The following is a 111,777-nucleotide window of genomic DNA, read 5'->3' as shown; positions in this document are numbered from 1 at the left end:
TAACCAGAAGTAGAATTGCTGGATCATATGGTAGTTCTATTTTTAATTTTTTGAGGAACCTCCATACTGTTTTCCATAGTGACTGCACGAATTTACATTCCCACAAATGGTGTAGAAGGGTTCCCTTTTCTCTACATCCTCACCAACACTTGTTTTTTGTTGTCTTTTTGATAATAGCCATTCTGACAGGTGTGATGTGATATCTATTGTGGTTTTAATTTGCATTTCCCTGGTGATTAGTGATGTTGAGCATCTTTGCATGTACCTGTTGGCTATTTAGATATCTTCTTTGGAAAACTATCTGTTCAGATCTTGAGACCATTTTAAAAATCAGGTTGTTTTTCTGCTGTTGATAAGTATGAGTTCTTTTTTTTAAAAAAATAAATTTATTTATTTATTTATTTATTTATTTATTTTTGGCTGTGTTGGGTCTTCGTTTCTGTGCGAGGGCTTTCTCTAGTTGCAGCGAGCGGGGGCCACTCTTCATTGCGGTGCGCGGGCCTCTCACTGTCGCGGCCTCTCCCGTTGCGGAGCACAGGCTCCAGACGCGGAGGCTCAGTAGTTGTGGCTCATGGGCTTAGCTGCTCCGCGGCATGTGGGATCTTCCCAGACCAGGGCTCGAATCCGTGTCCCCTGCATTAGCAGGCAGATTCTCAACCACTGCGCCACCAGGGAAGCCCAAGTATGAGTTCTTTATATATTTTGGACATTAACCCCTTTTCTTCCGTTCAGCAGCTTTCCTTTTCATTTTGTTGATGGTTTCCTTTGCTGTACAGAAGCTTTTTAGTTTGATGTAGTCCCACTTATTTATTTTTGCTTTTGTTGAGTTTGCTTTTGGTGTCAGATCCAAAAAATCACTGGCAAGAATGATGTTAAGGAGCTTACTGCCTATATTTTCTTTGAGGAGTTTTATGGTTTCAGGTCTTACATTCAAGTGTTTAACCTATTTTGAGTTAATTTTTGTGTATGGTGTAAGATAGTAGTCCAGTGTCATTCTTTTGCATGTTGGCTGTCCAGTTATCCCAGCAACATTTATTGAAGAGACTGTCCTTTCTCCATTGTATATTCTTCTTTCCTTTCTTGTAAATTAATTGTTGTAAATTTATTTATATGCCTGGGTTTATTTCTGGACTCTCTATTCTGTTTTATTGATCTGTGTGTCTGTTTTTATGACAATACCATTCTGTTTTGATTACTATAGCTTTGTAATATAGTTTGATATCAGGGAGCATTTTGCCTCCTGCTTTGCTCTTCTTTCTCAATACTGCTTTGGCTATTTGGGATCTTTTGTGGTTCCATACAAATTTTAGAATTGTTTGTTTTATTTCTGTGAAAAATGCCATTGGGATTTTGATAGGGATTGCATTGAATCTGTAGATTGCTTTGGGTCATATGGACATTTTAACAATATTAATTCTTCTAATCAATGATATTCCATCTGTGTCATCTTCAGTTTATTTCATTAATGTCTTATAGTTTTCACTGGACAGGTCTTTCACCTCCTTGGTTAAATTTATTCCTAGGTATTTTATTCTTTTTGATGCAGTTGTAAATGGGGTTGTTTTCTTAATTTTTCTTTCTGCTAGTTCTTTATTAGTGTATAGAAATGCAACAAATTTTTGCATGTTAAAATTGTACCCCACAAGTTTACTGAATTTGTTTAGTAGTTTAACAGTTTTTTGGTGGCGTCTTTAGGGTTTCCTATATATAATATCATGTCATCTGCAAATAGTGACAGTTTTACTTCTTCCTTTCTAATTTGGATGTCTTTTATTTCTTTTTCTTGCCTAATTGTTCTGGTTTGGACTTCCAATACTGTGCTGAGTTTAAATTTATGGTGTTAAAATTACCTGTTGGTTATCTAAGTAATTCATGAAAACAGCATTCTCCTTGTAACAAATAGAAACGCGGTAGATAAGGCTAAAAAGTCTCCTATAACCACACCCTGTAACCTGTGCTTCCAGCAATCCTGGTCCTTACCACTCTCCTCAGAGGTTATCAGGCTGATGTGTTTTCTGCCAATCTTATTTCGATGTATGTACCTATCTGTGTATGTTCCTGTAGAAAATCATAGAATTGTGTGTGAGTGTGTTTTGTATATTCAACTTTTATTTATTAAAGATATATTTTGGAATCTCCCCTTATTATTTTGTATGAATATACTTCATTCTTCTATTTCTGAGGTTTCACCTTTGAGTTTAATATCTACTGTAATTTTCTGGTAGGTATAATTTATAGAGTTTAAAAAGTTCTCTTCTATTTTTGATTTGTCAAGAATTTTTGTCTTAAGTTTTAAATGAATGATGAATATCAAATGCTTTTCTTTGCTATTTATTGAGATGATCACATGATTTTTCTCTGTTCTCCTGTTAATAGAGTGAATTATAATGACACACTGTCAAATGTTGCACCATCCTTGGATTCCTGTGATAACCCTACTCAGTTGTGAGTAACACTTTGGTCATACCCTGTCGGTTTTTATATGCTTTTGTTGTCATCCCATGTTTATTTTGAAGTATTTTAAAATTTTTGGTTTCATGGCTTGTTTGTAGTTTTATTTCAGGTTTCGGTATTAAGCTTATGCTGACCTCCTAAAATGAGTTAAGTAAGAAGTGTTTCCTTCTCTACTTTCTAAAAACAAATTTTTTTTAATATAAGATTGGTGTTATTCCTTTATTAAATATTGATAGAATTCTCTGGTGAAACTGTGGGTTTCTAGTTTTCTTTGATAATGAATTCAATTTCTTTTAAAGATGTAGGGTTATTCAGAATTTCTGTTTCATCTTGTTTCAAGTTTAGTCATGGAATTTTGTTCATTTCATCTAAGTTGTCAAATTTGGTAGCATAAGGTTGTTCATAAATATAATCTTACTATCCTTTTAATGTCTATATGATCTGTAGTGATAATTCATTCCTGATTTTGGTGATATGTGTTTTCTTTTTTCTTTCATCATTGTAACTGGAAGTTTGTGGATCTTTTCAAAGGAACAGCTTTTGACTTTATTAATTTTCTCTGTTGTTTGTCTATTTTCTATTTTGGCCATTTCTCTTTGTTATTATTTTATATGTCCTACTTACTTTGGGTTTATTTTGCCCGTTTTCTAGCTTCTTAAAGTAGAACCTTAACATCACTGATATTAATCGAGTTTAATATTTACTGTAATTCTCTTCTTTTCTAATATATGCATCTAAAGTTAAAAATTTCCTTCCAAGCATTATGTTTGCTGAATCCCGGGATTTTGATATATTGTATTTTCATTAGCATTCAGTATAAAATATTTTAAAAATTTCCTTGTGATTTATTTTTTGATCTATGAATTATTTAGAAGTGTTTTTTATTATTTTTTTAATAAATATACTTTATTATTTATTTATTTATTTTTGGCTACGTTGGGTCTTCATTGCTGTGCTCAGGCTTTCTCTAGTTGCGGTGAGTGGGGGCTACTCTTCGTAGTGGTGCGCAGGCTTCTCATTGCGGTGGCTTCTCTTGTTGCAGAGCATGGGCTCTAGGCACACGGCCTTCAATAGTTGTGGCACATGGGCTCAGTAGTTGTGGCTCGGCTCTAGAGCACAGGCTCAGTAGTTGTGGTGCACGGGCTTAGTTGCTCTGCAGCATGTGGGATCTTCCTGAACCAGGGCTCGAACCCATGTCCCCTGCATTGGCAGACGGATTCTTTTTTTTTTTTTTTAACATCTTTATTGGAGTATAATTGCTTTACAATGGTGTGTTAGTTTCTGCTGTATAACAAAGTGAATCAGCTATACATATACATACATCCCCATATCTCCTCCCTCTTGCGTCTCCTTCCCACCCTCCCTGTCCCACCCCTCTAGGTGGACACAAAGCACTGAGCTGATCTCCCTGTGCTATGTGGCTGCTTCCCACTAGCTATCTATTTTACATTTGGTAGTGTATATATGTCCATGCCACTCTCTCACTTCATCCCAGTTTACCCTTCCCCCTCCCCTTATCCTCAAGTCCATTCTCTATGTCTGCGTCTTTATTCCTGTTGGCAGGCGGATTCTTAACCACTGTACCACCAGAGAAGTCCCTAGAAGTGTTTTTAATTTCCAAATATTTTGGGTTTTCCTAGATATCTTATTGTAATTGGTTCTTAATTCTGTTGTGGTCAGAGAACAAGTATGTTTTCAGTTCTTTTAAATTTATTGACTTGTTTTATGTCCCAGGATATGCTCTCTCTTGATGAACATACCAAATGCAGTTGAAAAGAGTGTATATTTTGTAGTTGTTTTGTCTTTAATGATTTACATAAAATTTTAAATACAAATAAATGAGAAACAACAGACAGGCAGACAATTTTCTAATATATAATATACAACAAGCAAAAGGTTAGCATTGGTAGGCATAGAGATGTGCTGCTGTCCAAAATTGCCCTCTTCGCTCTGATTCTTTACCCCTACTTCCTATTGTTTCCAGTCTCTTGAAATACTCTACCCAAATAAAGATATGTGTGCTGTATTTTTTCATTTAAAGGCCATTTATGCTATTAATCACAAAAATGCCATGTAGGATAGATAAACTTTATTATTAATATCCTAAAAATCCACAAATAGTGTCCCTAAATGGATTGTAACTTCCAGAGTTCAAAATGAGATTTCAACAAATAATTTATTGAACACCTACTACATCCCAGGCTCTAGTGTAGGAGACAGATACTAAACACATAAATAATATCAGATAGCGATTAGTGCCCTGAAGAAAATGAGGCAGGGTACTGAGAAGGGAGTGGGATGAATAATTTTGTGTGTGTCATCTGTTTCCTCCTGGGACTTCACCCTCTTTATAAGGGTCACTTGGGGTGGGAATAGGGGTAGCAACATTGGATAGGGTGGTGCCATGTATGACTGAGACCTAAATGACAAGAAGGCACCAAAGTTGGGAAGATCTATGGGGAGAGTCTCTGGATAGGAAATGCAAAGGCACTGAGGTGGGGAGGAGCTTGATATATTCAAGCAAGGAAAAGAGGGCCACGTGGCTGGAACATGGTAGTAAAAGAGAGGGGAAAGGTGATGTCAGGGAAGTGGCCAAATCATGGAGGGCCTTGCAGGTTTGGGTGAGGATTTAGCATTCTTAGTGTACGTGGGAAGTCATTGGAGGGTTATGAGCAGAGACGTAACATGATTTGATTCTTGTTTTTAAAAGATCACTTTGAGTATTTTATGGACAATTAGATGGGCAGTTACCACACAAGGAAGGTTAATTAGGAGGCTAGTCCAGTAGTTTAGGTGACAGATAATGATAGCTTGGACTAGAGTGGTAGCTGTGGAGATGGAGAGAGTGGATGGATTAGGATTATATTTTGGAGGAGCTGGCCGGACTTGATGATGGATTGGGTGTGGGAGGGTGAAGTTTTAAAATAGCTGTGAGAAATGACAAGTAACTGTTGAATATCCATATCTGGAGCTTTGAAATGAAGCCATAGCTGGAGATAAAATTCAGAGTCTTCAGCCAGAGGACATGAAGAAAAAGGAGACGGCAAAAACGTAGATGGATCAGTGACCATGAGTTTTACAAGATGCGGGCCCATGATGACTTGATTAAAAGCAGTTTTGGTGAAAAGTTTGAGTGTGTTGGGGAGAACATGTGAGGTGAGGAAGGAGAAACAAATGTACACAACTCTTTTAGTAAGTTTTACTGAAAGAGAGGCAGAGAAATGGAGCCAAAGGTGAAGGGAAATTTTGTAAGATGAAAGATCCTATAGCATATTTGTGTGCTGATGAGAATGATCCAACAGAAAGAAAGAAATTTATATAGATGTATGAGTAATTTCCAGAATAAAGTTCTTGAAAAGGTGGGAGTGGATTCAGAGCATAAGTGGAGAGGTTGTCCTCTGACAGGAGCAGGGATACATCTTCAACTGTAGTAAGAGGGAAGGCGGAGAATCTGGGCTCAATGGATATTAGGGGATTTGGTTGGAGAAAGTTGAGGGCTAAATCTGGTGGCTTCTAGTTTCTCACTGACCTATGAGGCAAGATCTTCAACTGAGAATAGTTACAGGGGAATATTGGAGGTTTGAGATGAGAAGGTAAGATTTAAAATAGCCCAGAATTGGAAAGCCAGTCTTGTAGGGAAATGCAGGAGGGAACTGCTGAACTACTTTGAGTGAACCCACCAATGTTTATCTGCTCCTGGGCAAGCAAGGAAGGGTCCTCTTCCCACCCTTAGAGGAGGGCGTTAAGGTTTTTTCTCTGTGGAAAGTGATGAAAAGACTGAGTTTATGTTGACAGACTAGAAGATATTCAAACATTTTATGAATTCTTGGCAGTATTTATCCACTTAATATTCTTTATGGGCAAGATCAGTAAATAACTAAGAGCTTTGACTTTGTCCAAGAAAGAACTGTTTTTCAAACTATAAACTGGAGGACAGGCTTACTTTGCATGAATCATGATTTCACAGTTCTCTGCTGTAAGAGAGTGGATGTTTAAAGTTAGTGGGTATTCTGGAGGCTATTTGAATAGCTACATCATCTAATGTGGGTAACATAACTGGCAAATATTTATTCATTGATAACTATGTGCCTAAGTACAGCTTCAAAAGATTATGGTGTAGTTGGAAAACATATAATTTAGAAAAAATTAAATATTAATTACTATAGAATTTGAGTATGAATTACTGGAGTTAAGGAGTGCCTCAAAGAGAAATAGGTAGAAGAGAGGTGGAAAGGAAGGGATAGCATAAACCAGCAGTTCTCAAAGTGTAGCCTAGGGACGCTGGGGGTCCCTACGATCTTTTTAGAGAGTGGCAAGGTCAAAACTATTTTCATATTGGTACTAAAGGGTTATTTGCCTTTATTCCCATTCTCTCACAAGGGTACAGTGGCATTTTCTAGGGGTTACATGATGTGTGGTAAGACAGATTGAATGCAGAAGCAGGTATGAGAATCTGGCTATCTCTTATTAAGCAGAAATAAAATAGATTTGCAAAAATATTAAAATGCCATTCTTTTCACTATTTGGGGGGGATTTAGCTATTTTTCATAAAGATAAGTTATCCATATTAACATGTAATAGATTTTTTAATTGTTATTTTTAATGAGTTAATAAGTAAATATTTTAAAATTTATCAGTTTTAATATGATACAGTAAATATCAATAGATATAACCCACATAAACAAAAGCTCCTTGGGGATTCTCGTAATTTTTAAAGGTATAATGGGGTCTGAAGACAAAAATGTTTGAGAATTGAGTGTTAGAGCCACATACTGTGATGCAAAATTTTGAGAAGGAAAGTTTGTGACAAGGCAGTTCATTAACTTTGGATATTGAAGTTAATGTCAATTCTATGAATTACAGTAGTATATTGCATATTGATAAAATTAGACACAAAGTATTTCAAAGTTATTTTGTGCTTTGGGATCTAAAATACTGCATGAGGGACTTCCCTGGTGGTGCAGTGGTTAAGAATCTGCCTGCCAAATTCAGGGGACACGGGTTCGAGCCCTGGTCCGGGAAGATCCCACGTGCTACAGAGCAACTAAGTCCGTGCTCCACAACTACTGAGCCTGCGCTCTAGAGCCCGCGAGCCACAACTACTGAGCCCGCGCTCCTAGAGCCCGTGCTCCGCAACAAGAGAAGCCACCACAATGAGAAGCCTGCGCACCACAACAAGAGTAGCCCCCGCTCGCCACAACTAGAGAAAGCCCGCGCACAGCAATGAAGACCCAACGCAGACAAAAATAAAATAAATAAATAAATAAATTTATAAAATACTGCATGAAATACTTACCTGGCAGGGGAGATACCATGATCCCAAAGGTGGTTTTCCCAGGGCGAGGCTTATCCATTGTACTCCGGATGTGTTGACCCCTGTGATTTCCCCAAATGTGGAAAACTCGACTGCATAATTTGTGGGAGTGGGGGACTGTGTTCATGCTCTCCCCTGAAAAAAAAAAAAAAAGTAAAAGTAAAAGAAAATAAAATACTGCATAAAAAGGAGAAGAAAAAAATGGTCTCTACTAGTCTGTGAATTAGCAAAACTCACCTCTGCCTCCAGCCACTTTACTGCCATCTAGTGGAAAATGATTATAATAACTATACAGATATTTAGGAATGATGCCCCAGAGAGCTGTGTATTAGTACGCAGTTGGTTATGGCAGTTTTGAATATATCAGCTGGAAGATTCTATGCCGTTGGCTCTCAGCTGCTTCTCAGACCAGAGTATGAGACCAAAACGTTTGAGAACCATTGGCATGAGCAAAACTGCAGAGGTGGGAATGAATACTGTGGGTTCAGAGAACAAGAGTGTAACAATCTGAGTAGAGCAAAAATTTGCATTAGGAATAGTAGGCAATAAAATTTTTAGGCAGAGTAAGATCAGACCATTAGAAAATCTTGAGGTAAGCGGTAGGTAGTCATTGAAGGTTCTTAAGCAGAGCGCTAGCATGTAGGAATAGTTTGGGAAGCTCAGACGAACAGTGGTTGGCAGGATGGATGGGTGAATGGCTGGATGGGTGGGTGGGTGGCAATTCAAGAGCAAGGTGGTCTTGAGAACAGGAAACCAGGAAAAAGGCATCAAGTGTTTTTTTAGAGCTTCTCCTTGGTTGTAACTGTTACTCTTGTCTGAAGGGGATAGGAGAATAAGAATGTCCTGTTCTTACTCTTAAACTGAGTCTAAGTTTTTGATTGGAAAAATGGAATTATCAGTGAATTGCCTTAGTTTTTTTAGTTTTCTAAGAGGAACACTGAGCTAACTGCTTATTCCTGAGAAAGAGGTGATGTAAACTCTGATTTTCAGATATTTGGCAAAGTTAGTACACTGTTAAGATCATCCTTTAATTAAAGAAAACTTTTACTCTGCTGCCCTCTTCTGGATGTTGTGTAATTCCCTAAATAATTCTTTCACTGGTGGTCAATTAGTATAGGCTGAATTGCCACTGAAATACAGGAACCCAGCTGCAGGAAAAAAAAAAAGAAAAAAAAAGGAAATTAAGGTAAAATACAAAAAAAGAAATGACACCAAACCAAAGAATATACAAACATAAATTTTTTCCCAATTTTTTATTTTGAAAATTTCTAACCTACAGAGAAGTGCAGTGAACAACCATATATCTTTTATGTAGGTTCACCAGTTGTTAACATTTTGTAACAATTCCTCTCTCTCTCTCTTTCTCTCTCTCTCTCTCTCTCTCCACACACACATATATAAGAATGACATTTTCTACATAATCACATTACCATTATATCTTTAAAAGTGAACAGTAATTCAATATCATGAATATAGCCCATATTTAAGTTTCTCTAGTTTCAAAAATACCTTTTATAACTGTTTGTTCTTTTATTATTTGTTTTTTAAACTGGGTCAAAGTTAATCTAGTCTAATTTAATCTACCCCTGCTTTTATTTGTTTTTCATGACCTAAAACTTTTATGAATACTGAAATTGAATCAGTAATTTAAAAACTCCCAATAAACAAAAGACCAAATGACTTCACAAGTGAATTCTACCAAAAGTTTAGAGAAGAGTTAACACCTATCCTTCTAACACTATTCTAAAAAATTGCAGAGGAAGGAACACTTTTGAATTCATTCTATGAGAACACCATCTCCCTGATACCAAAGCCAGACAAAGATATCACAAAAAAGAAAATTACAGGCCAATATTACTGATGAACAGAGATGCAAATATCCTCACAATATCACTAGCAAACCAAATTCAACAATACATTAAAAGGATCATACACCATGATCAAGTGGGATTTATCCCAGGAATGCAAGGATTTTTCAGTATCCATAGATCAGTCAATGTGATATACCACATTAACAAATTGAAGAATAAAAGCCATATGATCATCTCATATGGAGATGGTCATAGATGCAGAAAAAGCTTTGGATAAAATTCAACATCCATTTATGATAAAAACTCTCCAGAAAGTGGGCATACAGGGAACATACCTCGACATGATAAAGGCCATATATGACACACCCAGAGCTAACATCATATTCAATGGTGAAAATCTGAAAGCATTCCCTCTAAGATCAGAACAAGACAAGAATGCCCAGTCTCGCCACTTTTGTACTAGCCACAGCAATCAGAGAATAAAAAGAAATAAAAGGAACCCAAATTGGAAAAGAAGAAGTAAAACTGTCACTGTTTGCAGATGACATGATACTATACACAGAAAATCCTAAAGACGCTACCAGAAAACTACTAGAACGCATATCAATGAAATCGGTAAAGTTGAAGGATACAAAATCAATATACAGAAATCTGTTAATTTCTACACACTAACAACAAAATATCAGAGAGAGAAATTAAAGAAACAATCCCATTTACCACTGCATCAAAAAGAATAAAATACCTAGAAATAAACCTATCTACAGAGATACAAGAGTCATACTTGGAAAATTGTAAGACACTGATGAGGGACTTCCCTGGTGGTCCAGTGGTTAAGACTCTGTGCTCCCAATGCAGGGGGCCTGGATTCGATCCCTGGTCAGGGAACTAGATCCCACATGCATGCTGTAACTAAGAGACCACATGCTGCAACTAAAGAGTCCACATGCCGCAACAAAAATCCCACATTCTGCAACTAAGACCTGGTGCAGCCAAAAAAAAAAAAAAAAGACACTGATGAAAGAAATTGAAGATGACACAAACAGATGGAAAGATATAGCATGTTCTTGGACTGGACGATTCAACATTGTGAAAATGACTATACTACCCAAAGCAATCTACAGATTCAGTGCAATCCCTATCAAAATACTAATGGCATTTTTCACAGAACTAGAACAAATAATTTAAAATTTGTATGGAAACACAAAAGACCCCCAATAGCCAAAACAATCTTGAGAAAGAAGAATGGAGCTGGAGGAACCACACTCCCTGACTTCAGACTATACTATAAATTACTATAAAGCTATAGTAATCAAAACAGTATGGTACACAGGGAGATCAGCTCGGTGCTTTGTGACCACCAAGAGGGGTGGGATAGGGAGGGTGGGAGGGAGACACAAGAGGGAGGAGATATGGGGATGTATGTATATGTATAGCTGATTCACTTTGTTATACAGCAGAAACTAACACAGCATTGTAAAGCAATTATACTCCAATAAAGATGTTTAAAAAAAAAAACAGTATGGTATTGGCACAAAAACAGACACATAGATCAGTGGAACAGGATAGAGAGCCCAGAAATAAACCATGCACTTATGGTCAATTAATCTATGACAAAAGAGGCAAGAATATACAATGGAGAAAAGACAGTCTCTTCAATAATTTGTGCTGGGAAAACTGGACAGCTACATGTAAAAGAATGAAATTAGAACATTCACTAACACCATATACAAAAATTAACTCAAAATGGATTAAAGACCTAAATGTAAGACCGGATACTATAAAGCTCCTAGAGGAAAACATAGGCAGAACACGCTTTGAGATAAATTGCAGCAATATTTTTTTTTGGATCTGTCTCCTAGATTAATGCAAACAAAAGCAAAAATAAACAAGTGGGACCTAACTAAACTTAAAAGCTTTTGCATAGCAAAGGAAGCCATACACAAAACAGAAAGACAACCTACAGAATGGGAGAAAATATTTGCAAATGATGTGACCAAAAAGGGATTAATTTCCAAAATATATAAACAACTCATACAGCTTAATATCAAAAACAAAAAAAAAAACCAACCCAATCAAAAAAATGGGCAGAAGACCTAAATAGGCATTTCTCCAAAGAAGACATACAGATGGCCAACAGGCATGTGTAAAGATACTCACTATCACTAATTATTAGAGAAATGCAAATCAAAACTGTAATGAGGTACCACCTCACCTTTGAATGGCCATCATCAAAAAGTCTACAAACATAAAAAAAAAAATTAAAAAAAAAAAAAAAAAGTCTACAAACAACAAATGCTGGAGAGGGTGTGGAGAAAAGGGAACCCTCTTGTACTGTTGGTGGGAATGTAAGTTGATACAGGCACGGTGGAGAACAGGCACTTTTCAAACTGCTGCTTTTACACTGGTCCCCAGGGCAAGTGAGTCTGCACGTGAGCCCTTTAAGAGAAATGTCTCAGTTCCGTACAGCCCTTTGGGTCCCCTGGACGTGAGCCCTGTTGGTTTCCCAAGCCAGACCTTTTGGGGGCTCATCTCTCCACTGCAGGTCCCAAGGGTTGGGGCACCCGATGTGGGGCACAAACCCCTCACTCCTCAGGGAGAAGCTCTGCATTTTTGACATCCCTCCTGACTGTGGGTCACTGCACTGAGGAAGGGGTTTTAGTGAGATCACTTCTCTGCCTCTGCCGCCTGCCTCAATGTGGCCCTTTTATCATTTGTCATGAAGGAGCTGGTCAGCTAGTTTTCAGGTCTTTTCCAGAGGGAAATATTCCATATGTAGTTGTAGATTTGGTGTACCTGTGGGAGGAGGTGAGTTCAGGATCTTCCTACGCCACCATCCTGGACCACCTGTGGCCTGTAGTTTTCTTTTTTGTAGTGTCCGTATCTGTCTTTGGTATCAGGGTAATGCTGGGCTCATAAAATGAGCTTGGGAGTGTTCCCTCCTCTTCAGTTTTTTTGAAGAGTTTGAAAAGGATTGGCGTTAATTCTTTAAATGTTTGATGGAACTCACCAGCAAAACCATCTGGTCCTGGGCTTTTCTTTGTTGAGAGGTTTTTGTTTACTGATTCAGTTTCCTTACTTGTTGTTGGTCTGTTCAGATTTTCTCTTTCTTCATGATTCAGTGTTGTTAGGGACATTGTATTCTGCCCTGATGCTGACATCACTCTCCCCTCATACTTTCTTATCTAGATAATGCAGTTGTCTTCGGACTTTCTTTCTGCCTCTGGTACCGCCCCTTTGATTCCTTGTTCAAGATACTGCTGGAGTGATCTTTATAAAATGCAAATATGGTTGTGCTACTCCCTGCCAAAGATTTTTCAATATTTCCCCATACCTCATTATTCCTCCTCCTTTTCTTTCTTTCCCTTTCATCCTAGTTACAACCCTCATCCTCTGAGTATGTCTACGTAGATGTTGTGAGATCTAATTAAGCAAATTGACTTTAAGGGAAAATAGCACTTAGTTATCTCAAAAATAAACTCCAATACGAATTTCAGCGTTGTGGGAAAGGAACTTTGGGGCATGAAGACTTTGCCTCTTATGTCATCGGCTTAGCCTAGTTTTATCTCTACAGATTTGGCAAAGCTATGAACTGAGGGCCATGGGGCATGGGCCACAGTAATACCAGGTTGATCGCAAGTGATGAGACCGGCTTCAGTTGTGGATGAAGTTCTTTAGTCACAGATCATGCAGAGTACCTACTGTAAAATGAAACTCACAGACTAGCTATACCACTGTGATGGCATATTTGTTTGTTTTTTTAAGATTTTATATATCTGTTTTTGGCTGCGTTGGGTCTTAGTTGCAGCATGCGGGATCTCCATTGAGGCATGCTGGATCTTTTGTTGTAGCGTGCGGGCTCTTCCTTGCGGCACGCGGGCTTCTCTCTAGTTGTGGCGTGTGGGTTTTCTCTTTTCTAGCTGTGGCGTGCAGGTTCCAGAGCACGTGGGCTCTGTAGTTTGCGGCATGCAGGCTCTCTAGTTGAGGCGCGTGGGCTCAGTAGTTGTGGCCCACGGGTTTAGTTGCCCCGTGGCATGTGGGATCTTAGTTCCCAGACCAGGGATCAAACCCATGTCCCCTGCATTGTAAGGCGGATTCTTTACCAGTGGACCACCAGGGAAGTCCTGCATATTTGAATGCTATATACATAGTTTGCTACATAATAATTAGGCTTTAGCGGTAAGCATTTCACATTACTGCATAAAATTAGACATTAATTTTCTCTTCATAGGTTAGTTCTCTAGCATCTATAATCAGCATCTCCATTTCCCCCTTATCTCATATATCTCAGAAGACAAAAGTCCTGGATCCAGTTTCCTAAAGCTGAGATTTCACTCTGATTTTCTACTTCATTTTTTGTTTTATAAGCCTGGACCCAGGTCAGAGGTCAAAAAGTAGCTAGTCACAGGCCAGATCAAGCATATGAGTTTTGTTTAGCCTACTGTTCCTTATAAAATTTAAAATTAGTTTCCAATGTGTAAACATCAAGAAATTGCACGTAAAATCCAGATCTCTCCAGCTTCTTTTGAAAATTTAGAGGCTTTGGAAACACTGGGCTTTTTTTTTTTCCTTCCAACATGGCAACCATGGACCCCCTTGGACATGAATTTGGCATGAACTCTCAGGTCAGCCAAAAGCTCTGCTAAGGACACTTCTAGGCCCACAGGCATTTGAGTCTGTGACTTTTGGGTCACTCATTCATTCATAAAATACATATTGTGCATCCACTGTGCCTGGTACTGTTCTTAGCCATTTACATAGGTTCTCTTACTTCTTACAAAGCTGTTGGTTTCATTTTACAGATGCAGAAATGGAGGTTCAGAAAGTCAAACAGGGCTGGCAAGTGGCAGGGCTGGCAAGTGGCAGAGCCAGATTGGACCCAGGTGATGTCTCAGGCTCTGTGGTCACGAAGTCCATCATCATCACCTACTTTAAAAGACCCATCCTTTCCTCCCTTATGTCAATTCAACATGCGATTTTTGCTTATAGCAGAAATTTTAAAAATGACAAACCTAAAAATTGTCATGACATGGAAATATGGCAGTTTGCATACGTTTGTCACTGTGTTCTCCAATGACTGCAGTATTTCATGCATTTTGTTTTATAGCAAGTGAATTACTGTATCAGTTCACAAATGCATTCATTGGCACTTCCATTTGGGCATGATACCCCAACATTTTTCTAGATTCCATCTAACCTGCAGATTTGGTCATTTTGTAAAACTGTTAATATCACTGAAGTAAAATCAAGGAACAGTAGAATTAATTTATTAATTCCTCTGAAACAGAAAGCTTTTCTCAAAGTTAATATTTTCCTGAAATGACTCAAGTGTGCCCTTTAGGGAAAATATCCAGAGCCTATTTAAAAGGTGTACATTTTAAATCACGTTATACAGAAAGTTTAAAACAAATGTAGAGACACAAGATAGCTTCTGAACTCAGAGTTTTCAGTGACATTACCTATCTTGCAGGGTGATCATGTGAGAAACAACTACTGAGCAGAAATACGAAGGATGAAAGTAGAAAACAGTAACACACAACCACAAGGTACAATCTAAGACTAAAACTCTGGGGTAGGCCAAGTGAGTTCCCCAGTACAGCCTGAATTGCAGAATGATTGAAATTGCCTTACTTCCTCATTTGTGAAATGGAATATAATCACTGTGTTGTAAAGTATGCCTGACAAATAGTAGCTGTTGAATAAATCTTTATTCCTATTCCCAACAGTTTAACATAAGAGGATGGTTTTTATGCTTTTTTATGTCTGATATAAAAAGAGTTGTATGAGGAGGATCAATTAAGTTTAATCTGTGCCGTCTGGGAACAGTAGTAGTATTTATGTGCAAGTATATAACATGTCAAACCACATAAGATTTTTTAAAAAAAGGTATAATTTTCAGTTAATTTTTTTTTAAAAGAACAATTTTAAAAAAAAGCTTTCCTTTATTTTGTCAAAAAGCCCTTCAGTGTTGATAGTGGGGTAGGCCGTGCAGTATCGGAGTCCAGGAGTTACGGGGGAAGTCCCTGAATCTTCTGCTCCATTTTGTTGTGAACCTAAAACTGCCCTAAAAAATGAAGTATACATACGTGTATGTATGGCTTTAGGTAAGCTGGAACAAGGGCAGTCCAGCAGGGGTTGGGGCCCTTGCAGAGAAGGCAGCCGACTGAGGTGGCAGCCTAACGGGGATCAGGAGATGGGTTACATGGGTGGGTGGAGAGCTTGAGCAAGTAAGTCAATATGTTGAGGCAAATGGGAGCCAGGTTTCTTACTGTCCAGAAAAGGAGTTACAAATATGGAAAGAGGGAAAGCTTGAATGAGCCTGGGTGGTGGTAGACTGAAATGGAAAGGTTGGTGTGAACTCATGGTTTATGTGTGTGTATGGGTAGGTATATGTATATGTATTTTACGTATGTATGCAAAAAAACATATATTCTAGCTTTGTCTACTAAGAGGGCCTGGGAGCAGTGACACCTAGTAGTAATGAGTGTATCTAGCACCCAGTTTTTTTGTTTTTTAAAAATAAATTTTCATCTAGTATTTTATTTATTTAATTATTTTTGGCTGTGTTGGGTCTTCGTTTCTGTGCGAGGGCTTTCTCTAGTTGTGGCAAGCGGGGGCCACTCTTCATCGCGGTGCGCGGGCCTCTCACTATCGCGGCCTCTCTTGTTGCGGAGCACAGGCTCCAGACGCGCAGGCTCAGTAGTTGTGGCTAATGGGCCTAGTTGCTCCGCGGCATGTGGGATCTTCCCAGACCAGGGCTCGAACCCGTGTCTCCTGCATTAGCAGGCAGATTCTCAACCACTGCGCCACCAGGGAAGCCCTAGCACCCAGTTTTTAAATACCAGTCAGGGCTCTTTGGAAAAATGGCTGATCCCAGGGATGAACCAAACTCACGAGATGGGTCTGAAAGTATAGAAGTGTTCAAAGAATAATGGTGGCTTGTCAGTCCATAGAGAAGCTAGCTCTGAGAGGCTCCCATTGGCTAAATGTGACAATTTGAGCAAATATGTGATGACAGTAATGGATTTTATCTCACTGAATAGGAATCCACAAACCCATTTTGATATATATGAATAATAAAGAAGAGAAAGCTCTTCCTTATAGCAAAATGCCCATTAACAGAATACAGAAGGAGTGCAGGAACCAGAAAACCAGTATCTGGCAACCATCAGAGTAACAATTCAGGCAAGAAAGCTAAGAGCAGAGAGCTAAAGTTGGATGAATAACAAGCTATTTATGCAGCCTCAAAGTATCACCTCCACAAAATATTTAATATAAAGGTAGATATTAATTATAAAGGGAAAGAGTAACTTTACAGTGGCAAAGCCTTCTCAGATGATCACAGTTTATATCACCAGCAGTGGGACAAACTGACCTTGTATACCTCCTGATAGGAGACACTGAAAAGAACACTGTCTGCACCATCATCTCTGAGATATTCCTGTCACAAATGCATACTCTGAATTGAATCATGAGCAATCACCACATGCAAATTGAGGGACTTCTATAAAACAGTAAATTAAGGTCGTGAAGGTCAAGGAAGGAGTAAGGAATGGTTCTGGATTGAATGGGACTCAAGAAACATAGCCAAGAGCAAAGATGATCTTGGTTTGGATCCTTTTGCTATAAAGGATATAACTGGGCTGCTGGCAAAATCTGAATGGGGCTTTTGGGTGAATGGTATATATGGGAGCACTTTGTGGTGTTCTTAGGACTTTTTTGTCAGTATGAAATTATTTCAAAATAAATAAAAGTAACACCCTTTGTTCAAAAACTTTTATTTACTATAAAGACAAAACACCAAAATAGGTACAAATACTATAAAAGTGGTTCAATGGGGTAAAAATTTTAATTAAAATATCTTGATATATTTAAAATAACAAAGGATACATTTAAGCCAAATTATCTGAACCCAGAGATTTTTTTTGTAACATTTGCTTACACAGTAAGGTGCTAATAGAAGTTAGCCCTTAAGCCCTGGAAGTCTTAGGAATCATAGTCATACAGCAAATATAATTTCATTGTGAAAGTGAACTTTGGTAGAAGAAAAATCTATAGGACACCTGAGGTAGTAGAAACTGGAATAAACAGCAGTAGACGTTATTTACAACTTGAGTACCAAATAACATTAAGAACACAAAAATAATTACACATTACAATTTTCAGTCCAGCTTTGATCCAAAGAAAATAAGAATATTACATCACATTTGCATTGAAAACAAAACAAAAAACAAAACACCACAATTACCAGCAAGCTGAGGGAACTGCAAACAAACTCAAACAATGGATTTTTGACATCTAGAGGCAGTCTGAGTTTGAAATGTGGTGGGCATGGTGATCTACAAAGTAATACTGATTAGCTGAGGTTCCTCAGTTTATACAGTTTACATCTCTGTCAGACACAGTATTAATCTGACCAATGATCTTCCAGTACATAAAATGGCAAGAGTGCATCCTTTAAAGCTTGCACATGAGAGACTTGGAAACAATCATTAGAACTGTGAAAATTCTAAGTAGTCAAAAAAAAAAAAAAAAAAGAAAGAAAATACAACACATTTAGAGCTACCAAACTTCACATTTCTGTACTATGTTTAACTCTTCAAATATTGCCAATCTTCCAACCAAAGGAATGTAAAATTTCACTAAGAAACACATTCATATAAAAAAAACTGCCTTTTAAAAATTATATGCAATATATCCCTGTAAACTTATCTTGTAACTTATTTTACTTCCAATTTGTGTTGTACATTTAAAATGTACTCTATATAGCTTATTTAGCTTATCCTGAGTCTTTGAGAATAACCAATTTTATTTAACTCTGCAACAATTCAACTGGCTTCTGAAGAGTTAAAACTTAACATCTCAAAAAGCTGTATTAAATACTTAATCAGTACTTAATTTAAAAGACTCACAGAAAAAAGGGTAAAAGAGCTGCCATTTTCCTTCAGGATTCCATGCATCTGAATTTAGTTTAGACAAAAACCGTTAGATAACTGTGCAAAATCCAAGGAATTAGTGTGTAAATGAAATTCAATTTCACTTTTCTTTCTGAACACATTTTCCAAGTTCAGAGCAAATTTATTGTTTAGAAACACTCGTTCGTAGTTGAGTAAGTTAATTTTTCTTTATCTATCTATCAGCCAGGCCTACTGTAAAGAGATAATGCATGGTAGAAGGAAAATAGCAGTTAATGTTGTTAACAGTGGTGATGATGCATGATGGATAATTACATACAGAGTAAGACTTAAATGGTGTGAAGTTTCCTACAAAAGAAACCAATACATTAAAAAAATTCAAATACATTTCAAGGTCATCTTGATCTTGGTTGTGAGCTGCATCACAGAGAACAGTTGATTTTCACTTAGTTTATATTTAACCTGCATGAGAAGAGCAGTGACTGACTCAATGAAGGTAGTACTTTATCATATTCCAATTTTAAAAACAAACAAAATTAAATCTGTATTTTAAAAAACTCTTGCAGTAGCAAGATATTTAATAAACTCTGGTTCACATCTAGTTCTTTTTTTTTTTCTTGTTTGAAAAGATCACCTTTCCCTGAATATTAAACATAAATGAAGGTGAAATGAAAATATAGAACCATAATTTCCAAAAACGAAATGAATGGGCCAACAGTAAAATGCACAATGAACCACAATTGCCCAGGCATTTAAAAAGATAAAGGTCAATTGTGGGTCATAAAGAAGTTATCAACTTTTAAAAATATATTTATTTACTGCTACTTATAGCATATTCTGACCTAAAAGAGGCAGATACTGATTTTTATAGCCAGTGACCAAAAAAAAAAAAAAAGGAACTGCAGAACCCCCTGCTTGTGATCACAATATGAAATGGAAGAATAACTGAAACATTAAAACAGATCCTGAGCCCCTCAGCTGCTAATATTGCTGAAAAAGTGCTCCAAAAAATTATGCTTCTGTTAATTAATCATGCAAACTTCATTGCTTTCCTGTTTACCTAAGGCCAGTTCTTTGAAAGGCACAGTTTACAGTTTCTGCACAAATTGTGGACTTTTGCATACTAAGCTTAGGTACAAATCATGATTTGTCAATCACATACTTAGGTAAGGGTTCCCCACTGATCTTGTTCATAGCTGTTCAGTGGCATGAAGGCCAGCAGATTATCAATGTGGTTCCCCACAAAAGTTTTTTCTCTTGTTGAGCATCCTGTCTCCATTACAGTTTATTTGTATAATTGGCTACCATGTAGTACGGAAGACTGGATGCTTCAGTAGCTCTCTTGATGGAGGTCTGTCCTGAGGTTGAAGTTCTAAACAGCGAAGAGCCACATCTCGTAAACCAGGAGACAAATGTGAAGGGATTGATGGAGCAGTAGTTGCACTGGCAATCTGTAAGAGAAAACACTAGGGTTAAAGTTCTCCACAACTGGAGCTTCTGATACACAAGTACATGGGCGTATATTTCATAACCTCTATATATGCATCCTATACATAGAGGAATTAAAAGTGGGTGGACTTTTTGCTAACAAGGTGTCTATGGAAAAACTCATGAATTTGACCAAATACATGCTGATCAGATGGAGCTAACAGTCCTCTTTATTGTCTCAAATGACCAAGGCTAAGTGCATCACAATGATTAGGCAGGTGAGATATTCACTCAAATCAATTCTGCTTTCCTCACACTCACTCTCCAAAATGGTTTGTCCTCTTTGCTTCATTGCACATTTTCTGTTTTTTCAGCACAGAGAGCTATTCAGAGTAAGTAAGACTAAACCTGGCCAGTCAATTTAGTACATCAGAAACACAACTGCACTGATTTTTTATTTTCAGGTGACTGAGGAAGTTATATAAGCACGGGGAGACCTGGAGGAGATTATGGCAGGGGAGAGGTGCTGGGGATCAGCTCGGAGGACTACTACTACCCACTCTGCACAGAGGTGACTGTGTGTTTTAAGTGCTTTACTCAGGCCCAGAGGTAATTCTGTTTATCCTCATAATATAATGTAATATAAATAATTCATCAAGGAGTGCTATTATTACACCCATTTTATAACAAGAAAACAGAGGGTAGACAGAATAAGTAATTCTCCTAGTCACATGGCTGTTAAAGGATGGAACCAGGGTTTGGGACCAGGTCTGTATAACCACAAAGCCCAAGCTTTTAAATGAGTACATGTGCAACTCAAACGCTAAAAATCTCAAACATTACATTATTCTCTGGTGGAAATGGAGAGAATGGATTTTAGAGTTGTCAGAAGGGTAGAACAGCCTTGGCCTCTGACTTAGGCGTGAATTTTTTAAATATAGGAAATAACAGATTAAAAAATTTGTGACAGTACAATACATAAAGAGCTTCAAGTATTTTAATTTAAAAGTTTGGTGTTCGGGTGTGTGTGTGTATATATATATATGTACATATTTCACCCAGGAGCCAACAATGATTCAGTATTTGCTAATTCAGTGTTCGCAGTGACTTGATAGAGCATGACTACCGTGAATAACGAGAACTGACTGTTCATGCTGCCCACATTCCCCACACCGTATCAATTCCTGGAGATACATACACATGCATTTATTTCAAGGAAGATATGCCTTCACGTTAGATTGACAGTGAAGGAGAACCCATGAAAATTTGCCTTCTGCCAATTTTAGCAGAAAGAAGTAATTTTTATCTCATGATTACCTTAAATATCAAAGCAAGATGATTGGAGTGTTTTTCTGCATTCCAAGGTGGTTTAGCACAAGCCATTTCTATAATAGCACAGCCAACACTCCATACATCACAGCTCCTACCATACTGCTGACCTCTTAGGACCTAAAATAAAGCAGAGAGTTAATTTGGAAATACGACTCATTAGAAAAAGAGAAAGCCATTCTGTAGTTATGGATTCTGGTTTTTTTACTTCAGAGCAAAACAATGTACAAAGAACAGTTCCACAGACTACCTGATGTCTCATTTATTTCATCAACACGCTCAATCTCCTATGTGGGACAAAAATAGTTTGGAGAATTGTGAGGTTCTGAAGGAGAGTCATATCATAGAATTTCAAAGCCGCCTCAGTACGCGTAGTAAACTACAGAGCAAGAGGACAACCAATTATCACTACGTATGAACGTGAAGAGTTCTGAACATAACAGAAGAGGCCAAGTTCAGAATAGCAATTATATGCACCTTGGGTTTACTAGAAAACAACTACTATAAATTACCGAATAATTCTTTGTTAGAAATAGGTTTTAATAGATTTGCTTAAAGGCTATGGAAACACAGGGATTAAGGGTCTGAAATCAAGGATATCATTAAGACCTTAGTTTTAGGGCCGTGGACTTCTAATTAGTAAGCACATAGTGGATAACACTGCAAAATTATTTGGTGTAATGCTGTCACACAGAACTCTAAAATATTTTCTTTCATCACACTCAAAGCTGCTTCTCACCTCAGGTGCCATAAATGCAATTGTCCCCAATAACTGTCCCTGAAACTCTCCTGCACCAGTTCCTTTTGATGCCAACCTGGCTGCAGCTCCAAAATCAGCAATTCTCAGTCTCTGACCTGTGCTGTCAATTAGCAAATTGGCACCTGTCAACAAAAACAGCAAATGACCTTATAAGTTAAAAACAAAAGAAGAGATTAAAAACTCAGTAAAATACTACTAATGAAATAGGACAATGACAAACGAAAGAAAGTAGACTGTGTGTCAGAGAAATCTACTCTTCCTCTCAATTCACTTCATTAGTAAAGGCACATAGGTCTCTGCAGTGTAAAAAAAATCCAAAGCCTCAGAGGGAAAATCAGACAAAGCATCAAGGCATAAGGAACAAAAGCAGAGATTTCGTAAAACTTTAAATAGTAAGTGTTAAACCTTTAATATAATGATTCTTAGCAAAATCTTTCCTCAAAGTTCCAATTTTAGTGTAGTTTACACTTTGAGACAAAGTTCTGTTGAAACATACTGACCTAGACCAATTCAGACTTTATACTGTAATTTCATAATTATAGCTTAATAAAAAATTAATGTTATAAAATTACTTGAATGTGTTATATCAAATCCTAAAGGCATTCATGTCAGAAAACCAAAGTTGCTCTCTTTTTTTTGGCTGCACAGCTTGCAGGATCTTAGTTCCCTGACCAGGGATCGAACCTGCACCCCGGCAGTGAAAGCACGGAGTCATAACCACTGCACCACCAGGGAATTCCCCAAAGTTGCTCTTAATAAACCAAACTGCAAAAGATTTGAGAGGATTTTTCTTAAAAGGAGTTTACAATATCCCAGTTATTTTAAATAAAGCCAGGAACAGGAACCTTTGGGGAGGCAGTTAAGTACATCATGAGACCAAGACAGGGGAATCAGAGACCTGGATTCTGTACTTGGTTTGCCATCAATTAGCAGTAAGACTGTGGAAAAGTCTCAGCCTAAGGAAGGCAGAATATATTACCCTGAAAGTTCCTTTCACTCCTTTCACTTCTGATAATTCTAGTGATCTGAGTTACTCAGGAGAAACAATCCCATAGTTGATTTCAAGTTAGAAACTATCAACAAAGGTCTAAGTTTTAAAATTACATTTGTTTTCTGCTTATTGATAAGAAGAAGATAATTAAAAGAATTCCTACCTTTGACATCTCTGTGAATGATCTGGTTTTCATGGAGATATGAAAGGCCACGAAGTAATTGTTCAGTATAGTTAATAACTACTGATTCCTTGAAGGCTCCATATTTACTGAGCAAATGAGCCACAGATCCCCCTAAACATGTAATAATAATAATTTGTCATAAACTTAAGCCAAAATTAAAATTGTTTATTACACTTTGGTTACATAAGCTTGCACTGCATGAGCTCACATTCACATTTGAAATATTAAATTTATCATCTGCTTCAGAAGTGAAACTGGTTTAAAAACTAACACATTCCAGTAATCTTAAGACCTATCAATTAGGAGACATTTTCATGGAACCCTCATGAATGGTTTTCTGGAAGGTCAGGATTTCAGAAAGCTTTAAAAGTTAACAATTTTGGATGGAACTATTCCTCATACATGTACAATGTACAATTCACCTCTCTGTCTTTTTGACCAAGATATACAAAATCTCTTTCTTAATGACATAAGTAAACAGTGGTAACATGTTACTTAACAGAAGGTAAAAAGAATGGGAGGAGCCAGAAGACCCAGAGTTAGGCTTCATATCCTACTATTTACCAGCTCTGACCTAGGACAAGTCACAAACTCAGTAAGCCTCATCTAAAATTGTATATAATAGTCAACCTATATACAACCATCAACCCAGGTAACAACCAACATCAGAGAATGTACTAAAGAACTGATTTGTAAATAGAAATACACTCTTCAAACACAAAAAAATCTATGAAGTTAAACCAAGCGCTTATGTATTCATTACATCCCAAGTCATTTATTTTACTGTATATACAGTATAATACAAAATAAAACTCAGTCTCTATTTGTTCAAGTAGATGACAAGGTTCAACTTTACGCTTCAGTGCTAGTTTACCTGTTAGTTTCTAAAGCTATATCTTAATTAATTTTATTTTTATAGTGTTATGTTAAAATATTTCCTAAATCTGTCCTATTAATGATGGCCAACTGGACAAATATGGATCTTACCATGGCAGGTTTAAAAAAATTATTCCTATAAAACAATGATACACAATCATTTTAAAAGACACACTGAAAAAGTTTAAAAGGTAGAGGTAATGAATATTTTATTTATATTTAAATGAAAAGACAAACTATTTACAGTTCATACTACTATGTTGAGGCAATTTACTTTTAGGAATCTAAACTATTTAATAAAAATAAGTGTTCATTAAACGGTTTTTCCTAAATTTAATGTCAAGCAAAAGTTAAATCTATGTATTACTATTTGTAATTTAAAACATGAACATACCTGCCATCCATTCAATGAAGAGATTATAATTGCTCTTCTCACATGTGGCTCCCAACATCCTAATGATGTTTGGATGATTCAGATGGCTCATCATTCTTATCTCCTCCCTTAATGCTTCTACTACTTCTTCTTGCTCAGAAGATGTATTTCTGACATACGTCACCTATTTCAGTAAACATGTTTACAAAGTTTTGAATTCTGATGAGTTTCTATTTATAATTTTCACTAACAATCTAATCTAAAATGGACAAACCCAAATTAACTTATGTATCAAAAGAAGGCATTTATGCTCATGAATGCAATGTAGATCCTTTATAAAAAAACCAAGTCAAACTCTTTTAAATAATAAGAATCTAACAAGCAGCAGTAAAATATCAGGAGATGAAAAAAGACTGGGACATAACCAATCTTTCAAAACTGTCTGAAGAGAGACTAAAAAATTGAGAAAAGCCCAATCATAAGAACCAACATGACTTAAACATGAAAACTTTATTATGGCCTCGCCACGAGGCTTGTGGGATCTTAGCTCCCCGACCAGGGATTGAACCCAGGCCCCAGCAGTGAGAGCGCCGAGTCCTAACCACTGGACCACCAGGGAGTTCCCAACTATTGTCATATCTTGATAAGCATGCTCATTATAAAAAGTAAACCAGGGGCTTCCCTGGTGGCGCAGTTGTTGAGAATCTGCCTGCCAATACAGGGGACATGGGTTCGAGCCCTGGTCTGGGAAGATCCCACATGCCGCGGAGCAGCTGGGCCCGTGAGCCACAATTACTGAGCCTGCGCGTCTGGAGCCTGTGCTCCACAGTAAGAGAGGCCGCGATGGTGAGAGGCCTGCGCACCGCGATGAAGAGTGGCCCCCGCTTGCCGCAACTATAGAGGGCCCTCGCACAGAAACGAAGACCCAACACAGCCAAAAATAAATAAATAAATTAATTAATTAATTAAAAAAAAAAAAAGTAAACCACAGAAATCCCAAGATGACATTGCACCAGTAACTTTGCTGAAGGGAGTATAAAACCATACCTCTAATAAATATAAAAAAGTGCAAACAAAAACTGCAACCTTTATAGAGCCTATCCTGATGTTTCATCTTGCTGAACCATGACAATAATCATGCTTCAACTTTCAAATGGAACTCATGATACTTTTGGTGCTGTGGCAACATCTACTTTAAAATTTAGGTTTCTCAGGACTTCCCTGGTGGTCCAGTCGTAAGGAATCCGCCTTCCAATGCAGGGAACGTGGGCTTGATCTGTGGTCGGGGAACTAAAATCCCACACGCCACAGGGCAACTAAGCCCTCGCGCCACAACTACTGAGCCTGCACGCCTCAACAAGAGAGGCTGCGTGCCGCAACTAGAGAGAGAAAACCTGCAAGCCACAACTAAAGAGAGGCCCAGGTGCCGCAATGAAGATCCCGCGTGCCGCACCTAGGACCCAACGCAGCAAAAAAAATAAATAATAAATAGAATAAATAAATAAATATTTTAAAAAAAGAAATTTAGGTTTCTGAAAACTTTAAAAACTAAAATATGTACATACGGGGATATATCCTTTATTCGCTCATTTTTCACTTTTATAATTTTAATCATTTATATGCTCACTAGATATTTTACCTGTTTAACAGCCATTAAAGTTCCAGTTCCCACATCTTGAGCCTGATAACAAGAAGAAAATGCTCCAAGGCCTATCTGCTGACCTTTCAGCCATTCAGTGTCTTCTCTATAAGGTTGTTTTGCTTTGGTATGTCCTGGTAGAGTCTCTGGTGTCTGCATATTAAATGAGAGCAATCCTTTTACTGTTAAGTTAAAAGAGTAAGAGTTTGTGAAATCAGCCTGGCAAAATATTACTCTTGTTCAGTCTGGCTTCCCAAATCACCTATAAACTTGACCTCTGAAGGGACAGTGTTGGTGACCAATGTCAAATGCATAAGTGATCACCATTGTAGAATCAACCAGAAGCGCCTCTGAAATAGGCAATGAGTATTTCTGTTCAAATAATGATACAAAAACTGTTGTATAATTAATTCTATGTGAAAAATCTGCTTCTAACAGTTAACTCATGTTAAAAGCTGTATTTCTGAATTAGTTTTATTTTAGCACGGCCCGAGGAAATTCTCTAACCTCTTAAAGACTATACTTACATCTTGTTGAATAATGATGATGTCTTCTCCATTTTCAATCTGTAGTTGAGGAACTATGGGGAGGGCATCCTGAGATGCTGACATTGCCATGGCAATCGCTAAAGCTTCTTCTTCTTCAGCTTCCATTTTTTCTTTGCACTTTTGATTATGATTCATATCATCTTTGTAGGTATCATCATTTTCATCCTTTTCAGGAGAGAGCACAGCAACTTCTGACTTAAAAGTTACTGTTGTGTCACTTGAAGGCATAGACACTTCAAGAAGGTCCTCAATACTGGAGTTGAGCTCTGTATTGACATCTAATCTGCATTTCTCCTCTACTGGGGTGAACACTGTCTCGTCACTAGGTATAACAGCATTACTGCTATTGCTGCTGCTGCCAAAGCCATCATCACATTTGGAACTACCGTTCAAATCAAGTGTCATGCTATTTTTTGAGGCATCTCCCTGTTTACTTGTATTACTTGGGGTAGGTCGAGATGGCTTTGGCCTGTGTATATTACTGGAGGGCAGGGGTCTTGACTGAGTAAAGATTGGGGAAAGTTTATCTGAGTCTTTGTTTTCAGAACAGTTTCTCTGGAACTGTAGAGAAAACTTGCGCTGTGTTTGAGGAGATGCAGAAGGTATTTTGCAGGGAACAAACCCCTGAGGTCTATGCTTAGAGACATCTGTTACGGTGCCAGGTGGTACAGATGGGGCAGATGAAGAAGGGCTTGACAAGGCTGGGAACATTAGTTGGGAATGATGAGATAAAGGAGAGGAGTTCAAACACTGACTGTGGGGTCTGCCTTTTGTTTGAACCATTGGCTTTGGCTGCTCCATTGTTGTTGAACTAGGAAGTCCTACTGAAATGCTGGCCAGTCGGTCAGAAATGTCCTCTGAACTGGCACTCAATTTTGTAGCACACAGTCCTTTTCCAGTTTTCTCTAAATGGTCTGTGCGCTCAAAGGAACTGTTCTCTGTGGCTTCTGGACAGCTGTTAGGGACTGATGCCTTCAAAAAGCTGTCATGTCGACCATCCAAAGTGTCTTCTATGCCCAGCTGGATGGCCTCAGCAATTTCCACCTCATCTGCAATAGCCATCAAACGACGACGCATCCTGGTAAAATGAGTAGAACTGGAAACATTCAGCATTTCTAACAGTTTTGAAAATACATGGGGTACTGCAGTAACCATTCTTGCAGAACTCAAATATATCCTTCGGGAGAGTTTACCAACCATTGAGTGGGAATTATCAATGGACTGCAAAGCAAAGGTTAAGAGGGACAGCAGCTTCTTATACCTGAAAGAAAAAAGCACATTCAATTATGAAACAAAATTACTGCAAAATATATACAAATAAAGAAAACGGTACTAATTCACAGCTTTTACATAAAAAAAAATCAGTATAAAGGATCTATAAATTTTTAATTAAATAGCCTAGACTTCAGGTGTTTGCCAATCAAATATTAAGGTATCAGTAACCTACATGTGCGCTGTAATTTGAGTCTTTCATTCATCTAAAATGTGTCCTTCTTGGATGGGTGTGGCGGGGGGCGGTGGGATGGGGTAGGTAAGAGGAGGGAAAGAAACGTATTTTCAGAAGAAAAATTACCTGACTTCAACAGGCTCAGCTTGTGAAACATCAGTACTGACAGTATGAGGGTAAAATTCAGCAGGAAATTCCAACAGCAGTCTATCTATGAGACAAAGGCGGCCCAGGAGTTCTTGCCAGTTGTTTGATTCAGTTTGGTTTCCAAGAATACAATTTAAGACATAATCAACACCACCAATACCAATGGATCCTACAGAAAGGAAAGTAAAAATAACTGAAAAACAGTGATACTAAAATCTAAAACAAAACATGATCAAATGGTTTAAGGTTAACAAAAATACTTGAATTATATTAATTTCAAGAATCTCCCTTTTAGATTAATTCCTATTTCTAATGTTAGCTGAGTCAATTTACAAAATTATTTCAAAATCCTGTAACTGCCCTATTAGAGATTATGAGATTAGACCGTCTAAGGAAAATGATAAAACATGCTATATTAATTTTAAGTAAAAAGTTATTACCAGCTTTAAGTATTTCTCTGCCAACGGCCAACTCTCCTGCTTGGCCTTTGCACAATTCCAATAGCGTTGATATAGACAGCTGACTTGTGCGACTAAAAATGAAAGGAAGCAACATCAGACTTGAATCTTGGATAAAATACATATTAAAAGGAGAGGAGTAATGTAATGCCTTGTGAAAAGGTGGGAAAAAATGTTTTTAGGAGTGTTTGCTTCTCAACCACTAAAACTGAATTAATGATGTCACTATAAGTAATAATATTTATTATTAGGTATTTAATTTCATAAATTTTACCTTATCTTCTATGTTAAGCACAGCATCTTCACTACTGGCTCTTAAACAGCAAGTATTAATTTAAATACGAAACCAGATAAAAGGCTTATTTTCATTATCATATCTTGTTAAAATAAGAAAGAAAAGACTCAGACATTTTGATGTCTGAATTTTCACTAAGTTCTCCTGAATTAAAAACAAAATCTTCCCATCCAAAACCTTTATATTCTCTTTATATAGCCAGAATGACTTCTAAATATCATAAAATCTCTTTACCATATTTCTTATGATGTTCAGTCATTCAAGTGACCAGGTAAACAACCTAACTTTAGAATTTCAGGAAGCGGACAACAAAACAAATGCCATAAAAGCACTGAAATTCTTAGGGAAAAAAACCCTATTATAATATTAAGAAATGAAATGATTTTTCTATGCATTTTGCAAATTACTTGTTAATTTTTTTCAGATATTTATAGTATTCTCTCTAAGCAACAAGAAAACCTCTAATACTTACAATCTGTAGGCTTGTGTAGAGAAACAATGGAGACAAAAGACAGACTTTATGAGATGAGAAACAAGTCAAAGTTAAGTGCTTAATTTCTGAGATCCTCTACAGACTACATCATGTGACTTAGGGAGGAAGACAAAGTTGGACTAGAAGAGCTCCAAAGGGAGGTAATGGCAGAGGCAAACCAAGGGAGAGTCCGTGCTTCTTACCACCTGAGATCTGCTGGGACCCGAAGAGATGAGAACTGCCAAAAAAGTGTTTACTGTAGCTATGCTCATTATATCAAAAGTGGTCTTTTCCTCCCACTTTATGGAAAGGGAAAAAATAAAAGAGAGAGGGAACCAGCGGTCTAATAAAAGCATAGCTTGTGCTCATTTTCCCTATCACCATACCCTCATTTCTCTACCTCCAGTTAGGGCTGTTCCTGTTCCTTGCTGATATTTAAGGATATTGCAGGGATATATGGAATTGTTGTTGTTGTTATTTGACAAAACTATCACAGTTAGAGTAAAATTCCATCACAAAGAAAATAATGGAACGGGGTTTTTGTTTTTGTTTTTTTGGCCCTGATAATGCAAAGCATGTATAATGATTTTATTGGTTCCTATCCTGTGTAACTCATTGTCTAAAATGAGATAATATCTCATACATCAGCTGCTGTTCTTATCAACTGGACTTCAGTTTTAAGAATATTACTTTAAAATAAAAGAGAATCAATCACAATACAATAATGTGGAGGTCCATGCAGTTTGTTAGCCTGGTTTTTACTTGCCATTAGTTCTTCTTCCTAGTCCTTAAGAGCTTTAAATGTTACATGTTAATTTCAAATCTCACATTAGAAAACAATATTCAAAGCCTCATTTAGTAAGTATGTATCAAATACTCACTAGGTGTGAGGCTCTGTGCTAGGCTTTCAGGACAAGACGGTTTGAAGCAGTTCATTTATAGGGCCTTACCTATTGACATCTGCACACTTGACTAGGATGGTGTCTACAACTGGCCGGAGAAGTCTCTGCAGTTTGATTCTTTCTGCCAAACTATGGCAAGGAGTATATACTAGCATGGCTCTCAACGTTTTCTGGGGGAAAAAAACTGAAGGTCAGTTTAACTACATTTAAAAAGCATCAGAGACAATGGCCTAATCTGAGACAATTTGAGAAATAAAATGATAGGAATAGATTATAACCCATAAATAAAATAAGAATCCATGAGTTGATACTGATACAAATAAAAATTGGATAAATAAATAGATAAGGTAGAAAGGAACTCTCAACTATTTCTGTAATTTTTTTTAAAATTTATTTATTTATTTTTGGCTGCGTTGGGTCTTCGTTGTGGTGTGCGGGCTTCTCACTGCGGTGGCTTCTCTTGTTGCGGAGCACGGGCTCTAGGCACGTGGGCTTCAGTAGTTGTGGCACGTGGGCTCAGTAGTTGTGGCTCGTGGGCTCTAGAGCGCAGGCTCAGTAGTTGTGGCGCACAGGCTTAGTTGCTCTGCGGCATGTGGGATCTTCCTAGACCAGGGCTCGAACCCGTGTCCCCTGCATTGGCAGGCGGATTCTTAACCACTGCGCCACCAGGGAAGTCCCTATTTCTGTAATTTTTAAAAGTCTGAATTAATTTCAGAATAAAAAGTTATTTTAAAAAGAAAATGAGGAAAGGCGCCAACTTGAAAGAGCTCCCAATGGCTAAAGATGGAATAACTTGGGCAACAAAGTAAATGATGATAGTACTGAATTATAACCCATAGAATAAAATAAATACCCATGAGTCTATGGTGATAGAAATTAAAAACTGAATAAATACATAAATGGGAGAGAAGAGACGGCTCTTCGTTATAGACAAATTCCAATTAACTAATAAAGGAGGAATATGGGAAACAGAAGATCACCATTAGAACACCACAGTAGTCATTGCTGTAGGCTAGATCCACTGACAAATGCTAAAATCTGTGACTAGAAACAGGATATTTGCATAGTCTCAAAGTATCTCCCCCAACACATTTATTAATAGTAATTTTACAGTATCCAGTAGACAGCACCTTAAGCAAGTGACAAAGGATGGCATCACCAATAATAAGACACACTGACATGATATACCCCCTGATAACACTGCACTGAGAAGGGCACATCACCTCTGGTGTTCTTGCGAAAAAATGCATAATGTAATCCTGAGAAAATACCAGATAAACCCAAATTGAGGAACATTCTTCAAAATCACTGGCCAATACACTTCAAAAGTGTCAAGGTCTACAAAAGACAAGTAAAGACTGAGGGATTGTCACAGATGGGAAGATTAGGGGGGCATGATAACTAAATGCAATGTGAGATTCTGGATTGGATCCTAAAAGAGAAAAAAGACATTAATGGAAAAATGGGTGAAATATGAATAAAGTCTGTAGTTTAGCCGAAAAGGACACTGTTGGGACAATTTGGGGATATAAGAATATGGACTTTATAGTCCATAATAATATTGTTATTAATGCTAAATTTTCAGAGTTTGCTGATTGCATGGTGATTATACAGAAGAATGTTATTTGTTCTTAAGAGATACATGCTAAAGTATTTGAAGTGAAATGTCATGATGCCTGCACATAACTTTCAAATGGTTCAGCAAAAAATTATATATGGGGAGGGAGGGGAAGGGAAAACAAAGAAGGGCAAGAGGGAGGGGAGAAAGGGAAGGGAGAGCTCTAAGGGCAGGAACCATGTCTGCCCTCACTGTGCCTGGCACACTAAATAACTGCAGAGGAATCAGAATACAGTATCATTCAGAATCCCTGCACTCTAGGAGCTCATGAACGCATTGGGAAACCATGTGAAGTGATAATAAACAACCAGATAGTCAGGCATTATATTGAACAGTCACATATGTCTGAAGGTTTGTGTTGGAAAGTAGTAAGAAGAAAGAGGTAAAAAGTTGAGCCAAGAACACTGGTCTTTATTCTACAGTATGCTGGTCTTTATTCTATAGTATTCTATAGTATGTTGGTCCTTCAAGATGCTATATGAAAAAACAGACCACGGTTAAGATAAATTTGGGAAATAATGCATCATGCCATGATGAGATTCCCAATGTATGTTAACTTATGAAGGCTCCTAGAAGCCTTTCAGTGAACAGACCCATTTAACCTCATGTAATTTAGTATCCACCAATTTTAACTGAACACAGAGCTCTTTCTTCAGGGAAGAAAGGGAAGGAACTTTTCATAATCCAGCCAAAATTCCACAAAATATGCCTCAGGAAATACTGTTGAAGAAACAGAAACCTCTATAGGTTTCTGAGCTGGGGAATAAAGTGGCATTTAAGGAATAATGATGACTATTATATTCAGTGTTCTCACAAGGTACTAGACATTACAGTTAGAGGTATCTACACAATCTCATTTCAAACCCAAGAGGTACATATTTTCACTATTTTATAGGTGAAAAAGCTGAAGTTTAAGAGTCCTAAAAAGTTACACTGCTAGCAAACTGGAGAACCAGAATTCGAATCAAAGTCTCTCTGATTTTGACCATATATCCAGATTGCCTAGGCTAGTCCCACTTTAGCAGATTATTCAAGTATCCCAGTTGGGATGATAAATTATGAGGTTACTCAATTTTGACTCCAAACTAATGTTCATAAACACTATACTATACATTTCAAAAAGAAGATTTGCTAGGCATAGTTGTTATAGGATGGATTATAAAAAGATTAAGAGTGGAGGCAGAGAAATGAAATGAGTTTTAAAAACAGACCAGGTACTTCCCTGGTGGCACAGTGGTTAAGAATCCTCCTGCCAACACAGGGGACACAGGTTTGATTCCTGGTCTGGGAAGATCCCACATGCCATGGAGCAACTAATCCCGTGTGCCACAAGTACTGACTCTGTGCTCTGGAGCCCGCGAACCACAACTACTGAGCCTGCGTGCTGCAACTACTGAAGCCTGCACGCCTAGAGCCCGTGCTCTGCAACAAGAGAAGCCCGCACACTGCAACTAGAGAAAGGCTGTGCATAGCAACGAAGACCCAACGCAGCCAAAAACAAATAAATAAAATAAATAAATAAATTTTAAAAATGAAGTGGAAGAATTAAAAAAAAAAAAAAACCAGACCAGATAAGAATTATTCTAAAGCAGTGGTCCTAAGAAGAACTACAATCCTGCAGCCTGTGGAACAAAAACCACATTCACAGAAAGATAGACAAGATGAAAAGGCAGAGGGCTATATACCAGATGAAGGAACAAGATAAAACCCCAGAAAAACAACTAAATAAAGTTGAGATAGGCAACCTTCCAGAAAAAGAATTCAGAATAATGATAGTGAAGATGATCCAGGACCTTGGAAAAAGAATGGAGGCAAAGATCGAGAAGATGCAAGAAATGTTTAACAAAGACCTAGAAGAATTAAAGAACAAACAGAGATGAACAATACAATAACTGAAATGAAAAATACACTAGAAGGAATCAATAGCAGGATAACTGAGGCAGAAGAACAGATAAGTGATCGACAGAATGGTGGAATTCACTGCTGCGGAACAGAATAAAGAAAAAAGAATGAAAAGAAATGAAGACAGCCTAAGAGACCTCTGGGACAACATTAAACGTAATAACATTCGCATTATAGGGGTCCCAGAAGGAGGAGAGAGATAAAGGACCCGAGAAAATATTTGAAGAGATTATAGTCGAAAACTTCCCTAACATGGGAAAGGAAATAGCCACCCAAGTCCAGGAAGCGCAGAGAGTCCCACACAGGATAAACCCAAGGAGAAACACACCGAGACACATAGTAATCAAATTGGCAAAACTTAAAGACAAAGAAAAGTTATTGAAAGCAGCAAGGGAAAAACGACAAATAACATACAAGGGAACTCCCATAAGGTTAACAGCTGGTTTCTCAGCAGAAACTCTACAAACCAGAAGGGAGTGGCATGACATATTTAAAGTGATGAAAGGGAAGAACCTACAACCAAGATTACTCTACCCGACAATATTCGATGGAGAAATCAAAAGCTTTACAGACAAGCAAAAGCTAAGAGAATTCAGCACCACCAAACCAGCTTTACAACAAATGCTAAAGGAACTTCTCTAAGTGGGAGACACAAGAGAAGAAAAGGACTTACAAAAGCCCAAAACGATTAAGAAAATGGTAATAGGAACATACATATCGATAATTACCTTAAACGTGAATGAATTAAATGCTCCAACCAAAAGACACAGGCTTGCTGAATGGATACAAAAACAAGACCCATATATATGCTGTCTACAAGAGACCTACTTCAGACCTAGGGACACATACAGACTGAAAAGTGAGGGGATGGAAAAAGATATTCCATGCAAATGGAAATCAAAAGAAAGCTGGAGTAGCAATACCCGTATCAGATAAAATAGACTTTAAAGAATGTTACAAGAGACAAGGAAGGACACTACATAATGATCAAGGGATCAATCCAAGAAGAAGATATAACAATTATAAATATATATGCTCCCAACATAGGAGCACCTCAATACATAAGGCAACTGCTAACAGCTATAGAAGAGGAAATCGACAGTAACACAATAATAGTGGGGGACTTTAACACCTCACTTACACCAATGGACAGATCATCCAAACAGAAAATTACTAAGGAAACACAAGCTTTAAATGACACAATAGACCAGATAGATTTAATTGATATTTATAGGACATTCCATCCAAAAACAGCAGATTACACTTTCTTCTCAAGTGTGCACAGAACATTCTCCAGGATAGATCACATCTTGGGTCACAAATCAGCCTCAGTAAATTTAAGAAAACTGAAATCATATCAAGCATCTTTTCTGACCACAACACTATGAGATTAGAAATCAATTACAGGGGAAAAAAACGTAAAAAACACAAACACATGGAGGCTAAACAATACGTTACTAAATAACCCAAGAGATCACTGAAGAAATCAAAGAGGAAATCAAAAAATACCTAGAGACAAATGACAATGAAAACATGACGATCCAAAACCTATGGGATGTGGCAAAAGCTGTTCTAAGAGGGAAGTTTATAGCAATACAAGCCTACCTCAAGAAACAAGAAAAATAAACAATCTAACCTTAACACCTAAAGGAACTAGAGAAAGAAGAACAAACAAAACCCAAAGTTAGTAGAAGGAAAGAAATCATAAAGATCAGAGAAGAAATAAATGAAATAGATACAAAGAAAATAATAGCAAAGATCAATAAAACTAAAAGCTGGTTCTTTGAGAAGATAAACAAAATTGATAAACCATTAGCCAGACTCATTAAGAAAAAGAGGAAGAGGACTCAAATCAATAAAATTAGAAATGAAAAAGGAGAAGTTACAACAGACACTGCAGAAATACAAAGCATCCTAAGAGACTACTACAAGCAACTCTATGCCAATAAAATGGACAACCTGGAAGAAATGGACAAATTCTTACAAAGGTATAACCTTCCAAGTACTGAACCAGGAAGAAATAGAAAATATGAACAGACCAATCACAAGTAATGAAATTGAAACTGTGATTAAAAATCTTCCAACAAACAAAAGTCCAGGACCAGATGGCTTCACAGGTGAATTCTACCAAACATTTAGAGAAGAGCTAACACCCATCCTTCTCAAACTCTTCCAAAAAATTGCAGAGGAAGGAACACTCCCAAACTCATTCTATGAGGCCACCATCACCCTGATACCAAAACCAGACAAAGACACTACAAAAAAAGAAAATTACAGACCAATATCACTGATGAATATAGATGCAAAAATCCTCAACAAAATACTAGCACACAGAATCCAACAACACATTTAAAGGATCATACACCATGATCAAGTGGGATTTATCCCAGGGATGCAAGGATTCTTCAATATACACAAATCAATCAATGTGATACACCATTAACAAATTGAAGAATAAAAACCATATGATCATCTCAATAGATGCAGAAAAAGCTTTTGACAAAGTTCAACACCAATACATGATAAAAAAACTCTCCAGAAAGTGGGCATAGCAGGAACCTACCTCAATATAATAAAGGCCATATATGACAAACCCACAGCAAACATCATTCTCAATCGTGAAAAACTGAAAGCATTTCCTCTAAGATCAGGAACAAGACAAGGATGTCCACTCTCACCACTATTATTCAACATAGTTTTGGAAGTCCTAGTTGTGGCAATCAGAGAAGAAAAAGAAATAAAAGGAATACAAATTGGAAAAGAAGAAGTAAAGCTGTCACTGTTTGCAGATGACATGATACTATACATAGAGAATCCTAAAGATGCCACCAGAAAACTACTAGAGCTAATAATCAATGAATTTGGTGAAGTTGCAGGATACAAAATTAATGCACAGAAATCTCTTGCATTCCTATACACTAATGAGGAAAAATCTGAAAGAGAAATTAAGGAAATACTCCCATCTACCACTGCAACAAAAAGAATAAAATACCTAGGAATAAACTTACCTAGGGAGACAAAAGGCCTGTATGCAGAAAACTGTAAGACACTGCTGAAAGAAATTAAAGATGATACAAACAGATGGAGAGATATACCATGTTCTTCAATTGGAAGAATCAATATTGTGAGAAAGACTATACTACCCAAAGCAATCTACAGATTCAATGCAATCCCTATCAAATTACCAATGGCAGTTTTTACAGAACTAGAACAAAAAATCTTAAAATTTGTATGGAGACACAAAAGACCCCGAATAGCCAAAGCAGTCCTGAGGGAAAAAAAACGGAGCTGGAGGAATCAGACTCCCTGACTTCAGACTATACTACAAAGCTACAGTAATCAAGACAATATGGTACTGGCACAAAAACAGAAACATAGATCAATGGAACAGGATAGAAAGCCCAGAGATAAACCCACGCACCTGTGGTCAACTAATCTATGAGAAAGGAGGCAAGGATATACAATGGAGAAAAGACAGTCTCTTCAATAAGTGGTGCTGGGAAAACTGGACAGCTACATGTAAAAGAATGAAATTAGAACACTCCTTAACACCATACACAAAAATAAACTCAAAATGGATTAGACACGTAAATGTAAGACTGGACACTATAAAACTCTTAGAGGAAAACATAGGAAGAACACTCTTTGACATAAATCACAGCAAGATCTTTTTTGATCCACCTCCTAGAGTAATGGAAATAAAAACAAAAATAAACAAATGGGACCTACTGAAACTTAAAAGCTTTTGCAAAGCAAAGGAAACTACAAACAAGATGAAAAGACGACCCTGAGAATGGGAGAAAATATTTGCAAACGAATCAACGGACAAAGGATTAATCTCCAAAATACATAAACAGCTCATGCAGCTCAATATTAAATAAACAAACAACCCAATCCAAAAATGGGCAGAAGACCTAAATAGACATTTCTCCAAAGAAGACATACAGATGGCCAAGAGGCACATGAAAAGCTGCTCAACATAACTAATTATTAGAGAAATGCAAATCAAAACTACAATGAGGTATCACCTCACACCAGTTAGAATGGGCATCATCAGAAAATCTACAAACAACAAATGCTGGAGAGGGTGTGGAGAAAAGGGAGCCCTCTTGCACTGTTGGTGGGAATGTAAATTGATACAGCCACTATGGAGAACAGTATGGAGGTTCCTTAAAAAACTAAAAATAGAATTACCATATGATCCAGCAATCCCACTACTGGGTATATACCCAGAGAAAACCATTAATTCAAAAAGACACATGCACCCCAATGTCCATTGCAGCACTAGTTACAATAGCCAGGTCATGGAAGCAACCTAAATGCCCATCAGCAGATGAATGGATAAAGAAGATGTGGTACATGTATACAATGGAATATTACTCAGCCATAAAAAGGAACGAAATTGGGTCATTTGCAGAGACGTGGATGAATCTAGAGACTGTCATACAGAGTGAAGTAAGTCAGAAAGAGAAAAACAGATATCATATATTATCGTATATATGTGGAACCTAGAAAAATGGTACAGATGAACCAGTTTGCAGGGCAGAAATTGAGACACAGATGTAGAGAACAAATGTATGGACACCAAGGGGGGAAAGTGGTGGGGGGGGCGGGGTTGTGGTGGTGGTGGGATGAATTGGGAGATTGGGATTGACATGTGTACACTAATATGTATAAAATAGATAACTAATAAGAACATGCTGTATAAAAAATAAAATAATAAATAAATAAATAAAGCAGTGGTCCTCAACTGGGGGCAGTTTCGACCCTCACGGGACACTCAGCAATGCCTGGAGACACTGTTGGTTGTCATGACTTACTTAGGGGAGGACAAGGTGGCCATTGGTATCTAGTGGGTATAGACCAGGGATGCTACTAAACATCCTATAGTGCATAAGACAGCACCCCTGCCCCCAACAAATAATTATGTCTCAATGTCAGTAAGTGCTGAGGTTGAGAAACCCTGTTCTAAAGATATATATACTCATAATGGAGAAAGTCAAATTTTAGCCTACAAAATTACAAACAGAACAGCCTCCTTGTCATTCCTCACTCACAAAAGACAACTTCTAACAGGTTAAACTAGAAAAACAACTCAGTAATCTATGTCATGGAATCCTCTTTTGTGAAAAGGTTGCTGAATTTCCATACAACGTTCATTAAAAAGCAGTTCTTTTTTTTTTTTATATTTATTTATTTTATTTATATTTTTGGCTGTGTCAGGTCTTAGTTGCGGCACGCGGGATGTTTCGTTGAGGCACGTGGCATCTTTCGTTGCAGCGCTTGGGCTTCTCTCTAGTTGTGGCGTGTGGGTTTTCTCTCTCTAGCTGTGGTTCGCGGGCTCCAGAGTGTGTCAGCTCTGTAGTTTGCAGCACATGGGCTCTCTTGTTGAGGCGTGTGAGCTCAGTAGTTGTGGCACGCAGGCTTAGTTGTCCCACAGCACATGGGATCGTAGTTCCCTGACCAGGGATCAAACCTGCGTCCCCTGCACTGCAAGGCGGATTCTTTACCACTGGACCACCAGGGAAGTCCCCAAAATCAGTTCTTCTTAATGTCTACTAATATCAAATTAAAAAAAAAAATCAAAGTAACTCTAGGTTACTTTGCTATCCCATAAAGAATCTTTAATTTGGTCACGTATAATGTAAGGCAAACGTGAAGGTATGAATAGCAAGCTATTGCTTTTTTTTTGGCTGCGTTGGGTCTTCATTGCTGCACGTGGGCTTTCTCTAGTTGCGGCGAGCAGGGGCTTCGTTGCAGTGGCTTCTCTTGTTGCGGAGCATGAGCTCTAGACACTCAGGCTCAGTAGTTGTGGCATGTAGGCTCAGCAGTTGTGGCTTGCGGGCTTAGCTGTTCTGCGGCATGTGGGATCTTCCCAGACCAGGGATCGAACCCGTGTCCCCTGCATTGGTAGGCGATTCTTAACCACTGCGCCATGAGGGAAGTCCTGCTATTGCTACTTTAGAGTAGAGAAAAGTAAACAGCATATAAGAAAAGTTGACCGGATTAAAATGAGTAAAATCCAAGTGAAGAGATTAAATGGAAGATTGCAATTTCCTGGGATTATGGAATAAAAAAAAATTTTGGATTTTCCAAAATTAAATTAGGTAAAGTAGTTTTACTGAATCTTAAAAATGATATCTGCAAACTGTCAAAAAAAAAAAAACCCAAGAAACCCGTAACGCTATAGTTATAGAATAAAGCTACTTACTAAAGCAGCAACGTACACTTTGTAGACAGGGTCAGCACAGACCATTGACAAAACGTTGCAGCATGCCTCCACCACATCTCCTGAGACACTGGTCTGGGAAGACCCACTGGCAGCTCCAGCACTCGGGCTGCTCCCGCCGTTGCTCCCGGAATTTCCAGTGCTCTCCCCATTTGCCAACAGCAGAGCCCCGCTAACATCGTGGGAAAGACGTCTGAGAGCCATCTCTCTTACATTCCAGTTTCTAGAAAATAAGCAGCCAACGAGTTCCATTCCAAATACCTATAATCAAACAAACAAAATGAATTCAATGTGAAGAAAAACTGAAGTGTTTTGAATTAAGTATGATTTTTGGTTACTAAAGGAAAATTGGACATTTCTTAAGTCTTCACCATACTATACAATTTTCAAATGTGTCCGTAAGGACATACTCAAGTTTAACTGGTAATTAGCAAAAGTCCTTAACATTTATTAGCTCAAGTAAAACTAAGAGTGAACACCATTAAGATGGATATATATGCATTTCTGTACTCCGGCGCTTACCACAAAACAAAATAAACATATCTGTGAAGAACCTCAAATTTGTATTTGTGTTAAGGCAGTTTACAGAGAAAAAACTGAAGATTAAAAAAAGCCAGATCAAGAAAGGCACTGGGGCAGGTGTTCAAGAGATAAGAGTATTTCTCCTACCAATGATAGTCGTAAGTCAAAGGCTCTTATTTGGTTAACTAGAAAAAATATAATGGAGTGGAAAAATCAAGACTAAACAAAAACACTGTGTTCAGATCAGCAAAGGCTAATGAAATACTTATAATTAAAGTGCATGTCATTATAGTCATCATTATCACATCTGCAAAGCCAGAGAATCCCTAAAGAAAAGAAAGGGTGCATGGTCTTGACATTATGGACCAGTTAGCTAAAAGTAAACTTAATATCTAAGATAATGTATCATTTGAAAAAGTTCTAAATATTAGGGATGAATAAACACATTTTTGGGGAAAATAAATCATGACTTTTTTATGTGTTCTGTTTTAAAGTGATAGTAAAGGAGAATAAATCAATTAGAGTATAGTGAATTTGTTGTATGCCTGGCACTGTTAAACAGCATACCACTAAGTCTTAATTATGTCTTATATGATATTCCTAATTTAAAAAACTAGGAATATATAGCCTAGGCCAACCTAAAGCTTAAGCAAAACAAACCTGAACCACTGCCTTGAAAAAACGGCATCCAATAGCTCAGTATCAAATTGAGAGTTTTCTTGAGGACTCATGAAGGGGCAGGTGAGGGCCTATGTTAAATACCGTTAATGAACTAGACAAAATAAATAATATATTTATTAAGTTTGTAAATTTTATTAGATTCCTATTAGGCTGTTAACATGCTAAGAAAAGAGAATTCAAAAGCTGCAGGACTATAATGGTCACAAAAGAAAAAGGAGATAAATCCTTCTGATGTATAAGCTTAATGAGTTACTGTGTCTGTTAACAAATTTAATAGAATTTACCAGATTATCAAAAACATTTTACTTCACTATAATCTACTGGAGATGTTGTCTGGTTTTGGATTCTACATTTTAAAAAATAATGGACTAAGCAGATAACAACAAAGAAAATCATTAGAATCCAACCAACCAACCGAAATTCCGATTTACTAAGGATGAAAAAGTATTTAAGCAGAAGAGAAAGGAATGGAAACTGTCCTTACAAATAAAAATGACTAATACAAGGTAAATACCACATTCTTTTCTTATTCATCCACTCAGCAATTACTGAGTACCTAACATATGCCATGAGAATATGAATAGGAGAAACTGAGTTTAAATGGCAACAAATAAGAAAAATGACAAATTCTTGGCAGGATTAAACATTGGAGAAACTTAGCATTAAATGGTTCTAGTGTCTATCCTTGAATAACCTTTTATGTCTGTTAGTTTAGAAAGATGTTTCTAGAGATGGGAGCTGAGATTACAAAGAAATTTTGAAGTTTAAGCTCTATAATAAGTGGCAGAGTATTAACATCAAAGGTAAAATTAAAATTTTCAATGGAATACGAGTCATGATGGAGGCAAGCAAAAGTACTTTATTAAATTATAAACAACTGGGGAGACAACTACATTAATTAGTCTATAAATGTTTCTTTGAGAAATGAAGAACAAGAACTACTCACCTGAATCCATGGCTCAGCTAAATCTTTATAAGCAGGAGGGATCTGCTGAGTTCCGTAATGAGTAAGATTAAAATTGCTCTCTTGATTCCTTCGTTGTGATCCAGCCAAGGGATGCTGCTGTGTGGTTTGCTGCTGTGCAGCTCGCAGGGAAGAAGGGGAATCCACAGGGCTTGACAACTCGTGGCTAAATGAAAAATTAACAAAGCTTGCTAAAAATAATTAACAGATTTAAATAACACTTTGGGAGCATTTTTATTAAACATACCCGAATCATTAAGTCATAATTGTTACCTGTAGAAATCATGGGATCTCCACTTAGACCTACAAAGGGGACATATTAAAGGTTCTCTATTTCTTCTACATTCTTCCGCCCCTGAAAAATTATGGAAAAAATACTTAGAAAAGTATAAATGTTTAACATTAAGTATTTATGTAATAATTGTTCATAATAGCTAGTATAGGATTTATATGGAAGGAACCTCAAAACATTATATGTTTACCTAAACGCAGGCAAACACGGAAGGTTAAATTATTCTGATGCTTGTAATTGTTGCAAATGCTATGTAATTAAACATGCTATATATAACATGTACTTTGTTTACTGTTTTTCAAAACATTCTGCCCACTTGATAACCTGGTAATGTTATTCCAAAACTTGCTTTGGCGTTACCCCCTCTGGAAGGCCTGACCAGACCTTCTTCCACCTCCTTCCCTCCATGTGCACCTTCCAGATCAGAACTGTTTCTAATTCTGTGCACGCCTTCCATTACCACGCGTCACACTTTATAACATTTCTTTGCTCATCCCTAAGAGATCCTAAACTCCTACTTGTTGAAAACTTCTTACAGGGCCTAGGTGTACTTCTTTTCTTCTCTCACCAGTGTCGCTGAAGGCCACGTTAAAATCCTAAATGATATAGTTAGCTGATAAGAGTAATAACCACGTTGAGTAAACACAGAGAGAAAAAGAGCCACATACAAATTGACATGCAATGGTGGTGCAGCTTGTTCCTGCAGCCATCTTCACACACTGTAAGACTTTCTTCATCAAGCATGCCCAACAAGCAAATAGGACACATCTGTTCCTCTTCATCTTTTATACTATAAAGAAGGGGAAACAAAAGCATTAACCACAAAAGAATGTAACAGAATTAATGCCATATGCTAAAAACAATTGTGGCTTCTTTAGACTATGAAAAAATTAATTAGAAATTCTTGTTTAGGAGCGTCTTGTATATGAACTATTTGAGAAATATTTCTCTTATTAATATACAGTAATTTCAAATCAGACTCATACCACCATGTATTTATAGGTTGTGGATATGGTTTAACCTTTCCTTGCTATGAATATAATTCAACCTATGAACTACAATCTTAGAGAGATATGTATCCCCAAAATTCTGTTATTGTACCTTTTGAATAAACAAACTGCTATAAGATTTGACTATGTACAAACATACTACATGCCAACAGTTTCAAGATTTCAAGTATTAGAAGGACTGTAGAGCTCATCTATTCCACATCCTTAAGTATGAAGACACATCTCAGACAATTTTGGTGCGTGTGTAGTCCAACTTTCCTAGAAACGAGTATGTCACATTTTTAATGCACACAACCTTTCAACTAGACTTCTAGGAAATAAAGAGACAGAAAATAAAGATGTATGTGTGAGAATGTTCACTGCAGAACTATTTAGCATAAGGAAAAAAATCAACCAAAGGAACATCAAAAGAAGGTTAAAAAAATGGTACACCCAGACACTATGAAGCCTTTGAAAAGGATGAGAGATCCATAAATGATGACAAAGAAAAATATCTATAACATACCATATGGTGAAAAAAAGCAGATAACATGACAGAATTCAAACTTGTATAGAATGGTTCCATTTATGGCAAAATTGTAACTTTATTATGTGTATCTGAATTATATTGTATATATTTGACTATTCCTATTACATACAAAGTGAATATAAAATCAGTAAGAAAAATATTAACAACTCAACAGTGAAACGAGCAAAGAAGATAAAAAGGCAGTTGAAATAAAAAAGACCAATAGCCAATAAATGTGAAAAGAGAAGTACAAAATACATGTTAAATTAATAAAGCTCTATCTTATTTTATTTGTCTTTGTGGGGGGAATGGGATAATCTGATTGACAAAAATTAAGTAGGTTGATAATGGCATAGGAAGACAGGCTCTCATATACACTACTGGTGGGAGTAAAAAAAAACCCTGAAATTTTCAGAAAGGAATTTGCTAGTATTTCTTAAAATACTAAATGTATATATCCATGACCTAAAAAAACCTATTTTCTAGAATTCTATCCTTCAGAAATATTTTATGTAAACAAAAAAATATAAAATTTATTGCATTTAATAGGCCAACAAAAAATTAGAGGTGTACTCAATGTCCATTAATTATGGCAAGGGCAAAATATATTGTGTCATATCCATACAATCTTATATAGCTGAAGTAGTGTGTATTTTTTGTATTGAGGAAAATGTTCTTGATATATAAAGTAAAAATTGTTTTTAAATTTAAAAAGCAAGTTGCAGATCAAAATATATGTCATGACTATATTACTTAACAGTAGGAAAGATGAGAGAAGTATTGGGGTGTGTGTGTGTCTGCATACCCATAGAATGCAGAGAAGAGTTTTATATTCCTTGCTTTATATAATTTTAAAAGATGTATTAAAAACTGTTAACAGTAGTCATTTTGTGTGCAGCCCAGACTGGGGGGGGGGTGGTTTGTTTCTGTTTTACAAATTTTTGTTTGAACCTTCATGATGTGATGAATAGCTTTTAAAATCAGTAACAATATTTCCATTACAACATAAAGACAAGATTCTGGGGTATTCTGGGGTATTATAAGTAAGCTGCCCAAGATCACAGAACAGTTCGTGGCAAATCTATCATTTGGCTTTAATTTGAGGAGAATATCCCATAACCTACTTAGCCCCACAAATTCGTGTTTCTACTAAGCTCAGGCTTTCCCCTGGGCTCAATATTACACTTCTACTATCTTAAGCTATAATTCCTGAAAAACAGGTCTAAGTGACTGACAGCAAATGACAGTTCCCCAAAAAACTTCCCTGAAAGCTGAACAAATGTCATCAATGTCACGATGTGTGATTCCTGAGCTGAAGCACACTTACTAGTCTCTCTCCCTCCCAGTTATCTATCCTGTCTCTATCTCTTTTCATAATTATGGAGCTATGAGGAGGGGGGAAAAGCTATTAAAATATGCATGTATTAATGACAAAAATTAACGAAAACACTGCAGAAATGATTTACACGACAATCTATAATAAAAATACTAATGGCAAAGATGACGCAAGATCAAATAATTTTTCAAATAATTACACCAAAATTAGCTTATTCAAAAGACTTAAATACAGGAAAAATAAAGTTCCACAATTTAGTCAAATTGCAAGTGCAACTTATTTCTTAAATGCTTTTCTGACTTAAAAATATTCCATTCTGCGGTATTTTCTGCCTTTTTTCCTTCCAAGTACATATTTTGTAAACATTATTCAGATCATTTATCTATATACATGTACAATTTCATGTTCTTAAGAGATTTATCGTAAAAATTCTACTTATTAAACTCTTCAAGTGGTGGCATAATTTTTCATTGATTAGACAGATCCTAACTTCTTAAGCACCCACTTATTGCTGGATATTTGAGTTGTTTCCACATTTTAAGAAACCGTCAGAAACATCTTTGTGCCCTCTTTTTTGACATTTCAGATTTTCTTTCTAACAGTTTCTTCAGAAGTAAAATCACTTGAATAGAGAGCAGGGATTAGCGAACTAAAGGGGGATCAAATTAGTCAAGCTTCTGTAAATAAAGTTTTATTGGAACACAGCCACACCAATTCATTCACATATTGTCTACGGCTACTTCAGCTACAAGGGCAGAGCTGAATAGTTGTGACAGAGACCCAATGACCCTCAAAGCCCAAAGTATTTAAAGCATAAAAATGTCACCTGTCATAACACCACCCATTAATAACCATTAAAATTTTTATTCATTTCAGTATTTATGCACCTATAATACCTTTTATATATAAAAAATGGGTTCATGCATGACAGTATTATAATCTGGATTTTATTTCATGCCACTCAGTATTCTTCAAAAGCATAATTCTAATGGCTGCATGAAATATTCATAATATGGGTATATTTTAACCATTCATTTGCTGGATATTTAAGTTGTTCCCAATTTTTCACCATAGTACTGTGAGAAACAGCCATATATGTTAAGTCTTGTACATTTCTCAAATTAAAATTTTTTTCTTAAAAAAAAAATACATTTACTGGATCAATGACTATAAACGTTTTAAAAAGTCACATTATTTTTTTCCAGAAAGGCTATACCACTTTACATACAGTAAAGCATCTTATAAGAACTGAACTGTCACATTACAAAGGATCTACTAATTCTGTAAATAAATCTGATATATATATATGTATTTTTTTAAAATGAGCATTTCCTTAGTTATTAGGTGGCCTGAACAGTTTTCATATGTTTGTCAGCACCTTGAAATTCTTCTTTTGTGAAAATTCTCTTCATGTCCTTTGCCCATTTATGTACTGGACCACAGGTTTCTGTTTGCAGCTTTTATTTTGTTGGTAAGGTTTTGTTAATTATTTTTTATATGCATACTCAGTCTGTCCCAATTCTGTTTTTCATTGTTTCTTATATACCATTTAAAATTAATATACTGCAATAAGATCTCCAGATAAATTTTCTTTTTATTAATTTTAGTCTTAAAATATTTATTTTAGACATAAAAATTTGTGATTACATGAAACAACCTACTTACTACACAGTATAATCTTAGGAAGATTACAACTTCTTTGGTTTCCCCCCTTGGATACAAAAAATTCAAATGAATCAATAAAACCCCCAAATTATGGCCAGCCCATATTTAAAGGGTACTTTTTTTCATCTTAGAGAGAGACACTTTCTATTTTAACTTCGGCCACCTGGTTTTAGGCAGTTATTATTTTTTTCCAAAATAAAAAGCTACAAGAATATCAATCAAAAGGAGAAAGGCTCTAGAAGTTTGGGTAAGGAAGCTTGAGAAGTAAAGCTAATTTTTTCATTTATTTAGAAGAGATAACAGGTAAGAGAAAGAGCCCTGAACTAGAAATCAGGATACTCAGGTTCCAGTTCTGCCTTTGTTCAAATGACCTCTTCTGGCTTTATTTATCACTGAACCATGTAAACTGGAAAATCTCTAATGTCCAAAAAAACTCATAAAACTCTCATTCTAAAATCAATTCATTTAATAAAAAATAATAAAATTCAAACATTTACTTTTTCCATAGATGAAAAAACTTCTCTCTCAATTCTTTACCTCGTCATGCCCTTGTCCTGATATCATCACTTTCTATTCCTCATGAATTCTGAAGTAGTTACAATACTTAAAAGATTGATGGGATGAGAATGAGACATAAAAGCACTCAGACCAGTGCTTCTCAGACTGAGGTTCCTGGGAACACACAGGCAGTGCCCTCCTACGAGAAGCAGCACTCCTTTCTGGAGTAATTTTTAAGAACCTCATTTTTTCATTAAAGCAAAGAAATCTTGGAAAAGAAAGAAAACTGACATGACTTTTTATGATAATACTCTTAATTTTTTCACACCTGTCATATTGGGCTACATCTCAGATCCTTCAGGGTTATGAGTTTATTCTTATCAGCAACTAGGCAATAGAAAAGTCTGAGAAGCACTGCAGATTTTAATTAACAACTATGATTAACAGCTACTGTATCTCTTAATTGCAACTGATTAGTCTCTTTGTTCAGAAGAGCCTGCTTATGTTCTCCCATGTAAAACAGGCTGTAATGAGGATTCCCTGAGAGTATCTGTGAGAGAAGTAGTGATGTCATGAAATTTAAACATCCTATATTTCAAAGTGATTCTGGATAACCACTTTGCCTTGTACATAATTTATTTATATCAAAAAATTATAGACATATTCTTTGTATAATGCCTCAGGTTCATTATCTGCAGAAGTGATAAAACCTACCTAATGAGACCAACATATTAGGTGCTTGGCACAAAGTAATGATTGATAAACAGTAGCCACTTATTTTATACCTGCCACCTGATTTTTCTTGTGAAATGGACATTATATTCTGATATTTAAGGTGCCATTTTCAACACTGTAGTTTTCAGGACAAAATATCCAAATATATATACTTAGATGACCTTTACTATTTTTTACCCTTGATTTTACCTTGAAAGCCAAGATTCAATAATTAAATCATTTTAGAGCAACTTAACAAGTATATATATAAAAATTATCCCTAAAATTAAAAAGTAACACTGGATTAATGCTTTTAATTCCTTAAAAAGTACTAACCTGTTTTCTGAACTAGATGTAGACGTGCTAGATGATGACAATGTATGAGAATTTGACATGCGTGAAACAAACTTCTGGATGGTGTTACGAGATGGAGCTTTGATCCTTGAGCTACGCCTACTGTGATATTTCTGGAACAAACTCTCAACCTAACATTGAAAAAAGACAGTTACAATGACATTTGTGCCATAATATACATATGAAGAGTTCTAGAGATTGAATTATTTGCCTTTTATTTTGTAAGTTTTTCACAAAGCCAATTTAAGGGCTTCAAAAATAAGAATATATATAGCTTACTAAGGATAGTATTTTTACAGCAGGTCAGTGTTTACTTTTTTTTAGTCTAGAAGAAAAAACTACTTTGTCAATAGATTATAAGAGAATTATTTACAAACATCAAGTAATCCTTACATACCTTCACACCTTTAAAATGACCACTATTGAAAGCTCATGGAAAAATGTCAGGAATATCATAAAAATCTGTTGACAATTTTACTGTAAAGCATTTATTAAAAAATTACCTCAAAATTCTTTAAAGTTTTTCTCCATAACATTGGGTCTGAAGGTTCTAGCTGAAACACTCGGAGCATAACAAATAGTAGATGAATACAAAATGTTCCACGCCCACAGCTGCAGTTCTAAAGAGTTTAAAAAAAACACAAACCTATAGTTTAATAAATCTGTGTTCTATTAAACTCCTAAGTTGATCACTTTTACATATTTCCAAGTTTATTATACTAAACTTTCTATAATTTGCTTCATTATCCTTATATAATAAGATATATAAGGATATGCAAGAAAAGCCTACAGCTATCTCCATGAATTAATCTCTTATTTTTGGTTTATTAAAAAGACCAAATTTGTATTCTGAAGTATGTTAAATCATAGTAAAACCCTTCCTAAACACATTAAATAAAAGTGTTTATTAGTTCCCAAAATATAATTTGAATTCTCTTTAGTTTACTAAAGAGAATTACACAACTGATCTAAATTTAAGAATGTTACAGTGCATAGAGTTAGTACCAGATCCTAATAAAATGTAAAATGGTGACAATTCCTACCTGAGGCCCAATAAACACCCGGTATTTATTGTCTGGGCTGTCTCCTCCAATCAGGAAGGAGTTGGGCCCTATTTGCTGCAGTAAGTACAGCCTGGCCCGCATCACTTTGTTTACACGGCGGTTTGTTTCCTCAGGGCTGTATGGTGAGAAGCCATCTGGTGAAGGGGCTCTTCGAGGTGGTGTGATTCTCCCGCTCTGAAACTTCACAACATTTAAAAATTAGGGGACTTCCCTGGTGGCACAGTGGTTAAGAATCCACCTGCCAATGCAGGGGACACGGGTTCGAGCCCTGGTCCGGGAAGATCCCACATGCCGCAGAGCAACTAAGCCCGTGCACCACAACTACTGAGCCTGAGCTCTAGAGCTCGCGAGCCGCAACTACTGAGCCCACGTGCCACAACTACTGAAGCCCGCGTGCCTAGAGCCTGTGCTTCGCAACAAGAGAAGCCACCGCAATGAGAGGCCTGCGCACCGCAAACAAGAGTAGCCCCCGCTGGCCGCAACTAGAGAAAACCCACACACAGCAACAAAGACCCAATGCAGCCAAAAATAAAATAAAATAAATAAATTTTTTTAAAAATTAAGAAATGCTTTAAAAAAATAAAAATAAAAATTAGGTAAATTGCTCACTTCTCCATTAGAAAAAAGTTAAAAAGGTCATAGCAGACACCATTTTCATATGCTGAAAAAAATGCCTCAATATATAATATGATGGGACAAAATGTATTTTGCAAATGCATTTGTCTGACATACTCGTTATGAGTAAACTTCTAAAATCTGTCATCCCTATAACTAATAATAAATCTTTGGCCGAGAGAGACAACCATGTGGTAATTTTACGAATTACTGTGTAAGTATTTGACTTCTTTGAAAAGTATTATGTAAATCAAAATAAAAAGCACAGAAAATTCGTCTTATAAGCAGGTAAAATGATTTGTTTCTAGTGATAAAAATTAAGCATCCAATTTCCTGGCTTCCACTTAAGGGATTACTAAATGCTCTTTTGTGACTGGTAATTTACAAACAGCTCCATGGAATTCCCCCGATGGTACACTCTGTAGAGAACTAGTGGCAAGTGACTCTTCCCAGATTAAGACATCTCACTGGAGGCTGATAAAAACTCTCCTGTGGTGAGGGTGATATATGTCGCTCTCACTCCACTTCACTGATTCCCCTAGAACTTGGTCTTTCCATCAGTGCCCAGTGGAAATTCTAGTTCTTTTTGATGCCTAACTAAATAGTTAAAAGGTAATAAAAGTTGGCGAGAAAATGAAGCAATTAGAAGCTTCATACAGTGCTGGTGGGAATGTAAAATGGTGTAGCTGCTTTGTGAAACATATGATCCAGCAATCCCACTCCTAGGTATATACCCAAGAAAAATGAAAAGATATGTCCACACAAAAATGTGTACAGAAATGTTCACAGTAGCATTATTCATAACAGCCAGAAGTGGAAACAAAATGCCCATCAACTGATAAGTGAATAAACAAAATATGTATATCCATACAATAGAATATTATTCTACAATTAAAAATGAATGGAGTTATACCATAGATGAACCTTGAAAACATGATGCTAAGTGCAAAAAACCAGTCACAAAAGACCATACATATTATATGATTCCATTTATATAAAATGTCCAGAATAGGCAAATTATATATAGTCAGAAAGTAGATTAGTGGTTGCCTAGGGCTGGGGAGAGACTGCTAATTAGCCTGGGGTTTCTTGTTGGGGTGGTGAAAGTGTTTTAAAATTTATTGTAGTGATGGCTACAACTATGTGAATATACCAAAACTCAATGAACGGTACAATTTAAACAGGTGAATTGTACATTATATGAATTATATCTTAATAAAACCATAATTTTTTAATAGGCAATTACTAAAAAGTAAAACAAAACCAAAAACAAGTACACATGCATCTGCTATTAGACTTGCTAAGTATTCGGACTATGGATATGCTCAAAGATGTGCAAAATGATGTATGCCTAAAAAATATTTTTGCAGCATTGTTTTTAGTAATGGAAGTTAAGAAGGAATATAAATGTCCATTAGTATGTAGTTCACCAAATAAGCCATGATTTATCCAGATAATGAAATGTTAGGTAGCTGTTATAAAGAATGAGGAAGTAACTTTGTCTAGCACATCCCAAAATAGGTGTAGGGCGAGGGGAGACACAATTCTGTATTTACTTGTGGTAGACTTTTTACTTTGATGGCCCCATGAACCACACCTCCCAGTATTTACACCCTTCTGTAGTCCTCTATCACGTTGATTCTGGATTTGGGCATGTAACTGGCTTTGGGCAATAAGGCATTAGTAAACATGATGCAAGTGGTGGCTTGATAAGAGCTTCCACGCTGAGATTTGCCCTCTTGAATCACTTTTTTTTTTTTGGACCTAGAAATTTATTGTCTCATAGTTCCAGAGGCTTGAAGTCCAAGATCAAGGTGCTGGCAGGGTTGGTTCCTTCTGAGGGTTGTGAGAGAGAATCTGTTCCATGTGCTTTCCTAGCTTGAAACACTTGTTGCAACCCAATTTCCATACTGTAAGAAAGAGATGCCAACAGCCCCCAACTGTTCGAAGTGAAGCACCAGATAAGTGAGTGAAGAAGCAGTCTTGGATATTCCAGCTTCTGCAGATGCCATGGGGAGCAGACATAAGTCACTCCTGCTGAGCCCTGCCCAATTTGTAGATTCATGAGCTAATAAATGATCCTGTTTTAAGCAGCTAATTTAAAGGTGTGTCCACATAAAGCCAATAAATACTATTGAGAATTTTGGGCTTCACTGTAAAAATTTTTACTTAAAATTTACTTTTTGAAGTATTTATATGCTTTAACAACCTCAGATGTGAGGAAAACCAAATCTCCCCTTGTGGTCACTATATCTCAGTCATTTTGCCATTCACTCATTTGTTCTTCAAGGTTAGAAAGTTTAACTTGCTTTCTGCCAGTGGAAGTCTGTCTGTCTCTCTCAGTGGGTTAGCACCTATCTTTTTAAAAGTCTCTTTGATGTCTGGCTCAATACAGAAGACACCTACATTCTCATCTATGCTTCTGCATTCAATCTGCTGTGATACGGTGTTTTAGTTAAAGTACATGAAGAAAATCCGGCCTCACACAGATACGTATTTGGAAAATCCTTTTCAAATAATGATGAATATTCTTCTTTGATACTACATCAAAGGAGTGGTTTCCTTAAAGGAGGCTGTATTGTGGAATCTGAAACCACATAAACAAATTTTTCCTACTGTTACATTAAAATCTAGATGGTTTATTTTATATACTTGGAATGGATCATTTACTAAAGAATGATTTTGTTTCATCATTCACTGGTCATATGGAAAATTCTGGTTCACTAAGTTATGCAGATCTTCTAAAAGTTCATACATTTCATTGTGCAATATACAAAAAAAAAATCACATTTGATAATATCACTGGCCTATAGAAAAGTCTAAGTATTAGGAAGCTTTCAAGCTTACAGTGGTGGATATGAGTTTTCCAAAACTCTTAATTTTTGCTTGAAATCTCAAATTTTACCACTAGTGAAGAAACATATCAGTTGTTTTCCTTGAAGTGAGTCTTACTTAATTCTTCTTAAGGAAAATGTTTGCCATATACCCAAGTGAAGAATACAGTTTCTACTGTCATAGCTTTAATTCAGGCAAATTCACCAGCAGTTTTACCCACCACTGTAAATGTCAATGCAGTGAAAGAGGCAAATAACATCTCAGTTTTATTACAAAATTAGTTTTGACCTAATGGAGCCACAGGAATCATCTCAGGGCAGGTTCCCCCAAGCAAGGGTCTGTGGGCCATACTTTGGGAATTGTTGCTCTAATAGACAGCTAGCCAATCTTTTCCGTGTTATAAATAAGTTTAAAGATTGTAGAAACTTAACATATTTGCTAAAGCATTAACTTACAGGCACCGGGGAAACTTTTTTTCTCCTTACTCCTGGAGATTCAGATTTCACTGTGCGACCTGATGGGGAGCTGCCAGGGGAAGGACTGCGTCGGCCTTTGGGAGCTGAGGAAGCAGCGCTTGCCTGGCCCTCTCCTTGAGACTCAGCTGCCAAGGTATTAATTTCAGATCCGTCTCCTTTAATAGGGACTGGTTTTACCACCTAAATTAAAATGCCAATATTTTTATTACTTAAAACATAAAAAAAATAAGTAAATTTGAACATCAGACTAAGGCATGAGCTCAGTGAGTTTTTTACTATGCAGTATTATACAAATACAACAGACAATATATCAACTTCTCTTTATTATTACTTTAAGCCATAAATGAAGACTATTTTTTACCCACACAGATTTTAGTCATTTAGGCTTTATCAACTAAATGTTGATAATACATAATATATTTTAAAATGTTGTCATACATGATTTTAGAAGATTTGGAATTAAGATCCTTAGATCCTACCTTAGAGATAAAACATCAAAATAAAATTGGAAAAATTGCTTTTCTTTTTTAAGTACAATGTAAATCTCTAATTAAAGGATTTTAGATACTGACATTAGAGGGCAGTGTTGCTTTAAGCATTACCTCTCCCACTCAATCAAAGGGATTAGTTCTTAGAACAGTTTAAATTGCTTAATGAGAATAGTTTTAGCTATGTTTTGTTCAAGTGTCTAGAAAATATCAAGGCAAATAAAACCACTGCATTTAAAATGAAGAAGGAAAAAAAAGCTTACAAGAGGATCTATTTATGCTTAATTTTTCATTTCCTCCTATGCTTTCTTCCTTATTAGCAGGTAACCCACAGTCACTCACCACAGGGCCTCTCCTGTTTCTCCTTTCCAGCCATTCGTGCTTCCAGGCTGGCATACAGGTTGCCTTCAGTTTCTCCCTAATCATTCGTTCTTCTGGGCGATCGTCCATCTTGTGCAACCCCTTGAGAGTTTCTTTATTCTCCATCTCACGCCTAAAATGGAAGGAGAATGAGATTTATATATGAAAAAAAATTTCCAAGAACAAACAGAACAATACGGTTCTATTTCATACTTTCAATGGACATGTAACTAAAAAGATAACTGCTAAAACCCCCAAATGATTTAAGCAAGATATGAAAATATCATTGTGAATCACACTCTATTGTTGAAATTATAACATGGATAGTGTTGAACGTTGCCTGATAACATGAGTTTAATAATATTAGCCTTTAACAAGAAAGGTTCTGGGCTTCCCTGGTGGCGCAGTGGTTAAGAATCCACCTGCCAAAGCAGGGGACACGGGTTCGAGCCCTGGTCCGGGAAGATCCCACATGCCGCAGAGCAACTAATCCCGTGCGCCACAACTACTGAGCCTGCACTCTAGAGCCCGCGAGCCACAACTACTGAGCCTGCATGCTACAACTACTGAAGCCCGTGCGCCTAGAGCCCGTGCTCTGCAACAAGCACCACAATGAGAAGCCCACGCACCACAACAAAGAGTAGCCCCGCTCACCACAACTAGAGAAAGCCTGCACGCAGCAACGAAGACCCAACACAGCCGTAAATAAATAAATAAATTTATAAAAAAAAAAAAAAAAAGAAAGGTTCTATTTAGAAGGTGCAGGCTTACTAGTAATATTAATGCAGACCTTTGTTTCTAGGTAGTTAATAAAAAGCATCCTAAGACATTAAGCACTGCATTAACAAATACATTCATGAAAACTGCACTGTTTCTAATTACACCATTCTAACATACTCAAGTATATAACAGACAAATATTTAGAAGAGTATTTTACTACTGTTTATCCCAGGAATTCCAACAATTTAAGTCAATATAGATAAAATCTGGTGGATATGCTCCTTTGCTGAAATCAGCTAAATATTTAATAAGCTAAGTGAAACCTAACCACATCTTCTGTGATCCCACAATATTTTTTCAACACCTCAATGATTAAATTTGTTTTCTCAGAACATGATATAGTACTTGGGGTACTCCATATATAAATAGTAAAAATTACCTGGTACAAACATTTTGACCTTTACTCCATAATATATTGTGGGGTTAACCTGCAAGCTGGTAACTTTTGAGAACTATTTCTACAAAGCCTAATAGGTAAAACATCCACTAACTTCAAAATACACTCATATCCATACATGGATATATGCAACACACAATATATACAGGCATGGGTTTTAAAACTGGTTCATAAGGAAAGAGTTAAAGCAATTGCATTCTGGGAGAAGTAACAATTTAAAAAATACTAAGCTAACTTCAGTAACTATTTTGGAAATTCTGTAAAGCTACAGAATAGTTATTTTTTTACACTGATAGGAAAAGGAAATACTCAAGGAAATACCAGAGATGATAACTGCAAGCTTACCAAAAAGTCAAATTTAAACTCCTCTAGGAATTTTCCAGCTAATCATAACTATAAAGGAGCAGTATTTGCAAAGAACCAGCAAAAAAAAAAAACCAAAACAAAAAACCCCCCAAAAAACAAGACAAAAAAAACCTACTTAAAACTAAATATGCACTAGAAAGAAAATAACAGTTAACTGGTTTTACTTAAGTATCGACACTGTGAGGGGAGTGAAAACCAGTATGTTAAACACCTCTGTGCCAGAGACTGGCCTAGATATCTTTAGTAATGCAAAGAACACTAACATTTGAAACTTGCAAAGGGGCATTAAGACCGTATAGTAAAATATTTCCACCACGCAGGTACAAAAACTGTCACAAAGAAAGAGGCAATATGGGAGGGAGGGAGGGAAGAAGGAAGGGAGGGAACGAGGGAAGAAGTTGATTTTATTATTTACTTATAAGTGTTTGGCTGTTTTTCCTTCCCTGAATATATCATGAAGTGTAAATGTTAGGGGTGGGTCAGAGGAAAAGGGAGGGATGAGAGGCTAAGGAAGGGAGGGAGGAAAGGGAAGGGAAAAAGTAAGGGAGAGGGAAAGAAGGTGGGGAGGGTAGAGAGAGAGAAATACTTTCTCAAAAATTCATCCTGCTCAGTCAATACTTACCCAGGGAAGCTCAGATTTATAGGCAATCAAATTCATGGGCTGATTGCATACTAAAAATTCACTTACAACTCTGGTTTGAAAAGCACTTTCCCCCCTGTAACAATGTTGCAAGGCATGGCTTAGGTTCCCAGGCTAGTAAATCCTACTGTAGAACTGCAGTGCATTTTTACACCAGATGGTGCAGCACTCCCTGACAAAGATGCTTATCTTTCCCCTGCTCCTAGATGTCTCTCGTCCCCCAAATTTGTTTTATGAGCTTCTCTTCTCAATTCTGTATTTTCAGTGTCTTTTCCCTAGTACCCGCTCAAACACACAGAGAACTCTCCTTATCTAAACAAATCTTCCTGGATGATGTGGCTTCCTTAAAGTCAGTATGATTTTCCTCTTTCCTTTCCAGTTGTTTTCAAAATACTATAATCTTTCAAACCAATTTCTTATTATAAATAATAGAGGATAAACATACTAGTAGCTCAACTTCTGCACACATCTAAGATTATTTCTTTAGAATAAATGCCCTGAAATGGAATTGCTGGGTCCAAATGTACACAAATTAAGACTTCAGATAATACTGACAAATTATTTTCAAGAAAACAGATCTTCCATTCAAAATGCCCAGGTCAAGTTGCCAACTTAGTTGGTCTGAACTAGCAACAGCTTCTTCACTTTGAATCTTACTCCAATCCAGGCTTCACAGAGCAGCCAAGGTCACCTCCCCCATTAAAACCCTCTGGTGGCTTCCCCCTGGGCTTAGACTAAAATCTAAAATGTTATGGCCTGTGAGGCCCCGCATCATCCAGTCTTACCTCAACTGAAGTCACCTGGACCGCCCACCCCCTTCTGTTGTTTCTTTCACTGCCTGGCTCCAACATCTTTCCTGCTTGGGTTTTTTGCACAGGCTGTTTCTTACTTGTCTACTTTTTACCTTGTTCATTTCTACCCACTCTTTGGCTTTTCTTCAACTCCTTACAGACCTTCCCAATCTCAAATTAGGAATCTCGAGTTCCACTCTTTCACAGCTCCGTACTTTTGCTTTAAAGTGCTCACTGCAATTTGCAAACCTGTAAACCACCGCACCCCCCCAAAATGTAAGCTCCACAAAGGCAGGGAACAGTGAGTCTTCCATCCGCGGCTATACAACCAACATCTAACAATGTGTGGCTTACAATAGGTATTAAAACAAATATTAAATGAATGATCATTTACTAACATCTTTGGCAGCTCTAAGGATCTTCCTAGTTTTAAAATTTAATGATTATTCATGTTATTTAATCTTTTCACAGTCCTGTATTTAATTAAGACTCAGTTTATAATTTAGATCTTATTCAGTAGAACAATTTTTGTTGTTCCTAAATTGATCTGCAAATATAAACCTAAGTGTTTTTTCTAATGTCTTCATAAGTAATAATTATATATCATTAATTCTAAAATGTGTATTTTTTCACATTAAAAAAAAAAAATTCACCCCACCTAAGGAAGGCAGCTAGGACCCTCAGCATGTCCTCCTGGAGCCCCAGCTCTTCCGAGCCTGCCATGGGGGCCCCTGGTCCCGGGCCCCATTGCCACCTCCTCCACTAAACTTGTATAAACTTTCCTTTCTTAGTTCAACTTTCCCATGCCTGTGCCTCACATTTTAATATCGCTGAAATCTGAATGCCTCTTAGAATCAAATGCTGTTATAATTTAATGGACAGGGTTTTAAAAATTTCTTCATGGTATAGAAAATAATGGTACAATTTATAACCAATGGAATCTTAGATTCAATGACATATACAGTAAATTCTATTCTACTTGCCAGGAAAAAAAAAAAAATCATACCTACTTAGCTTCAAAACTGGGAAGAAAAACAAGTTTTTCTTACATACTTATCGTTTTGTTATAACCTTAACATATAGTCTTCACAGATCAGACATAAACAGGGTTTTTATTTTTACCAGCTATGTGTATATGTCTGCATGTATATAGCAGTGATTAGTCATCTTATCCAATTAATATCATAGCTATAGCAGGAAAGTTTTGGTTTTTTTTTTAAACACAAACTAATCTAAACAGATAGTTGCAAAATCACTGTGAGATTAGAGGGCCTCTAATCCATTTTGGTTAAACATGAATAAGAGAGTTATTCTTGCCCTATCTATTACCTAGAACCATACTTCTTATTTTAACTAAAATAGTAGCTTGTATATTTCTGTTTTTAGCAAAACATACATATTTTGAGAAACTACTTTGAAGAGCTAATAAAATTTAATTTTATTCAGATAACTATGAGAAACTTAACATTGTTACAGATTAAGCTTTATCCTCCTTTCCTATTTATTTAGAAAACATGAGGTTTCTTGCTTTTTTTGGTTTCTAAACATTCCTCAGAATGAATTTGTGATTGACCTAGAGCTTCAAAAAACCTTTTCCCCTGAGGTTAGGTTTCTAGTTTAGACTCTTTCTAGACTTACAGAATTTACCTGCTATAAAACGAGACGCTTCAATGGCCCCTTCTCAATGAAGCCACTCAGTCCTGCCTTTATCTGACCCACTGTGGTACCAGCCATTGTTGATTAGACTGCCACTCTTGTAGCTCTCCCCCACCTGTTTTCTAGGAGATGATTTTTCCCTAGTTCTGTTTCTAACACTCTGACTAACCTCACTGGTATCATATACTAGACCCTCTTCCTGGAACCCCATAAATGCCAACCATTGCCCTCTTCTCACAGCACTAAAATACTCTCTTCTTAAGCACACCAAGATATTTCACATCTCTCTGTCTTTGCAGATGATTTATATCCTGAAAGGAATACGCCTTTTGTCATCTCATATGCCTTCAGTAAAGAATTTCCTACCACCATTCTACAGCAGTTAGCCATTCCCTCCCCGTATGCTAGTATTAATTATCATACAGCATAAACTCAAGTATTTGTTTAAATATCTGCTTCCCTCACCACACTGGGAGCTCTTCTGGGACAGGTTGCCACATCTTATTCATTCTTCTATCATCAGTGCCAAATGTCCTGGACAGGCCACAAAAGGCACCCTACAAGAAGCCAGAGGGCCTATCCAGCCATAGCCAATTCCTCTTCCCAGGGTGGTGTCTGACACCCGGGGCACCATGCTTTATATATTTGAACCCATCCTGCAGTCCACAGCTGGCTGGTGTAAGAATGTGCCCTGATCCAAACACCCTCTACGCTGGATGGTGCTATACATCTTAACCAGACCTTCTCTCTATGGGAGTTTGAGTACAAGATACATGGAGAGTGTCATGGCAGGAAGAATGGCATCAAAATAGAGAAAAAGAGCAAAGTAGTAAATAGGAGCAATGAGACAGAAATAAGGCAGAAGAGAGAGAAATCAGTCAGAAGGAAGATGTAGTTAGAGACAGGGAGAAGGGAATAAGCAATAAAATAAACGTAAGAGTTGTACCTGGGTCCCCTGTCCATGATGTCAACCAACTGGAGCTATTTTATATATACCTCCCCAGGTGGTGAATCATCATGTTCTCCAGAGGCCACATGTATGCGGAGAAACTTCACGGGTCCTTTATTTTGCACTGAAATAAACCCTAACATGTCTCTCTTCCCTGCAACCCCGAAGAGCCGGATGAAAACACTAACTCAGCACATTCCCTGGCACACAGAGGACATTCGATAAACACTGAAAAACAGAATCCTACAAGTTTACTATAATTTCTTTAAGGTATTTCTTAAATGGTTCATCTTTAGCATGAAAATATAATATTAGTCAACAACTAGTGATCGGAGAAGTAACTGCCAGACTTACGTCATAACAGAAAAAGTGAATGTTATGTGTCAGGCAAGGTGTTAGGTGCTTTACGAGTATTAACTCACTTCATCTTCTCGACAACCCTATCAGGTCTTTACCATCTGAGGTCTGGAGAGGCTGGGTTACAAGCCCAGGGTCACACAGTTTTAAGTGGTAGGAACAGGCTTCAAACCCCACTCGATCTGACTCTGAAGCCTGTGCTCTTCACTGGTCTAGCAGGTCACTGTCAAATCTGATTTTGTTTTTACAGCGAGTCAGCATCAGATATCTAAGTTGATATCTACTTGATGAGGATTCAAAGAAGTTTAAACAAGTTTTTTAAATGATGACTTTCGTTATAAGAATTATAGAAGCACATTAATTTTATTCATTAGTAGAGTACGTCACTGTAATAGGAGTAACAAAGACTATAATGATTATATGAAACCTTTCTGGAAATTAATGGGGTTTAACCTTAGTATACATAGAGATTTCCAGAACAGTTTAGATTATGGATAACTTTATTTAGAGAGAATCTCAATTCTCTCAGTGTCCAAGCAATCTCAAAGAACCCTGGAAAATGCACTGAATTATTTGGGACAGGCACAGTTCAGAGCCACCCAACTGAGGTCTGCTTGTGAAGTTATCTTAGCAGCAGGAATTCACATACTAAAACCCACAAGCTTTGTTACCAAGAGGAGAGAGAGCAAGGGAGGAACTATCTCCCAAAACAAAACTAGACCACTCTGGGACCCTTAAAATTTAAGTTGCCAGGCAAAAGGCAAAAGAAGGAATGACTTCGGAAAGGATGACGAGAATGTGGTGAAGCATAAAGGCTAACAACAGAGGCTAACCATCCCTTACCATCGACAGGGCACTGTCTAACAGTGGGTCATCTCAGTCAATTCTCATGAGAATGGGACGCTTAACTATCCCACTGGCAGATAAGAAAAAAAGCAGGGAGGTTATGTGTCCAAGGTGATAAAGTCTGTATGTGAAAAATACCGGATTTAACTCGGATATGAATGATTTCCAGGGCAAAAGCAAACTTAGTATTTATAAGTGCTTAAAATTCATACACCTAGATCTGAGGCCAAAAAATCTGTATCTCAGTGATGGAACAACTCTGTTTTTCCTTAAGATAATTTCTCCAGAGATATATTGTCATTGGCAACTGTTGGCCTTTTCCCTCTTCTGAACAAGAAGGATTAGATAAAATCATTGGTAAGGCCAACCCTTCCATCTTTATGTAATGCAACATTTACAACATGTCTAATTTTACATAAGAAATAATATATAAAAGTGGCTCACATTATGAAAATTAGTCCCCAGAAGATTTCATTCCAGGCTGTGCTCGGTAATGTTTGGCCCTAAGAACTAAAGATGGCACAACTCCTATTTATTTATACCAAGAAACAGGCAACTACTTTTTTTTCCCCTCAGTACAGAGTAAATATCCTCTCTTTAGCACAACAAAGGACTGTTGATTTCTTAATATGGGTATGGTCATGGTATAATCAGTTTTATAATACGTTGAATCTCTATCAGAAATCATCAGGGTGAGAAAAACTATTTCTAGTATTGTGTGCAAACCTTCCTATTTAGTCCTTTGAAGGATACACGCACAGAATTTCATCCTCAAAAAGCTCATGTCCTAGTTAACTACATCAAAAGTTAAATAATATGGAGGTCAAATAACAAAGATGACAATATAGCTTACTATCAACAATGATTACAAGCAGCTTAATACCACCTTAGTTATTCTGATTGATTCATATTTATAAATTATTCTAAATTGTCTTGCACATACTAAAAATCAACTTATCTGATATCAAGGATTCCTTTCTATTAAAATATCACCCCATTTGAGTTTTAAGATTATAATTATTCTCCACTAAAAATTACAGGATTCTGAAAAGTAGAACATGGTATAGAATCGTGATAAGTATGTTTGAAATTAAGCAAAATTAAACCAAAAAATTAGTGGATAATCATTCTGCAAATACTCGCTCTCTAGCTGACCTAGGTCAGCCTAGACAAGGAAAGTGCAAGTTCTTTGAGGGCAGGTCCTTTCCCCTGGCATGCCCTGCAGCCACAAACAAAGCACCCAGAGCAACAGATGCCACAGGACTTGATAAGCAACCAATGATTTGGAGTCAGAGCAGCTGGTTATCACTTCAAATCAACAAACATCTGGGAGGACTTCCCTGGTGGCGCAGTAGTTAAGAATCCGCCTGCCAATGCAGGGGACATGGGTTCAAGCCCTGGTCCGGGAAGATCCCACATGCTAGGAGCAACTAAGCCCGTGCGCCAAAACTACTGAGCCTGCACTCTGGAGCCTGTGAGCCACAACTACTGAGCCCGCGTGCCACAACTACTGAAGCCCGTGCGCCTAGAGCCCATGCTCTGCAACAGGACAAGCCACCACAATGAGAGGCCCGTGCACCGCAGCGAAGAGTAGACCCCGCTCGCTGCAACTAAAGAAAGCCTGTGTGCAGCAACGAAGACCCAACGCAGCCAAAAATAAAAATAAATTAAAAAAAAATAAATTTATACATTAAAAAAAAAAGACCTGGGAAATAACACTGCAGATGTCATTCCAGCACATGTAATGGACACACACAGCCTGCTTAACCTGTAACTTCTACCACAAATGAGTGCCTTTGGGACATATAAACAATTTCAAAGAGAACAGGAAGAATAGTCGAAAGGTCTTCCTACTTCTAAATTAGTAATTCATAAAAGACTGGTTTAACAATCATTGTACAAATATAGTAACAGGGAATTTACAAAATGCAGAGAGCTACTAGACAGTATTAAACCATTCTTAAAAGCAGCAACTCTATGGAAGTTTTTTTTGCAGTCAATTACCTTTGACCAAGTCTATGGAGTAAACTACATGCCTCAAAGTCTCCCTTTAAAGAAGACAAGTGAATCAAAAAGAAAACTGTATTTTAACTGTATAGTTCTTCTATACTGTATGTTTTTATATGTATGCTAGAAATGTATAAATATATTTAAAGCAACTGATATTCTACAGAATAATGAGTAAACTCTACAGATTGATATGTAAATTACTTCTGGTAATTACAACTCAGTGTGCTACAAATTCAGACACCATTAAAATATGTATTTTTTAATGTACATAAAATATTGATAACTACCAATTAGGACACTATTATGATTAAGAGGATATATTAAGTGAAGAAAGAAAAAAGATTCTAGTTTTTATTTTATGAATCATATTTGTTTAATTTTTTTGTTTAATTCTACTCAAGACTACTTAATGACTAAAAGACACCTTTCTTGATCACAAATATTCATAGGAATATTCAAATGAATTTGATAAAACTGCCTTGCAGGAAAAGTAAATCTTGTAAAATTAACATATAAACATTTCGGATGGATTTCAACAGCCTTCAAAGTTATTGATACATTTAAGGTAAAACATCAAGGCTAGACTTTCAGGTAGACATGCTTATATATGAATAAATATTATTAAACTAAAAGGGCTATGTTTCTTGTGGCTGAGAACCCAGATAAACAAACAAAAACATACAATGCAAAACGATTTTCTAAATCATCTCAACACCTGCCTAGTCCCAGAAAGAATATAAAGCAGCAATGCAAAAACTTGGTTAAGATGTTTCCTTGGGACATCCGTGTCTCTCAGAAATGCAGCTAGAAGATTCCATTAAAAGTCACTATATTCAAGTTATTAATGTACCACAAACAAATCAGTTTAATATGCATTACCAGTGATGTCACTCAATAATGGAACCAGGATGTTTTATCAAAATCTGAAAAAAAGAATCATTCTTCCTTCTGAATGTGTTAACAGATGAATATAAAAATCATCAAATTAATATAAGTATGAAACTAATTATGTATACTTTATCAAGCTGGGGGATATATAAGATAACAATCATATGTACTGACAAGTGTATAGGTGACCAGTCAAGAAAAATCTCAAACTGCAACAGAAGTTAAAACTCATCAGGAGGGGGGCTTCCCTGGTGGCGCAGTGGTTAAGAATCCGCCTGCCAATGCAGGGGACACGGGTTCAAGTCCTGGTCCGGGAAGATCCTACATGCCATAGAGCAACTAAGCCCGTGCGCCACAACTACTGAGCCTGCACTCTAGAGCCTGCGAGCCACAACTACTGAAGCCCGTGCACCACAACTAGGCTCCGCGCACCCAGAGCCTGTGCTCCACAACAAGAGAAGCCACCACAAAGAGAAGCCCGCGCACCGCAATGAAGAGTAGCCCCCGCTCGCCACAACTAGAGAAAGCCCGCGGGCAGCAACGAAGACCCAACCCAGACAAAAAATAAAATAAATAAATTAATTAAAAAAAAAACAACTCGTCAGGAGGAAAAGATAATTCAGACAGCTCAAACATACAGCAAATTCAGGGGGGAAGTAGTTATGTAGAAACAATCAAGTATATGCAATGACTATTAAAATTGATAAGAATTTTAAAGAAAATTAAAGGAAATAAGATGAATCAAGTCAGTAATCAAGTTAGGTTAGTAAGGAAATGAATATCCTAGAAGATTTAGCAATTTGAAATAAAAAAATATTATTTTTAAACAAGCAGTCAAGGAGAAAAACCAGAGAAGGTGAGTGCAGGTGTCTCTTCAAGTGAACACCCCTCATGCGTGGGCATAAAAGAAAACAAATCAGACTAAAGTGAAACCAACACGTTGTCAGTTCTATAATGTCTTACGATTCAAGTTCAAGGAAATTCACTGACCTGTCACAAATTAGGAGCTGAAATTTGATGGCAATATTTATGCAGACAAGTGAAAATTGTAAAAATAGTCAGAACTGGACAGAAATGAATTTTGTGATTTTGTCAGATTCATCATGTCACAAAATATATGAATATCTTAGTGACAGAAAAACTGAATGCAGTTCTGTTACCAATGATAAACAAAACAAATGGACTGAAAAGTTGCTAGGTGTCCCTGGAACGTTTATTACTTAAACTAAATATTTTACAAAAAATACTTTATTTACTCATCAAAGTAATCACTTCTGTAACAAAATTTCTAAGTACTACTATTCTTCTACCCATCTTCCTATGGGATAAGATTCACACTATTCTTTTCTTCTCACTCATGAACTCAAGAAAATCTACAGGTTTAATGTAAACTATTTTTTAAGAGTCACTGTTTACAGGGGGAGTTTAAGACCAATATGGTTGCATTTCTCATTTGTTCCTTTCCAATAAAAACCCATGAAAGCTTCAAATACTTTTTACTCTGTAAGCCTGTATTCTTTTAGTATTCAGTGCTAAAAATTCCACTGTTTATTCCTTCCTTTGTTGTGTCCTTGATAACTGGCGAAGAACCTTTAGAAACCTTTGGGGAAAAAATGGGACGTATGAACATCCTCTTCTTTAATTGTTGAATATAGATCAGTAAGCAAGGAAAAGGATGCTAATTTTTTACAGTATTTGGCTAAATGTGTATTTCCTTTCAAGAATTCCCCTTTCATGCTACTTGACAAATCTAGGGTTGGGAATGTGTAAAAGACAACTGAAGCATAAATGTAAGCGAGCTTTTATACTACATTACAGAAGTATATCGGAACTCCCTACACTACTACTATTGGGGCAGTTTTCAGAAAAACAATGTGTCCTGTCCTCCATCTAAGGGCACTGGTACATAATCTATGGCACAAAGCAGGTATTCCAGGGGGAAAAGATGGCTGCTCTTTCACCATTTTGGTTTTCATCAAAAAGCTCCCAAGTCAGTGTTATGGGGGGCTCTGATGTATGTTTTTCTTTGGAACCTTCTCCAATGGGTGTGTGATTACATTTTTACTAAGTCAATTATCTTGAAAGAAATGTGGCCGCTTCAGTTTGAATATTCTAGAAGATCAAATGAACAAAACTAATAATTGCAAAAGTGGTATGTTACTGCACATTTTCCCTCCCACAGTTTAAGAAAAGTGGTTTAAAGTTAAAAATGTAATATTTTGAGTACCTTCTGTGTTAATAAAAACCCTTGGACTGTTTTTAACATTCCCAGATTAGTGGATGAGAAGGCATATAGTGCTGAAGTAGAGCACAAAGCCCTCTTACAGCCTTTTTGCTAGGAGAATGATTTCTTTCAAACCCCGTGGAACAGCTAGCACTATTTCTACAGTACTTCCTCCTAGCTGGTGGAAAGGCATGTTAACTGGGATGCTCAGAATGAGGAAGAATGACTTCCTGACAAATGTAGCTTTTCTTCTCTATGCTTTTAATGCTAGAAAACCACTCTGCTCAATGAATGTTGGCACGCCTACTACGTGTAAGCTCTGGGCTAGGCAACAGAGATACAAATACAAAGTGGGATAAAGGAAAGTAAGACAGGATCTCTATCCCTCTAGGCGCTTAGTCTAGCAGAACAGAGAAAACAGATGCCAACCCTGCTATAATAGAAGTATTTTAATATATCATAAATAGTTGCAAGGATGGAGTGGATCTCCATCTTAATTTTATCTAGGAGAGTCCTAGAAAGATCTACAGAGGAGGTGATGCCTGAATAATATTTAACGAAAGAACAGGGCTGGCAGGCTTGGAGCCAATGAAGGCTGAAAGATTTTCTTGACAAAAGAAACAGCTCTGGTGAAAATAATGTTCTATAGAATATTAAGCAGTTTATGATTCTGCTGTTTAGGAAACACTAGATAAAATAAACACGTTCATTTAAAGACCTATGTGCATCATATTTTTCCAAGAGGGAAAAAAAAAGAAGGTAGCGCAGTATTCCTTGCACTTATTTGGCACAGAAGTCCTTTAAGCAAAACACCTTTGATAGAGTAGTGGTCCTTAGAATATACTGTGAGAAATCCGTATGGGATCATCTCTATATCCTTTCTGGCTCAAATGAGTCAATAGGTCTAAGAAGAAAAATCCAGAGAAGAAACTAACACCAGCTGTTTTAATGTCTTAATATAAGGCTTCACGAGCTATCATAAAATTCAGCAATTGTCTTTAGTGCAACTAAGTCTCCAAGAATCAAAATATGTGGGAAAAAGATTATCTGACAGCCAGCTTGAGATGAGTAAATTCACCTGGTACAAACTCATCTTGAGAGAAGTGGATGTCAGACATACAAACGTGGCCCAATCTAACCACTAGCAGAGGCCAGAGTTTGTCATTAAGATTTGCCCCAGGCCCAGTCTGCTCACTCTGCCAAGGACTTAGGTCTGGGGTGAAGACGAAGTAGGTATCAGCCGAAAAAACAAAAACAAAGCCAAAAACCCCTGATAAGCCATTTGCTCTAAATATCTCTATATGCCTGGAGGAAAGCCCCAGAATCTGAAATAAAAAAAGGGGCCTGGGGCACGGTCCTCACTTCACTGCAAACCCCTGGAGCTCTGGCACAGTGGAAGCACTCGTGTGTCTGCAGCACTGATGACAGCACTCCTGGCAGTGATTGGTGGGAAGCAGATCAGGGCAGAAGCAGCATCAGTGCTCAGCAGAGGCAGTGAGACCAGTGTGGCTGAAAGAGGTGAGGGCAATGGCCAAGGAGGCAGAGCTGTCCAGAGATGGCTACAGGGAACTGACCAAATTCGTTCACTAGTCATGCCAGGCCCACACTGGGGAGTTTAGAAAGTACGGCGGGGGTGTTTGTTAGGGGCATTGATGGGGCAATAGCCACCCAAACCAGTAAAATCTTGGTTGTACACATAGCAAAATCAAAAGGGCTTCTTATTCAACAGAAATGACAAAACTTGAAGGACATGTTCCTAGGATAGCGTAGATAAAGAAGTCATACCACAAACATCATCAAGACGTATGGCATGGTGATCAGTGGCATGAACTCTGGAGCTAGAATGCCTGAGTTAAAATCCAAGGTCTGACACCTACTAGCTGTATGCCTTTGGCCCAAGTTATTTAACCTCTCTGTACCTCAATTCCTCACTGTAAAAAAAGGATAATAATACCTACCATATAGAGTGGCTACTAGGATTAAATAAGTTTATAGGTAAAGTGCTTAAAAGGACGTTCACCTCCCTAATTTTCTTCCATTAATTTCTTTTTTCTGTAAAATGGAGATAATAGCCAATATTTATGATGTACTTCCTACATGCCTTTCAGTGTTTTAGGCCCTTAGCACATAGTTCTCATCTCACAGTTTTAAAATGAATGAACATGGATGAAGCACTTAAAATAGTGCCAAGTATATGGTAAGCACACAATAAATGCAACTACTACAACTATTACTATGACCATTATTTATGATCTGCTACTCTTTATGGAGCACCTCCTCTGTACTGGGTATCATGCTAGGTGCTATCCTTACAGGGGCTCCAACTCTCACACGAGGCTACAATGTAAGACACATTGTCTCCCTTGTGCAGACAAAGAAACTCTTACAGAAAGATAAGTAACTTGACTAAGGATCCACAGTAAGTGGGAATTCTTTGTTTCAAAACCAGCTCTCTCTGGCTTCAAAGCCCTGTGCTCTTCCTTCTAGTCTATGTTACACGTAATTTCTTTTAACAATATGTTAGTTGAAAAACAGATGAAAATAGCAAAATACAACTATTTTTTTCTAGTTTCAGGAGGTAACAATGTTGATTAGAGACATTTGGAATGTGAAGACTGCCAAACAAGGCTACTACGTGGCCCACTACCCGTGGGGTGCAAGGAGGGAGGTAATAAGACAAAGGAGGCTCCAACTGTGTCTTTAATATTTGTTTCTTTAAAGCACAGATACCCAATTGCAGCAAATATGATAAAATATTAACATTTATTAAATACAGGCAACGGTTTTATGGCTGTTCATTATATTATGCTCTAATATTTTCCCTCTGTATGGTTGATATATTTCCTTAAAAATAAACATGTGCTACTGAATTACTCTTCTCTACATTGTGGGAGGCTTCACAGAACCAAAGAAAAATAACAGGACTGGGGAGTCTTGAGATTAAGAGCCAAGTCATAACTAGGCCATCAGCCAGCTACATAATCTTAAGTAATTCACAACCTTTCTGGAATTCAAGAATTTACCAAATCAGATCAGACTACAAGATTCAGGGCCATCCAGAATGAACATGATTCATTTATTAATGCCACTATGTAAATGCTATAGTTCTGTGAGGGAGAAATAATATCAAAAAATATAAAGCTCAACAGGATCCACAAACTCCCTCTAATTGTTATATCTGGAGAATACCTCCCAATATTTTATTTGCATAAAATATTCTTTGTACATCTATAATCCAGTGGCTCCTGGTGTTTTAAAATGTGAGAATCCTTTCTCAACATTACCAACACCATAGAACAAATACGGATCCACAGACCCTGTGAAAACTCAGGCTAGAAATTACTAAACTTTTAGACTCAGTACCCCTGATAGGCACTATGATAAAAGCAATTCAAATCTAATTACTAAAAAGGGTATGTATTATGTACAAGGGACTCTATCAAAGCTCTCTCAGAAAGATAAAACAACCATTAGGAGAAACATTCAAGAAAGGAGAGACCACAAAACATGGATTTCAAGGGGTTTTTTTAAACACTGAAAACATTAACTTTTCTAGTTTTTGTTTCTTTTTTTAAATGAAAGAACCACAAATTTCTCTTTCTTAAAAGACACATAACCATTTTGCATATTTAAGTGCTCTGAGTCAAAAAGATATGAAGTAGTAGCCTGAAATGAGAAATGAAGCATGGTGGCTTTCTGGCCAAGTCTCAGCTTCAGTTGTGGCAATGTTCCAATCTGAATTCTAACTCCCGAGTCCAGGGCTCTCTGCAGCCACAAAGCCTGCTTTTCCCATAATGTGGTATCATCATTTCAGAAATGCTTAATCTGGGTCAAGTCAGAGAGGTGAGAGTTTGCTTTTTTTAAATGGAGAAAAGCTGGGATACAGTGTTAACATTTAATGAGTCATTCTGACGGCTAATCTGAAAACACAATTACTACTAAAATTTTTTTGCTTTTGTATTATTAAAAAACCATAATATTTTCAGAGAATGCTTGCCATTCAGCCAATTAATACTCCTTATTTAAGTAACATGAATAGATGTCACTGTAATTTATTTACTTATTTATTTTACTTTTAAGATCTACTCTCTTAGATGCAATTTATTCTTTAAACTGAAAAAAAAAGTGACTCATCTTTGGTTAATTACATCTGGTATTTAGGATATAAGCTTGACATATTTGGGTTAGACAACTTAAACATTTTATATGGAATGAATTTTAATACCTTACACAATATATTTTTTTGTTTTTGACTTTAGAATTTTAATACAAAATATCATCCCTCAGTGGGTTGAACGATTAATCTGTCTACATCAGCAAGTATAAATCAATTTAGCATACAGTTCACCTCCTTTAAAAAAAATCACTCCCTACTTGCACAGTCCAATAAACAAGTGGAAAAGCTGGAGACAATTGATGCCTAGCAATGTATTAAGCCAATACACCACAAACATGCCAATAAACTACAAATAACGGCCACGTAAATTCTCAAATGAAATCTTTTACTTCTGATACTGGTGTGTTTGCTAGTGTTCATGTTCTCAACCTTTCACAGATAAGAACTACCGAAAAGTACCACGTGGTTTATTTTGAAGTAGGTATTTGGATTTGAACCTCAGGAATCTCCCCAAGTGACCTATGGCCAAGTTGTGATCCAACAATCTCTGTACTAATATCCCCTGGGAGACTGAGGTCTCCCCAGTAGATCTTGACCAATGTCATAAATTCCTCAATCCCTTTCAATTATTCCAGAATAATTCCTATTCACTGAGTGTCCATACACCCATCTTAAAACAAACAAAAAACCCTTCAGCTAGAGAATACATTAAAATAATGGGAAGGTTTTGAAACTTGCAAAGTGCTGAATCATGCCTATGTTTAGGTTTTGTTCCTACAGTTGGTTTTGGAGGCACAAACTCCCTCTAAGAATACTGGCCACCCTAGTTAATCCATTGGAAGATAGGATCAAGAGTGAATCTAACTTCTTTGTTCACTGTCTGGCATAAATTACCTATTGGAATTAATTATAGTACACAGTTGGAGAAACCAAGGATTCAAAGTGAAACAACATTCTAGGAATGGAATGGGAGGAGAGAAAAAAAACCTTCATTCAATAGGTGGCACTCTTTCCTTAAAAATGTAACTTAGGCAATTATTAATATTAAAGATGTCATCTGCCCACAAATAACTTGAAAGAGAAGCCACATTAATTCCGATATCCTGTCCCAAATATAGTCTGAATCATTACATTCTGTCTACCTAAATAATGTCTTCTCATTTCAATGGAATTTTGTAGGTGTTCATAAATATGCTAATTTCTTTTCACTGTAGCAAAAGCTACAATTTAGGAGAACCAAAGAATTGCATTCATTTTAAACTGGCAGGTTTTGACTTATAATTTACCCTGATATATGCTTCAAAAGCCATTCTTCTTAACCGTTTTCTAATTTTAAAGAATTCAATTATAAAAGAATAACCTGAATGGCAATGGGGCAAAGAACTATATTTGTACTTTATAAATTGTATTATTGTTTTTTGTTTTAAAACATGACAGCAACTCTTTCATAAGCATGCATATTAATATTCTTTTTAATTAAAATAACTGACTAAATTCATTATCATTCTGGCTGATACTCAAAACTTTTAAGTTGAAAAACAGAAACAGTGTTGACAATTAATAAAATGTGAGTTTATCTAGTATACAGAAGAAGCAAAAAATAAAAATAAAATTTGTCTAATTTTCCTTAGGTATATCCTGTAGTTCCCACCTCATCACTCAAGTTCTAGGGTCCTCCTCCTTTCCTTGGAGAAACTATCCCAGAAGCTGCCTTCAGCCTTCCCCACTGGTCACAGCCCCTCTAACTCAGTCGGGGCGGGGGGGCGGTCCTTCCTCGGTCCCAACTCAGCAAATAGCACTCTGTTATAATGGTTTCTTACTTGTCTGTCTCCAACGTTTGACTGTGAGATCCTTGAGAGCAGAAATGAGTCTTAACTTTATGCTCCTTGCCCTAGCAGAAAGGTTGGCATATGGCAGACACTCGATAAATATGTGCTGAATAAAGGAATAGATTGATCTTTGCCCTCGGGCTGTGTTTTTTCTTGATGGCAAGGCCTATGTCCTACTCATCCACCACTCTTAACAGTACTGACTCTCAAATGCCTGGTACTTGTACACAGCAGGCTATGAGGAAGTAACACCTTTCCAATACGAAAGATCTCTAAGATGTAAATAAGCTTCACTGAGGCCTTTGTGTAAACCAACTCCCCACCATTAGTTTTAGGAACACTGCAGAAAGAGAGAAGAGCTGGGAATACCAGTTGTAGTAAGAGTGACAGATTTCACCCCCAGTAAAACATTGAGATGGTCAGTAAAAGAAGCCCAAAACCATAAGCCTAGACACATGTATTTCAGTGGAAAAAACTTTTCCATAACTCTGGAACTTGTCCATATCTCTAATTTTGTTAATGCCTATTGATTTTCCTGTAGTTAACAGAAAGAAAGAATTCTGAAGAAAATCCCAAAAGATTTTGTGCCTGGGAGGGAAGAGGCAGAAGCCACAAGACTACATCCTATTAGGAAGAAACCTGAGTGGAAGAAAGGGAACTAGCTGAGGAGGTCAATGAATGGGGTGTCTCCAGGGAAGGGACAGCGCTAGAACCCCCAATCCAGACTCCTCAAACCTGGATTCTCCTAGTTTGGGGGGGATACGGCTAGCAGGATGCATTTGAAACCACAGCATAAGCATGAAAAAATAGAGCATCTACTTCTAGAATGTCAATTTTATTCCAAGATTTGGGAGAGGGGTGCAGTGACAGTTTTGTGTTAAAAATACAAATATGACTAAAGCATAAAATTCAAATGAATTAAGGTAAACTATGAGACTAGGGACTTGAATCAATTCTGTTCAGTGTTCCAAGTAAGCATTCCCAGAATGGCAGGCTGCAGAGCATGCTCCCGGGTCCTTTCTCTTCAACAGAAGTCTGCCGAATGGATGTTCACCAATAAGCTAAAGCAGCTGTTCTCAACAACTTTCCCACAATTTGACAATCACATATATATGACAAAACTTCAAAAATTTGTTTAGGGGACATAAACAAATGTTTATCAATGGCACAACCACTAGCGACATGTAAGTAACAAGTCACCCTCTACCTGAAGCAAAGATAAACTGCCTAAGTGCCAAAGTATCAGCCATATCTCTACCACTTTCCATCCAAGAAAGTCTATCAGTTATGCAAGATAATAAGCAATATTTACAAGGATATTTCTAAATATGTCCTAAATTATTTTTCTAAAAAGAAATCATTTTAAAACTTTGATATTTTATTATTACTAAGAAAGTATTCTTGGGTTACCTCCCCAGACTATCGCCACACCCACACCTTCGACATCAAAATCTGACTGGCTACCAGTCAGGTACACACGCTGCCCAAGTTAAAATGGGACAGTACACTGCTCGGAGGAATCTGAGCTAGAATTCCCCACTATCCTGGACAGTATTTCTGTAAGGTAACAACTAACAGCAATTAGGAAGAGGGTAGAAAAATGCAAGAGCCACCAGGAAGGCTTGGACAGAAAGCAATCCTCTGAACATCTGGGGCAGGAAGGTCACTTTAGTGTTCACGTCATTCTAAGGGAAGGCCACAAAACATGAAAAAAAGTGCAAGTAGAAACCATGAAATGGATTCCAAGAATACTTACAACCATGTTTTTGTAAAGACATAATCTCTATGGGGGCAGGGATTTTTGTCTGTTTCATCACTGCTATATTCCTAGTGCCTGGCATGTAGCCAGTTCTTAATAAATTTGTCAGGTGGACGAATGTTTTGTTACACCATGAGCAATAATAATTTAAACACAGAGAAAACTCCTACCAACATATTTCATAACCATGGCAAACTTAATCACAGACTGGCTTCCTATTCACTATGCAGTCAAGCGCCCTCCAAGCCCCTTCCTTAAGGAAATGTCAGTGTTTCAGGAAAGCACACTCACTACTTTAACAACAAACCTCCCCTCTTTGCTCCGTCTCTTCAGCCTATAAGCATTCTCCCTTCTTCTTGCCTTAAAACAAAACCCAACCCAACCAACCCCAAAATGCTTCCCCGCTTTTGCAAATCCTTAGGCTTCTGCCTCTCTCCCACTCCGTCCTCCTGCAGCTTCTTAAGAGGAGCCTGGGCTTCCTCACTGCCCTGTCATCCCTTAAGGAAGCTCAGTGGCTCCAATGCTCAATACTCCACTAAATTCTGGCCTTGAGACAGTCACAGCTACCCTTGCATCCTGCCCAGTGGCATTACTACTGCTGACCATTTTCTCCTTGGGTAAAATCATCTCCTCTGCCTCTCAGGTATCATTTTCCTGCAGGTTCTTCTCTGCTCTCTTCCAGGAAATCCTGGCACTGCTCGGAGGAATCTGAGTTAGAATTCCCCACTGTCCTTTCAGAGGTATGGATATAAGCCGGGGCCTACCTATCAAGAAATCAAAATTGCCCATAGGAAGTCCCCATTCATTCCTCAATTCTTGGCCATTGTGAGAGATTCTGAGAAACCCAAGACTGAACTGAGCAAAGGTACCATTAAAGAGAAGCGTCTCAGCCAGGAAACTTCAATCCCAGAGGTGGAATTACTATCAATGTAATAAGATATAAAGCTAAGCATATTTTACTTTCTACAAGTTGTTTTCTTAAAAGCTGTATATAAATACAATACACATAATAAAATCATTTTCAGGAGTCTGACACAGTCATTCTTGATTTTTTTTTTGGGGGGGTGTCAACTCACGTTTTTATTAAGAGGGCTTTCTTAAAGCGCAACAGTATTTCTTTCTTCATCTTTTTTCTTCATTGCCTACATCATTTGTACCCTAAAAGGACAATCAACAGGCAGCATTCATGAAGTTGTCTCATATCCAGTGTGTACATGAAAATGGTCAAACCCAGGTAGAACCTACAACTACTCCTCAGTTTTCTCCAAGAGCTTCTCATGAAACTAGCTACTGGTAATCAGTAAGTAGCTAGAGAACACAAGAACTGAATTATCTTGTTACCTACCAGCTCTTATCTGGGGATAACTCAGTTCCTAGAACAGTAGTAGCCACATGGTATATCAGTAAACATTACTGAGTTTGGAATGATAGTGAAAGTTTCCAGAAGCAGCACATATATAAGATTTCTGGGACTGCAAACACATTACTGTTATTTAAGAAACAAAATAATGGAATATTAGAGACCCAGTTAAGGGCAAAGATATTTATCTTGCCTTAAAGGAGATTTCAGTTTTACCTGAGTGACCTTTCTCTAGTTAAACTCAAAGATAATCTCCTTTGTTTGTTGTGGAGGCATAGGGTTAGGGAGATTACTGAATTCTCTCAGAGCCACTAAGCTTTTTTAATTATAGAAGATGCCTGCTGAAGACAAAATACTTGATAGGCAGGCATTCGTTAACTTATATTACTAGAAGAGTACAAGTAACAGTAAGAGAATAAATGAACTGAAGCCCATTTAGGCATAACTCTATATTGGATGTGTGCCTTAGAAATTAGTATCTTTACTCAAATGAGTAAACAGGCACAACCGACATTCAAAAGGCACCAATTAAAAGAATGCCGAAGTCTAAATTGAGCTTTAATTTAAAACCACTGGAAATGAAAACTAGCTATTATTTTCATGACCCATTTATAAAGAGCTCTAACAGCTATGTTTAGTTGTGAACAAATAAATTTTAAATGCCTGAGCTACCCAAGGCAGCTACCTCAGAGCATGCAATAGGACACGCAGGTGTGAGCCTAGGAGAAGCCCAGAGGAGGGAGCGTGTGTATATACAGAGCAGAGGGTCAGGAGTTTTCACTCTGCCTCTTGCCCCCTAACTTTTCTGAGGTATTCCCACCAGCTGTAAAGTGGGAAGATGCCTGTGTCGCAGGGCGAGGATGAGACAGTCTGTGCAAGCACTCTGTAAAGGGTGAAGGCTCCAGAGTGTTAACATGGACCACGCGCTCCAAGCACATCTCCCATTCTGCTGGCAAAGGTGTGCGCATGAAGGAAGTTCAGCCACGTCTGCACCCTGAGCCTACTCTCTTTTCTGGTACAGTAAACACACTGAAGTCTAAATTTGTGTTTACAACTGGTCTTATTTTATAAGAACTTCACATGACAACGAAAAATGTTAAAACATTTCACTGATGCTTCCTGTATATTTCGGAGGACCTAAACAGCCAAGACAGGGAAATGAGTAATAGACAATGAAATGTGTTCTCCGATGTAACTCAAACCCATCTCCTGATTTAAAAAAAATATTAAAATATGCATAAAAGATTACCATAAAGTTAAAGAGCACAGTCTTGGAGTCACACTGCCAGGGTTCACACCCAGGCTTCACCCACCCACTAGGTGCCAGGTTACCTCACCTCTCAGGGTCTCTGTTTTCTCATCTGTAAAATAGGAATAAAAACCGCACTTACTTCACAAGGATAGTACAAGGCTTAAAATGAGACAAGCTATATAATGTACCAGTGTACCAGGCACAGAGGAAATTAACTACTATTGATATTTCCAATAAGACAAGCACAGCAGGAGAATGCAGCTAAACTAGGATGGACTAAGGTGAGCTAGGCAGGGGGGCACCCTAGCCCCGCAATGCACTTCAGCGCTCAACCTCCTGACAATGACGGAACCTCTCTAATGCCACTCTAAGAGTCAGGAGGTTGTACCTTTGAATTCTAAAATACTGTGACCATAAATCCTAGGGCTTTATTATTTTTTTAATTTAATTTTTTGGCCGTGCCACGTGGCATGTGGGATCTTAGTTCCCCAACCAGGGATCGAACCTGTACCCCCTGCACTGGAAGCGTGGAGTCTTAACCTCTGGACCACCAGGGAAGTCCCTTAGGGCTTTATTTTCACCCTTTGAAAGTAATTTCATATCCACCATCTCATTCGATCTTTTCAAATTCTGGTAGTAGGAAAAGTATCATTATTTCTAATTCACAGATGAGGACAGTCAGATTCAAAGCAGTTCAATAACTTTACTCAATGTCCTGCAGAAGTGGTAAGACAATACTGGAGACGGGCCTGATGGGCCTGAGCCAATGCCAACACTTACTCCACCACAATAAGCAGTTGGAAAGCAGGTTAAGTACCTTTCAACTGAAGACACCTGGCAATTCCCTACCCAATAGTTACAAGGGAGAAAGAAGGAATCAGATATGTCCATAAGGAACTCTTGAATTTGAACTGCAATTTGAGTAGGCTTTTCATTTTACCGGAGACAGTAAAGACAGAAGTTTTGCATCAGAATAATTTTGGTTTTTAAAGTATTATCCACATGGTTATTAAAAAAAAAAAGAATTCTCGTGGAATTCATTTGTTTCTAATTTTTTTATTAGTCCTACATAAGCAATCATAGATATTTTGAATAGACTAGAATGTTCAAAAGTTTTTTTTTTTAATATTTGAAGTTCTAAGGGAAACAAACGGTCAATGATTCTAAATATTTAATAAGTGTGGAAGTTAGCATGCTACCAATTTTTTGAAACGGCAGTCTAAAGGCCCACTTGGTGGTTAGTCGGATTAAACTTGAATTACAAAATGAACAATTAGGAAACCTTAAGTTACAAATCAGGGGTTAAAGCTAATTTAGGCCTAGGTCTTTGTGGCCCACCTTCCTCTCTCAGAGTCTAACTACCTTGGAAGCAACCTGATGAGGTTTCGGAGTTCACTGGTTCTAGAGACTGATTTCTAGCCGCCACCACAACCTGCCCTTCCTGCTCTCCATCCCATTCCTGACCTGTCTCCTAAAAAACGTCCCGGTGGCTGCTTCTATGCTCCAGCAGGCAAGAACAGTTCGGCATCCTGTTGAGCCAGCCTTGTTCAGGAGGAGCAGCTCTTAGAGACATCTGAAGTGATCCCTGCCAAGGAATTCACCCTGGCTTCAGCTGCACCACAGCAGCTGATTCCTCTGCTGCCCAGGATCCAACATGAGACTAGTGATGTTTCACTGCCCAGACCTATAGGAGAGACTCCAAAATAGTTACTGGGCTGTGAGGCAGATTCTGAAATTATAGCAGCTAAGAGTGCTGATGTCACCATTTCCCCCATGACAATTACAGGTGACATACTCCTGGAGGAGAGCTGGTGATGGCTGTTAGATCACCATAGTGACCACAGTCTCTGAACCTCAAATTCACACACATAATCCTAACAAACCAAAATTTTATCCTATTTTCATGGGTAAAAGAGTTGTGGAAGACAGAGCTGGAATGCTGAAGTTTTAATGGTTTATGGAAAGAAGACAGTATTGTAAAAGACAGTATTGTACAGTAAAAACATTTTACAAAACTTGTGTGTTATTATCAATGTTTTTAACGTAGGCAATATCCACAGCACACTGAAAAAAAAATCCTAGATTAGGTATCTAAAAAATGAATAAATAATAGCATGCAATTTTCTGTGTCTTTGGGCTAACCTTTGCCACAGATTTAAAAACTCTCTGGCTTTTAAATAAAATGTATTTTTTTAATGTACCTTTATTGGAGTATAATTGCTTCACAATACTGTGTTAGTTCCTGTTGTACACCAAAGTGAATCAGCCTTATGCATACATATGTCCCCATATCCCGTCCCTCTTGAGTCTCCCTCCCCTCCTCCCTATCCCACCCCTCTAGGTCATTGCAAAGCACCAAGCTGATCTCCCTGTGCTATGCGGCTGCTTCCCACTAGCTATTTTACATTCGGTAGTATATATATGTCGATGCTACTCTCACTTCGCCCCAGCTTTCCCCTCCCACCCATGTCCTCAAGTCCATTCTCCATGTCTACATCTTTATTCCTGCCCTGCAACTAGGTTCATCAGTACCATTTTTTTGTTGTTGTTGTTTTAGATTCTATATATATCCGTTAGCATACAGTATTTGTTTTTCTCTTTCTGACTTACTTCACTCTGTATGACAGACCCTAAGTCCATCTACCTCACTACAAATAACTCAATTTCGTTTCTTTTTATGGCCGACTAATATTCCATTGTATATATGTGCGACATTTTCTTTATCCATTCATCTGTTGATGGACATTTAGGTTGCTTCCATGTCCTAGCTATTGTAAATTGGCTGCAATTAACATTGTGGTACATGTCTCTTTTTGAATTATGGTTTTCTCAGGGTATATGCCCTACATTCACACGAAATGATACACTAGGGCAGGGGTAACCCAATAGTATAAGGACAGGAAGTCAGCCTAGGAGTAAAAGTATGGTATAGGTCATCTAAAGTGTAAAGCAGATTTGATAAAAAATGCAAACCCTATAAATGTTCAATACATAATTTATAAAATGAGATTTTTTAAAATAAAGAACAGAGAAATACAGGGAAAAGTGTGAATGCACTGGCACTACACGAGCCTTGCTACAGCATAGAATTCAGTGTAAGTTGCTCACTGAAGACCCTGTAATGGCAAGTTCCAGCACAACTTGTCAGCATGGAATGAAAAGTCAGCACTTTAGCAAGACGTGTGTGTGTGTGTGTGTGTGTGTGTGTGTATGGGGGAGGTGGCAAGTCTATGTGTCGGGGACTGGGGGAATAAGAAACAAAGACACAACTCAGAAAAAACAATTTCATCTTGGCTCAGTGCATGGCTGACCATATTTTCTACTTAGATAAGAAATTTCTACTAATTTGTTTTTAGTAATTAAAATACATTCAGTATTTTGGTGAATCTTCAACAAAAGTAAAGCATTATATTATACAATGTAATTCTGAACACATTTCTTTTTCAAGTTGCTGTATTTAGAGATAAGCTGACTTTACACACTCATGGTTTTATATGTTATCACCAAAACTTGGCCTAGGAAGTAAAAGGGAGAATAGAAATCAAGAAGTTCTTGAACATAAACCTTTTCTCTTTGATGCCAAAACTGCCTTTATGGACCTAAGTGCCAAAAGGGAAGGTTTTGTTCTCATGTGTTTTGGGCATTATTTAAGACTCTCCTAGCAAATCTTGCAGTGGAGGGAATGTTCTACTATCCACTTATAAAACTGCAGGATGATTTCAGTTTGCATTGTGCGAATGACAGTCTAGCTGCCTTATTTATTGGTGACAAAACCTATAGCCAGTTACCATAATCAGTCACAATAGGCTGGAAGAATGGTGCTAAGGCAACCAAGGCTCAAAAGGACTTTGCTCTATTTCTTATCACAGCCTTGTCTGGAAATCATGTGCTCGTAGCATACAGTAAGTGCTCCCAAATATCTGAATAACTGATCACAACAATCAGAATTAGAGAGCTGTGTGGGTTTTAATGGAAGGAGGAAGGGTCAAGTGTTCTTCACTACCAGGAATCTAAGACAAACAGTAATTACTGTTGGATGTCTGGGTGCTCTGCAATGAATCATAAGCAGCTTCAGTTCTATATATGAAGAATAGTGACGGGCAAGAGAGTTTTGTGTGAATATGCTTCAAATTGGTGTAACCACAATGATTAAATCAGTTAAAAAGTTCAATTCGAAAACTATTTGAAACTCAAGATTTTCTACCACTTGAGCCCCAAATTACTAGATTAAAAAGAAAAAAAAAAAATCATAGTGAAATTCATACTTTCCAGCAACTGCCAACTCTATACAAATCATGTGAAAAGAACTCCTGAAACAGAATGAAATCTGAATTTTCACAATTAGGAAACAATACAACTGTCTTTTAAAAGTTTTAGTTAAACAAAAGAGTATGTATACATATGCATGTTTACAAAAAGGTTTTTATAAACATAGGAAAAAGTCAAAGGATTGCTTTGCTTATTACAGGTTATCCCTAGGGAATGTCCCTTCCTTATATAATTAAAGTTGAGGAAAAAAAGATAGCTTTTAACAGCAGTAAAGTTACTAAAAATTAGGTGTAAAAAGCTATTTTCAAAACTACTCTCTAAGCATATTTGCTAAACACAAACATGCAAACGACCTTGCCCTAATTTATTTTCTCCACTTTGCAAAATACTGTTCTCCCAACAGTTATATGCTTTTTAAAAAATAAATACTTCTCATCATATAATGTCAGGTAATAAATATGATTATCTCTTTTCTGAGCCTTCATTGCTTTTCATTTGCATTTCTTTTTATAGTTGGTACCCAGCTTTAAAATTTCAAGAGTTTATAAGTTCAAAAATCTACTTGTTTCAATAATTAGAACTAAATTTAGCCACAAGAAATAATTTTCAAATTAAAATTTTGGAATATAATTTGCTAGAGCTTGAAGGGAATAAAAAAATTATGTAAGCCAACCTCTTCTTTTCACAGATGAGAAAGAGACCCAGGGGACCAGCCTTAGGTCCTCACAAAGTGATGAGAACCCTCATTATGTCCTACCGATGACATGCTTTATCCCACATCACATAATATTGAAAGTTGCATTTTCCATTATTCTCGTTAATAATTTCAAAATAATAAGGAAAATATACTGCTCCCAAGATGATGCATAATCTATACAAACTGCCTTTGTTAAATTAATGGTAACTAGTAAGGGAACCGTGAGTCTCTTTACCTCATCCTCATCTGTACAGCCAAGGTTTAAGCAGTGAGTCTTCATAGTTACTTGCAGTTATATTATAGACAGTTAATTTTTACTGAGTGCTTTTCTGGGTTAAGAACCGCACTTCATTATCCTGTCTAATCACCCCCACTCACCCCATTTTCAAGATGAGAAATTTGAGGTTCAGAGAAGTTAAGTGATTTCTTTGGAGTCCAGCGACAGTAAGTGACTAAGAGGATCTGACTCCTCGGGTCCAGCATCCTCATCACTACCCTGTGCTGCCCCTGAAATGTAATCGTGCAAAACCACATTCATGACCAGAGTGGATGGAATTCATTTGCCTGAGTACATTTCCCAATCTGTGAGCCTCTGAAACTATGGGGAGCTATTGGAAATGCAAGAGCCACACAGCTCCCAGACTGTGATCTCAGACTCAGACTGTCTTGCACCAGCTTTGATGTAACTCCCCCTTTGGGCCTCCTGACCGACTTCCTAGGGCACTGTAGTTACTTACCAAACTACAAAGGCTTTTTATTTTGTCCCAAGCATGGCGATCTAAGGATTGCCCAGTGGCAGCAATAAGGAGGCAGAGAGCTCTGCACGGTTCTCTGGCCAGAGCCAGGAATCTTGTCCCAGGCTTGGCTGCTGAGCCTTGTCTGCACCCTGCTCCCACCCAGACAGGGCTACCTGAACGATACTCACAGTTCTCCATATCAGCGCACAAGCCTACCATGGACTTCCGGGCCTGTGTGTGTTCTCCACACAACCCCACCTGCAGGCCACAGTCTCCCTCCAAGCCCCTCTCACTTGTTTAACTCCTCGGCATTCTTCACGACTTGGTGGACCTCCCATTTCCCAGAAAACCCTCCCTGTACCCTCCTCATTCCCAGCTGACTGAGGTCAGCACCACCCTTGTCACCAGGCAGTCTGTTACCTTGTTAAACTCCTTCATGGGCTTCCCCACTGCTGGGTCCCCAGCGCCTTGGTGCCTGGCTCACAGCAGTCACTCCAAGAGTGTTCATGAAGGCATGACCCTGCCCGTGTCAGGAGCGATGACAGCACTGACCATGGGCATTCATCCTGGCATGTTTACTACTCTGCCCTTTCGTTTTTCTAGAAAGAGCACCCACAGACCAGACAAAAAGATTTGGAATGACACTACATCTGATGTGCTTGTTTTCCTATAACCTATCAGCTCCCCGGCACCTTGCCCATGGAGGCTGCGCAGCTGATATAAACCCTGTGATGGATGTGCCTAGGCCACAATCAAGCTCCGTGCTTGAAGCATTTGAGCATATTTGTTCTCTGACTTGAGATGGTCTTGGATTATTCTGGATGACAGCAATACAGTCGTCCCCCAGTAGCCACGGAACACTGGTTCCAGGACCCCCTGCGGATACCAAAATCCACAGATGCTCAAGCCTTTATACTATAAAACTGTTTAGTACAGTCGGCTCTCGGTACCTGTGAGTTCTGCAACCTCAGATATGGAGGGCTGACTGTACACTGCTTGGCACCAAAATATTTTCCTGAGACTGTACCTCTGAAATTTTAACACAAATTAACAGAAAACTCTGATTCACTTTACAATAATGTATAATTTAAAAACAACTTTTCGTAAACACTTGTTCAGTCAGACATGACTATGTATGCAATGACAGAGGAAAAACTAAAAAGTTTTAAAAGTGGCAAATCTAACTCAGATACCAAGGAACTTTAAATCAAAGAGTTCAGCAAAATTCACAATACAGTACTGACTTCTGTAAATAGACACATTTATATTTAGTAGGATACCAATAATTCTTTATTGCAGAGGGAATAAAAACATATTAAAAAGTATCTCACAGCAGAGACAAAATGAGTGTTCCAGACAGAAGAAACAACATTTAGCACATTGAGAGAAAAGAAGAGTTAGCCGGGGAAACAAAAATGTGAACATAGCACTGAATGACTGGAGCAGGGTGTTCTGGAAGGGGGAGCTGAGAGGGCAGCAGGGCCAATTACCAGAGCTTCTGAACTACATTAAGGAGTCTGGACTTTATTCTCAGGATGAAGAAAAGTTGTTTTTTTTTTTTTTCCTCTGAATTCATTTATCTAAAGATAGAACACAGCCATTTGAAAGTGTGGAACACAATATCAACACAGAATAAAGCTGGGGAATTAAATTGAATTGTTACTTTTCCTTTACATGAATAAGTATCTTAAAAGAAACAACTGTAGATTTTAAGATTTATTAAGACACTAATGACACAAGTAACTAACAGTATCTAAGTTGAGTGATACTGCTTGATTTTCAGGTTGAAAGATTATAATAACCTATATATTTCAATTAGACGGCAGCAAATACAAAAGCATCTTTTGAACTATATAGTATACTGTAAGCAGGAGTTCATTCTACAGCATTTCATCATTCTCCTGGCCTCAGTTTGTGTGTAGAAGGCATGCTGAACACCAGCAATTCAAATCACATAAATTATTCACCACTCACAAGGTGCAAAATCTATTATGCATATATTTGAATAGAAATTATTTTTGAATGCCAGAAAAAGTGCCAATTATTTTTGACAGACTTGGGATTTCCCAGCTTTACCACTGATTAGCTATCTGAACTGTTTAAGCCTGTGTTTCAGTTTCCTCATTTTTAAAATGAGAAGACTAGATTAGATTTTTGTCTACTGAAGTGTCAAGATCAGACTTGCATCATAGAAGCCTCACTCTAACTGCAGTGTAGAGAAACGACTGAGGAGAACATGTCCAAAAGCCAGAGGCTGGTTAGGAAGAAGGTTTGCAAGAACTGGGACGAGGTGACAGAGGCCTGACCCTGGGTTAGCAGCTGCGCGGGTGGATTCCAGGGCTAGCAGACAACTGGCAACAACAGAGCTGGACACTGGCCGGAAGCTGAGGGTGAGAAAGCCAGAGGAGTAAGAGCCCGTCGATGAGCGAGACGGTGACAGGCATTACCAACGGCACCCCAAAGGACCAGGAGATCCGAAGGGGAAGACAGACAGGCTGCAGAAGACAGGGATTCAATTCGGACACTGCGCTGGCTGCAGTGCCTGGCAGAGCTGTACCTCCTGGTGAAGCTATCCCAGAGGCTCTGTCATTGAAGCCAAGATATTTTAGGCACCAAAATATTATAAGAACGATTCAGCAAAGATACAGCTAATAGTCTTCTGATAGATCTTCTTCTCTCTAGTCAGTGACATTCTTTTAGAATCTTTGTACAAAACTTGAAATGTGGTTATATAGGAATTTAGGCCCTTGGTGCAAGAATAAGATCTAAACTAAAGAAATGTATTTGGGAACTTCAAAATATTTGAAAATTTAGTATATGATAAAGGGGAAACTTTTAATCAATAAGCAGTGCTGGGACACCCAGCCAATCATTTGGAGAAAATAAAGCTAGGGCCCTGTGTCACCCCTTAAACTTCATACAGATCAGATATTTTTTTAAAAAAACCTAGAAAAATAGTATTAGAAAAGACTGGTGAATTTTTAAAATCTTGCAGTAGGGAATAATAATAGCTATTACCTATACAGTGTTTGCCATGCACCAAGCACTGTTTTAAGAACTATAGAAACACTTTGTCCTCACAACAACTCTGAAGTAGTATCTTCATTTTATAGTTGAGGAAACTTAAGTGCAAAGAAGTTAAGTAACTTCCCAGGTACACCACTTGATAGTGGTGAAACTCTGACTAGAACTCAGGCATCTGTACTCTGAACCACTACACAGCCTACCCTCTCTAGAAGGCAAGGAAGGGAGGGAAGGAGGAAGGAAGGGAGGGAGGGAGGGAGGAGAGGAGGCGGGGAGGGAGGGAGGAGAGGAGGCGGGGAGGGAGGAGAGGAGGCGGGAGGGAGGAGAGGAGGGGGGAGGGAGGAGAGGAGGGGGGAGGGAGGAGAGGAGGGGGGAGGGAGGAAAGGTGGGGGAGGGAGGAAGGAAGGAAGGGATTGAAATTTGAAGGAATATTTAAAACTTCTTTATGGAAAAATGCTATAATTGAAATTCGTAACACAAAAGTAGAAGAAAATAATTCCAATAAATGTCAGAGCTAATAATTCTAATATACAAAGGATGCTTAAAAATCAATAAGAAAAAACAAACCATTCTCTCCCATGTGTGAAAGGAAATACACAAAAGAAGTAGGAAATTGTTAATAAACACAAGTTGTACTATGATGCTAAAAAGCTAAGAAATGCAAATTAAAATAAGAAAACATCTTTCATCCACCACATTGGCAAAAATGAAAGATTGATAATATCCAACGCTGGCAAGAATGTGGGGCAATGCGCACTCTCACCATGAGAAAAATGTAAACTGGCGCAGTGTTTTACAGGGCAATTTGGCTATATGATAAAATTTTTAAATATACATGTCCTTTGACTCAGCAATTTCACTTCTGAATATTTATTTTACAAAACCAAATGCACAAACATATGAAAATGTAGGCACAGTGGTAGTCACTACAGCTTGACATAACAACAAAACAATATAAATGTCTAAAAACAGGAAACTGGTTAATGAGACAGCCAAATGATAGAATGCTATGCAGTCACGGAAAATGACAGCTCTACGTTCATCATTAAGATAACGAACAAAATACTATTAAGAAAAAAGCAAACTGTATAGCGGTCTACATAGTACTGTTCTTTTGTTAAAAGATAAATAAATTAAAAAAATAAATTTTTCTGTTGCTTTCAAAAGGACTGTCTAATCATTTTATTAATGAAGTTTAATTCTATAAATTCTGAATCCCAGAGAAATCATAAGGACCTTGTATAACAGTGTGGAGGTGCCAGTGTACCAGAATAATTGAAATATATTTTCAAAATTCAAAATAAATTTATATTAAGACACTAAACCTTCTCCAGGAATATTAATATCTACATTAATATGTCACATCTTTTTTAAAATCTAAGGTTCAGTGAAAATAATTTGATTTATTACCCAAGAAGAATTTAAGAATACCAATAAAATCCAGACAATAAATAACAGGTAGAGCCAATTAATTATTTTGAAAGAGAAAAAAAGAATTGTGAAATGTCTTTTTCAAAACACTAAGCATCTTAAGAGCATGTGAACATCAAGAATCCTTTCACAAGTAGCCATCTTATTAAACCAAAGTCCTTGCAGTAATTAAATAACTTGGTCAACATTGCAAAGCTGGCGCTTACTGCCTGACTTCTCAAAGTCTAGCTAGGAGAAAGGGCAGTACATACTGGTGGTGGTGATTAACTGTCAAGCATTTTTTTAAAATTGCAGGATATAAAATGACTCAGGCCAACAAATAAAGCAAAACGATTTTCCCACAAAGCCAATCCACAAGACATTTGTAATGAGCAGCATCCAATTTTATGTAATTCCAAACAGCACTGTATTTATTCAGCATCATCAAGGCTACAGGACCACCCCTTCCAGATAATTTAGATGTTTACCACTCAGGATCAAAATACTTTCTACAACTATAAACACAACAACCTTGCAATAATGAGCCACAGTAATCATCATTACAAAAAACAAAACCAATCATATAACCTTGATCGCTCTCATTTTACAAATAAGGAAGCTGATGCCCAAAAAGTAATGTTGCAAAGTGCTGTGATTTAATAAATTTAAAATCTTAGAGGCAATCCAGGTATGTGGAACCTAACGTTTGAACACCAGGTGGCCCCAACTGCAATGTTTTAATGTCCTTTTATCTCTCCCTTTCTCCCTTCTCTCTCCTCCTCACCTGTCAGGTCTTTGCTTATATGCTGCCTTCAGGGAACCTGTCTCTTGCTCACACGACTCGCCTTCTAATTGGCTGCTTTTAATTGCTGCATGTTAGGGACACCAAATGGACAAGACTGCAAGAATAATAACTTAAATAAATGTCAGCGAATTCTGAGTGAATGCCCTTGGAACTCTTCTAAGTGTAAAATCAAAGAACTTCAAAGTGCAGATTTTGTTACAGGCCCTTTGGCAGCTCCGAGCCTTTTTTACTTACTTCTTAGTGCTAAACCATGTTCTAGATAAGGGAGGCTGCCAGGTTTAGTTACCACCGGTAAATGGTTTTCTGTTACGTGGGTTCTGGGCTCCTGAAATCTCATATAGTACTTGTCTAGCAAACCTCCTCTTTAATGCAAATGTGAACTACTTATCCCAAGTTGAATTATTATCAATAACAAATTAAATTTTGGATGAAGCAGGGTTATTGTGACAAAAATCCTAAAAGTGGTATCCTAAGTTTAGATAATACTGAGAACTCAGAAGAAGGAATCATTATATTAATGCACAACACCTTCAGGTGTATATTTATTCATATATATGCACACACACACGAGCCCACACACATACTCTCTCTCTACTCCCTGGTAAGAGCAGGAGAACTAAATACACATAGCAAACACTTCTTCCTACGGCATATAATCATGCAATATAGCTATTTCCTCTGTACCACACTAAGCTGTCCTACTCCACCTGAGGCACTTGGTGTGTTTAATAGTCCAGATACGGCCTAATGAATCTATCACAAACCGACAAGGCTTTTGCCATTTAACCCCGTCTTAGCTAGGTCCCAGACTACATCTGACAAAGGGGAAGAACAGATAATCCACTAGGTTGAACTTGCCATGTCATTATTACCCTCATCCATTTATTCAACAAATATTTATCGACAGTCTACTCTGTGCCAGGCATTTTGCTAGGTGCTGGGTTGCTACCCAGCCAAAGGCTCTGCCCACTCAGCTTTTACAGTCTTCCAGGGAAAGCAGCCATTCACCAAATGACATAACAAATATAAAATCACAACATTGACAGTAGGGACACTGAGCTACAAAGCCAGTCTGGGAGATCAGGAAAGGAAGGCCTCCCTGAGGAAGCATCAGTGAGCTAAGATGTGAACACTCAGGAGCTGACTCGGGACTGGGGAAAAGTGCTCCTGGCAGAGGGTGTATGCGGTGCGTGCAAAGGCCCTACGGCAGGAGGTGGTGTGCTGAGTCTGAGGAAGTGAAGGCAATCCTGCAGAGAACAAGGGCGAGCGTGATCAGAGATGGGCCTGGAGAGGCAGGCAGGGGCTAAACCAGGCAGGGACTCTGTGGGGCATGTTAAGGATTCTGTGGTCTTTATCCAAATGGAAAGCATTTGAAAGTTTTAAAATTCAATTTAATTTACTTTTCTAGAGGAAAATTGTTATAATAAGATTTGCATTGTAAAATGATCACTCTGGCCACATAATATGGAGAACCAACTGGAAGGGAGAAAGTAGGAGAGAGTGAGCAAGTTAGAAAGCTACTTACTATTACATTAGTCCAAATGAGAGATCACGGAAGCTTAGACTAGGGATGTGATAACAGATGAAATCACCTGAAGACTAGGAGTTGTCAAGGATAACTCCTAGGTTCTGGTTCTGCCATTTCATGAGCAGGGAATGTATTAGTAGGGCAAGGTACAGGGAAAATCCTAAATTTGGTTTTAGATATCTGAGTATGGACGTTGTCATGTAGACAGGTGTGGCATTTAGGAGAGATCATGGCTAGGAAAATAAACTCTGCAATCATTCATGAATGGCCAAAAATTGATCTAAATGTATTAATGAGCCTGCAGTGGGGGTGGAAGAGAGGGAATGACAGAAGGCCTGGGCCTGAGTATGTTCTAATATTAATGTTCAAAAAGATGAGGAGGAGCCATTCAGGAAGGGTTGCCACAGGGCTAAGAAGAAAATCAGGAGGGCTTACCTATCAGCCCAAATAACTAGACACTCAAATACCAGAAACTCAATTTTCTCAATATTTGACAGTTTATACATGGCTCCAATTATTTTGTAACTACACTTAGTTATTAAACTAATTACTGTTTGGTTTACATTATATAAAATTGGTCATTATTATTAACTACTGCTTGCTAAATACCAACTACTGCTACAAAATACCAAGCAATGCACAAAAACTCATAAGAAATAGTTCCTGCCTTCAAAACTTGCCTCAAGCTAGATTATGATTAAAATCACATCACAGTAAGTCATGAGTTAGTGTATCTTCTTATACACTTATTTAAAAATTACCACTTTGGGAAAATGAATTCATCCTAACACTCATGTGCATCCAATATTCATGGGTGCCAGACATTAGCCTAGGTGCTGAGCAATGACAAAGAATTAGACAGAGTTCCTTGTCTGTTAGCAGTTGATATTTAGTATTCAGAATGCTGTAAGACCAGTTTGAAGATTATTTGATGCTACATCAGTCGAATGGCTATTTAGCAATAAAGAAAGGTAATAATCACATCTTATCTGTCAAGAGTACAACCTCCACCCACCGCCCAGTATCTACCCTCTCCTTACTCCACATATACTCATCATCGTCATGCTTACATGTGATAAACTTAGTAAACACACTAACTACAGCACTGTGTGAGCGCCAGGCACTTCCTCCAGTCTTCAAGAAGTCTGACTGTCTCATTAATAATTCCCAGGTGATAGACTGTACTTTACAGAAATACACGCTTGGTGGGTCTTAAGAACTTGAACAGTTCTTGGCACTCTACAACATCTCAATCTATTAAACCAAAACTAACCAGACTAGTATTTCAAAGGATTCAATCACTAACAGTACAGAGCTCCTCTCCATACCAAACATACCTAAACCAACCATGGTATGTCATAGAGTAAATGAAGACAAGGATATCTTCTTGATTATCTTACATCCTAGAGCATATTTTACATTTCCCAATGTTGTTTTCTTAACTAGCAGAGTTGCCGTTACTAATAATAAAGTCTGAATTTTAAAGCCAGCATTGGTAAATACTCGGTTTCTTGCTCCTATACCCCCATTTTAATTTTCTCTTTCAAGAAAGAAAAAAAATCATGTCTGAACTTGCAGTTCCATACATATACCTCTTAAGAGTAGGCACAAATAGTTTGAAACTAATCTGTATCTAAATTCCTTTGGCCATTGCTGTGGAAATGGAAAAGCTACAGCATATATCTGTCCTAAGAAAAGGGAAAGAGACCAAAGGGAAAGAGCAAAAACTAGCAGACCTAATGTACAAGCAGAAAGCAGAACAAAGCTACCACCCTTAACTACAAACCTAGAAGGTCAGTTAATTCCTCAGAAAGTTAGTGCGGTACTACTGTATTCACTGCAGGAATACAGTGTGGAATGTCGTGGGTGAGATTCATAGCACTACTCTTTAATCTGGATGCCCCTCTCTATTCCTCTCTCTCTTACCAACGCTTAACATGGTAGTGTGAAACATGTTCATACTACAATCTGCCAACAGAAACAGAGGCTGTGCATTGATGATATTTTTCTCTACCACCCAGAACATCACCTTGTAGAGGTTCATAAATGTTGTATGCATGAAATCTAAAACAAGTACAAAGGGATAGGGTCTAGCTATACTGGAACAGTTTCTCTCCATGTGTGATGATTAAAAATAAATACGTGATATTATTTCAGCTTTATTTCCTTCCACTTACGATGTAAACAGCACAAATCAAGAAACCTAAAAAACACTCAACACTAATCAATTATTCTCCCTGCCTAACATGATAAGGTGATCTAAGCACAGCTTACTTGTATTACATGGATGAGGCCAGGTTACAGAAAGCTATGCATTATATACACATCAGGAGACAAATGTATTGGCAATGGCACTGGGTAGAAACCTATCAATCGCTTATTGACTCTTGAGGAACAACTTTCTCCTTCAAAATCATTAATCTGATTATTAACTTGAAAAAGAAAATGGAGACAGCAGAGAGTGGTGAAAAGAAATGGACTGTGGAGTGGGACTACCTTGGGTTTGAATCCTAGCCTGTCTTCTAGTTGTATGATAACGGGGCTTTAGCATTGCACATGAGTTTCCACCTCTTGAAAACAGAAATTACAATGCACTGAAAGGCTGCAGCGATGATGAAATGAGATAATATATATAACTTGCCTGACACACAGAAGGCAAGAAAAGTGACTACATAAAAGGTATCTAAACACATCTCTATGCTCAATGAACATGTTTAGCCACAGCAAAAAACCTCTTATATTCTTGCAATAAGAACACCTGACTCGGGCTTCCCTGGTGGCGCAGTGGTTGAGAATCTGCCTGCTAATGCAGGGGACAAGGGTTCGAGCCCTGGTCTGGGAGGATCCCACATGCCGTGGAGCAACTGGGCCCGTGAACCACAACTACTGAGCCTGCGCGTCTGGAGCCTATGCTCCGCAACAAGAGAGGCCGCGATAGTGGGAGGCCCGCGCACCGCGATGAAGAGTGGCCCCCGCTTGCCACAACTAGAGAAAGCCCTAGCACAGAAACGAAGACCCAACATAGCAATCAATCAATAAATAAATAAATCTTTAAAAAAAAAAAAAAAAAAGAACACCTGACTCATCTCACTGCTTTGCAATGAGCATTTGTAAATGAACATTTAATTCTCTTCCTGATTATTTCTTTCTCGTTTAAAAATGTTAATTTATTTCTTAAAAACAACTTGGGTTGATTCCTAATACTGCACATTTCCTCACATTAATCTTTTACCCGTTTACATTTTAAAGTAGCTGTAATTTTTGACTTAGGATATAAAAAGAGGCCAAGACTGAGGAAAACAACCAAGTCTAAGGAATATACTTGGTATATCTGATACAGCAAGGCATTTCAAGGTTAGAAGTGCAATATACTGCAGCTTTTAAGTAGCCTCTGGAGACTACTACTTTTCCATGCCACGTTCTCCTATTGCCTTCTTCATACAGAAATAACTCTCAACCCAAGAAAATTGGGTACAAAATGCAAAAGTTGTGCCTTCTAACTCAGAGCACTTCTGAATGCCCTACATTCTTGCTCAGGGGAATCCACTCCCCATTAACTGCCTTGCCACCCCATCATCTCTTCTTCTGGAATGCTCACAGCAACTGTCAAGGGCTGATCAGCAGACAGCCAAGGCAAGCTGTAGCTGGTTCTTCTGTTCTTGTTGAAAGCAAAGAACACTCCTTTCATTCCATATTTTGGAATCTTTATGTCAATAAGTCAGCGACCATTTCTAAAACATGCAACATATGCTTGAGGTGCTATAGGAGATGTGAAAGAATATAAATGAACAGAGCTACTTCTTGTTTTTTGTATCTAACAAAATGGAGTTATTATAGTGTATTGGGCATAATATATTAAGGAATGTTGGTTAACCAGTCACCCTTGCCAAAATCAGATATGAAAAGACAACAAAAGCTGGCAACAATTCTAGTTCTGATATTTCTTTTTCAGAATTATATTTAATAAGGTTAGTCTTTGAAGAATGCATTAATTTTCTTACCTAATTTAAAACAGAACTTGGAGACAATTCATAACTACAAAACTTACAAATTCATGTAAGACTAACTTATGTAACTACCTCTATTGTTTTATAAAATCACCAACTTAATTTTTTTAAAAACTTATTTTTGGGTAATAATGTTCCTATACCTCCTCTAGTAAAAATTCATTAGATTATATTTATAGTCTAGCAGCTTCTAAAAGGAAGTGAAAGCTGAGGGCTCTATGAGGATATAAAAGCAGCCTATGAAATAGCTTTAGTTTTAAACAAAAACTAACATTAACAAGTACAGCATATCTTGTTCTTTCATGGGGCCAGCAAATTGATAGTTGGGTTTTTTTAAGTTACAAAAATAGAATGGAGTAATTATATCTACCAAACTGACAATAGCCTGTTCAATGGAGAGTAACACTGTAATTTCTCTTCAAAAACAGTAAATAGGAAGAAAAAGCCCCTAATTCTGTAATATAAGAAAAAATCCCAAACCCTTGGGCGCCACTTACAGGCAAAAAACTTCCACTGATTTCAGTTACTAACCTGAAAAAGAGAGATGGACTTAAAATCTTCTGTTTTAATATGTGTATTCTTTATATAATTTATACTACAAAAATATATTTTCTACAATTTAAATTTCTACATCCAAAGATCAAAAACTGGAGGAAATTATGAAATTAAAAAACTCACAGAATTCTCTTTAAAAGAATACAATAAGTCTTTAAACAGAAGGGGTCTCCAGACCTATAGTACCACTGAAACAAAAATATTTCAAAATCTCAATGTTAGATTTTCCTTCTGAAAGTATGAATGTAACTACTGTCAAAAAAGTAAAGTTCAATTAAGATTTTACTAACTGCTTACAAAGTGTTTATACCAATAGAATCAAATGAATTTCAACCCCATTAACAAGGAAATTGTAAAAAAAAAAAAAAAAAAAAAATCACTATTTCAAAAGGAGAGGGACTCAACATTTTACTATAAATGAAATGTTTAGGTATAAGATTTGGGATAAACAAACAGCATTCTGGCTAGTGAAATTCATTTTAAAAAATGATTATGCTGATTAGCCCATTATTTCATATACTGTGCAATTATTATCCACCCCTTAAACAAAGAGGGGGGGAAAACCTAGGTTACAAAATGCAAAAATTAAGCATGGATTACTCAGCCACTGAATTCTATCTGCTTACACCTTCGTCCTCTTATTTTGTGTGGAGACAACACTAAACAACATCTATATGTTAATTTTACAGTAGTTCCTCTTCTGCTATATTCAATAGCTCGTTAAGATGACTAGAATGCTGACACTTGCTAAACTATTTACTGCATCCAAAAATTCGGTCTCATGAGAACAGACAAAATTAATCTCTCAAATTTAGGGTTTAATATTTTTATCTGGAGCTCACTTGTAGTAACAATTGCCTACAACGAATTATTCTAGTCAAGTTTTAATCCAATCTGCCCAGGAGCAGTAGTGTAGGGGAACATTACCCTGTAAGACTAAGTTACGTGGACAAGAGCACACAGAAAGCTACCACAGTCACAAATCTTTCCTCTCAATATTGCCATGGCACAGTGCTGACCATATTTTTAGTTGTTTTTTTTTGGGGGGGGGGATTTGAGGCGGGGAGAGGGAAAGGGGCAACTTCCAAGGAATCAACGAACTGTGGTTTTAAACAAACAACCAAGTTCCCCCCAAAATCACTTTAGATAATTAACCAAAGCCAATGAGTCCTACTGTCAAATTCGTTTCACAAGGGAAACAAACCTAAGGCAGTCTTAAGAATAAAGGTTAGGAAACCCTATAGGGAAACGGGTGACTATCACAAAAACATTTCCAGCAACTCAAAATACCTCTCAAGCCTGTGCTTTGCATACACTAGTCAGATTCTTTTAAAAACAAGGATGATGGCTATCACACTCAAAAGAATTTCTTTAAACATAAAAATTTCCAGTTGCCAAAAAGCGTCAGGCCAGGAACGGTTGGTCTGAGTTACCTTACACACACCGTAGCACACAAGCAATACGGTTCTATCGGAGCCGGAGCCACAGCACTGCGTCCCCTGGAAGCCGGCAGTCGGCGGCGGCCCGCGCAGCTGCACGGAGCAGGAAGTACCGCACCCGCGCCGCGGTCCCCAACCACGCCGGAGAGGCTGCGGGGAGCAGTCACCACCGCTTTGAAACTGAATGGCTGACACATCCGGTCCTGGCTCTTACACCACTCCGCCAAATGCAAACCTCAAAGGCCAAATTCAAACTCCAAACAGAAGTCACTCAAGTCCTAGTAGTGCAGTCTTCATTCCCAAGGACACTGGGGGACGCAATCAGAAAACCCCACGTCCTAAAAGACCGCAAGCCCCCGTGCATTTGCAGCCGGTCAGCCCACACCGCTTTGACAGGCGTTACGGAGCCGTCCACCCGGAGCCCCCTGCGGCCGCGCTCCGGGCGCGCCGCCTTCGTCCCGGCCCGGCCCCCAGTACCTGCCGAGAGACTCTGCCTGTCACAGCCGCGGGGACCCCACCGCTTTCTCCGCCGCGCTCCGGCCCCCCCACCCCGGCCTCGGGCAGGGCTCCCCACCTACCCCGCCCACCTACACCGCCCGCCCGCAGGCTCGGGCCTCACCCCGGCGCCCCCGGGGACTCTCGTCCGGGGTCGCCGCCGCTGCACTGCTGCCCGCCTCCCAGCCCGGCCCGGAGGGCAACGCCAGGGTCCCGCTCCGGGGCTTCTCGGAGAGCTCCGATTCCGGGAGCCCCCAAAAGCCAGCCCGGGCCCCCACACCTTATCTCAACCGGTCCCCGCAGCGCGGCTCGCACGCCTGTCACATGTCTGCAAACAATAACAAACTCTCCCGCATGTCCCCGCCCCGGGCCCCCGTCCCGTCCCGTACCCCAGGCCAGGTCCGGGGCGCCGCCCGACGCCGGAAGGGTCAAAGGGGGTGCCCGAGGGCTCCCGGGGAGCGGCGTGCAGCCTCGCTGCGCGGAGCCCCGGGACGCCCTGCGCGGTGCCCGGGGTTCATTCATTGCCCTCGCACGCCCGCCCCCCAAGTCCCCGCCGCGCCCCCGGCCGCGCTGCTCACCCGGCTGGGGCCGCCGCAAGAGGCGGCTCGGAGGCGGGCGTCCGCTTCTCCCCGGGCTCGGCCCCCGCGGGGCTCGGGGCGCCGCTGTCCAGTGCGGCCGCCGGTTCTGCAGGGTGGGCGCCGCTGCGGCTCGCGGCTCCGTGGGGCGGCGGCACCGCCACAGGCTGGAAACCGCTCCCGCCAGCGGCCGCGTCCGCGGGCTCCGGCGACGGGGAAGTGGAGGAGGACGGCGGCGAGGCGGTGAGGAAAAGCGGCGGCTCGGGCAGCTGGTCCAGCTCCACACTCCGCACTTTGCGCAGCTGCCGCCGCCGCCAGTCCGCCCGCTCGCGGCCCCCACTGCCCGCCTCCCGCAGCAGCCCCGCGGCTGCCGCGGGCGTGCTGCTCGCCTTGAGGGCCCCTCCGCCGCCGCCCGCTTCGGGGCTTGCCGCCCCGGCGCCCGGGAATCCCGAGGACGAGGCGCGATTCCCCGCCGCCGCCGCCATTTTCTCTCGCGGGCTACATTCGCTCGGCCCCTGTGAGGGAGGGAGGGGGCGGGGAGAGTGCAGGGGGCGGGCGGACGGGCGGGCACTGCGCCTCTAGCGTAAGGCCGCCTGCGCCAACTGCGTGAGCGCGGCCCTCTGGGCGCCCGGCAGGGACTGACGCGCGGGCGCGCGGGGTTCGGTAGAGGGAGGATAGCCGGCCGCAGGTTGGTGGAGAGCCGGCTGTGCGCTCCGTCCTGCGGGCCGGCCGGCAAGGTGGGCTCCGAGGTGGCCACCGCGGGGCGCGCTGCGGTTTGCGCGCCTCACCCGCCGCGCCGCCAGGTAGTCCCGGGCTACACCGGCGAGAGGAGGAGCTTCGGCGGAGGAGCGCCGCTTCCTCTCCGCCGCAATCTCGACCCGGCTCGGCCGGGGCTCGCCTCACGGGAGCTGCAGTTCGAACTTCGATGTATGGGGCGTTGAAGGGGACGCAGGCGAGAGGGTCTGCAGTCTGTCATTCGCATTGCCCGTTGCAGTGGGCGTCGGGGAACCCGGGCGCGGACCAACCCACCCTCCGACCCCGCCTCCACGCCGCACGGGGCGCGCAGGTGGCGCCCAGGGCTGTCGCCTGCTGCAAAGCGAAAGAAAACCAAAGTTCAGCGGCCGTGGTGCCGCGCACCAAAAAAATCAAGTTTTATAGAAGCTTTCCTCATCTTTTGCCCACCCCCCCACCCCCCAAAATCATGCTACAAATAAAAGTTTCCTGGAATATCTTGTTCAAAACCTGAAGTCACCGATTTGGGACACTCCTCTCACCCTCTATCCCGCCCCCGGCTAGTGGGAGACAGGAGCGGGCGGCGGGGTCCGGGGTATCTCTATAGGTTTCTATTTTTTCCTGCGCTGTGTTTGGGGAAGGCAGCGATATACAGGACCACAGAGAGCACGTTTGGGGAAGGAACCAGGAAGTGCTTGATATTGTCATCCTCGGCCAGGTTCTGGCCCTCCCCGAATCCTATGCCTCTAGCTGCACGTCCCTCTTCCCAGCAGGGTCGGGGCACCGTCCGGGTTCCCTCCGCCCCCGCCCCTGCAGTGCCCGAGCTGCCTAAGGCGGAGTTCCGAACCCTTCCAGTCCCTGGGGGCGTCTGGCGATAAGGTGCTTTGGAATGGAAAAAGCACCATTTACATGTTAATGATTTTCGACCTTTCTTCAGGCTTCCGTGTCGCGTTTATTTCTCCCCTCCCTTCTCTTCCTCCAGCCGGTTTGTCTGTGATGAGAAATCTCCCACAACCCGGGAGCAGAGTCCCTAGATTTATTTTGTGAAACAGGAATTAAGGCGGGGGCTGGGCGGCGGGGGGAGGCAGAGGGCTCCTCAGGAACAGAAAGGAGAGCGCTATCCTGTCAGTATTCATATATTTCGACAGGAGTCTAAACTGTCTACAAAATAATTCCTTTGATTTTTTTTGGAAATAGATAAAATGAAAACCTCCTTCCTGGCTATAAATGGTAACTGAGGAGGATGGTGATATCCGAGGGATTTTTAAAGCGGGTTCAGATTTCATATTAGCTCAGTGTTTTGAGTACTGCAACATCTGCCATAAGATAGTTTTAGATAATTACATCCAACGGTACAAATTTTGAAACTTTAGATAAATCTGTTAAAAGTTTAAGTCTACATTTAGGCTATAATTATACACTCTGTTAACGGTAGCCAAGTGTATCATCCAAAGAAAACAGTAGTTATTTCCCAGGTCTTCCCGGATTGCCACACCCACCAAATCCTACATTGGAAAGGATAAACTTTTTTCTTTCCTATTTAGATCAGAAAACCTTTAAATTTACACACACATACTTAGGTAACTGTAAATGAGAAAAGTAAGTAGACGCCTTCAGCTTTTCAAAATTGTTCCAGTATTGAAGTTTGGCCAGGGTAGAAAAGTGGAATGGGATTCTAGCAAAACATTTACTTTTGCCTCTTCATTTGTACAGTGATGAAAATGGAACCAAGTGAGAGGAGCACCAAATACAACACTATCAACGACCCACAGTTCTCTGACCTCCATCCATCACACCACCATGGAGAAACCTTAAGTGCTGGTCTTTCACCTAGTTTTTGGTACTTTGAGTCATTTCCCCCTTAATCTTTTTTTAAAATTAATTTATTTATTTATTAATTTATTTCTGGCTGCGTTGGGTCTTCGTTGCTGCGAGCGGGCTTTCCCTAGTTGTGGCGAGCGGGGTCTACTCTTCATTGTGGTGCGTGGGCTTCTCATTGCGGCGGCTTCTCCTTGTTGCGGAGCACGGGCTCTAGGCGCGAGGGCTTCAGTAGTTGTGGCTCGCGGGCTCTAGAGCGCAGGCTCAGTAGTTGCGGCGCCCGGGCTTAGTTGCTCCGCGGCATGTGGGATCTTCCCCGACCAGGGCTGGAGCCCGTGTCCCTTGCATTGGCAGGCAGGTTCTTAACCACTGGGCCACCAGGGAAGCCCTTCCCCTTAATCTTTTAGGTAAATATTCATGTTGTCATCATGCATCTATACACGGACAAACATTTTTTTAAGATAGAAAAATAATCAAAGGACATGCTTGACTGAAAAGGGTGTTCTTCCTCTGCCATATGTTGATACAAAGTCTTTTTGAAGAGATTTTAACCCATGGAATTGCTACCATAGTTTTTGCAGCTTAAGCAGGGTTAAGAGTCTAATTCTAGTTTGGTGCTGTAGGAGCCTGCTTTATATTACTGCATAAAGGCATATGTCAAATTGCCTTAATTTGATTTCTTTAATGACATAATGGAGACGTGTCTCTTCCAAGGTTGCTCGTACACTGAAAATTCCAGTTCCTATGTCCAAGCTCTTTATTTCTATCCTCACTCAGATACAGATGTTGCAGTGATTTCATTTTCTTTATTTCTATCCTCACTCAGGTACACATGTTGCAGTGATTTCATTTATGCCATGACAACTATGGTAACCTTTACGCTAGTGCTTTACAGATCACTGCTGCCACATGGTGCTTCTGGGGATCCCTAAGTCACACTTCAGTTCCTACATCACATTCATTTGGAGGATCCAGTTTAATATTGGTGCATTTCCTCATGGTGCATAAACATCACTGATATTCAAATGAACGGAGTTAATATGCACTGGCAGAAATATTTCAGCCCATGTATCATTCACCGTGTGTTTATTAAACACCCACTATGCACATGCAAGAAGTTTTCTTCTTCTCTGGGGATATTGTTGGTTGTTTTTCATATTTATAAAAGTAAATAAATAAAACATTCCCGTCTGCAAATATTTTTATTGGTGGGTATTTATCAGGCTGACTCTGATAGAATTTCAGATCCATCAATGTGTGTGGTTTCACTCCTCTGTGAGATCTATGTCTTAGGTAGACATAGAGAGTAAGAAGATAACCTTGAGAATAGAGTAAAAGCTGGTGTCCTATCAGAGTTATCAATGTTATTATGGAATACTTGCAGGAGAATTGGGGCTGGAACTTGGTTTCTCTGTGCTCTTTCCAGACACCATAATTCCCAGGTATTTCCAGATGTCCTAAGTCAGGAAATCTTGTCATTTATGGGATAGTTGGCCCTCTACAAGTACAGTGTAGGTGACATTATAGTAAAAAGTTTCTTAACAAGCCTCCACTTAGCTGACTCATCCAGTAACAGATACCTGTCATTCCTGGTGTGGTGTGCAGCAGGCAGAGGGATGCCACAGCACAATGAATGCTCATGACACCTGCACACTTTTGCTCCCACCAGGTGAGTTATGGACCCCAAGAGAATCCATCATATTTGCTCCCAAATCTGACTATACCTGTTATAACTATCCTTATGGAATTTAATTAAATACTATTAAACATGAGTATGTAAGTGCAAAATGAAAGTTGTTCCAATGAAAACTAAGTTAAATGCTTTGAAAGAATGAATGAAGATGAGATACAAAAGAATCTCTGTCAAATTAGTTGTGGGTATGATGATTGTGAAAGATTGGGGAAAAAAGCATTCAAATCTGTAAGAACTTTGCACGTATCTATCAGTTTTCACTTTGCTTGAAAGAGATAAAAAGTGAAAATTGTCGACAATGAGATATGGGAGAAAGATACATAGGGCTCTGAATAGTGGACCCACACTCAAAAGACCTAGGCCCTACAGCCAAATACTGGTTAAAACCCCCCAACTATACAAAACAAAACCCTGTTATTTATGTTTTAAGCTAAAAGAAAATATTTTATTATTATATATACATATATGCATATATATGAGATTCCTTTTTATTAACCAGCCATCTAAACATTTTGCATGTATTTACATGTATTTAAAATCAGAAACTAATTATATGGTAAATAATGAAAGCCAGTTGAATTGGGATTTTTATATTTAAAAATACAACTACAACTAATGAAATTTGATTTATCTCACAGTTAGCAAAATTCTGCTTACCTTTACAGCTCTGCACTGATTCTTTGAATTCTTTGCATGAGCCCTGTTGCTTGCTTTTTTTTTTGATGTATGATGAGATATTCTTTTTCCATTTAACTTTTGTGGCTTAATCATGACTATCATTTTTGCAAAAAAATATTTGAAGACTTCCTGTGTTTCCCCAAGGTCCTCCTGTAATATTCAATTTCTTTCTTTGAATCAGTGTCCTTGTTGGTTTTCTTTTCCTTTGTGGTCCACTGATCCAACTCTGCTAAATCCTACGCTGACAAGACTTTACATGTAATCTGGGAAGTTTAGTACCACTTCCAGTGGCTTAGTCAACTTCTGCATCCTTTGCAACATTTGCACCTTCACTTTGCAATCGACTTGCATTGTTTTGGGGTCCAAACTGCTAAAGATGTATACAAAATTGGCATCCACTAGAGCAGTGCCGCCTGATAAAATGTAACGCAAGCTACAAATGCAAGGCACATGTGTAATTTAAAATTTTCTAGTAGCCACATTAAAAAAAACTAAAAAGAAACAAGTGAAATTAATTTCAATAATATATTTTATTTTACACAATATATCTAAAATATTACTATTTCAATATGTAATCAACATTGTAAAATATTACTAATGAGATCTTTTACCATTTCTTTTTGTACTAGATCTTTGAAATCTGGTGTGATTTTACTCTTCAGAACATGTTGAACATCATTTGAGCCACATTTCAGGTGCTCAAAAGGGCACATGTAGATAGTGGCCAGTGTTATCAGACAGCACAGCCCTAGAGCCGTTGTACCTAAGACTTAGGAGTTTTATGGACCATTAAATGTCTGGTTAGGCCAGATTAGTGTATAATTTTAAATATCCACATTTGTATGTTCAGGAAATAAAGAATCACAATAGATATAAATTGGTAACATATAACTAAGTATATTAGTCTTTCTACTTCCAGCAGCTAAACTTTCAAACAAATTTCAGGCACCATTGTCAGCTATCTTTCTAAACTACGGTTCTGATTCTGTCCCATCTCCTCAAACTCTTTAGTGGTTCTACATTACATAGAGTATAGGGTCCAAATTCCTTCTTTCATTCATTCAGTGGGTATTAAATGCATTAGCTCCTATGTGCTGGGCACCATGCAAGGCCAAGGGATGTCACAGAGATCAGAGTAGACCTACCATCTGCCCTCATCACACTCCCAGTCTACCACGTCCCTCTGCCTCCACCACTGACTGTTCAGTTCTCAACACAGCTCACCCTGTCCTGTGCCTGGGCTCCAGCCACAGATTGGGAACAGATCATGCTCTCTTTCCTCCATGCTTTCACCCATGAGCCCTCTTCTTCTGAAAACACTTCCTTAAATCCACCCCACCCCCAAAGTCTGGACACCACTACCCCTGGGCCTGGCCCATTCCTAACATTTGGAGGGCCAGGGTGAGTACACATGAAGGCCCCATACAACATTTTAAATTAGTTAAAAGTCAAATTGTAAACCAACAGCAAATAAAATATGTTCTAGGCTTCTACCTGGATATATATAAAGACAAATTTGAATGTTACATGTGAAGTTGTGATTTTTATATGACTGGCAACAAAATATTAAAGACAATTGTATTTATATCTGGTGTTCCATTGATGGGCTGAGAGTGTTTGGGTGAGGACTGAAATAAAGACATACATTAACTTCCTACTTTTATTTCAAGAAAATTACTAATTATGTTGTTATAATTGGGATTTTCACATAATTGGCATTTGATCACTTGAGACAATCCAATTATCTGTTATTATTGAAAGGCAAAATTCTATTTTAAACTACAAATTTGATGAATATCAAAATTTTAAATAAAAATTATTCAAATAAAGCTGAATCTTTAACTCTTTGAAAATTGAATTAAATGTCATCAAATATTTTATTAGGATAAAACTGTTTGCAATCCTAGCATTCAACATCCATACAGTTGCCAATGTAAGGAATAGCAACATATTTCACACGTTTTGTTTATACCTCCATAAATACAAATCTAAGTCATACATATTGCTTAATACTGCAAAATTTTTCTCAGCGTTTGTGAGCAACTGTTGTGAATACTGGCCTAATGGGTGAGTAGCTCAGGACCTATGAAATAGGTCAAAAAGAGAGGAAAGAACATGAGCACTCAGACGAAGAGGATATGACACGTGGTTATTCAGGAATCCATTGCATTCCTGTTATCAGAGGGGCAGATTTGACAAGTTAGCTTATTTATCTCTTCTCTTACTGAACACTTCAACTAGTGAAATTCTCCCCGACTGCAAATTAATGTTGATGTTCAACATCGGCAGGAGCACAGCCACAGACCTTCTTGACATGTCAAGGTCATGGGACAAGACATGTGAAGCAGTGTTTCCCTGGGGCCTGAAAGACACTGGTCTCTAGAGCAGATGTTTAGGGTTATGGGTCATGCTAAGCCAGCACTGCACACCAGACCTGAGTGACCAGGGCAGCTGTGTGTTCTTTAATAAATTTGTTTTTCCAGATTTGTGATGCATGGTGCACTGTATCCTCCTGCCCAGGTCTGAGGGAGGTACTGCTAAGCACCTGCTAATGAGCAGGCCCTGTTCCAGGTGCTGGGAGTAGAGAAAGTGAGACGATGCCCTTTCCCTCAGAGAACTTCCAGAGCCTGCCCTTGTGGGAGAGCCACTTTTGTCCGTGTCTGCATTTTCCACTAGCTCATGAGACCCTGGAGAGAGGAACCATCTCCTCTTCATCATCCTTGTCTCCCCAGAGCCCCTAGCGCAGTGCCTTTCATGTAGTAGATGCTCAGTTAAAAGGAGTTGACTCCAGTTGTTACAAAACACCAACTGTCCAAGACTCCTTAGGATTTGAGCTTCAATCACAACATTCCATCACTAATGGGGGAGAAGTTCTCTTTCCTTAAAAGGATACGGATGCATCTGCAAATATAATTTTGCACTTTCTTTAGAAGAAGGTGAGAATTTATTTCTATATGCATTCTAATTGTCTCTTATTGGGGATAATTGAGAGGGAGGGAGGGAGAGAGAGAAGGAGGGACATAAGGAGAGAAGGGAGAAACAGAGAGAAAATGAGAGAGAACTGAGGAATGGGAATCTAAAATGCAGAAGAAGAGAATGGCAGAAAAGGAGCCATATCTGTAACACATGAAACAAATCTGAAAGTTTGTAGGAACAGGATCCTAGAAAGTTTATAGTTATAAATGATTTATTGAGCATTTACTATATGCCAGTATGGTGATAAGTGCTTCATATATGTTAACTTATTTAATCTACACAATAACCCTATGAAGTAGGCACTATCATCATTTCCATTTTACAGATGAAACTGAAGCACGGAGAGGTTAAGTAACTTAACCAAGGTTACTCAGCCAGGAAGTGGTGGAGGTGGGGTTTGAACTTATATGCTCTGGCTGCACAGCCTGTTCTTCAAATCTTAAAAATGCAATATATATCCATTATAGATATTGGATATATATACTAATATAACATACTAAATATATTTGTTGATTTTCACTGGTTAGATATCATTCTCTTAGTGACCATAAAAATATTCATGAGATCTTGCAGAGTTCTTGCCTCAATGAGAATGGGGAAGTTTTATTCCCCAATAATTTAAGCATCTCAAGTGCAAATTTTACCATGGGGATCTTTACTAACACATCCCTTTGAATGGGAAAAAGGATATTATACTCTGTATTATTTTTTAACCCAAAGTTCCAAGCTGTTTCAAATCTTATATTTGAAAAAAATCACTGTCTATCAAACATAAAAATTATCTTTGAATTACTATAGATCTTTAAATTTATTATACAAAGAAATGGAAATTAATATCTAGCCTAAATATTCTCTGGAAAGATGTGTTAGAGACAGTTAGCTGCCCACCAAATTCCCTCTCTCCAACCATTAGCGTATAGTTGTAGTTGGGAAGCAGCTGCCCAGCCAGGGACTATGTTTCCCAGCCTGCCTTGCAGCTAGGTATGGCCATGCAACTGGTTCTCACCAATAGGATATGCGCCATGGCACTATCTGGATACAGATGACTATAATGCCCCATGGGATGGCAGAGCAACAGAATAAAAGGGTCCCCAAATGATTAGGTAGAGGACAGCCCCATCAGACAACCTCCTGAATTCCTTCCCAGGAAAAAAAATCTATTTTGCTGACCAAGGAATGGAATTCTAGTGTCTTGTACCATTACTTGTTTAGATCTATTTGTTATAGCAGTTTAATCTAGCCTAAGTAATACAGTATAATTTTCTTTGTTCACTAATGCATTGTAATACTTACAGCTTTCTATAGGAGAAGCAGCATGACATAGAGACAAGAGGGCTCTGGTATTAGCCAGGTCTCTGTTTGAATCTCAGCTCTTCCATTATTAGCTGTGTGACCTTTGGCAAGCTGTACACACTTTAGTCATCATTAATATGGGGCTATACTGTTGGAACCTCGCCCTTTTCCTCTCACCCTTACCACTACTTTGGTACACATCAGCCAGATTTCCATGCTGGCAACTGCATCTCTCTGGCCTCTGAAGCTCACTTTGCTGACCATGTGGCCAGCTGGAAGTGGGCCCCAATTTTCAATCCTGAGCGGTCCTTAACCAATGTTGGTAGTTGCAGTGGTATACTACAGGTGGTTTGCACCAACTTATGAGAACCTGGAATGCACATCTCTTCCCAACTCCAAGTTCAGTGATGTCACATTGACAGCTTAAAATTGGCCATGATGGGAGTATTTACACCACTGGAATAAACAAATACTACAAATCAAAACTCTCCCACCCTCTCCCAGAGCTGTTTGTTAAACATTGACCAACATACCAGCTTTCCTACCCTTGATGTGGGATAACCCAGGAGTGTGTTCTACAATGATTTCTAGATATTTTCCCAGCAAGACTAAGCTCCAGTTACCCATAGTAGTAGCGAGCTTGGAAATAAACCTTTATTAGCTGCCTTCCCTGTATCACTTCTTCACTACTCTGCCTTCACCTCCCAAACAACTATTTGCATTAGAATCCTGTCTCAAGGTCTGCTTTTATGGGAACTCAGACTAGGACAGGGGCTAGTAATGAAGTTGAAATCATGCAAAGTACGTAGCACTTAGTAGGTGCACCACAAATATTAGCTCTTCCCTGTGCTGAAATACTATATGGCTAAAGCAAACTCAGCGGAGTTATTATAGGTTAGTTAACCATAATAGGAATTGAGAGTATGCATTAAAAACTCAATTGCCCAAATACATGAGTCACTTCCAATGACTTTTTAAAACTTTCATTATTTTAAATAGAGTTTTATCATAATAAATAAAAACTACACATATGAAAATTCAAGGTAAATCTCTAATATATCCAAAGAGACAAAGTTAACTCTGGAATCTAGTCTTGTGAGATACAGATCTCCAGTTTCCCTTTACATTGCTGGTAGCTATAGGCTTCTAATAAATTTAAGGCCTCTGACCTCTTACTGATCTTGATGTTTCCTTAGCAATTGTCAGCTTCATTTTATTTTGGTTTTTATTTTAGATATTTGTGTTGACCTCGTATTTTTATGTCAACTTGGAACAGTGATGTATGCCAGGATCACAGTATCCTAGTAATAAATCACAATTTTGGAGCCACCGGAAAGCTCTTTCAGGAGGTCACTGTTACAAAGTTGCTTACAAAGATATAACCTCTCTGGATTTTTTTCTTTAAAAATAGTCCTTTGTGGTGTCTTTATGGTGAAATTATGAATAACATTTTTTTTCTTATTTCAAAGTAAATGGGGTCTTGGGACTTCCCTGGTGGCACAGTGGTTAAGAATGCACCTGCCAATGCAGAGGACATGGATTCGAGCCCTGGTCCAGGAAGATCCCACATGCCACGCAGCAACTAAGCCCGTGCACCACAACTACTGAGCCTGCACTATAGAGCCCGCGAGCCACAACTACTGAGCCTGCGTGCTGCAACTACTGAAGCCCGTGCGCCTATAGCCTGTGCTCCACAACAAGAGAAGCCACCGCAATGAGAAGCCCACGCACCGCAATGAAGAGTAGCCCTGCTCACCTCAACTAGAGAAAGCCCGCATGCAGCAACGAAGACCCAACACAGCCAAATAAATAAACAGAAAAATAAATAAATAAATAAATAAATGCTAGAATGCCAGGTTCTCTTCTGGAAGTATAAAACTTTATAACTGATTTTATTTACTTATTTTCCCCAAACTTTAGTGGTGAACATTTGAATTGGTTATGAAGACTTTGCATTTCAGTCTGAAATTACAACACGGAGGGACTGATCCTTGCTATATATTCAGTGTACGCTGTGGACACAGTATGCTTTTCAGTACATTAAGTAATTAAAGTGGTTTTGCCAAGTTAAAAAAACAAAAACCAAAGTAGAAAAGAAATACAACTCATGAGGTGAGGGAAACAGTCTTGATCTGGGGACTTGGTTTAGTACCGCTCTGCATTTCCTAAGAGGACACCTATCATTGACTTCCATCTTTAATTAAATGATAAAGAAAAATAATTTCTAAGATGAAAAGTAAAAGTGTCAATGTAATAATGGCTCTAAACCACAGGAAAAGCCTGCAGAGAGCCCTCCCCTCACACATATTTACTGACAATTGCAGAATGCATCTGTTGCTTCAGATGATTTAGTGGGCAGAGAGCCTGCAGGACCGGTTGTAGGAGAATATGGCAAGATGTGGAAGTTTAAAAGGGAGCATTTACTCTCCTCAACTTTGTAGTCTACAAAGCAAGTTGTATCCTATCCCAGTCTGAGAGAGGAGGCAAAGGTAAACTAAGAACGGCTTTTCTTTGGGAAGTGCTCCTAATGGTGGGGAAACCACAAGACTATCTTCTTTATTACTAAATAGATTCATTTAAGTGGGTGGACATTGTTGTTATAGCTCATTAGTACATATGAAAACATTGGAATGCCAACTCCTTTTAAGATAAGAAAACAGTGGACTAGGCAGAATGAGACCATGTAAATAAACACTTCCTCTTATTCAAATCACTTGATATCTCAGAAGGTCTCAAAATTTTGTTTTAAAAGAGTCATCTCCTTCTTTAGAAATAGATACTGACAAAGTAAATTGAACTAATTCCAAGAAGATTTAGGTTTTTTAATTTTTCAAACACTAAAATTTGCAGGGATGAAAATTATATGGGAATATCGTTGGAAATCAAAAGCTTCTGAAATTAAGGACATTTCAAAGCCTATTTTAAATTGCCATCTTTTCCTAAAAGTAATTCTTTCTTTTCTTTTTTTTTTTTAAATAAATTTATTTATTTATTTATTTTTGGCTGTGTTGGGTCTTCACTGCTGTGCGCAGGCTTTCTCTAGTTGCGGCGAGCTGGGGCTACTCCTCGTTGTGGTGCGTGGGCTTCTCACTGCGGTGGCTTCTCTCGTTGCGGAACATGAGCTCTAGGCGCGCGGGCTCAGTAGTTGTGGCTCACAGGCTCTATAGTGCAGGCTCAGTAGTTGTGCACACACGCTTAGTTGCTTCATGGCATGTGGGATCTTCCTGCACCAGGGCTCGAACCCGTGTCCCCTGCATTGGCAGGCGGATTCTTAACCACTGCGCCACCAGGGAAGTCCCTAAAAGTAATTCTTTATGTTCCTGAAACAGCCACCTGTATGTTGGGTGGTACTTAGATTCTGCGTTGAAGGCTGAGGAGACCCAGGACGTTTGCATTTTCCTATTTCCCAACTGCTTTGCAGGCTTGTTGGCTGGAACTGGTGTTCCTCACTGCAGTTTCAGGCCCAGGCCCAGCTCTGCCTATTCATGTGACAGTTACTGATTATCATCTGGTCTGGCCTGGAAGAGAAGAGGCAGCTCCCAAACAGTCTGGCCTGTCACAGACTGGAGCTGTCAGTCTCCTATTAGGCCGGGCATATCTTCAGAGTGGCCCCTTTCTAACTCAGCTGATTTTTGGCCCCTTCACTTGTATCTCTTTCTTCTTCCTTGGATGCTATTTTCATTTTATTTGAAGGGAAGTATCTCAGCATCTGTCATAACTTTTCATATTAACCTAATAATAGTGCCAGCTTAGGTAACTGCCAAGAGGCCATCCTTGATGAGAGGATGGCATAAAAGTACAATCAGTTGGGTTCTCTGTGAAGAGCACAGTTGTTTTTACCCAGGGAATTTACCGTTGGATTCATTGCTTCCCTTACTAATGTGCACTTAGGAGCCTGTTCTGTGAGCTTACTAATATCTCAAAGAAGGTCTTAATCCTTTTTTATTGACATTGTAATATTTAATATTCTTATTATTTTTGCCTGCATCTGTACTTTGCCAAAAATGAGTTGATTATTTTTAAGGGAGGAGGAATACTAAATAATGCAGAGAACAAAATAAATATATAGATGAAAATTATTGGTGGAAAGACTAAAATTAGGGACAAACTCATTCATGAGAACGAGTAATTTTGGATTTGATTCAACCAGCATTTACTGAGGTTCCCCCCTGTGTGTCAGGTGTTTTTGCATTCTGTCACCCCATTTAATTCTCCCACAACTGTTTTTCGAGACAGAGCTCTTCCTCCCATTTTACAGACTTGGAAATGGAGCCTCAGGGAGATTTTTTTTTTTATGCTGCCCCAAATCACTTAGCTGGCAAATCGGCAGGATAGGCTGCTAACACTAAATTTGGTATTCTTCCCACTCTACGTCACTGCTTCCAGGAAGAATAAATGTATTCTTCGTATAACAATCAGGCACCACTTAATCAGTCAACAAATATTTATCGAGTGCCTATGAGGTACCAGGCGCTTGAAGATTTCTTGAGTATTGATAGTGTTATCACTCACAGTCCTCGGCCAGTGCTATTGTGAGCGGTAGCACGAAATGTCCCAGCAGTTCACTGGAGTTAGAAGTTTAGCTGGTGGTAAAAGTAATAAAATTTCTCTGAATGATGCTGAGTAACTCAAACAGGGACCATGCCTGCCATGTCACCTCATTAGCATTATACTTTAATTCACAGAGGTAGCAGGGCCACACCAGGGAACGTGGGACCGGAGTTGCACAACAGATTCATATGCATTCACTAGGATCATCCAACACGCACAGTAGGCATTCAAGATACTCAAAGGCCGATGTAATACTCTCAGTTTTGTATTTTCTCAGTTTTGCAAATTGAGCACTTCACATTCACCTTATTTATTTATATTATTTATTTATTTATTTTGGCTGTGCCGGGTCTTTCTTGCGGCATGTGGGATTTTTTTTTTAGTTGCAGCGTGCGGGCTTCTTAGTTGGGGCATGTGGACTCTTAGTTGCGACATGTGGACTCTTAGTTGCGGCATGCAAAGTCTTAGTTGCGACATGCGTGTGGGATCTAGTTTCCTGACCAGGGATCAAACCCAGGCCCCCTGCATTGGGAGCGCGGAGTCTTGTCCACTGGACCACCAGGGGGTCCCCACATTCATCTTCTTAAGTGAAGTCTGTTTCAAAGGGCAGCTCTTTTTTCTCCTTCTTCTTCTAAAGATACTCACATGGATGAGGAAGGAAAAAAATCTAACAATGGTGGCAAGAAAACATTTTGCTTTATAAAGTCCTCATAACTGAAGGAATGCTAATCAAACTTTCTCTCTAAATTAAGTTTGGGTTGACGCCAATATGGAAAGTTCCAGCTGCAAAGGATATAATCCCAGAGATTTGCAAATCCCAGATATTTTCCTGATTCTTTGTCTTAGACTCGAATCTTTTCTATTAGCATTCAGTAGCATTGATACAAATCCATTGGAGATGAACAAATGGAGATAGTTAAAACTGAACAAAATGAGCTCATAAAAAAAGCACTGGTTGGTCATCAGTGAACAATAGCACATAAAAATATTGTTTTTCAACCCTTAACTTCAGAAAAATCTTTGGGTGAAATGTCACCTCTCCTTCCTGAAGTGCTTCACTTTACCAAGTAATTAAAATTTTAATTGGACTCAAAAGAGCAGAATAGGCCTTCAGCATTTTACACTTGAAGTATAATCAGCATCTAACTTGTTTAAATGCATGGCTAAATGAAGGGACATTATATAATAGCACATGGCGTACTTATTAAAATTATTGTTCCCTCTAATATATGTCACTGAATTAGAAATAATATCATAAAATAGTGATTTTAGCCAGACGACCTGAAAGCCCAGTCAGACCCGCCCAAGTCTGGTTTTTCTTGAAATGATGACGAATCAATATTACTGTACTTGACAACCCACCACAAGAATCTATGTGCAATTCTGTCGTTCCTACATGGCCCAAGGGAAAAAGAAAAGGATGAGGCAAACACAGCAGAAAACTTCCATCCCATCTACACCTTCTTATCACCAGCACTCTATCTCCCTAGAAAATCTCGAAGGATTGATGACTTGATTCCAGGACTTGAAAGATGCTGTTTGGTTTATTAGTGGAACAAGGGAAAGAGCAATTTCTATGGGCACCAGATAGCACGTTCTAGCAGTGGAAAGTGAAACTTGCAGGTTTGGTAGAGGGAAAAAAATGGCCCCACTAGTGAGGCATCTGGTGGTCAAGGCATATTCCGCCCCTCCCCCCAGCCCCTTAACTAGCTCTACATCTACCCACCAGGCCATGGCAGCCATACAAGCAATTTGGATCTGCAAGATCTCCCTACAGCCCCACAGCAGGATTTAGAGTAGACA

At 38.5% G+C, this 111,777-nt stretch overlaps 1 protein-coding gene and 1 non-coding gene across 4 annotated transcripts; one reads left to right on the top strand and one right to left on the bottom strand.

Moving 5' to 3' along the window:
• The first annotated feature begins 7,742 nt into the window (after positions 1-7,742).
• On the top strand, positions 7,743-7,906 carry LOC133091604 (U1 spliceosomal RNA). Its single transcript, XR_009700939.1, has one exon. It is a non-coding gene; the product is annotated as a U1 spliceosomal RNA (small nuclear RNA).
• Positions 7,907-18,784: 10,878 nt separating this feature from the next.
• On the bottom strand, positions 18,785-96,852 carry MAP3K1 (mitogen-activated protein kinase kinase kinase 1). 3 transcript variants are annotated; one of them, XR_009700815.1, is made up of 21 exons: positions 96,237-96,852; positions 54,454-54,604; positions 53,603-53,803; positions 49,677-49,877; positions 49,137-49,253; positions 48,616-48,764; positions 43,217-43,338; positions 42,530-42,611; positions 42,239-42,422; positions 40,072-40,350; positions 30,389-30,510; positions 28,654-28,745; positions 28,193-28,382; positions 26,599-27,880; positions 26,072-26,224; positions 24,454-24,616; positions 23,163-23,294; positions 21,988-22,130; positions 21,237-21,368; positions 19,654-19,942; positions 18,785-18,953 (listed from the first exon to the last, which is right to left on the bottom strand). XR_009700815.1 is itself a non-coding variant. In XM_061189269.1 (20 exons), the coding sequence occupies exons 1-20, from the start codon at positions 96,716-96,718 to the stop codon at positions 19,793-19,795; spliced, it is 4,527 nt and encodes a 1,508-aa protein (XP_061045252.1). In that variant the 5' UTR covers positions 96,719-96,852; the 3' UTR covers positions 19,120-19,792. The 3 variants fall into 3 exon arrangements, 2 of the variants coding, with proteins under 2 accessions (XP_061045252.1, XP_061045253.1); XM_061189269.1 differs by lacking the exon at positions 18,785-18,953 and having other exon boundaries at positions 19,120-19,942; XM_061189270.1 differs by lacking the exons at positions 18,785-18,953; positions 96,237-96,852 and adding an exon at positions 95,641-95,686 and having other exon boundaries at positions 19,121-19,942.
• Positions 96,853-111,777: the final 14,925 nt, after the last annotated feature.

This window comes from Eubalaena glacialis, chromosome 4, assembly GCF_028564815.1.
Source record: "Eubalaena glacialis isolate mEubGla1 chromosome 4, mEubGla1.1.hap2.+ XY, whole genome shotgun sequence".
NCBI classification, from domain to species: domain Eukaryota; kingdom Metazoa; phylum Chordata; class Mammalia; order Artiodactyla; family Balaenidae; genus Eubalaena; species Eubalaena glacialis.
The sequence above is the reverse complement of the archived record's forward strand: the minus strand, read 5'-3'. Positions and strand labels throughout refer to the sequence as shown.

Bases quoted from the DNA above. Each gene is read 5' to 3' on its own strand.
- MAP3K1 (XM_061189269.1), bottom strand. From the start codon at position 96,718: ATGGCGGCGGCGGCGGGGAATCGCGCCTCGTCCTCGGGATTCCCGGGC. The intron at 26,225-26,598 runs GTAAGTATAGTC...TTTAATATGCAG, and splicing joins TCATCATTATTCAACAAGAT to ACACCAGAGACTCTACCAGG. The intron at 21,369-21,987 runs GTGAGAAGCAGC...GCTTTATTTTAG, and splicing joins TTGCATTTATGGCACCTGAG to GTCCTAAGAGGTCAGCAGTA.